Raw genomic sequence first — 144,179 nt, forward strand, 5'->3', positions numbered from 1 at the left:
ACATATTTCCGCGTTAAACGAGAATTCGCGGCCGTATTCCGTCGCGGCCGGCTCTTTAAATTCAGATTCGAAAAAAATTCGCAAAAATACGATATATTTCCGTGTAAATCGAGAATGCGCGGCCGATTTCCGTCGCGGCCGACCCTTTAAATTAAGATATTTGATGTAAATTCGTAAAAACTATGAAATATTTCCGCGTAAATCGAATTTTATCGGCAGTTTTTCGTCGCGGCCGGCCTTTTAAGTTCAGATATTTGAAGTAAATTCGTAAAAATATGTCATATTTCGGTGTGAATCGAAATTTTTCGGCCGATATCCGTCGCGCCGTATTTTTTAACTCGGATATTCGAAGTAAAGTTAGTAAAAATACGATATATTTCCGCGTAAATTGAAATTTCGCGTCCGATTTCCGTCGCGGCGGGCCCTTTAAAATTCAGATATTCGAAATAAATTCGTAAACATACGATATATTTACGCGTAAATCGAGATTTCGCGGCCGATTTCCGTCGCAGCGGGCCATTTAAATTCAAATATTCGAAATAAATTCGTAAATATACGATACATTTATGCGTAAATCGAAATTTTGCGGCCGACCCTTTAAATACAGATATTTGGTGTAAACTCGTAAAACTACGACATATATCCGCGTAAAACGTATTTTCTCGGCCCTTCAAACTCGGATATTCGAAATAAATTTGAAAAAACACAACATTCCACTGTAAATCGATTCAGATTTACAAAATAATAATACTTATTAGGACGATGTAGGTAAAACGCCGAAAAATGTATTTTTCCACGTAAAAATACATTTTTCGGCGTTTTACCGCCACGGCTGACTTTTAGATTCAGATTTACGAAATATTATGATTTATTTTCGCAAAAATCAAATTTTTTCGAATCTCACGAACAAATTTTCGTGCGCGGACAAAAATAAATTTCGAATTACGAATTAACGAATTTAGAATTAAAAAAAAATTTAAGCGGAAATTTTTTTTTGCGAAAATTTCGAATTACGCGTTTTTTCGAATTATCGGGGTTCTACTGTACTTACTTTTGTTTATTTGTCTATTTTTGTCTGGTCTTTTCATTTGTACACAAATTGTCTTCAGGCGAAATATCATAAATTTGTAATAAGTGTATTTTGTTTTGAATAGATCATTGTGGTGCAAGGAAATAATAAATGCTTTAGATGACGGAATTCCCTTTATTTATGTATCTGTTCTAATTTTCTGGCGTAGATGAAAATCGTGTTTCAAAAATAAAATTTTGAACGATATGTCCTTATACCAAATAAAACATATCAGGGAAAAATATAGAAACTGCCCTGGAAAACCTGGAATTATCAGGGAATTTTGAAATCCGTTTTTTGTGGCCACCCTGATAAAGTTGTACAATTTAATTTTTCTGTGGTTAATTTTTAGATTTGAATATAAAGCGTGGTGTTTTCTCTTTCTATCACCGTTTAGATCATATTTCCCGCAACAATAGTAAGGGAGACAGAACGATTTCTGTGAGACTATATGAGGTGTTCAGAAAACTCAACCTTAATTTAACGTAACCTAACCTAACCCCACCTGACATGACTTGGCCTAACCTAACCTGACAGCACCTAACCAACTTCATAAATGTACCTATTGATTAAGGAAATCTACCTTTTGTACAGAAAACAAAATTCTCTTGTTAAATCTAGTTTTTAATTATTGATATAATTGCCGAATTTAGACGTAATGTTCTTTAATTATAAAATATGTATAAAATAAATAAATTTTTAAAATATAATTTTTGATTTGCTTAGCATATTTTTTCACATCTCCACCTTTGTAGTGAATCTGTCAAAATCCTTGGCAATGGATTAAAAATTGCTATTATGAAACCTGTGATGGCTTTAGCAGTGTTTAGTGATCAGATTTAAATAGCCCGGTAATACTTAACCTTTCTCTTTCCTTCTTCTTTCCCTCCCCACTTCTTTCAGTCTCACAACGTAACCTAAACTGCCATTAAAAAAATGACCCGGGTCGATCTCAACCCACTAGCAAAATGACCCGGGTCGATCTCAACCCACTAGCAAAATGACCCGGGTCGATCTCAACCAACTAGCAAAATGACCCGGGTCGACCTCAACCCACTAGCAAAATGACCCGGGTCGATCCTAAACCACCATCAAAGTGATTGGGTCAAAAGTAACAAATTCTATAAAAGTACCTTTGATCGCGTACTTTTGAACATAGAAAAAATTCCTTTGCTGCAGTCGTGTTGACATAGACCATAGATATAAAAATTGTGCAGACCGGGCTATTGAACAGGACCCTCAATGACAGCCTATTTCAGATTTAAGTATCTACCATCTCTATTTTTCTGTAGCAAGAACAAAGTTCGAGACACCCAGTCTACAATTTTTTTTATATCTATGGTCGCTCATCAAGCGCTAATGCTTACTGAGAATACTTACAGATCAATCGGTAATTTGTGGTTCGTGAACGGTTTAACCAGGGTCGAATGATACAGTAATTATTTTGCATAATTTTTTTATTATATAAGAAAATAAACATATTGATTTAAAAACAGTGCGTAAAAATATTTATAACAAAGTTAAATTAGGTTGCGGTGTTTCACAAATATTCAAATGTAACATTATCATCAAAAAGCCGATCAGCGCCATTTTGTTTTTGGTTCCATTAAAGGTTTCCGTTAAACGCCGTTTCTAGTCCTGTTTCAGCTTTCGAACAAAATTTGATTTGCGCAAAAGCACAAATGTTCTGTTGTTATGCTTGTCAGCTGCTCAGAATTTGTTTAAAAGCTGAAACGCACCTAGAATCGGCGTTTTGCGTGGATCTTTCAAATGTTAAATTTAAATTTTTGCAAAACACCTGTTACTTAAAGTATAGATTTTTCCTTAAATTATTTAAGTATAATATTCCCTAACCAACTAAAAGCGTGTTCACTATAGGCCTAAATAATAATACTAAATTGCGCAATAGAAATAACTTGTATGTAGATACAAGTGTAATATTTTAAAAATTGGAACTGATGTGCGTACAGTCTGTAAACAAATTTTAGAAATTTAATAAATGCAACTAAAAAATTCCTGATTATGGCAACACCGATTTAGAATAAATCATAGTAGGTCCAAATGTGTGGTTATGTTTGTCTTCCGAATCTGACACAGTTATTGATAATTTCTGGAATTTAAATTCGTCTAATTGAATTTCACTTATGTTAACAGGAATTAATGAATGATACAAATCTTGGAAGCGGAAATTAACTCATTTCCCGACATCCGATCGAGCTGAAACTCAGCAGGTAGAATCGTTGTCGATGACAATGCATTCCATTAACTTTTGGTGGCAATCATGTACACGCAAGCGAAAATATACCTACGCATTTGTCTGAAATCGGATGAATTTACAGATGTCCTACTCGATTGGCATTTGGCAAGGTTAGCAACGTTCTCGACTCCAAATCCTGGGTAGGGAGGTTTTACTTTATTCTTTGTTATTATTCTTGTTCTAGAATATTTTGGCAATTGCAAGGAGGTAATACATAAAAACGATTTCAAATAATAAATTTCATTAAAATATTTCTTTCGGTTCCATGATATTTCATCAAAATGAAAATTCAACACACCTGTAAAAAGTGATATAGAGTCATTAAAAGTGATGAAACAAAAACTAGGTTTAATAGTTACCTATTTAAAATAACTACATTAAGGACTTTAAATCTTGGCTTAACCCATTGGCATCCGAATTGTTTGGCTAAAAAATTGTCCTTCACATCCGAATTAATTTTGTACCAAAAGTTTTAAGTGCAGTGGTGTACTAAATCTTACATAACTTTTAAACTAAACATGCAAACGAAACAATCTTTTTTAATTTACTTGTGCATTGAATCAAGGTATGTAAAAAATGTATGCATTGTTTAGAAAAAAATAATAATATGATTTAAAGAGGATATGAAAATTTTTTTTTTTCAAAAACCAATTTTTTTTCTTCATTTTTTATAATTGGATTAAGAAAAGTTGTACATTAATCATACTTATTACCATAATATATATTTTTTGCCATTTGGGCTCTTGTTAGCCGCCCACCATGCGTTTTACGAACAAGCTTGTCAATTCCCGAACCACACGCCATTTTGAAAAAAATCAATGAAGCTGAAATATAACAAAATTTCAATCGTAAATACCAGGAAAAAATTGTATCAACGGAGTCCTGCTAATTACTACGAAATAAATGCTTAATTATCAACAGAGCGATTGGCATTTAAAATTTTAAACACAGATGTCAATAATGTATCCCTTTTTCATTTCTAAGTCGACAGACATCAGTCAGAAATCATCGTCGTTTGATTTTAAGACACATCGCCGTACACACGCCGGGACGGCGTCGTTTGAGGCCAATGGGTTAAGGAACTTCCGGATAAAAAACTTACTAGCATACTTAAAAACATCATCGTAGAAGTTTATGGAAATCCTTACCCAAAACATGAAGTCGAATCATAGAAGTCGCAGAAAACTTACAAGACCTACTCCCCCTCAACACAGAATCTCCTAGAGAGGAGGACTACGAATATAATCAAAATCTATTATGCATATATGAGTTGTGTAATTTCTATACCCGCTATATCAACTTTCATTGATTTGGAGAAAACCGCAAAAAACTGTCACATCTCTAGCGTACATAAGTAATTGCATTAAATTTTTTTATATAATGAATTGGAGTAATAAAATTTCGAAAAGCATTTATTTTTCTATATATGTCTAGCAATAATAAAGTAATTTCGATAAATAAAATGGATAAAGCGGATTTTGATACTCACTTCGTGATATAGAGGCTTTTGAAAGTCAACTGAGCCGACATGGCGGGTTTAGAAACACACGCGTAGATCATTTTGACACACGAGCGTGGCGTCAGAGCGGCGGCCATATTGTATTTTGGCAAAATAACTGCTTGTGATTGGTTGAATCCGATATAGCGGGTTTTGATAGTAACTTTCTGTATGATATAGCGGATTTGGTTTCTCACTCGCAGTTTTAACATGGTTTTTGGTCGTGATAAGGAGGGTTTTGAAACTCAATTTTAGGCTCCTCTTGTTGCTCGCAAAAATGTGAACAAGATGTCATACTCAGATCATTTTGTCAAAAAATCGGATATAGGGGGTATAGAAATTATAGGATTCATATATAAATGTACATATTCTTGTAAAAATTATATAGCTATTAACCTTTCCCTTACTGTGGTAAAAAAATCCACGCGTTCCGGTGCTATGTAGTCAATACACATCTCAAAACAAGCGATTTAATATCGGAAAAATATGAATATTCATAGCTAATCGCTTATGTTTATTATATTTTATATCAAAAGTGATAATAATTGTTATTTAATTGCTGAAAACATTAAAAGCCATCGGAAGATGCTAAAAAAATGTGCGAGGAGTCCACATCTATTGACAGTCCGCAACACACACAGCTATGCGGTCGTAGGTATGGATGGTCTAAATAAAAATACAACTGCGGACGTGTGGATTTCTCATGTTCCCGCATAGTGAACTAAAGCGGGACATCAATAGCGTGTCATTTCCTCGCACACTCTTTGCGTAGCAGTGTCACACGGTTGATTGTATTGGTGTATTTGTTCGTGATTTTTAACAAAACACTCTGATTTTTAATTGAATTTGAAAACTATGTAAAATATTATTTTTTTAATTCAGTGCATAAATATATAACGGAGGAATACCTAAAATCTGAACCCAGAATTTATTATATTTATAGAGTTATTAAAGTTATTAGAAGCAATGTGTAGTAAATACACACCACAGATAAGGAAAGGTTAGATAAAAAATAAAATAAATCACTTTTCATGACTTTATATCACTCTTCTGTAGGTGTGTTGAATTGTCATTTTGATGATAAACCCGGTCACCATTTGTTTGAACCATCTTGGTATTGCTATTGTAAAACCATTTAAACGTTCACAATGCCCTCCATTTTCTTCTACTATTTGTTAACAGACTGACTTACATAATATTCCATTTATTCGAATAATGAAGGTCATAAAATGCATCAATGTAATTATTCATAATTAAATATGAAAACAATATTAATAAATGTAGATCGAACACAGGACCTCTGTCTTGATTGGGACAACACTCTAATCATTGAGCTATTGACACCTGGTTATTTTCTGTAATTTTTGTCAATCGCATATTTAGCTTGGTGGTAAGAGTGTTGTCCCTGTAAGATAGATTTCATCGGTTAATTCCCAGTTGCGACCGTTACCTATTTATCTTCTTTACCCTTTTTTGTTTTCATGGCTAGCTTAGATGTTCTTAAATTTGTTAATTCTTTATTTATAGTTCATAATATCTTTTTATTCTAAGGGCCAGTTCTATGCTATTATAAGTTCTGTTGTTACTATATTCACTGCAGGTGAATTGTTTCACATAACTGAAATAATAACAGATTTGAACATGAAAATTAACATTCAAATTTTATGAAACAACTGTCCTAAAGCAGGGATCACAAGAGGACAATATAATACTGTCTTGTTTCGGCTTTGGACCCATATTCCTAGTTTGTACAGTAGTTTGATGGACAAGACAATGAATCGAGACTTTGTCCCAGAGATAGACGATAGACGGGCAAGCTATCTCATAAGGTCTCACCCTCACCACCACGTTAGGTTGTGTTGTCTGCGTGTTAACGCGCTTTCTCTGTGCTCAAATCTCATATTTCGGGTAAATAGAACACTACAATACATCTTCGTATAAAAGACCTAATTATTACCGCGTCGTCATCGATCCATTTTCGCAGCGTTCTGCGTTTAAACTACAGTTGAATTGTTATATTGAGCAGGGATAGGACAATATTGCATTGACCGCGTGTGATCCCGGCATAACAGTTAGTTGACAGTAAAATACTATGAAATCGCAGCTATTCACCAGTCGAAGCTTGGTGAAGTGATATTTCTGAGTGCTTCTTCGAATGGAGTACTATTTTTGGTATAGAATTGCTTGAACCAATTTCTATAGGCTTTTAAACACCGGTCAGTTTTGACTAGCAGGGGATTGCTGACAAATTGCTTACTTGTCCAAACCATAACGTCTCGGTGGAACTGCAAGGAAAAAAATAATTTTTACAAATTAAATCATTGACAATAGAGAAATGCGGTCACTATAAAACTGTGGTTAGTACAAGAGAGCCTCCGTGGTTGAAGGGTAATGTTCTCGACCAGCAAATTACATATTGATAGGTGGATCAAATCCCAGCACCGCAAAGAATGGGAGAGGGCACCTGGAATGAGACAATCCAAAGTACTCAAAGAACCAGACCCTAGACGAACTAAGAAACTACTCAATATGGACAGAAACTTTCTGAGGGAACTGGTAGGACTACTAACGGGACACTGCCATCTCAGGAGACACATGCAGATATTGGGAGTGGAAAACACCAATGCAGGAAATGTGAAGAGGGTGAAGAGAGTCAAATTCACCTATGGTGCCAATGTCAGATACCTGGGGAAACATGCAGTAGAACCAGAAGACATTTCCACATACCCAATAACCAGAGATGTGCAAAATGGGTACTCAAAACCATTTGAAATGCAAAATGGAAATGGGTCAAAACTTTTCCATTTGAAAATGCAAAATGGGTTTTAGAAAAGCATTTCAAATGCAAAATGCAAAATACCTATTTTCAAAATGCATTGAAAATGCAAAATGGTTTCTCAGGTCAAAAAATTAAAATAATTATGGAATTTTTAAACAATTTTGTCATTTAATAATGGAGATCAATGTAGAACAAACATATTTTGACCGGTCAGTGGTTGAGTGGGCATAGCGCTTGGGTCTCACCCGAGCGTCGCGTGTTCGATTCCTCGGCTGGCTAAGTCCTCCATCACAACACAAGCAACATTTTCGGCTTTCTGTGGTGGTAGTAGGAGATTTTCAAACATTGTTGGGTTATTCGTAACCTGGGAATGTTTGTCTTTCTTTTTAAAAAAAAAAAAAAAAAAAATATTATTTGATGGTAAATCCAAAAACACCACGACTACAGATTATGAAACCACAAAAAAATTGCGCGGGACTAATATTGCCAACGTAATAACATAGAAACTGCTATCTAACATTTAATATAACAGCGTCATTGCCCATATTAAGTATTTGAATCAGTATTTTTTGTAAAGGTATCACTCAATTGCCAGGGCTCCTACCAGGGAGCAACTTGACAAATGTAAATTATCTCTCATAGCGAGGTTGAGGACCGACTGATATTTGGGGCTTATGAAAAAAAGTTGAGTGAAAATAGTAGGAAGAATGTTGCAAAAAAGAATTTAAAATGGAAAATGCATTGAGAAAAGCATTTAAAATGCAAAATGCAAAATGGTTTTTAGAAAAGCATTTAAAATGCAAAATGGAAAATACCTATTTAGCATTTCCATTTGAAATGGATTTATTTGAAATAAAGCACATCTCTGCCTATAACAACCCTGGTGAACTTTATTAAAGGGACTGGGTTGTTGTTAAAGGATTGAGGTAAAATGGGAAATAGCACAATGGGTCTATAGCCTAAGTGCTCACGGGAACTACATGAAAACCATCTCCGCTTAAACTATTACTTAAACTAAACTATATTTGCGGCACGTTCCGGAGTAGAAGATACTCTTAGTATAGCTCTGATGTAAGACCACCATTCAGAATTGAAATGTTGCTTGAAATGGCTTTGGCCGTGTTTCGTGACCAGATCTGAATGGCTAGGTATTGCCCCACTTTTCTTCGCCACCAATCGATAACTTGTCCTCGCTCCTGAGCACTTCTGAGATCGCTAACATTCAAACAACAGTTCACGTTGAATAAATTAAGAACATTTACTCATTGTGAACAGTTGTTCAATCTTTTGCGATCTGCAGTTATGATATTTATAACTTTGACAAATTATTCATTCATTCATTTATTTAACGCCCAGAGGTCTTTTACATGTAGGTGGTACAATTTTAATGACAGTTTTGAAACACGATAAAGAAATATTAAAAATAAACGATCATAAATTACAAAATACAGCGAATTGAATGGCTTACAAAAATATAACTTCCATTTAGGAATAGTGTTTAAATAAATCTTTTACGTAATCCACAAAATTCGCAAAGTTAATATTAAATAATATATATAGACATCACCTAAGTATTGGTTTCCCATAGTGTGAAACCGTTGTATTGGGGAGTTCGCCATGTAATTGCGCTTATGTGTGTTGCAGTGGAATAGTGTATTTTGTCGTGTTGTTATTGTAGGTATTCATAAGTTTATGAGTTGCAGAAGTTCGCAACAGTCGAATTTAGAGTTTAGAATCTTGAATAAAAAAGTTAAGTCGTTTATTTTACGCCTGTCTTCCAATGTGTGTATTTTTAGAGTATTTAATAAGAAATGATATTGTAAGTCTTCTAGTGGGATATTTAATTTAAAATTTATAAAATGTAGAATTTTTTTTTGTTTGGGAGACCAAACTACTGAGTTGTATTCAATTATGCTTCTAACTAGAGATATGTTTAACAGTTTAATGGCTTGTATGGAGTTAAAGTTTTTAGTTGTTCTTAATACAAAGCCTAGTGTTTTCATGCCTTTGTTTACAATTTGTTAAATTAGCGACGATATCGACCTTTATCGATCGTCAATGCTAGACCTTGGACAAACCTCACCCCATGAACCAGGGCACCTCCACACAGTTGGCTGAAAATCGCCTTTCATAGACATAGAGACTTGAATTTTCAAGGGTATTTTTTTTGGCTAGAAATGGATTCTGCTGATCATTACTATGCTATAAAATTTCGTACGAAGCAATTGCGTGTACAAATGAAGGGGTTATCATTTTTTTAAGAAAAATTTGTATGGCACTGACATTAAAAATGAGGCTATCTCTGGAATCATAAGGTTGGCCATTATATCCTTTCACACAGATATACTACTATTTATTTGTATTTTTTTTGACATACTTCGTATTGTGGCGCAACTTGTGATTTTTTTTTTTTAAATCCTCAAATTTGAAAAAAAAACTTTTTAATGTTGATGATTCATTTTAATGCTTAAATGCTTTACATGTGAGTATGCTTTGTCTAGTTTACAATATTTTATATACACTGCAAGCCTAAAAGCATTTAAGCATTAAAATGGATCATCAACATTAAAAAGGGTTTTTTTCAACTTTGAGGATTTAAAAAAAAAAATGGATCATCAACATTAAAAAGAGTTTTTTTCAACTTTGAGGATTTAAAAAAAAAAATCGCAAGTTGCGCCACAATACGAAGTATGTCAAAAAAATTACAAATAAATAGTAGTATATCTGTGTGTAAGGATAGAACGGCCAACCTTATGATTCCAGAGATAGCCTCATTTTTAATGTCAGTGCCATACAAATTTTTCTTAAAAAAATGATAACTCCTTCATTTGTACACGCAATTGATTCGTACGAAATTTTATAGCATAGTAATGATCAGCAGAATCCATTTCTAGCCAAAAAAATACCCTCGAAAATTCAAGTCTCTATGTCTATGAAAGGCGATTTTCAGCCCACTGTGCGCCACTAAGTCACTGGTGATGCTTGCCACCTGACGTGACCTATGGCAGAGGTACTGGTTATCTAATAAATGGTTCTTGGAGTGGCGGTACCAATTCCCGCCTCCCAAATTGAAATGCATTTATCTAATTTCTTTCTTCCTCTGCAAGTTCCTCGCCTAACTGCCATTAGGATTGATATCATCACTCCATTACGAGCTATTTTAATATTGATCACTCACCATGACAGTCTCTGCCCACATGATGATATTCCCTACTGGCTTCATGTACCACGGGGCGTACAGCCTGTGAGTCACCCTCTGCATTAGTGGGGCGAGCGGTGTGACTGTCTGTAAGATCATCACTTGCCCGAGGCGGTGACGGATGCTCATCTGAACGTAGCTGGGGCCAATCTGAAATTAAATAAACGGAACTTTGTAGACTTCTTCAAAAAGCACCAATACAAAAAAATTACATATAGATTGTGTCCAGAAACTTTTAGTACCAGCAAAAAACTGGTTAGTCTACTTATAGTAAATCGGGTCCGAAGTTAGAATTTTTTAGGTTAAATTTGTACAAAATTGTTCAGTATTGAGCTAACATCACTTGTTCAATGTATTTTAAAATGCGTCAAAGCTTTGACCCGTTTAAAAAGGTTTTTTTTTAACTCTTTGGTTATCGATTATTAAAAAAAAAAAAGTGTTTTTGTTTTTGAATTTTTATATGTATGTTCATCAGTTTTGGACTTTTACTACGATTTTCCAGACACCGTGTATCCAGGGTATATCAGCACGTACTCAATAGGCTTAATCAAACCTTTCTTAAGCTTATTATTGTTAAAAACTGTAGATTTCATTTTGCCGTACCGACTGGGTGACATTTTTTTTTCAATAATTATAAACAAATAACGTTTGATAGATTGATATTTATTTTAACAAACAGATTTCAATCTTTGAGCTCAGGAGTCAGTTGGAAATGCTGTTCTTGTTCTACCAGTATTTAAATGTAAGATGCTCTACTAGCGACATTGATCGCTTTGGTGCTAGTGCACAGTCAGGAAATGTGTCAAAAATGCCCAAATTTTGTACATAGTTTATTTACTTATTTATTCAAACGCTATATAATGGCTTTTACAATACAGTGATAATCGAATTACAAGCGTACAGTGATAAACAGGATAATAATAGCAATAAATTATAGAACAATTAATGTTTAAACAAAAACACTATTGCAAGTGATGCACATTATTAATATAAGTGGAGTAAGACAATGCATAATTCAAATGAAATATATACCAGTGTAACAATAGATGAACTACTTTATACTAGGGACCTGTCTTATGTCGAAGTATGAGGTGTCTATGATAATAGTCAGTAGTGAGTTTATTGTTAACCACTAAACTAATTGTACTTGGAATAGCTGAGTAGGCATCGCAACTTGGCATTAACAATTCAGGGCTGTCAACGATTCAATGATACTGATTATTGTGTTTGAGGTATGTTATTATAGCCTTCTTATAAATACCTATATTCGTTAAAATTGACATTATTGGTCAGCTGTGGAATTATTTTAAGTTGGCCTCTCAGAAGCTGGGCGTACTGTACAGGGCCCGCAGATACTTTAATAGTACACAACTGCTGACCCTGTACAAATCGCAAGTGCGCCCTACTGTCGAATTTGGCAGCCATCTCTGGTCCGGAGCCCCTAAATACCTGAAAAAAACCCTTGACTCTGTGCAAAAACGGGCGGTCCGTTTGATAGATTCCTCAATCTTAACAAACAAACTGTAATCTTTAGAGCCTGGGCGTCAGGTAGGTATGCTGTCCTTGTTCTATCGGTATTACAATGGAAGATGCTCTGAGGAACTAGCGTCATTGATCCCTTCGGCACCGGTGCGTAGTCGGGATACACGCCAAACGCGCGCCCAACATTTGTACACGGTTGACATTTGTCACATGAGAACGGGTCGCTTCTACGATTCGTTCTTAAGTTCAACAGCTCGGCTGTGGAACGAACTGCCGGCCTGTGTGTTTCCTCCCTCCTACAACATGGGACTCTTCAAGACCCATGTTCACTCCTTCCTCTCCACAAAAAGACCCTCCACACAGCATCCCCAAAGATGACATAGGCCCTGAGGGAAATAATTTTTTTCAGGGCCTCCTGTGTGGAGTTAATATAAAAAATATAAAAAAAACACTGCGCCACTCCGTTCGTACATATCTCGTATTTCATTATTATGAAAACTACAATAGATCTTGAGAATTGTTGTATTTTCCCATTGTCCTGCCATGCGCAATCGAGACTCTTCACGGAGCAGAGACAGGACACTGTTGTATTGTTTTCTGTATTGTCCTCGTTTGATCCTGGCATCTCTAAATAATATAAAACCAAGTTGCTATCCGCGTCTGTCTGCTTGTGTGCTTAGTTCTTCTAAACTACGAAACGAAGTTTTCCATATCATGTAGAAAATTTCTTCTGAAAGGTTTTTATATATAAAACTTCCGATTTTATGTCCGGGTTAAATCTTCCCCATAGGAAAAACTAAACCCTTCCACACACTTTTCCACAAATGATCATCTAGTCAATCCACATTATGAAAGTGCATTATATAAGCAAAATAAATACAAAACAATACAAGAACAACACGTCAACTCACCAGAGATCAAATGGGAAAATAATTCACCGACTCCAGATATTTTCATATCAGAGGGTTCGGCTCGGTAGAACTTCTAACAGGGTCTATAAATCCTACTGATCCCTCAACATAAATACTTAAGAAATCTTTCGTTATCCTACATGTATTCAAAATGACCGACTTTTGCATCTTTACGTATAAATTTTTTGACAGATCTAATACGTCTAAATTTTGAATGAGAGAGCTAGGTATAATGCCAGTAGCCGAAATAACGAATGGTAATCTTTTTATAGTCTGAGAATGCCAAATCCTTTTTATTTAATTTCCTAGATCTGTGTATTTTCTTATTTTTTCACTAACAGATTTTTGAGTGATCAATGATATAAGTTTTTTTTTTTTAATTTTGTCATGTAAAACTACATCGGGTCTATTATGACTAATCGTTCGGTCTGTTAGTATAGTTTTATCATAATATATTTTATAAAATTCGTTTTCTAAAAATGAATTTGGTTCGTATTCATAATATGGTATTATATTACGGCAGTCAATCAAGTTATGTTTAATTACCAAACTTTGGTGAATTATTTTTAAAACTTGATTGTGCCTAAATGTATACTCGGACGGTGCTAATATAGAACATCCCAATATAATATGTTCTATAGTTTCCGGAAAAGCCAAACATTTTCTTTATAAATCATCAATTTCATATTGCATTTTATATTTATAGAAATTAGAGGAAACACGAGCAACGTCAGGTAGTAAAGGATAAGTATGACAATTGGTGACATTATTTGCTTTACCTGAGTCGCTGTAACGTCAACATCCACCATGGACAGTTTGTCTAGAAACCTTATGTCATGTTTCAGTTCGACAGACGCGATGTGCGGCATCTCGGAGGCAGCCCATTGGCCAGCCCAGACGTGTCTACCTGAAAAGATACATTACATAAATCAGTCATAATACATCTGCCCTGAAGATGGACACTGTAACGCTGTCTGAAACGTTAGCTAAAGGAGGAGTAAGTGCAATACGGCTTACAAAATCAATCATTATAATCTTTTCGGATTCACTGCCCAAATTCAAACGTGGCATCATGTCAATAATTTAAACTTTTCAATGCACATACATACAGACACACACACACAAACACTCACACATACATTACACACGTCACACACACACCTATCACCTGGTAATTAAGGAATAAACATACCATTTAGCAGACATTACAAGGAAACATATCATAGGTACACAACATGAAGTATCTTATTCCTGTATATTTCATCTCTGTAAATCATGTACTGTTTGTTTCTATAATATAAAATAAATAAATAAATGAATCCTATAATTTCTATACCCGCTATATCCGATTTTTTGACAAAATGATCTGAGTATGACATCTTCAAAACATTTTTGCGAGCAACAAGAGGAGCCTAAAATTGAGTTTCAAAACCCTCCTTATCACGACCAAAAACCATGTTAAAACTGCAAATCCGCTATATCATACAGAAAGTTACTATCAAAACGCGCTATCAAAACGCGTATTACTATCAAAACGCGCTCGGATTCAACCAATCACAAGCGGTTATTTTGCCAAAATACAATATGGCCGCCGCTCTGACGCCACGCTCTTGTGTCAAAATGATCTACGCGTGTGTTTCTAAACCCGCCATGTCGGCTCAGTTGACTTTCAAAAGCCTCTATATCACGAAGTGAGTATCAAAATCCGCTTTATCCATTTTATTTATCGAAATTACTTAATTATTGCTAGACATACATATATAGAAAAATAAATGCTTTTCGAAATTTTATTACTCTAATTCATTATACATGGTGTCCGAAAACTCGTAGTACAAGCGGGAAACTGGTGAATCTACATCACATTTGGAGTCGATTTTGTAGTATAATTTTTTTTGATTTGAGCTTTCGTTTTCGAGTAAATCGAGTCAGAAGTTGATTTTTTTTTTGATCAAATTCTTATAAATTATTACTGAAGATCAAAGTACCCAACTAATTAAAACTATTTAAAAATTTAAAAGTAAAACAAATAGTGACGAAAAAATTTGAACCCTGAAATAGCCGAAAAAAATTTTTTTTTGTTTTTTTTTTTTTTTATAAAAATGCTCAAATCAAAAAACTTTATGTTTATTTGGGTTCCCCGTGTGGTATACATTCTCCAGTTTCCGGCTTGTACTACGAGTTTCCGGACACCATGTATAAAAAATTGTAATGCAATTACTTATGTACGCTAGAGATGTGACAGTTTTTTGCGGTTTTCTCCAAATCAATGAAAGTTAATATAGCGGGTATAGAAATTACACAACTCAAATACCAATGACTGTAGATTTTCCATGCTGTTAGAAATCAGCACCACGTCATCAACATACAACAGGCAACATGCTTTAAGATTACTCAATTTCACACCCAATCCTACCTCTTTCAATTCTTGCATACATGCGTAGATTGAATAACCACGATAACATTACGCAGCCTTGTTTAACTTACCAAAGACATTATACGAATCCGAAGTCGGAAGAGATTTTCCTGCAATCAGATGGTCTCCGTGAAGAGCATTCAGATGGGCAACATCTGCCCCGTTCTCCGGAATATCCTGGAATAAATTAATAATATCACATCACATATTCATTTGTAAGCAGGTCCCAAGAAAACTTAAGAAATTCAGAATCATTGGTTTTCAAAAAACGTAAATTGCAAATTGAATGTTCACTTAAAGTTGAATTCACATTAATCAAACAAAAAATATTGTGTCACTTATCAAAAGGATGGCAATTAAATAAATATGTGTCCAAATGAAACTAAAAAAATATACTTTTTTTATTTTTTGTGATAACTTTTTGAGTAAAACCTCAAATTATAATATTTAATTATTGAAGACAATATTAGCGATTCCTAAACAAAAATTCGAAACATAAAAATTAGAAAAAAGATACGGTCACATCTAGGACTCTAACCAAGGACCCTTGCCTTGTTGGGGAACCTCTCTACCAACTGAGCTAATAGGACTCTATCTCGTTTGGTCATATTTAACTGAATCATACTACGAATAAGAAATACCAACAGAATGTAAGAACTACAAACTGCATCATACTTCGAATAAAACTACCTGCAGAAAAACTGAATAGATGTAGCACATTAAAATAAAAATAAGATATATTTATCTAAGACACTATATGCTTGGTGTAACTATAAGTGACCAGCTCAGGTACGGGGGCTCCATCGAAGCCAGAGTAAAGTTGGCCTCTCAGAAGCTGGGCGTACTGTACAGGGCCCGCAGATACTTTAATAGTACACAACTGCTGACCCTGTACAAATCGCAAGTGCGCTCTACTGTCGAATTTGGCAGCCATCTCTGGTCTGGAGCCCCTAAATACCTGAAAAAAACCCTTGACTCTGTGCACAAACGGGCGGTCCGTTTGATAGATTCCCCAATCTTAACAAACGGACTGCAATCTTTAGAGCACAGGCGTCAGGTAGGTATGCTGTCCTTGTTCTATCGGTATTACAATGGAAGATGCTCTGAGGAACTAGCGTCATTGATCCCTTCGGCACCGGTGCGTAGTCGGGATACACGCCAAGCGCGCGCCCAACATATGTACACGGTTGAAATTTGTCACATGAGAACGGGTCGCTTCTACGATTCGTTCTTAGGTTCAACAGCTCGGCTGTGGAACGAACTGCCGGCCTCTGTGTTTCCTCCCTCCTACAACATGGGACTCTTCAAGACCCATGTTCACTCCTTCCTCTCCACAAAAAGACCCTCCACACAGCATCCCCAAAGATGAAATAGGCCCTGAGGGAAATTATATTCTTCAGGGCCTCCTGTGTGGAGTTAATATAAAAAAAATAAAAAAAATAAACTGTCTAGATTGCATTTAGTTCGGGTAAATTCTTGCTATCATACAAAAAGATAGCAGCCAATAAAAATGCTGGTGAAATGATTCGATAACCAGTCTGTGTATATGCATTAATATGGTAAGTTAATATTGTGAAAATTATTGAAATTATCATTCTCAGTTCCATTACTTTTCTTGAAAACTTCTGTCGTTCGTCACTGGGCATAATGAATGTTTTGTTTGTTCAGCTTACTTTTTAGAAAACCTCAAGATCTACACGACGAAGTATGAATAACTCACAAAACCCTTTGCGTTGTGGAGGCATAACTGATTCATTGGTCGCAGCGTGGATTTCGGAACTCTTATATGACCCCGTCCCCGCTCGATGACGTAAGCGCACTAACAAGCAACGTATGGTTTTTAGGATATAAATTATCCTTGGCGCCACAACCCTTGGGCCACCAAATTTATGAAAATATTTGGCGGGATATTTGCATGGGAGCCTTTTTAAAAACGTTTTCACATAATTCCCCCCTGCCGAATCAAGGTTTTTTTTGCACTGTACCTGCAGGTGACAAGGTATCAGAAAGTCATTCCTGGCCATGTAGCGCCACTCTCCGCTGGCTATCTCCGGGACTGAAGGCAGTTCCCACTCGGGCTCCAGCTGCTCGCAGTGGAACCACACGAACACCATGCCGTCCAGCTCCCGACTCTCCCAGGCACGCACGGCCGCGTTCTTGGGCACTAAGACAAGAAACAAACGATCAATCGCCGAACATTAGTGCAATTTTGCATGAATTGCATTGAAGCCAACTCTAGGTTGAGAGGAAATTGCCTGGCAGCCATCTTATATTATGATACCATTGTTGTTCACCTACTTTCTCAATAATCACACCTTATTATCTGTTGATGAAATAAGAGACCTTGGTATAACCTTTGACACTAAATTAACATTCATTCAACATATTAATAATATAACCAGTAAAGCAATGCAAATGTTAGGATTTGTCTTACGGATTTCAAAGGATTTTAAAAATTTAAAAACTGTCAAATTACTTTACACTTCACTTGTTAGAAGCCAACTAGAATTTAACACCACCATTTGGAGTTCTTACTACAGTGTATATGAGAATTCCCTTGAGCGAGTCCAACATAAATTTTTACGTTATATTAATTTTAAATTGGGAATACTCATCGAAAACATTAATTACCCCTCTCTGTTACATTTATTGGGACTCGATACATTAAAAGAAAGAAGAATTTGTTTTGACCTATTTTATTTATTTAAAATCGTTACCAACCTGTTGAACTCCCCTGAACTTCTTTCGCTAATATGTTTCCGTGTACCTAGTCGATCAGTTCGTTTCAAATTACCCTATCATTGCAACAATACAGGATCTAACGCTGAACTCAATTCCATAATGAATCGCCTACATGTACTTGGTAATAAATATGTTTTGGATGAATCTATAAACATTGCTAATTTATCCTCATACAAACACCACTTAATTAAAACTGTATGTCAGCGCTTCTCTGATTGAATATAACCAAATACAGTTTTAAAGTATTAGTTTATCCGGGATTTATTGTAAATTAATTGTTTATATATACACATTGTTGCTTTGTATTTATAATAACCATTTCTATTGTTCTCTTTTATGTATTTTGTATTTATATTTTTTTATCTATAGATATTCTGTATTTATAATAAGTAAAACAATTGTTATTCTTTTGTAAAAGCCGCTATAATCGGCGTTAATAAATAAATGATTTTGAACTGATTTGTATGCAAAGTTGTGCATAATGAACTATTTATTTATTTTTATTAGATAATACATTACAAAATGATAACAAATTTATAACGTATTATTCCCAGTGAGTTTACAAAACTCATTTCGGGAAAGACAAGATTAAAGATTAAAGATTAGATTACTTAGATTAAAGACAAGACAACTTAAATACATTAAAATAAATAAACGCAGAAGTTATTTTAGAGTTCCAAAGAATGGGTCAGTCATTAATAAAACTGCTGAGGAAATAGCTTTTACGAGCTTTTGCCAATGTTTTTTTGTCCGTTGTCGAAAGTTTTAGATTACTAGGTAATGCGTTATATTGCTTATGTTCAATGTATTATAATACTGTGATAAGTGTATTTGTTTTGTGCTGGTGTATGTTGAAATTAAAGACTGGTTTAGTGTTGGTGTGTGAGGAGTGTTGAATTATTTTCAGAATGGCAGTTGTGATCTTATTCTTTGGCAGAATCGTAAAAGGAAGTGATTATTATTATTTAATTTTCTATATTTACATAGTTAGAAACAGTTTATGATTTTTTGGGGTATTTGATGAGACAAAGAAATGCATATGTTATTACATTAAAAAAAATTAATTATGTTTTGGCATTTTTTACACAACTTTCCCCTCACCACTTCAAATTGCTCTTTCCAGGGCAGATGATCAATAATCAGCAAAGTCTCAAACCAATAACATTTGTACCAAAATACAAGTTTCTAAAAAATGTTCAAAGATGGCGCTAATCGAATTATTAAGGTTTTTTTTTAAATATTAGGATGAATTATTATATATTTGCGCCAGTACATACGGAATATGAATAAATAGTTTTATTTCGTTTAAAAACTCGATTATTTCATTGTTAGTCATTTTCTTTCCTCAAATAATTGAGTTTTTATGCAGACAAAACTATTAATGAATTATTTTTTAATGAAAAACTAATGTTTATAAGGCAAGGTTTTATGCATAGCGTACAAGATAACAAATAATTAAAAGCAATAATTAGTCGTCTGAAATATATGTTATCCTTTATGCTATGCATAAAACCTTGTCTTATAAACATGAGTTTATCATTAAAAAATAATAATATTTGACAAGTCAAAAATATTTCACCAATAAATGAAGATATTATATGTCTAGACGCCATCTAGTGAGATATTTAACACTAACAAAGTCTTTCCTACAAAAATAAAGTTGGTTATTTACAGGTGGAAAAAATATAATAAGCAGTCATTGGTGATTGAAGTACTAGTACATATTGAATTACTTGGCGGGTTGGAAATAAGCCGACATAGCTCAGTGGTTTCAGAGTCAGTAGTTTCAGAGTAAGAAATTCTAAAAATATAGTACTTTAGGATTCATATTTCTTATACTGATTTATAAATGTGGAAATTCTAACTATACAATTGTAAATGTTCGCCAAAATGCACTGGAAAGAATCTCAGACTTGTGATGTCCCGAAAGAAACCATTCATCTGTTCTGAATGCAATTACTAATGTTATCCAAATTGACCCTGGTAATAAATTACATCTTTGCGATTCTTTCAAGGATAATGAAACCATCCTGTCACTTCGAATGCAATCACCAATGTTCTCAAAATTTGTTTTGACAGCATCGCCATTCCATTGTAAGAATATTATGTACTAAATACACAATTTGGCTGTACTGTAACGGGTATCCTTCCCAGTTGGACAGACAAAGGTTAATTTTGTTTTGTATTATTTGTAATTTATAACTATACAGGGTGTATCGGCATGTACCCGACAAACTTTAACCAGCAATTCCTTAGCACATTTGGAGTAAAAAATGTTATGGGCACTTTGCTGTCCGGTAACATTTTTTTTAATAAAAAAATTACCATTCATATTTTCACCACATGTCACCACTGTTTTATCCTTTGTCACAGTTTGAAAACCCATCTGGCAATATTTTATTCAAGTTTCGTTGAATAATATAAGTACGTGCCTACATTGGCGCGCTTTTACAATCACAACGAAATGGCATGGCACCATTCGTCTCATTTTTAACTTTTATTATTTAGTGTGTATGAAAGAGCGAAGACGCTTTTTGACACACTTGCTAATAACAGCTGTTGAACACGAGAAACAATGCCAGTGGCGTAGCTAGGTAACCGAGGGCCTTGGGGCAAATTAAAAAATGGGGCCCCACTGCTATGTAAACTGATTAGGTTTTATCAAATAAAAATATGAAATATACAAACACTTTAAAAATGCTAAGCTACTTAAGCTCTTTTTTGTGCACTGCAGACTGCAGGGCAGGTAATAAAAATATTAAACAGTAACAACATAAATTACAATTAATTCTTGGTGTAGGTTTGGCTAATAAAACGAAATAGAGAAGATTCGAGGGTTTATTATATAAAGGTCGGGCCTACCAACTGACTAAATAACAATTATATTTACAATTTTTTCCTAGCTTTAGTTTTCGCAAAAGTATCAATGACTTCGTTTAAATCCAGGCTTGATGCGGTTTTGTTTTCAATTGCTATTAGCGATAAATGTCGGAGTCGAGTTTGGCCCATCTTATTTCTTAAATAATTTTTTACTATTTTTAATTTGCTAAATGACCTTTCAGCTGCTGCAGAATAGGGCAGGAATTGTAAAGAATAATAACATTGCTGTAAATACTTCCGTTAGGTTGCATTCTAGCACTCCATATTTGCTCATTATTTCCTTACATAATTGGTGAACAGTCCATGCTTGAGTTAGTTGAGGTAAAACTAGATGGTAAATATTAATAAATTGAAGTGAAAAACTAGGGCCTATTACATCTGAATATGAATTAGTCACACTTTTGTAATAAAGTTGCTTCATCAACATGTAATAAAAATGTTGGTGTTAGAAAATCGAATATATGACAGACTGCACTCATACCAATAAAACGTGTATCTAATTGAGATATTACTGTCTGTAGTACATTATTGAAAATCTCAATTTTAAATATTTTTTCTCGGCTTGGAAATCGGTGATCAGCAGCTAATTCATCAAAATGTTCTTTTAACTTTTCTTTGCCTTTTTTCTTGAAAATGGGTATCAATACCATATTTTTTGCAGTTTCACTGGCTTTGCACTTGAATAATTCGAAATCATTTCTATAAATTTGCAACTTTGCTTTGGTCTCTGCTAAAACTTTACTCGCCTCGCCCAAATTGATGTCGCATTTTTGTAAAGTTTTGGATGCATAATTGATGTCGTTCAATAAATACACTGTGCGTGAATTCGCAAAGCAACACGAACTCGAAATTTAGCATTTTTGTTTTAATACTCCCTGCTTCACTACGCTCATCTTTATTAGGACTCTTTAGAACCATTTCTGATAATGCTTTGATAATATCAAAATAACGAAGTTTTATTGCAGATATCGTATTGACCCTAGTGGACCATCTAGTCTAATTTAGTTTTTTTAGAGTGGTGTCCGATTCGCTGGTGAATTTTGACAGTAGATCCCAACGTTTGATGTTGTTTCCTGAATTTAGCTGAATTTAGGGGAATTCCCTAGGCATAACTTTTGAATTGTCATGATCTCAACTGATTTGTCATGATTAAAGTGGGGTTGCAAGTTGCAACCTGTCATATTTATTTTGAAAATGGGAGAAATTTCCAAAAGTTCAGTTCGATCGAGATTTCTGATAAGGATTCGAGGGCCCCCTGAGCTTGAGGGCCCCGGGGCACTGCCCCGCGTGGCCCCTAGGTAGCTACGCCGCTGAACAATGCCAATGACAGTGACGGAGTGTGGATTTTTTTATATTTTTTAGTTTTTAATTGAAAAAAAATGTGCTTAGGAAAAGCTGGTTAAAGTTTGTCGGATACGTGCCGATACACCCTGTTTATATTTAAAAAAATAAAGTATTTTATTATAATACGCTTTTTTCAAGTTATGCTTTAGATTATTTGTTTGCGCCCGTACATATAATAATATGAATATGATAAAATAGTTTGTCCGTTTAAAAAACTCAATTCTTTCGAGAAAGACATAAGAATACAATATTGTAACGATGATTCAATTCAATAGAAGGATTAAGATATGTCAATTAACATTCTGCCCTCATATCGGAACGCAGCCAGAGATACACCGGGACCGAAGACAGTGATGGTCTTAGGTTAAGCCAGCTCCATGGGTATATTGCTCGTATAGAAGACATAGACCTTAGTGTTTACCTGAGTCCACACCAGGGATGGCCACACACCTGCCCGAGGGCCCACTGAACCTCCAGCGATGGAAGGGGCACTCGAGGCAGTCTCCGCGCACGGACCCGCCTGCCGCCATGTTCGCTCCCAGGTGCGGGCAATGTGCGTCAAGCACATGCACCGACCCGCCCTCGCCTCGGAACACAGCCAGAGATTCACCTGAAAGCACCAAACAATAAATAGAATATTATGAAGCTACAACTATTTGTTTATTATAGGACATAAGAATAGTAAAATATACACAGATTTTTAAACTTCTTCAATACTTTATAATAATATTATTTCCACCTTTCAAAAATAATACAGGGCTTTTCAATAAGAGGTGTTATTTTGAATAGCCCGTTATTTCGGTAGATGTCATTTCTAAAGCTGTCATTTTTTGACATTTGACAAGTAAAAACTACGCCATTAATAAAAATGGAACAATACACGCTTCAACAACGCATTGAAATTATTAAAATTCACTTGAGTGAATCAAATGCAAATCATCTTGAGTGATGAGGCCCATTTCCACCTCGGTGGCTTCGTCAACAAGCAAAATTGTCGCATCTGGTGCTCGAAAAACCCAAGAATTATTGTTGAAAAGCCTTTTTATCCTCAACGTGTGACTGTTTGGTACGGTTTATGGTCCGGCGGAGTCATTGGTCCTTAATTTTTTGAAAATGAGGCTAGAGCAACAGTTACGATGAATGGATTGCGCTATCGAGAGATGATTAATGATTTTTTATGGCCGGAATTGGATGGTATTGATCTGGACAACGTTCACTTTCAACAAAGAGGCGCTACGTGTCACACAAGCCACGAAACTATTGATCTTTTACGATTAAATATCAAAATAACACCTCTTATTGGAAAATCCTGTATTTGATTAGTCTCACCAAAGGCGTGTATTTCCTTAACGTCTCCTTCATTCAGCTCTGAGGACTCGACCACCCCGTACCAGCCATTAGGGAAAGCGGGCGGCAGCTTTTGACCGATCTTCCTCAGAGTCCTGGTCAGATTCACCATGTCCTTTCTCTTGACAGCCACCCCGGGAAGGTCCAGATCCTGGAAAAAGTTTCACAAACAAGCTTTGAAGGTTCCGTTGTAAACGTTCGAAAATAAGAAGAATATTAATCTTTCCAGAGCACGGTTGCGCTTGTTAGGCGTGTCAATAGCCAAACCGATATTGACAACGAAATAAATAACAAATCGCATTAAGATGGCAATAGCGGCGGGTATTGTCTATTTATCGATATTCCTGAACGCCAAACGGCTATAATACGAATAAATTGACGAATTGTTGAATTGAAATACACTCATTATACATTTTGACACTAAATCAGGCCTTAAAGTTCAAACGGCTTTAAAATTCAAAATCTCCTACTTACGAACCCTATTTCCGTTGTGGTTTTATTGTATAGTGTAAAAAATTAAGTTCCTTAGACAATGATCGGAAGAAAATTGCAGATTTGAGCCTAAATATCCCAAAATAAAATTAAATATCATTTTTGGCGATGTTTTTTCTCGAACAAATAAAAACAAACGGTTGATGTTGAGCGGGAATTTACACCTTATCGCCACCTAAATGATACAGCGACTTAACATTCTCATACCGCAGATTTGCTCGACGCTCACATTTTTATTATTTCTGATGAACGTATTACTAAAATCTCAAATATTTCTAGAGGGATCTCAACGGATGTAAGTGGTTTATATTTAACATTAATAAAAACAGGACCTCACCATAAAAATATTTTATGTAAAATGATTTTTAAATTTTATAAAACGATTTTTAACTATAAATTAGCGGTAAACACCAGATTTTATTTTTCTAGACGGTGAATTAGTATCTTCCCGAGGGATCCTTCTAGAAAGATTTGAGATTTTAGTAATAGATTCATCAGAAATAATTAAAATAAACCCCATGGAAAGATAATTCTAATGGCCAGCCAGGGAAAATCGACCGTAACTGCGTGCATTACGCCGGGCCGCATTACATTACATTACACTTATGTCGTTAAGATTCCCACTTTATTCTAGATATTTGATAGGGCAAATTCAACCGCAGGTTTCTCCAATACACTATGGCCGCGCGTCGCATATTTTTGTGCACGGCTGCTTCACTTACGTCGTTAATATTCTGGCTATATTTTAGAGGTATATCTCATCTTAAGGCGAAGCTTAATGCTAAATTACTATTTTGATTAATTTTTATAACGAATTGGTGTACATTATGAATACCAAAATTATGCTTTAGATAAATTAGAGGTTTTCCTATCGTTTCGCTTGAGTAGAATACAAATAATAAAATAAATTACTCAATAAAAAATATAAATGTAAACTACAAAAAAAATATATTTTTCAATAGAAATGTATGAACGCGTAAAGGAAACAACTTTTTAAAAATACAGTATTATAGCTAAGATTATCTGTGACAGTTTCACTTGATTAACTTTTTTGCTTTCTTATAAAATTATTTACAAAATAAATAAAAACCAGTTTTGTGCTTGAAATCGAACGTTTCTAGACTCCATTTGTCAAGCGATTTTAATGCCTATTACCTACAATATAAGGTATACCAAGAATATATACATTTTTGGCTTGTAGCTTCCTCTTAATGCTAAATGACTATTTTCGATTAATCTTTTCTACGAATCGGTTTATAATACGAAAACCAACAAATACTATTTGGTTGAGTAAAAGAAAAATAGAATATATAGTAGAATTAAAGGACAAATGTTAATTAATAATAAAAAAACATTTGCTTCAAATACGAAAAATGCGTTTTATCATTAGAAATGTAAGAAAGCATTAGATAAAGAGTTTTAAAAAAAATACAATATTGTTGCTAAGATAATCTGTGACAGTTTCTATTGATTAACTTTTTTCTTTTTTATACAATTAATCAAGAAATAAATATCAACCTCTTTTACGTTTGAAATCAACCGTTTCTGGGCTCCGTTTGCCAAGCGATTTTTATACTTATTACCTATATTCGTGGTAAAAAATAATTATAAGCAATAACTAGTCGCCTGAAATATCAATACAAATTGAAAATATCTCCCGAGTAAAAATAATTGCCGCCAACGGGAATTGAACCCGCACCTTCTGATTTCCGATCAGGTCCTCTGAAACCACTGAGCTATGTCGGCTTATTTCCAACCCGCCAAATGATTCAATATGTACTAGTACTTCAATCAACAATTACTGCTTATTATATTTTTCCACGTGTAAACAACCAACTTTATTTTTGTAGGAAAGGCTTTGTTAGTGCTAAATTTCTCACTAGATGGCGTCGAGACATATTATATCTTCATTTGTTGGCGAAATATTTTTGACTTGTCAAATATTATTGTTTTTTTAATGATTAACTAATGTTTATAAGACAAGGTTTTATGCATAGCATAAAGGATAATAAATAATTATAAGAAATTTAGCATTAACAAAGCATTTCCTACAAAAATAAAGTTGGTGTTTTACAGGTGGAAAAAAATAATAAACAGTATACCGGTTGTGTATTGTGCATCGAATACATATTCACTATTTGGTCTCTCAATTATGACATTAGTAATTACAAGATCAAATCCATACAAAGAAATATTACCAGTGTAATTATCGTGAAGATTTATTTAATCAATATTGAACGTATAGTGATCGAAATTTGCACTATAAACTACATCCCCTGACAGCCAGACGTAAGCTTTCTGATTTTTTGCTTGTGCATAAAATTATACAAGCATCATTTGATGCACGAACCATTTTATCCTAAATTATCATAAAAAATCAACAACGAGGATGATAGACATTTTTAAGGCGATGCAATACGTAGTAATGCAAAATCATGTGTTTTTAGTTTGAAAATTTGGTCGCCTAGAAATGTTTCAGATGCTTTAATTAAATACTGCGAGTAGAATACATCTTGGCCTTTGAAATTATCGAGTATTTTTTAGATAAGTCTTTTTATAAGCCCAGAAAAAAATAATGTATAAGGCCTATGAAAACTGCTTTAAAGTTCAAAATCTCCTACTTACGAACCCATTTTCGGTTATGATTTTATTATATAATGTGGCAAATTAAGTAATTTATAAAATGATTGAAAAACATTTAAATTTTTGTGCCTGAACATCCACAAAATAAAATAAAAGGCACTTTTGGCCATGCTTTTTTCTCGCATGAATCAAAACAGATGGATGGTGCAATGCGGGAATTTAAGCCTTATCGCCATCTACGTAATGCGTGTTATAGATACCCGTTCGATTCAAAATATTTCACGACGTAGTGCATCGCCTTAATATGAAAGCCTAACAAACAAATCTCTAAAGAGTATAAAATAAAATTGCTATCCGCGTCTGTCTGTTTGTGCGCTAAGATCTTCTAAACTAAGCAACGGATTTTGATAAATTTTTCACTATCATTTATCATGTCGAAAAAATATATTTTCGGGCACTACATAGCTAACGCTGGCTAAGGCTGGCCGCATACATACGTTTTCCGTATTCGATTTCCGAATTCGTTTTCCGTATTCGGAATTCCGTGAAACGTCAGTACCAGTTTATTAACAAGGGCGATATATCGCCATTTAGGCTACTCAGAGCGAGAATCGGCGCCGAAAAAATCTAAAAGGCGACTGGTCGCCAATTAAGCTACTTCAAAAAAAACATCAATTTTAAACATGTCCCGAAATTCTCTAGCCACCCCCCCCCATGAAATTTATTTTTCTGGGGACAAATTTTATATTTTCTTGAAATTCTCTAGCCACCCTCCCCATGAATTTTTTTTATTTTCTGGGGACAAATTTTATTTTTTTGAAATTCTCTAGCCACCCCCCCCCTCGAAATTTTTATTTTCACGTAAAAACATCAATTTTGAACATGTCCCACCTAACAGCAAATTCGGCTACTTTACGCTACCTTATGTATGAGAAACGGCGATATTAGGTCAAGATCCGTTGGCAACACTGATTTACGAACGGAAATTTCCGTACGTTTGCGTCGGCATAAACAAACTGTATGCAATAGCATTTCTAAGATATACAATTCCGTTGTACATTATTTTGATGTATCTCATAAGGTTTAGGCTGGCCGCATACATACGTTTTTCGTATTCGATTTCCGAATTCGTTTTCCGTATTCGGACATCCGAATGCACGGAATCAGTAGAAAATACATTAGGCTGGCCGCATACATACGTTTTCCGTATTCGATTTACGAATTCGTTTTCCGTATTCGGAATTCCGTGAGACTAGCGCAAACGTTCGTTTTTCTTCATTCGGAATGTATAAACGTCAGAACCAGTGTTGCCAACAAGGGCGATATGTCGCCATTTAGGCTACTCAGAGCGAGAATCGGTGCCGAAAAAATCCAAAAGGCGACTGGTCGCCAATTAAGCTACCTCAAAAACATCAATTTTAAACATGTCCCGAAATTCTTTAGCCACCCCCCCCCCCCCATGAAATTTATTTTTCTGGGGACAAATTTTATATTTTCTTGAAATTCTCTAGTCACCCTCCCCATGAATTTTTTTTATTTTCTGGGGACAAATTTTATTTTTTTGAAATTCTCTAGCCACCCCCCCCCCACGAATTTTTTTTTATTTTCACGTAAAAACATCAATTTTAAACATGTCCCACCTAACAGCAAATTCGGCTACTTTACGCTACCTTATGTATGAGAAACGGCGATATAAGGTCAAGATCCGTTGGCAACACTGAATTACGAATGGAAATTTCCGTACGTTTGCGTCGGCACAAACAAACTGTATGCAATAGCTGCGTTCCACATGACGTCATTAGGTTTTTTCCATTCGTTTTCTCCGAACGCGCCGGCTGGCATTCGGAACGTGCGTAAGGAATTTGTTCCGTTCGGAACTAAAACGAACGTGTGCGGTAGTTAATGTATTTTCTACTGATTCCGTGCATTCGGATGTCCGAATACGGAAAACGAATTCGGAAATCGAATACGAAAAACGTATGTATGCGGCCAGCCTAAACCTTATGAGATACATCAAAATAATGTACTACGGAATTGTATATCTTAGAAATGCCTACAGATAAGTCTATGGTATAAGTCTATCTCCTAAGGATAACCCCCAGCAACACCGGGTATATGTCTTCTCTCATGTACCGCGAACATTAAGAAATTAGTTTTGGGGTAAAGATTTGAGATTGTGATGCCTTTTTGAGATATACGATTCCGTAGTACATTATTTTATGTACCTACATCATAAAGTTTAGTCAGCGTTGGCAATGTAGTGCCCGAAAATATAATTTTTATGATTACAAAACACCTGCTTTTCTCTACTTTCTATAATTATAACATCCATGGTTATATACAAACCTTTCGGAAGAAATACTCTAAATTTTAGTGGAAACCCTATCAAAATCTGTTGCGTAGTTTAGAATAACTAAGCGCACAAACAGACATACGTGAATATCGACTTTTTATAATGTCAAAGATACAATATATCTAATAATTAAGTAGTCATTTTTATGACCATTTTAAACACATAAATAAATGTTTTACCATTAATCATATCAATTTGGGAGGCGGGTGTGGGTACCGCCGCCCCGGGAACCATTTATTGGATAACCAACACCCCTGTTATGACATATGGGTCACACCAAGTCGTTTGCTACGTTTGTTGACTTAGTCTAGTGTCCGGATTTATGGGGTGAGGTTTGTCGAATCATTTCTATAATTTCATCAATTCTAATAATTGAGAGACTAATCGAGAGAGACCTTATAACCTCTCCAGCCAGATTCTCGACCTATCGCCTTGCACCACAGTGGAAGAGATGGATTCTTACGTCTGTCACTCCTGGACACATTGCCACCTTGATTCCTACTTAAACTCTCCTAAAAAGACCCTCTACACAACATCCCCAAAGATGAAATAGGCCCTGAGAGATTTTTTTCCCTCAGAACCTCCTGTGAGGAGCAATTGTAAATGATTTGTTTCATTTGTGTTTGACCGTTCATTTCTTAAGGTAATACCTTCCCACGGAATAAAAAATCAAGTGTGATTTGTTCCGATTTGAATGTAAACGGTTGTCGCCAATTATAATATATAGCCAATAAATTGTCTCAATATTAGGTATACGAACCAAATTCATTTTAAGAAAATGAATTTTATATATTATGATAAAACTATAATAATAGACGAACGATTAGTCATAATAGACCCGATATAGTTTTACATGACAAAATTAAAAAATAACTTATATCATTGATGTCGCTATTCCAAATTGAAAAAATAAGAAAATACACAGATTAAGGAAATGAGATAAAAAGAATTTGGCATTCTCAGACTATAAAAATATTACCATTTGTTATTTTGGCTACTGGCATTATACCTAGCTCTCTCATTCAAAATTTAGGCGTATTAGATCTGTCAGAGAATTTATATTTAAAAATGCAAAAATCAGTCATTTTAAATACATGTAGGATTACGAAAGATTTTTTAAATATTTATATTGAGGGATCAGTAGGATTTATAGGCCTTGTTAGGAGTTCTACCGAGCCGAACCCTCTGATATGAAAATATCTGGAGTCGGAGAATTATTTTCTCATTTGATCTCTGGTGATTTGACGTGTTGTTCTAGTATTATTTTGTATTTATTATGCTTATATAATGCACTTGCATAATGTGGATTGACTAGATCAGTGGTCGGAAAAGTGCGGCTCCGGAGCCGCATGCGGCTCTTTGGCTCCTTGAATGAGGCTCTGGCACAAATATCCACGGGCAGCAGGTATCAGCAGGTTTCAGGAGTTTAGGAGTTTAACAGCAGAGCGACCTTAGTTAGCATTCGTCAAAAATCCTCTTAGTGCTACGATAACTGAGTTGAAATTTTCTCCTTTTGGCATTGACATTAGTAACTTTTAAATACAATTGCAGGATTTAAAAAACAAGGACATATGGAGCTCTAAATATCACGTTTTTGCATTGATTTGGAAATATTGGAGAAGAACAAATGTGATCTTAGTTTACAACACAAGTGGTCTGTTTGAAAGACCTAGAGAAGGAAAAATTTGATCATTTTCAACGCCAAGAATAGTATTCCTGACTCTTACGATCAGCTGAAAAAACTCGCGTTTGCTGTTCTTTCCCTTTTTGGTTCTACATATTCATGCAAACAATCTTATTCAAGCATGAACTTTATTAAGAGTAAACTGAGAGGTCGTCTTATTGATGAGAATCTGGAATCATGCCTAAAATTAAAAACAACTACATACAAACCTGACTTGCTGAATCTTTCCAAGGAGATGCAATGACATTGTTCGCATTAAGTGTTTGTTAGTCATTGTCATGATTTAAATTTATGCATACCTTAGTTTCATATTATTGTTTATCAACGAATAAATCTGTATTAAGTGTGATTTGTGAAATCAAGTTTTATTCAGTGTACCCGTAATTTAATGAAGGTCTAAAATTATAATATAGGTTTACTAAAATTAAAACGGATTTGGCTCTGAGAATTTTTGTTTAATCGTTGTAATGTACATATTTGGCTCTTTGGCCAATAAGTTTGCCGACCACTGGACTAGATGATGATTTGTGGAAAAGTGTGTGGAAGGGTTTAGTTTTTCCTGTGGGGAAGATTTAACCCGGACATAAAGTCGAAAGAAAAATTTAAAAAAAATGAGGGAACTGTTTTCTTCGTGGTCTCCAGTAAATATTGTACCTACCAAATTAGCGTCTAATTTGTACATGTTTGTAATCTACTTTTTCACCCATTCTTGTTTGTTATTTAATTTTGCATAATTAGATTATTATTAATGTTACTTTCTTTAAAATATTCAAGTAAAACTTCATTGAAGACTTCAACTGGAAAATGATAAGTGAATTTATAAAATATGCATGGGCCATTATAATGATATTTGCCATCAGTCAATAATAAATGATGAACTTAGCTTTTCTGGTATTGGCCTTTAGACTTGACTTTCGCTTGAAATTCTCAGAAATAATAATCAATATCAGAAATAAACTCGATTGAATAGATTAATGCATTTTTTAACTGTCCCTCAGCCAAGTGGAGGAGTAGGTAGTACCCAAAATTACTATCTTCCTTATATTGGCATAAATACTTGATATTAATTTTTAGTATTTTACGTATTTCTGCGTAATTTTTTTTTTTTTTAATTGTATAAATAGTTAATACATATCAACAAACAAGTCCTGCTAAGCCAATTGAATTGGCTTGTCAACAGGTGCTTAAAGTTTAGTTACATATACATTTTTATAAGTTATTATTTACATCTTATATCTACAGAATCAACATTTTTTTAATACAATTTTTCATACACATTAAAGTAAATATTGTTTTTCCGATAGCCAATTTTTCACCATATATTTTACCTTATTCATAGACTTACATTGCTTTATAGTGTCAGGTAATAAATTAAATATCTTCGGTATGTTGTATTCAAACGTTCTCTGTCCGTATTTATTGTTAAATTTCTGAACTATTATCCCGTCACTGCGCGTGAATCTAGTACTGTATTTATGTTCTATATTTACTTTATGCTGCGAGGTAAATATATACTGAATTATGATTTTTTGCCATAGAATAGCCTTAACAGATAAAATTTGGGCACTCTGAAACAGCAACGGTGTATTATGTCTCTGTTTAAAAATATTAGGGACGAAGAGTAATTTAACAATTGCGTTTTGTACAACTTGGACTTGTTTCTGATTGGTTATAGTAGTATTTCCCCATATGGTTAATCCATATCTTATAATAGATTCTGCCATTGACATATAAATTATTTTAAGTGTTTCAATTGATAGGAAAAAAATTAATGTGTACATTCTGCCAGCAAATGATCTGAGTCTTTTACAGGTTTTTTTAATATGTTTGTCCCATTTGAACAAGCAATCTACCGTAACATAAGTTACCATAAATAATTGACTGAATAATTGAGATTTCTATAGTTTAAGAGTCCATAAGACAGAAAATTGCATGAGGTCGTCGGAAGACATACTTGGTTAAAGACGTTTTGTTTGGCATCTTGGCCTGTTAAGAGTCGAGGGTAATGTGGTTAAAAACGGGACTGCAGGCAACTTCCTGATAAACTTTGAGTAAATTCGTAATAATATCAGAATAGTTGTTCATGCACCTGCGTTTAATAATACAAATATTTATTACGAAACCTATCAATTCATTCGTTAATGGCTTACAATTCCGCTTCTAAGCGGATTAAGAATAATTTGAAGAGATTCTTGATAAAAGTGAACCCGACGTTGCTCTACTTTTCTCTACTTTCTATAAATATAATATGCATGTATTATATATGGAAACCTTCCGGAAGAAATTTCCTAAATGATAATGAAAACCCTATCAAAATCTGTCGCGCTGTTTAGAAGAACTAAGCGCACAAACAGGCAGATGCGGATAGCGACTTTGTTTCATACTATTTAGAGATTAGAAATCTTTCTCCGTGTAAGATACCATATATATGAATGTGAATGAAACAAGAAGGGTGTGATGAAACAGAGTTACATGGCGATCTACTCTCTGTGCTTACCCCTGCAGAGAATTGGCGTGATGGTTAGTTTGTTAGAATAAGCAAGTTAGGTTAGTTTAATTACGGTTCAGTTAGGTTAGGTTAGATTTGCATTAGGCTAGGTTAGGTTAAGGGGGTATTTCACTATGTCGGGCTAAATATCTGACTAGCTAGCCGTTGGCTGGCTTTAAAGATCAGAATAACTTCGTTATTCAACGGCGACCGTTTCACCATTGTTGCCGAGCTTCCGGATAGATAACACTCGAAATAGTCTGGCAACATCGCAAAATGTTTGCAGTTACCCAATCTACTACAACGGCTGTCATGTTTTGCCGCAATGTCTATGGAATGCTAACGTCAACGCCAATTGACAAGTTTCCCGCCACACCGCAAAGTGTGCATTTTTTGGTTATGTTATGTTGATTATCAGGTCATTTTATATAGATTCGTGTCGAATTAATACATTGTTTCTTATTTTGAACACAATCAAATAATTCAGGATGGATCATACAAGCATTAAAATTCATTCGAGCTTTTAAAACTCGCGGCCTTCGCATCGCCGCCCTTTCACCTGCTTCTGCCTCCTCGATCTCTTCTATTAAATCAAAAACCTCGGTATCCATAATAATTCGCAACAAAATTCGACTCACTTCTCCGCTGTCAAACTCGGAATGTTTTGACGCCATCTTTGATTCGAGGAATAGCGCCTTACGTGAGGTTCGAGCACTGATTAGTCAAATCGAACTTTAACCCGAGCGTTAGCGTTATTCAGATATAGTGAAAACGAAAAAATGACTAATCCGCGGATTAGTGCTGAGTCAGAACATAATACAGACTTTTCGAAGGCATTCGACAAAGTATCCCATAAACTACTAATCCAAAAACTATTTGCTCTAGGAATAAGGGATAACATGCTAAAATGTATTAGTAGCTATTTGTCAAATCGTAAACTGTTCGTTAAAATAAAATCTTGGATGTCGAAAGCTTTCCGGGCTACCAGTGGCCTACCGCAAGGTAGTCACCTTGGCCCGGTTTTGTTCCTCATTTTCATCAATGATATAACCAATTACTTCAACGATGTCGAGGTATTGCTCTTTGCAGATGACGTCAAACTATACAAGAAAATAACTGATATAAATCATTGCCATATACTACAGTCAAATATTAGTAAGTTTAGAGATTGGTGCGTTCAAAATAATTTATTTTTAAATGGAGTAAAGTGCAAAACCTTGACTTTCTTCAGAAACAAAAATCCTGTTTTATTCGAATATTCCATCAATAACATAGCTTTAGAAAGAGTCACGGAAATGAGAGATCTTGGAATTATTTTGGACGAAAAACTAAGTTTCACCAATCATATCCATCAAATTGTGAACAAAGGTATGAAAACACTAGGCTTCGTATTAAGAACAACTAAAAACTTTAATTCTTTGCAAGCCATTAAACTATTATACGTATCTCTAATAAGAAGTCTAATTGAATATAACTCAGTAGTTTGGTCTCCATCTTATACAATTCACATTAACAACATTGAGCGAATACATTTCTACGTTTTGTAAATTTTAAATTAAATATCCCTGTCGAAGACTTAAAATACAATTTCTTATTAAATACTCTAAAAATACATACATTAGAAGATATACGTAAAATAAACGATTTAACGTTCTTATTCAAAATACTTAACTCTAAATTCAACTGTTGTGAACTCCTGCAACTTATAAACATACATACACCCACAGTAACAACACGACAAAATACAATATTCTACAGCAGCACACATAAGCGTAACTACATTGCCCACTCTCCGATACAACGACTTCACACCATGAGAAATCATTACTTGGGTGATGTTGACATATTCAATACCAACTTGGCAAGTTTTGTGGATCATTTAAAACATTTATTTCAACAATACTCCTAAACACATCATGTAAACCAACAAATAGCTGTAATTTTCTGTTTTTGTTTCTTGTGTTTGTATAACTTGTTACATAGCTTTTATCAAATGTAATTTTATTCTTATTTTTTATGTTTGAAAGTATTTGTCAAATTAAAATTATACTTCCAACCATGTAAAAGCCCTCTGGGCGTTAAATAAATAAAAAAATAAAATAAAAAATAAAATAAAATAATCAGAGATAGTGAAATGCCCCCTTAGTTAAGTTAGTTTAGGTAAGGTTAGATTACTTTAGGTTAAGATCGTTACATACAACAGACAGCGGCAATGTTATACACGGTGTCCGGAAACTGGTGATACAAATAAACCCAAAAAATCGAGCTCATATTTCGGTTTTTACGCTAGGTCTAGGATAGATTCACCTTTTTCCAGATTCCACGTATAATCAGTCAATGCCCAGAGTTGCTAAACAAGATTCCATTCAATGTATCTGCGTGTTCAACACGCTCTTGTGTCCTGTTCAGGGTTGGTCAAAGCAAAACGAACTCTAATCAGAATTCTTGCCTGTACAGACTATGAAATAATTACAATAGCGTTTTATCCAAGGTTAATATTTTCAGTTGCGAACTTACCAAATACAAGAGGTCCATAAAAGAATATTTCTCTGTTGGTTTGTGAATATCGCTGCCTTAGTTCTTGTATGTTCAATAGACCATTTAGCAAATTTTACAGGAGACATTTTTTTTGTTTTTACAGGCAAATTCTAAAAGATTCTCGATTTTGGTCATTTCGTTTAATACATAGGTGTAACGGGAAATGTCTAAAGATCAATTTTCGAAGATAGAAGCTAAAATATACCCATATTATGACTTTAAATGTGGACATTGAACATGGCATGAAAATTTATTGTATAGGTTTATTGATACTGGAGTCGGTGAAGTCATTTTTTAGTTCAATAACAGTATATATTTGCAATTAAACGTATTTTTAGTGGAAAAATTTCGTTGTTAGAAAACAACTAAAAATCAACATGGCCGCACATTTTAACTAGCCGGCTCCTGATTGGTTGACAGTGGAGATTGAACATTCAAGACCTCAACCTTCTGCGGGATGTTAAACAAATATCTATGAACTTTAAAAAATATATTATATTCATAACTTTGAGTGTTTGAATGTTCAATATCCAGGAGATTTAACAAATAAGAACTGAAACATTATTCCGTGAGCGAATATTGGAACTCGAAAAATGCTTAAAATGTCACTTAAAAACCAAAAAATATGGTTTTTTTTTTAACTTCATTAATGCGCAATAGGCTAATGTACATATTGGCATACATAACTCAGTTTTAGTTATGTATGCCAATATAATATGCCAATAGAAGCGAAGTTAGCAGTCCACAATGGAGTGCTGGTACCTACCCTGATGTATGGAAGTGAGGCATGGAACTGGCAAAGAAAGGATGAAAGTAGATTGAATGCTGTTGAAATGAGATCCCTAAGGCGTATGTGTGGAAAAACCATGTATGATCGTGTGAGGAATGTGGAGATCCGCAAAGAGTGCAAGGCTGATGTAAGCGTAATGAGTAAGATCAAGAAAGGGACGCTTAGATGGTTTGGGCATGTAGAGCGAATGAGCGAAGAAAGGAGTGTAAGGAGAATATACGATGCAAATGTGAATGGTAGCAGAAGTCGGGGACGCCCGAGGAAGACATGGCACGACCAAGTGAATCAGATACTTGAGTCGGGCCACGTCAAGAGTCAGAATAATAGAAGAGTATGTATGAGACGATGTATGAATGTGAATGAGGCAGGGAGTGTGTGTTAAGACCGAGTTGTTTGGCGGTCCGTCCTCTCTGCCTACCCCTGCGGGGAAACGGCGTGATGGTTAGTTAGTTAGTTAACTCAGTTTTGCAAAAAAAGGTCTATTGAACAAACAAGAACTAGGACAGCGAATTATGTTTATGTCTCTGTTGTTTATATCTCTATTATGAATTGATTTATATCTACAACATCTCTCCATGGCTATAAATGTATTGTTTTCACAGACATAGGAATTAATAGACGAGAAGATAATGGCGAGGGGTAAAATCAACTGTTGAAGAACGAAGGGAGTAAGGCTGACTGTGATTCGTCAATAAATTAATCTGACAGTAAATAGGCATCTCGCATTATAATATCACCATTTACTTCTTAAAAGTAAAATCTGCCTTTGAATGAATAGACATTTTTACATGGGAGCGCAAATTACTCGCCACGAAGTCCAAATTCGGCAAAAAAATTCGGTTGTATTTTCTGAGTCGAATATTTCGTTTAAGTATTTAGTTAAGACACTTTTATAAATGTTCATAATTTACTTCCCAGCAACCAACCAGCTTTGTGTTTCGCGTCCAAACGTTTCTCGATGTGATAGTATATGTTTCTAAAACTGATCTATATTATACGATGTGAATATGCTTAAAATAAAGTAAAATAATGCTTATATATGGAATGTAATACGACAATTGGGTTTATTCTCTTTTTCAAATCTATTTTTACAAGTTTTCATAGTACAAGTCAACATATTGCCGTGTTATTTCGTAAAATGAACCGATGATGCCTCGACCATAGTTCGCACAAGAATGATGACGTCACGTTTTCAAATTTCACTTGAGGCCATACGCGAGCCCAGCCGGCTCCAATGGAACCGGTATGGGGAGTGGGGATAATACGCTTTTAATCACTTAGGGCAGGTCTACTAATATTCATATGTCTATGATTGTTTTGTAAATTTATTCCATATTATGCTGTCTCAGTAGAGGTAAAGTCACAAGGAGGAAATCCATAATTGGTTTTATTTTATTATGTAATACTTATGTACGAACAAATGCAAACTGTCGATTTTCCGAAAATTGAAAAATAAATAAATAATATTGCACATTTAAAAAAAGTGTTTTCTTAATTACCTGAACGTAGTCAAATGGCAAGTAGACTTTTCTGTATAAATACACAAGTGTTACAACAAGCAGGAACAAACTGAAGAGATTCAATCCAAGGAATTGAGCAATCGAGGACGTCACACTGCAGATTAGGACAACGCTGGTCACCATCAGGTCAACTAGCCTCTTTAAAGTCAAAAGTTGACCCGAGGACAGCGTTGACCAGATGGTGGAATCCCGATCATCACCTGCAGTCAACACGGAACAGGAAGGCAGTTCTAAGAAGTCCTTGATACATTTTTGTATGCAGGTAGCATTTGGATTACCCTCTTCTGCCATATTGATGTTTCTGTAAAGAAAAAAAATATTTCGTTAATTTATTTTTCCTAGGAGACTTTGTTTATTTATTTATTCATTACTATATGACGTGTACCCATCTTTGCTGGGGGTTATCCTTAAGAAATAGACATATACCATCTTAGACTTTTCTATAGGCCTTTTTAAGATATACAATTCCGTAGTAAATTATTTTGATGTATCTCATAAGGTTTAGCCAGCGTTAGTAATGTAGTGCCTGAAAAAATATTTTTAAGACTTGATTTTAAAACATTGACTTTTCTCTACTTTGTATAAATATAATATGCATGAATCATATATGTAAACCTTCCGGAAAAAATTCTCTAAATGATAGTAAAAACTTTATCAAAATCTGTTGCGTAGTTTAGAAGAACTAAGCGCACAAACAGATAGAGGCGGATAGCGACTTTATTTTTACTATTTACAGATTGTGTATTTGATACAGAAAATAATAAATTAGTCACATATTAGGCCAAATAATGTAATAGGATATTATGTATGTGCACAAAGACGGCCTCTGTACTAGAGGGATTAGGCTTTTGAGTATCAAGCTGGAATGAAAATGTAAATAAGAAAATATCTTAGATATCTTGCACACTCACGGGAGAGGGTACGTAATTAACAATTTGATTAAATTTTCTCCAATGTGCATTTAGTAAACTGACCTAAACAACAAATGGAAAATATCAGCGTCTGAAAAAATAAGAAAGCAAAAAAGTTAATCAAGAGAAACTGTCACAGATAATACGGTATTTTTTAAAAATAGTTTTTTCTTACGCGTTCATACATTTCTATTGAAAAAATATATTTATTAGTAGTTTACATTTATATTTTTATTGAGAAATTTATTATTTTATTTGTATTCTACTCAAGCGAAACGATTGGAAAACTTTCAATTTATCTAAAGCATATTTTTTGGTTTTCATAATGCACACCAATTCGTTATAAAGATTAATCAAAATAGTGATTTGGTATTAAGTCTTAAATGATGCGGGGAACGTGGCTGTTGACGCTAATAATAATAACAGTAGATAAACTTTAAATTTATACGACGAGAATGCCAACATTTTTATAAATCCCAACCAGGAATTATTAGATTCCTGGTCAAATTAAATTCTACACACTTCAATTATCTCAACCAAAAGTATGTTGGCAAATTTTCGTCAAGCAAATGGTTGAGTATTGGAGAGTTGACCGCAGAAATAGAAAGATTTGTGCTTGCCATTCAGGATAGAGTTATTAATACTAAAAATTATAGGAAGCATATAATCAAAAATACAAATCAAATTGATGATTTATGTAGAAAATGTTTGGCTTTTCCGGAAACTATAGAACATGTTATATCGGGATGTTCTATATTAGCACCGTCCGAGTATACATTTAGGCACAATCAAGTTTTAAAAATAATTCACCGAAGTTTGGTAATTAAACTTAGGACGGGTTGTTTCGGAGAATCTGAACAATTCATCAAATTTCAACGTTCATTTTCAAGCTCTGTGAAAGATTTTTTCAAGTTCTGTTTTTATATCATTGTAGGCTAGTTGCTTGACAAAACTGAAATAAAAACAGAACTTGAAAAAATCTTTCACAGAGCTTGAAAATGAACGTTGAAATTTGATGAATTGTTCAGATTCTCCGAAACAACCCGTCCTTAACTTGATTGACTGCCGTAATATAATACCATATTATGAATACGAAAAAAAATCATTTTTATAAAACGAATTTTATAAAATACATTATGATAAAACAGACAGACCGAACGATTAGTCATAATAGACCCAATATAGTTTTACATGACAAAATTAAAAAATAACTTATATCATTGATGTCGCTATTCCAAATTGAAAATAATAAAGTACACAGATATAGGAAATGAGATAAAAAGAATTTGGCATTCTCAGACTACAAAAAAATATTTCCATTTGTTATTTCGGCTACTGGCATTATACCTAGCTCTCTCATTCAAAATGTAGGCGTATTAGATCTGTCAAAGAATTTATATATAAAAGTGCAAAAATCAGTCATTTTAAATACATGTAGGATTACGAAAGATATTTTAAATATTTATATTGAGGGATCAGTAGGATTTATAGGTTTAATTAGATTTTCTACCGAGCCCTCTGATATGAAAATATCTGGAGTCGGTGAATTATTTTCCCATTTGATCTCTGGTGAGTTGACGTGTTGTTCTAGTATTGTTTTGTATTTATTATGCTTATATAACGCACTTGCATAATGTGGATTGACTAGATCAAGGCTGCCCAACCTTTTTAACAGTTGGGCCAATTTGACGATTTTGAATCACTGGCGGGCCACTGAATACCTGACGGTTCCTATTTCCATGGGGGGGAGGGGGGGTTGTTAGAGAATTTCTATAAAACATAATTCCCCATAAAATGAGTGCTCCCCACAAAATATTTGAAATCCATGGGGGGGGGGGTTGTTACGGAACTTCGCTGAGAAAAAATTCCGCGCACCCAAAAACATCATATGTGATCCCCCACAACAATTTTTCGAATTCCATGGGGGGGGGGTGGCTACAAGATTCATTTCGGACGCAGAAAATATTATATAAAAAACCGATGTATTTTTGTTTAAAAAGTAAGTTCAGGAGGTTAGATTTTTTCGTCGCTGATTCTTGTTCTGAGTAGCCTAAATAGCGATAAATCGCCTTCGTTGGCAACACTGGTGACCGCGCGCAAGCTGCATTGTTTGTTTTACCGCGGGCCTGCGACACTTTTTCAAATTGGCGGATTGGCGGGTTTTTTGAAAATGGTTCACGCGGGCCACTTATAATTCGTTCGCGGGCCACATTGTGGCCCGCGGGCCTGGGGTTGGGCAGCCTTGGACTAGATGATCATTTGTGGAAAAGTGTGTGGAAGGGTTTAGTTTTTCCTATGGGGAAGATTTAACCCGGACATAAAGTCGTAAACATTAAATGAGTCGTGTAATTTCTATACCCGCTATATCAACTTTCATTGATTTGGAGAAAACCGCAAAAAACTGTCACATCTTTAGCGTACATAAGTAATTGAATTACAATTTTTTATATAATGAATTGGAGTAATAAAATTTCGAAAAGCATTTATTTTTCTATATATGTCTAGCAATAATTAAGTAATTTCGATAAATAAAATGGATAAAGCTGATTTTGATACTCACTTCGTGATTTTGAAAGTCAACGGAGCCGACATGGCGGGTTTAGAAACACGCGTAGATCATTTTGACACACGAGCGTGACGTCAGAGCGGCGGCCATATTGTATTTTGGTAAAATAACTGCTTGTGATTGGTTGAATCCGATATAGCGGGTTTTGATTGTAACTTACTGTATGATATAGCGGATTTGGTTTCTCACTCGCAGTTTTAACATGGTTTTTCAAAATTTAGTAGTATGGATAACATAAAGTAATTATAAATATATTACAAGGTGTTTTTTTGTTCTGTTGAGTGGTTTCAGTTTCAGTCTGTATTTGGTGTCAGTGTATTATCTAATTCTGATCTCCCTATGTTGTGTATCCAGCTTTTCATTTGAGATATTAATGTTAAAATATTGTTGTGAGATTTGAATTAGAGTGGGATTTTATTGCAGAGTTTAATGCCATAATATAGGAAACATTTTTGCCTAAATGTTGTAGTTGCTTATTGCATATGTTTTTGACCCTGAGATCTCGTGTTGCTAATATATTTGTTAGTTGTTATTTCTTGTGTTTTGTATTTATGAATGTAAATGAGTGTTGTTTTAGAATAGAGTTGTTTAAGTGACACGATGTTTAGTTTATTGAAGTTAGTTCTCACAGGAATTATTCTCATTATCGCATTTTGGGTTTGAATGAGTGATTTTAGGATATTGTTTTTTGAACTTCCCCATCGGATAGTACTGTATTCTAAGAGCGATTGGCCAAGAGACGTGTAGATCTTTATTCAATCTTTTTACTTACGACATTACTGATGGTTTTGAAGAAATAACTTAGTTTTTTAATTTTATTATATGAATAGTCAATGTGATCTGTCCAATTTTTTTTTTTTTAATTTTTACAACTAGATAAGTTACATGGTCAATGTTTTCCAATGAGGGAGAGTTTTTATTTATTTTATTAATACAAGACTTAGAGGGTTCCTACATATGGTTTTTTTGATATTTCACCCTCCATGCTAGGGATGACTCTGTGTTATGGCGGGTGAATTTTACAGTTTGAACAGAATCTATACATTACTATGATATGAAAAAGAAAAGTGGTGTAAAGCTAGTTTGGGTTGCAAGAAGAGAATGGAGAAGTTAGAGAATTATAAGAAGATGAAAAATTTGAGAAATTATTAGTAAATAGATCACACTAATTAATTATGTACATACTATACCGCTAAGTTAGGGAATAAGGATATAATTATGTTTTGTCTGAAAGGTGATTAAATTGATAGAGTATGGAATGAATGGGTATTGTAGTTGTAATGTATTCCGTGTGTAAGGATCCATTTCGTAATTTGTTTTTTAAAGGAACTGGGTTGACTCACGATTTTTAGGTTTTCAGGGATAAGGTTAAAGATTTTAGGAGCTATAAGAAAAATTGTCTTTGAGCTGACATAGTATGTAGTGAAGGTACTTTGTAGTGACCGTTGGTTATTGTTCTGGTGGTGTAGTTTTGTTGTAAAAGAGTTTTGTTTTTATATTTGAACAGGAAATTGAAAAGGAGTTGTCGTATGTTTAAGACCTTTCACTCTCTGAGGAGTCGAGTGGAGGGGTATATTGTCGGTCGCTTGTTAATGACAAGTATTACCATTTTTTGGGCTTTTAGAAGAGGATCGATGGTAGATTGTGCTCTGAAATATGAATTTGGTTTTATCAGCATTAAGTGTAAGTGAGTGGTAGTATTGCCATTTTTTTACCCTGCGATAAAAGACAAATCCAAAGTTGCGAAGCTAACAGTCCACAATGAAGTGCTGGTACCAACACTGACATGAGGCATAGAATTGGCAAAGGAAGGATGGAAGTTCATAAATAAGTTAATCAAATCCTCCAAAGTTTACTTCAAACCATCCATAAACCCGAGTAACTCTGGGTACATTACAAAAATTAAAAAATATTGCGTTATTATTTTAATATGAATTAATATAATTTTTAAACAGATCTACATTTTCTAAGACATTGATGAAATTTTGCACACTCTACTCTTTCAATGCGATATAAAGGTCACTATCTACACGAGAATTTGAAAAAAAAACTTTGGTGGGCGGCATGTTTTGGTTTTTTTTTTAATAAAAACCTACAGTTTTTTTTCCAAGCTTGATGAAATTTTGCACACTTGACCTTAAAAATAAAAGATAAATGTCACAGACATAGCCTGGGCAACGCCATAAACTTATTATATTAAGTAAATAAGAGTGACTGTGGAAGGCGGGCGGGTGGCTATGTTTTTTTTAATATAAAAACTACAGTTTTATTCCGCGATTGATGAAATTTTGCCAACTATACCTTCAAAACAAGATAAAAGTCGGAATTTTCATCACATTTTACGTTAAAAATAAGATGAAAATGACTGCCTACTTCTGATTTCGAAAAACTTTGCACATAGTTCGGGTAACGCCGGGGATTGTAAAACCTATAAAATTAATTTTATATTTCAATTACGTAATTTATTTTTAAAATTCGTTAGTTTGCCGTTAATAAATTAATATTGCGAACTCTGAACTAGGATAATTAATTATAATGATTGTTTTTATAGCGCTATAAAAATCAGCTTAATTATAGCTTCCACGCAATTATCATTAAAAAATGTTATGATGAATAAATACGTTATGGGAATTACTCAAGTCGAATATTCAAGTTTTAAAACAAGGTATCCGGGGGTAAAGTGCACTAACTTAGGGGGTTTATTCTACGGAGGTTCTAGCATGGACCATCGATAAAATCTTATGTCAATACGATATTGACAAAATCCAGTTATCATTTCGACAGTCGGTAGATAAAAGCCGCGGTCTTTGGTGTCGGATAAGCTGTCAATATGCACAACTTTTTGGATTATGTCGTTCGTTATGCAGAATGGCTTATTAATTCATGGAGTGAACTAACTAAGCTCTTAGAATTGATATAAATCTACTGACTATGTAAACTATATAGACATCGTGAAGTACAAGGTTTTCCAATAAGAGGTGTTATTTTAAATAGCCCGCTATTTCGGTAGATGTTAATTTTGAAGCTGTCATTTTTTAACATTTGATAAGTAGAAACTACGGCATTCATAAAAATTAAACGATACACGCTTCAACAACGCATTGAAATTATTAAAATTTACTTGAGTGAATCAAATGCAAATCATCTTGAGTGATGAGGCCCATTTCCACCTCGGTGGCTTCGTCAACAAGCAAAATTGTCGCATCTAGGGCTCGGAAAACCCAAGAGTTATTGTTGAAAAGCCTCTCTATCTTCAACGTGTGACTGTTTGGTGCGGTTTATGGTCCGGCGGAGTCATTGGTCCCCTTACCTTTTCGAAAATGAGGCTTGAGTAACAGTTACGGTGAATGGATTGCGCTATCGAGAGATGATTAATGATTTTTTGTGGCCGGAATTGAATGGTATTGATTTGAACAACGTTTACTTTCAACGAGACGGCGCTACGTGCCAAACAAGCAACGAAACCATTGATCTTTTACGATTGAATATCAAATTAACACCTCTTATTGGAAAACCCTGTATTTCGAAATAAACGATAAAATTACACAAGAATAAATTGTTGAGATTTGTGTCATAGATTCCTTCCCAACCCTTTCCTTAAAAAATACCCTCCACAAAGCATCACAAAATATGACATGCCCCGAAGGAAATTATATTCCTGCAAACAGAGCCTCAAATACATTATTTCAAATAATTTTGTACCTTGGGGGTATAATTTTAAATTCTATCTTCCGTTATCTGTGTCAGAATAAATTGACTATGCTAAACGGGATGTCAACTTGTCTATGCGCATAGTAAGCATAGAGTCCTTTGTATATTTTATTTGTCTTTGGGATTTTGAATTTAGATTTCTGATTCGATCGTTTGAATTTGGAATAATGTTTATTTTATTTAGGCCGGATTCAAGAAGAGTTTTTTTTTTCAAATACGTACTGTATAATTTTATAAAATCGCTAGTGGAACAGACTAAGCAAATATAATGGATTGTATTTCTGACTTTGACACATCCCAACTCCTGTATTTGATTACTTGATCATGCCGTGCTGTCTTCCACAGGCATTCCAGACTCATTTTATATACCATTAACTTCCGCATAATTTATTGTTCTTCTTAATTTTATATTCGCTCCACACAGAAGGTCTTGAAGGAAAATAATTTCGCTGTCCATGTCATCTTCGTATGCTGTGTGTAGGGTCGTTTTTGAGGCGAGGAAGAAGTGTACGTGAGTCTTAAAGATACCCATGTTGTAGGAGAGAGGAAACACAGATGCCGGCAAATCGTTTCATAGCCTAGCTGTTGAACTCAAGAACGAATTGTCAAACTTGTACAAATATGTTCACAACTATGCACTGGTGATATGAAGGGATCAATGACGTACTAGATATACGCCAATAATTATACGTTAAAACACTACTAAACTACATTTTGACAAAAAAAAAAAAATTTCAACATACATAAAATAACACTAACAGACCAGTTATACAAGCGTACATAGAAAACATAAAAACTCTGACAGTAAATTCAAGCTTTGGACAAAGACACTTACAATACCATGCTATAAAAGCTTTCAACAGTGTAAAACTTGAAATTAAAATTGAGTAAAATAAAAATAAATTCACACACAAAATTACAAAATGGATTAAAGAACAAAAAAGATAATATTACCTAAATGTCATATCATAAAATAAAAATAACACCTACACGTAACACACAAAACCAATATAAACACACATCACTCACAAACACACAAGATCATATTTGAAATGTATTATTTTCTCTTTAAATGTATTTTGTAGGTTATATTTTCATATTATAAAATGAAGGCCTCAGCACGGGCAAGCCAATCAGTGAGGCCAATATTAATGGAAAACTTTGAAATGTAAAAAATATTGTACCAAATAAAATAAAATAAATAAAAATTAGGCTAATTCCTCGGGGTATCTTCCATTGAAATATCGGTAGAATAATGACAGCATTCCAATCTGACGCCTTTGCTCTAAATATTGTTAAACTTTTTTTAACTCCCCAGGCTAATTTGTTCGGTTTTGGGAACAAACAGTAAATTACCCGTAGAGTCTGTTCGCTTTTCGGAACACCTCATATGGTATCATAGAAATCCTTGTGTATCCCTTACTGTCATGGTATAGATATATGAAATAAACGGTGTTAAAAAGAGAAAACACCAAGCTTTATGTTCAAATATAGAAGTTAACCAAAGATTAATTAAATTGTTCCCCTCTATGAAACCAAAGGTTCCGACCGCAATTTGGGTAAAATTTATGAAACTTTGTGAATTTTTATTAATTATTTTTATATGAAACAACAAAAAAGTAAGATGTCATTAATATTTATAATACATTTGTCTAAAAAATCTGTGTTTTTTTGTCGATATCAGTAATTTCAGTCCAGTGTTTAGACGAAAAAATCTTAGGTGGTCATTTAAAAAAACTTTTTTATGTTTGATTTCAAAATTTCAATTAAAAAAAACTTATATATTAATTTTTAAATTAAGAGGACAAAACAAACAAGCCAAAAATGTGTATATTCTTGGTATACATTATATTGTAGGTAATAGGCATTAAAATCGCTTGACAAATGGAGTCTAGAAACGTTCGATTCCAAGAAAATTTTTTTTTATTAAGTTTTTTATTTATTTTGTTAATAATTTCATAGGAAAACAAAAAAGTTAACCAAGTGAAACTGTCACAGATAATTTTAGCTATAATACTGTATTTTTTTTAAATTTGTTTCCTTTACGCGTTCATACATTTCTGTTGAAAAAATATTTATTTTAGTAGTTTACATTTATATTTTTTATTGAGTAATTTATTTTTTTATTTGTATTCTACTCGAGCGAAACGATAGAAAAACCTTCAATTTATCTAAACCATATTTTTGGTATTGATAATATACACAAATTCGTCATAAAGATTAATCAAAATAGTGATTTAGCATTAAGCTTCGCCTTAAAGCGTATTTTTTTAAACTTTCAATAACAGTTATTAGTTTTTGGAAACATTCAGAAATATCCCATTTAATTGGATTTTCTTGAGAAGCGGAAATAAACACAATTTCTTTCTAACAAAGTTTCTGACAACATCTTTAAGAAACATTACGGTCAATATGCCAGAGGCCTGAATGGTTAAGATAGGGGAATCTATCAAACGGAGTCCATTCTATGTTCATCCGCTCTACATGCCCAAACCATGCTTAAATTGGCATTGCATTCTTGTCGAATTTCTACGATTATAACGTGATCATGCGTGGTTTTACCACACATAAGTCTCAGAGATCTCATTGAAACGGCATTCAGTCTACTTTCATCCTTCCTCTGCATCACTGCAATACATTAGGGTTGGGATCAGCACTCCATTGTGGTCTGCTAGCGAAACCGCTAGTATAAGGTAAACAATGTAAAAAATATATGATTTGATATTTTCACGGTCATAATATTGTCATAATTCATGTTTCTGAGAAATTGGAAATTGCCTAGCATTTTATTGAAACCGCTCAGTACTTGAAGTGAAGTCTTGGGAAGACCCAAAACGCATCGAGCACGCCTAATAATGCAGGCAATTGAAACCCACAAAAACCTCAATAATATTAATATATACGACGGGGCTTATCCTGTGCTTGACGGTTACACCAAAACTAAACGCCGTAAGCCACATACATTAAAATAAATACTATACCGGCTTCTACTTAGATAATCACACACTTTAAAACAATCTACGCATCTGCCCTGATAATGTACACTGTAACGCAGTCCAAATCGTTGACTAAAGAAGAATGAACTAAAGATCACGCGAGGCCGCCAACACAGGCCTTTGGTTCTTCCCAGTAGCAAAACTAACTTACCATTTGTGATGCCCCTGGAAAGACTTACTAGGCCTTGCAGGAAATTAGGATATTTTTAACATGGTTTTAAGCACGAAGTATTATTTCACCCTAAATTATATTTTTGTACTAAATACATTATTAAAAATTTTCTTTACCGCTTTTACAATTTATTGGTTTTTGTCATAGACATATGAATATTAGTAGACCTGCCCTAAGTGATTAAAAGCGTATTATTCCCCACTCCCCATACCGGTTCCATTGGAGCCGGCTGGGCTCGCGTATGGCTTCCCGTGAATCTTGAGAATGTGACGTCATCATTCTTGTTCAAACTAGCGTCGAGCTATGGTCGAGGCATTTTACGAAATAACACGGCAAAATGGTGGCTTAGCTATGAAAACTTGTAAAAATAGATGTGAAAAAGAGAATAAACCCAATTGTCGTATTACATTCCATATGTAAGCATTATTTTAAGCGTAATTACATCGTATAATATGGATCAGTTTGTAGAAACATATACTATCACATCGAGATATATCTGTACGCATCGTTGGTTACTGGGAACTAAATTAAGAACACTTATAAAAGTGTCTTAACTAAATACGTAAACAAAATATTCGACTCTGAAAATAGAAGAAATTTTTTTTTGCCGAATTTGGACTTCGCAAATTTGTTCATAACGTGGCGAGTAATTTGCGCTCCCATGTAAAAATGTCTATTCATTCAAAAGCAGATTTTACTTTTAAGAATTAAATGGTGATATTATAATGCGAGATGCCTATATACTGTCAGATTGATTTATTGACGAATCACAGTCAGCTTTACCCCCTTCGTTCTTCAACAGTTGATTTTACCCCTCACCTTTAATTTCTAGTCTATATATTCATATGTCTGTGGTTTATGTAATGTTTTTGAAAAAAAAATACCCAAAAAATAAAGTTTTTTTTTTATTCTAAAACACTACAAGCGTAATAATGAACAAGAATAAGAAAGGGATTCTTTGATGGTTTAGACATGTAGAGCGGATAGAAGGAAATTTGAGTGTCTGGAAATACTAGTCGAAAGTGGATCGTACATAGAAGTTCTGTAAAAATATTTTTTTACAGCTTGTGTCTAGGAGTTCCAGACTAGAGGTGGCTGTCTATTAGGAGCACAGCATAAAATTGCCAACTGCTTCCAGCCAGTGATACTACACTACAATTTATTAAGAATCTCTTCAAATTATTAGTAATCTTGTTAAAAACCGGATTGATAAACTTTTAGTTAAATCTTAATATAAAGGAACACGTGTTTATTCGCCTGCATTTGTATTGCATATACATTGATAACATCGTGGTAATACATTCGTAGTTATCAGGAACCTATCAATTCATTCGTTAAGGGCCTGCAATCCCATTTTTAACCGGACTACGAAAAATTTACAGAGGTGATTTACACAATAAACTAGAAATATTAAATTTTGTCCGTGTATGGCAGTGGTATGGTATGGTAAAGTACCTAACTATTCAGATCTGCTCATAAAACACGGCTAAAGCCATTTCAAGCAACAATGTTTCAATTCTGATTGGTCGTTTTACACCAGCGCGATACTGAGAGTATTTTTCGCTTTGGAACGTGCCGCAAATATATTTATAATCAATTAGCATTTTGAAAACGATGACAATCACAAATTATTTATAAATTCAACGTTTTATTTTTTAATTTTACTGTAAACATTAAACCCGTGGCAGTTATGTAAAAATTTAATAAGTCAGCAAAAAAGTTCTTCAATTAAGAAGAATTTGCGAGTTGATTATTTCTTCAAATAAAAATCGTCTGACTCAAGTATATAGTTCACTTGATCGTGTAATGTCTTTCTCAGGCGTACCCGACTTCTTCTGTAAATCACATCTGTGTCACATATTCTCAACAAGAGTCAACAAGTCTTCATCTGAGTTCGAATTCCCCTTCAAGAAGAATTTTGATTCATCCCCATAAAAATTTTGCAAACACATTTTACAAAACCATCCTTAAAAAAAATTAATTAAAATAGAAGAAAACAGTTCTATTTTATTAAAAGTCAAATTCTTTTCGACATTTATAAAAGTTAAAATAAAATAAGAAGAAAGTTACTGTACACTCTGCGTTAAGATGTCATACGTAGTAATGCAAAATCATGTGTTTTTGGTTTGAAAATTTTATCGCCTAAAAATGTTTCAGATGCTTTAATTAAATACTGCGAGTAGAATACATCTTGGCCTTTGAAATAATCGAGTATTTTTTAGATTAGTCTTTTTATAAGCCCAGAAAAAAATAATGTATAAGGCCTATGAAAACTGCTTTAAAGTTCAAAATCTCCTACTTACGAACCCATTTTCGGTCATGATTTTATTGTATAATGTGGAAAATTAAGTTATTTATAAAATGATCGAAAAAAATTAAATATTTATGCCTCAACATCCACAAAATAAAATAAAAGGCATTTTTTGGCCATGTTTTTTTCTTGCATAAATCAAAACAGGTGGATGGTGTTAAGCGGGAATTTAAACCTTATCGCCATCTATGTAAATATTGTTATTGATAGCGGCACAATTTAAAATATTATCCGACGTAGTGCATCGCCTTAAGCCCGTGAAACGCCGGGGACTTTAGGTAGTATAGAACAAAAATAATCATCTTGTAAAAAAAAATGCCAATTCGCGAGGTGAAGATCACAATGAAGTCGTGATACCAACCCTGATGTATAGTAGTGAGAGAAAGAAAAGAGTCTGAATGCTGTAGAAATGATATCCCTGAGGCGTATATGTGGTAAAAGCATGTTAAAAATGTGGAGATACGGAAACAATGCAAGAAATAATGTAATAATTAGATTAAGAAAGAGATTTATTTATTTATTTATTCATTTATTTAACACCCAGAGGGCTTTTGCATGTAGGTGGTACAATTTTAATGACAGTTTTGAAACATGAGAAAGAAATATTAATAATAAAAAACATAAATTAAAAAATAAAGCGATTTGACTGGTTTACAAAAATGTAACTTCCATTTAGGAATAGTGTTTAAATAAATCTTTGTAATCCACAAAATTCGCAAAGTTAATATTAAATAATATATATAGACATCACCTAAGTATTGGTTTCCCATAGTGTGAAACCGTTGTATTGGGGAGTTCGCAATGTAATTGCGCTTATGTGTGTTGCAGTGGAATAGTGTATTTTGTCGTGTTGTTATTGAAGGTATTCGGAAGTTTATGAGTTGCAGAAATTCGCAACAGTCGAATTTAGAGTTTATAATCTTGAATAAAAAAGTTAAGTCGTTTATTTTACGCCTGTCTTCCAATGTGTGTATTTTTAGAGTATTTAATAAGAAATGATATTGTAAGTCTTCTAGTGGGATATTTAATTTAAAATTTATAAAACGTATTTTTTTTTTTTGTATCGCTCAATGTTATTAATGTAAAACCAAACTACTGACTTGTACCTATTCAATTATGCTTTTAACTAGAGATATTTGATTTTAGATTTGTTTGACAGTTCCTCCTCTCTGCCTACCTCTGCGAAAAAACGGCGTAGTGGCTAGATGGTTAGTTAATGTTTTAGTTTAACCATTTAACCATCAATAAAATAGTTCATTAAGAAAAACAATAAAATTTTATTATTAATGGCCATTTGATGATAAATGATTAATCTCTAGGCATTAGTTACCGTTTACTAGCTGAGGTAATGAATTTCGTGGCATGAACATGATTTGCATACAAATCTACAGTTTTATAACGGCCTCCATGGTCGAGGGGTAAGGTTCTAGACTATCATGCTGAATATCGCGGGTTCAATTCTCTGCGTGCGCAAGTAAATTTTATTTGATTCGATCTGTGTTATTTGCTGCACGTTCCAAAATTGAATTGAAACGTTGCTTGAAATGGCTTTAGACATGTTTGGTGAACAGATCTGAATAGTTAGGTACTCCCATTCCTTCCTCTTACCCATCTACTTCCCCTCCTCACCTTCAGACAGTGAGACAATGTCAATGTCAATGTCAATTGTGCGATTATGATTGATGAAATTTTGCAAACTTGACTTCCAAAACAAGAGGAATGTCATTGCTTATATCTTATTTCGAAATACTATATTCGAAATACGAGTTGAAGACTTGACCCATCACTAGTTTTGTAGCTTATCTCAGATCAAATGGAATGGAATATACGATGTCAGATTGTGTAGGAGAGACAGAGCGCGTGCCAAATTAAGTATTTTCGTTTCTCGGATCTTAAATCAAATGATTATTGGGTTTCATTATATTGTTCGTATTTATTCTGTGACAATGTCAGCCGGATTCTCGACGCAGCGCAGTTGGAGGGATAGATGCATAAGCCACTCATGGACACACAGTCTCACATAATTCTACACACTTCTCATAATTTTTTCGTTCCCAGAATTTCCTATCCTTCATTTTTTTTAAATAACCTCCAAACAGCATTCTCAAAGACAGTTATATGTATTTAACAGGAAGATCCATAAGCGTGTTAAAATAATGCAAGTCTACAAATTATAATCTCAACGCGCCTCGTGTTGACTTTTGTGCTATAGTTGTCATTTTTTTTCTTGGAAAGTCAATAATGGCCGCCTTTTTTTATATATTACCTCCACACAGGAGGCCCTGAAGAAAATTATTTCCCTCAGGGCCTATGTCATCTTTGGGGATGCTGTGTGGAGGGTCTTTTTGTGGAGAGGAAGGAGTGAACATGGGTCTTGAAGAGTCCAGTCCCATGTTGTAGGAGGGAGGAAACACAGAGGCCAGCAGTTCGTTCCACAGCCGAGCTGTTGAACTTAAGAACGAATCGTAGAAGCGACCCGTTCTCATGTGACAAATGTCAACCGTGTACAAATATTGGGCGCGCGTTTGGCGTGTATCCCGACTACGCACCGGTGCCGAATTGATCAATGACGCTAGTTCCTCAGAGCATCTTCCATTGTAATACCGATAGAACAAGGACAGCATACCTACCTGACGCCTGTGCTCTAAAGATTGCAGTCCGTTTGTTAAGATTGGGGAATCTATCAAACGGACCGCCCGTTTCTGCACAGAGTCAAGGGTTTTTTTCAGGTATTTAGGGGCTCCGGACCAGAGATGGCTGCCAAATTCGACAGTAGGGCGCACTTGCGATTTGTACAGGGTCAGCAGTTGTGTACTATTAAAGTATCTGCGGGCCCTGTACAGTACGCCCAGCTTCTGAGAGGCCAACTTTACTCTGGCTTCGATGGAGCCCCCTAACCTGAGCTGGTCACTTATAGTTACACCAAGCATATCAATGGAAGGCCTGTTCGGAAGATTGCTTCCGTTGAAGGAGACTAGATAATCATTTAGATCCCTTTTAGACGTAATCAGACAGGATTGTGTCTTTGAAACATTAAATTCGACGAGATTATTTTTACCCCAGGAGGAAACACTCTCGAGATAACCGTCCGTTCTCTGCTTCAAAGCCCTCCGAGCCGTTGGAGTTTGTGTGCCTAGTAAGCTTTTAAAAAGAAAAAGAAGATGTTTTGAAAAGACAATATGTAATTACAAAGACTAAAGGGAGTACCCTGTGTAATAGGAGTAATCTTAATGTATAAAATTCTTCTTGCGTATGTTTGCGCTCGGAAAAATCGAAAAGTAGTTGACGGATTTGGCTGAAAATTTCAAATTTTGTTCTTATTAGTATCAGAAGTCTTTAGAGAGTGGTTTTAATGGTAGAAAAAATCAGAGACGCTCAAGAAAGACTTAATTCATTACCTCTGCATTGGAATGAGACATGAAGTCGAATTAAATTCGCCGTAATATAGTTTTTAACAGTAACAATGTGGATTTCTAGATACTACATGAAGTGCACTGTAAAAAAAGTCGGGAGTACCCGAGGAAGATTGAATCAAATAATTATTTGTGATAAAATTAGACGTAAGGCGAAGGTCAAAGCCAAATCACTATTTTGATTAATCTTTATGACAAATTGGTGTATATTTTGAATACCAAAAAAATATGCTTTAGATAAATTGAAAGTTTTTATATCGCTTCGCTTGAGTAGAATACAAATAAAATAACTACTGAAATAAATATTTTTTCAATAGAAAAGTATGAACGCATAAAGGAAACAACTTTTAAAAAATACAGTATTATAGCTAAAATTATCTGAGACAGTTTTCCTTGATTAACTTTTTTGCTTTCTTATAAAATTATTTACACTTGAAAATTAATTTTGCTTAAAATCGAACGTTTCTAGTCTCTGTTTGTCAAGCGATTCTAATGCCTATTACCTACAATACAAGGTATACCAAGAATATACACATTTTTGGCTTGTAGCTTCCTTTTAAGTGATCAATGAAGAAAAACGTGTAACGAGAATGAATGACTTAGAAACGAATGGTTAAAAAGTTCGAGGACGCCCGAGAAAGACATGGCATGATCAAGTGAAAAAATACAATAAAATAATATTATTTTTATTTTAAAAATGCGTACAGGTACTCAAGATCTCAAAACCTTAAAATTTGACCTCAAACCTTCAAAAGTCCCGAAGCAACCGCGGGTACACGTGAGCTAGTAGGATGTACATATACTTTTTTTATAAAAATATATAAGTAAACACATTATCTGAAAAGATCTTACAATTTAAAAAACTTAATTTTACAAAAAAACAAGTGAACTATTACGAAAATAGTGTCAGCCGGCTGTTTGGTAATTTAACGCTGGCATTCCAAGACAAGTCATTTTATAGTAAACATCATTTTTATTTTATTTATTTTTATTTAGGAAGCAACAGTCATGCGTAAGAACCTCCAAAATCCAATTCATTCAAATTAAAAATGCATAATTAATATTACAAATCAGTTTTCTGTTTCGATTCCAATTTGAATAACTTAAATAAAATCATAAATATCTGACAATTTTTGTCCAAGTCAGGAATCAAGATTTTTATAGTAAATATTTTGTTACAAGCAATATGAACTATGTTATTCGAGACAACAATTCTCTAGTAAAAAAGGTTTTTTCGAGGCTTACATTTTAATTAATTCAAATGAATTTGTAAAAATAACTTTTTTTTCAAAATTGTTTGAAAAATTTATAAAACGTTTTTTAACCATAAAATCAGCGGTAAACAAAAGATTTTATTTTTTTAAACGATGAATTAGTAACTTCCCGAGGTATTCCACTAGAAAAATTTGAGATTTTAGTAACACGTTTATCAGAATTAATTAAAGTAAACCCATAACAAAACAATTTTCTAGGCCAATTGGGCAAAATCGACCGTAGGTTCTATCCAATACGTTGAACCGCGCGCTGAATATTTTTTACACGACTTCTTGACTTACGTCGTTAATTTTCCCACTTTATTTTTGAGTATTTTTAAGGCAAATTCGACCGTACGTCGTCCAATACGCCAGGGCCGCGACCGAAAATATTTTTACACGATATTATCACTAAGAACGGGTAGTTTCTACGATTTGTTTCATAGTTTGACAGATCGGCTGTGGAACGATTTTGCCGGCAGCATCCACTCAGCATCCCCAAAGATGACATAAAGAGACATTAGCAAAAAAAAATTCTCAGGGCCACCCGTGTGAAAAAGTAAGGAAGTTCTCATAGATCCATTTATCTGTGGTTAGGTTATCTTAGGTTAGGTTAGGTTAGGTTAGGTTAAATTTAGTTTAATGTTAGTGAGGCTAAAGTTAGGTTATATGGTTAAATAATTTAAGTACATCATCATCATCATCGACGTTCCGTCTTTGGAAAAAAGCTGTGTTTTTTCTCTTGTCTCACTCTAATTACGTATGTCAAATGTTACTTCGCTATGTAAAAAAAACTACATTTACTTCAATCTCAAAACAGGTACATACTTTAGGTATTCCATAGTACCACTGGCCCCAGGCATATAAAAAAATATTTAAAAAAATCAAATTAACTTACCAATTTCTTCCTCGTTCCAAAACTATTTTTTTCACTGAAATTAAAATATAATTCAATAAGTTAACGCTATTTAAAAACTAAATTAACATTTTCAAACCATGCAAATAAATTTATTTGAAATTATATTTATATTGGTTTGAAATCAAACTGGTCATAAACGTCACAAAAAAAGGGATGGACCGTAAAATAAATCTTATAAAGTAATGAACACTTGAAAATAAATATCAAAATTGTATGCTCAACACAATAAGTATTAAAAAAAAACTTTCAAAATATTTAAAAAAAATACTAAAAATGTGAACTAACAAAAAATGATAAGTTTGTTAGGTGCTTTCGGTGCGCGCGAACTTTTGAATATAGAACACGCGTTCGCATGTTTATATTTGAAATAGGAATACCGACTACGCTAGCACACCTATCGGCCATTAGTTAGAAACTGCACTATAGAATAACCTAGCGGCAGGTTTTAGAGTTACAATTTAACCCTTTGCATGCTACTGTTTTTATATTTTTTATAAAAATTTTGTTTTTTGTTTTGAATAACTGACTAACTAATAACGAACCATCACGCCGTTTCTTGGCAGGGGTAGGCAGAGAGGACTGCTAAACAACTATGTCTTGGCACAAACTCCTCACTTAATTCAAATTCTTATACATATTCTTCTGTTATTTGACTCACTTGATCGTGCTATTTTGTCTTCCTCGGACGTCTCAATACTTGGGTTACGAATAATCAGACAATATTGTCAGAATTAATTCAATTCAATTATGTTGAGAACATGTTGCTGATGTAATGATTTAAGACTTGGGACATACGCTAGTGGATTTTGAAAAATATTTGGTACACGTGTTTTAGGCAACTGATATTATTTTTTACTTTTTCGATAGTCCACAGAACAAGCTATTTTTGCAAGTAAATAATTCAAAAAATACTAATGCTTAGTGTTATTATAAATATATCTTAGTTCAACTGAATTTTAAATTGAATGATTTTTTTTATCTTAAATACTTAAGAAAAATTACGAAATGTAGGTTATTATTTTTTTTATATGTTAATAAGACAAGATTTTTTATGCATAGCACAAAGGACAACAAATTATTATAAGCAACAATTAGTCTCCTGAAATACTCATATAAATTGAAAATATGTTACTTTTATAAATAAATATTATTGTTGTTAAATAAAGATGGTTGGTAATTGTTGATTGAAGTACTATTACATATTGGATTATAGATAGAGATATTTTCAATTTGTATAGATATTTTAGGCAACTAATTATTGCTTATAATAATTTTTTAAACATTGTTAAATAAATATATTAAATGTTTATAAATTATTGTTAAACATGTTGGTATTTAGCAAACCTTTATAATGCCAGATTGGATAACATCCATAGCTTTATAAGTTAGGCTATCTTCTGTATAATTACAGAACATATTACAAGAACGGTTTGCTGTAAAGCAAATTAGTAATCAACAAACATTTAAAATCAAAAATAGAAAAAAAATATATAAAGCGATGCACTACGTCGTGTAATATTATGAATCGAGCCGCTATCAATAACACACATTACGTAGATGGCGATAAGGTTTAAATTTCCGCTTAACACCATTCACCTGTTTTGATTTATGCAAGAAAAAAACATGGCCAAAAAGTGCCTTTTATTTTATTTTGTGGATGTTCAGGCATAAATATTGAATTTTTTTTCTATCATTTTATAAATAACTTAATTTTCCACATTATACAATAAAACCATAACCGAAAATGGGTTCGTAAGTAGGAGATTTTGAATTTTAAAGCAGTTTTCATTGGCCTATACATTATTTTTTTCTGGGCTTATAAAAAGACTTATCTAAAAAATACTCGATTATTTCAAAGGCCAGGATGTTTTCTACTCGCAGTATTTAATTACAGCATCTAAAACATTTCTAGGCGACCAAATTTTCAAAACCAAAAACACATGATTTTAAATTACTACGTAAGAATTTTTTTTATATCAGTTAAAAATATTATAATATCTTAATTTTTAGTTTGGTCACTGAGGGGTGGTCGACATTGATTGAACTATTTTTATTACCTAGTCTGTGTTACATCTGAATTGGCGAATTTTATAAATAATTATTTGCATACTTTGGGACATTACAGAGAGCAGTCTTTCTTGTCTTACGCATGGGTACACCCCAAGTAATAAGGTTCGTTAAATCCATGGCATCTAATCTGCTATTCGCTATTTTGAAAAGACAAATAATCAAAATAAACCCCATGGAAAGATCAATTTTCTAGGTCAAGTCCGTTATTACGAATGAAATTGTGTTTACACGACTTCATTACTTACGTCGTTAAGATTCTGGCTATATTTTAGGGTATTGTCTGGTCTTAAAAGCATATATTTTTAATATTTCTAAATGTTTGCAATTCCTTCAGTCTCAAAACATCACCCAGTTGGAGATGTCATAATCCCACTCGCTCCCGACAATATAGAGGAGGTTTTCACATAAAAAAAAACGTTTAGGGAAGGTTAGATTCGGTAAGGTTAGGTTAGTTAAAGTTATTTTTAATTAGATTTGATTTACTTAGGTTAAGTTAGGTTAGATTTGGTCAGGTTAGGTTAGGTTAGGTTAGATTAGGTTAGCACTTTGAGCAGTTGGGACTTTTTCGCTGTTATCACTTTAAATAAATATTTAAAAAATTCTTACCTATTATTTTTATGTTATATCAGTTCACTTTTCTCTCCATACTAAATATGAAAAACTTTATTTATTTATTTTTTAACTGTTAAATGTGACGAAAAAATGATTGATAATTCTGAATGAAATACAAAATATCGTGCTTCCGATCCGAGTGTCGATCCGATAATGTCGCGGGTGCAGCTTGAGTGCGAAACCGGTGCGTACTGTTCCAAACAGTGAAACGTACTTAAACCTTGACAAATGTTGATAACGAAAATCATTTTTCCTAATTACATTTTATTATCTATGATAAAGTGTCGGCACATTGATGCCCTAATGCAGATGTGTTCAATATTGTCCCATTTACGGCCCGCGAAGCCATATTATGTTATGTGGTTTATTTTAATGGTTCCATGACAAAATATTTAAGAAAAGTTCCCGATGAAATGTGAAGAAAAAAAAACCTAACCACACCTAACAACAATTTAAAAAAGGAAAATGTTACGATGACAAATTTGATGACGCCAGATGCGACGATGTTAAGTGTGAAGTTAATGTGACGAAGTCAAATTTTTGAGGAAATAGTGTGCCAATGTCAAATTAATATGAAGATGTCAAAACCGACGATGTCAAATGCGACGGTGCCAAATGCGAGATGTCAAATGCGGCAATGTCTAATGCGACACGATAGAGTTCCAATTAAGTGATGATCTCAAATGCGGCATAGTCAAATTAATGAGAAATAGTATACCGATATCAAATGTGATGATGTCAAACGCAATCGTGTCTAATACGACAATTTCAAATGCGACGATGTCAAACGCGACGGCTTCAACTATGACGATGTCAAAGATGACGGTGTCAAATATGACGACATGAAACGCAACGATATCAAATGCGATTATGTCAAATGCGACCATGTCAAATGCGATGATATGAAATGTGATGATTTCAAATGCGACGATAATGTAAAGATTTCAAAATAATTTTAAGTTGTCAAAATAATGTAACGGTGTCAAATCTGACGATTTCAAATGTGACGCTGTTAAATCTGACGATGTCAAATATGACGATGTCAAATATGACGATGTCAAATGTGACTATGTCAAATGTGACGATGTCAAATGTGACGATGTCAAATGTGACGATGTCAAATCTGACCTTTGCAAATCTGACGATGTCAAAAGTGAGGGAATCAAATGTGACGATGTCAAATGTGACGATGTCAAATGTGACGATGTCAAATGTGACGATGTCAAATGTGACGATGTCAAATGTGACGATGTCAAATGTGACGATGTCAAATGTGACGATGTCAAATGTGACTATGTCAAATGTGACGATGTCAAATGTGACGATGTCAAATGTGACGATGTCAAATGTGACGATGTCATAAGTGACGATGTCAAATGTGACGATGTCAAATATTACGATAAAAAATTAAAAATTTCAAATAAATCATGTAGTTCTTTACCAAAAGTAAAATTATATGCCAGTCATTGTTGTGACCCACGATTTGAAAACATTTTTTTCCCTTCCTTTTTGCATAACCGCATGTAGTTGTTATCGGATGAGATAAAGAAAAAAATCGATTTTACGTAATAATTTAATATTTGTTTCGGGAATTTTTTTAATCGGCGGAAATCGTCATCAAAAATTTTACGTATCAGTTAGTTGTTTACTTCCCAAAAAGATTACCTGCATTAAAAATTATTTTAATCATCGCAATCAGAATTTAATAAAACTTTAACTTAATTCACGTTCAAACCTACATTATTTACAAAATTTTTCAGAAAATACCAGTTAACCCGTCAGGCCTCTGGCATATTGACCGTTACATATATATTAAATTGTGTATTTCCGCTTCTCAATAAAAACTCTAATAGCGACGATATTTGAGACTAATCCGAAAAAAAACAGATAAAAAAATGAGTTTCGAAATCAAGAATAAAGAAGTTTTATAAATGTCTGAATTTACGGTTTTTCGTATAGACGTTGAACTAAAATTACTGATACCAAAAAAAATACATATAATGTTAGACAAATATATTGTCAACATTTCTGTAACCTCTCTTTTTTTTCGTTTCATGTAAAAAAAATTCACAAAATTTCATAATTATTTTTCACATTGCGGTCGGAACCTTTGGTTTCCAATTGGGTGTGTTGTAAGGCAAGAAGTAGTGTGTAGAGGAAGTAGAAGGGGAATAGAAAGGTGGAGGATCACCTGGCTCTCAGATCTGGTCACCAAACACGGTTAAAGCCCTTTCAAGCAACGTTTCAAATCTGAACGGTGGTCTTACTTATGGGTCAATACTGAGAGTATCTTCAGTAAATATATTATCTAATTGTAAAATATTGCATTTATTAAATAAAATTTACTTGCACACGCGAGGATATGAACCCGCAACCTTCCCTTTTTAACTCCTCGTGCGCCAAGGCACTCACCGTGAATTTTCTAGTAACTCACTGTATTTACCTAGTTTTTATGCTATTTTGAACCATAAAAAATGCTCCTAGCATACTAAAATATGTTTTATTTGCTTGGCAAATTATAGCTTGTCATTTTGTCATTTGCAAATATGTTTATTTTATCTGTAAACAATCATAAAAAAATTATAATAATTAATCGATTTCAAAAAAATTATTTCATTTGTGTTTTGGTTTTGCTGAGAATTGAACTTTCCTCCCCACGAACTGAATAAAATGAGTGAACACCGCTATCAGTTAATTAGCCAAATCAATATCAATAGAATTTATTTCATGAAATAACTGCTATAAGTTTTTATAATGTCATCCAATTTCAGAGAAATGCGCGTGTGCGCGTGAGTACCACTAAAAGTTGTTAAAGTGCATTGTCATCGACAACGAATATATCTACCGAGTTTTAGCTCAGTCGGATATCGGAAAATTGGTTAATTTATACTTCCAAGATTTGATTTTATTCGTTTTTTTCTTTCAAGAGAACTAAATTTTAATTCAATAGATATATTTAAAAAAAATCCAAGTGTTCTTAAATATGTTTTATCTGTTCTAAATATATAAAATGTATGTATCTATTATTCTAGCTTGTCATTTCGCAACTAGCAAACTACTGTGCGTCGTAAGCGCGTGGGGCAAAAATAATTCATGTGAATTGGTTGCCATTTTGTTACAAATTTAAAAAAAATGATATCTGTTTTAACGGAAAGTTTTTTTGAAGGTTTGCTCAGCCAAATGCTTAATTGTTCGCCAACATGGTGCGGGACGACGAGAAAAACAACGACGAACAACAGACCGGAAATTGGTCAAATAAGCAGTAACAACAATTTCGCGCTCCCCAGTTGTGTATTGCGTCATTGCTTTTTGTCAACTCATTATTTATCTGTCTACAACAAACAGGGGGTGACAGATTACGCTGCAAGTTCAAGGGGTTTTATATAACTCCATATTGCTCGCCATACAATCCCATACAGACCTGTAACACCTAAAAATATGATGAGTTATAAGTGTGGGCGTGGCGACGATATGCGCTGTAATCTGCTAGCCAGGCTATATTTGAAAATTATGCTACCCCTTCTCCTACCCACGGAAGGAGAAGTTAAAGTTAGTTAGGTCAGAACAATTTAGAGAGCGCTGTAATCTGTGAAGGTGACAGATCACATACAAAGAAATGATATTCCGTGGCAGTCCCCAAATTGATCTGACCCCCGATTGACTCGTTTAAAACCTAGCAAAAATCTCTCAAAAAATGCTTGATTATATTTAAAAATACACTGTTAATTTTTTCATACCTGTAACATATTAAATAACAGAACAAAACGTGTTTTTAATAATTTTCGGAGCTTATTTTGCGATTTTTTTTCTGTCGAGAGAATTTCGTATAAATAACATTTCGGCATAAAAAATGTATCTATATTATATTAAAAAATAACAAATATATTTTTTTGGAACTTTAAAACTTAAAGAGTTAACGAGAAACTTGTTATCAATCTGTAAAAAATTGGTATGTGTATGGTTTAGTATTTTTAAATGTCAAAGCACAAAGACTTTTGACGCCATTTGCAGAAATTATTGTAAATTCACATTATGACATTACTTTTGCTCCAGCTTGTATTACAATTTAAGGCGATGCCATACGTAGTAATGCAAAATCATGTGTTTTTGGTTTGAAAATTTGGTCGCCTTGAAATGTTTCTGATGCTTTAATTAAATACTGCGAGTAGAATACATTTTGGCCTTTGAAATAATGGGCTATTTTTGAATTGGAAGTCTTTTTATAAGCCCAGAAAAAAATAATGTATAAGACCTTTGAAAACTGATTTAAAGTTCAAAATCTCCTACTTACGAACCCATTTTCGGTTATGATTTTATTGTATAATGTGGAAAATTAAGTTATTTATAAAATGATCGAAAAAAAAATTGATATTTATGCCTGAACATCCACAAAATAAAATAAAAGGCACTTTTTGGCCATGAATTTCTCTTGCATAAATCAAAACAGGCGGATTGTGTTAAGCGGGAATTTAAACCTTATTGCCATCTACGTAAGGAGTGTTATTAATAGCGGCTCAATTTAGAATATTACACGACGTAGTGCATCGCCTTATACTCTTTAAGTAATTTTGAAAAATAAATATAAATATTGCGCATTGAAAGCGTTAAATGGATGCGAGGTCATTAAAATCCAATAGTCAAAGAATTATTTACTATACCAACTATTTATTCATGAATTTAAAGTTTGTTGAGTGCACGTGCACCCAAAGTAGTTAACAATTCTCCTGACAGATGGCGCTGGCCACAGAACGATTGTTCCGTATGCCTAATTCATTTTTTATACAAGCTTTTCGTTCAGGAACATGTTTTTTTACACGGGAAATCTAAATTTAGTTATTTTTTTATAACATCTATTTTTTTTATTAAATAACTAACTCACATGTGCCCGGTGTTGCTCGGATTTGTAAATGTTTAGAGGTTGTAAATTCCAGTGTATCTGCCAAAAATGTGTATATTCTTGGTATACCTTATATCGTAGGTAATAGGCATTCAAATCGCTTGACAAACGGAGTCTAGAAACGTTCGATTTCAAGCAAAAATCTGGTTTTTATTTATTTTGTAAATAATTTTACAAGAAAGCAAAAAAGTTAATCAAGCGAAACTGTCACAGATAATCTTAGCTATAAAACTGTATTTTTTTAAAGTTGTTTCCTTTACGCGTTCATACATTTCTATTGAAAAAAATTTTTTTTAGTAGATTGCAATTATATTTTTTACTGAGTAATTTATATTTTTATTTGTATTCTACTCAAGCGAAACGATAGGAAAACCTTCAATTTATCTAAAGTATATTTTTTGGTATTCATAATGTACACCAATTCGTTATAAAGATTAATCAAAATAGTGATTTGGCATTAACAATTATCTTGGTGGAATTAATGTTATTATAAAGAATTTAAAAAAATTTAATTTCACTTGATCGTGCCATGTTTTCCTCATTCACTACAGCGGTATACCACATTGTTGCACAATAATGAATAATGAATCTTCCTCCCGTTTAAAAAAAAGTCGTAAAATCGCAATTGGTTAGGACCGAAATATATTTCGTATATTAAATGCTGTAATATCGTACAATTTCAGAGAAATGCTTAAATCTCCGCGTGTGTAAAAGTGATTTCTACTAAAAGTTGATAGAATGTACTGTCATCGACAACGAGTATATCTGCTGAGTTTCATCTCGATAAGATGTCGAAAAGTGGGTAAATTTCCACATTTAAAATATGCATTCATTTACGAAAATAAAATCGAAATTTAAATACATGTATTAAAAAAAACTTTTTTTTTGTTTTTTTATGTTTTTTTGTAAATTGCAGAAGAGTCCCAACTGCTCTTAACGGTGTGAGGATGGGGATGAAAATAGTCGGAGTAATACCTGTCTATTTAAATATGGTTAAAGTCATCTTAAACAATGATTCCATTCTACCAAATTTATAACTTTCATTTTAATCAGTTACCTAATTATAAAAATTACACAAATTTGGTAATCAATTAACAATTTTTGGAGATTATTTTTTTCTATTGAGGGATAAATAAATAATTAAAAAAACTTTTTTTTGTGAATATTGCAGAAGAATCCCAACTGCTCTCAACGGTCTGAGGATTGGGATGTAAATAGTCGGAGTAACAATTAACAATTTTTATTTAAGTACTTGCGCAGATTCTTAAATAATCACGGGATAGTCTGAATTCATGGCAAATCAGTTCCAATTTTGATAATGATAATTATATTAAAATGTAGGGACTTTTTAGCATGGCTTAATTCTTCACATAATGTTTAGCTTTTAGCACAGCCATCTGTAGAAGATATTAGTTTTTGGGTTATGGGTAGGTTACTGAGTTTATTAATATATATGAGGAATAGAATAGGGCCTAGGACACTTCCTTGTGGGACTCCGAATTGAATTGGTAGAGGGTTACTTACATCTAAATTGTTAATTGTTTGCGATCTGCCAGTTAGATATGAGGAGTTCTATCCCAGATTCCTATATGAGAGCCTTTCAAGAAGTATGATATTCTCTGTCAGATCTAAGATTGCAGATTCTGTATTTGTTTTTTTTTGGAAGCCAAAATTATAAGGCGAAAGAATCTTCTGGGTTTTCAGATGTGAGACAAGTCTACTTTTGACATGTATTAACTTATTTCTTGTAGCGCCACTTTTATCAATTGGGATAACCGGTGCAAATTTTATTTTGTATGGGAAGGATCATGTGAAGAATTAAGAAGGATAAAGTTATGAAAATGATACTTAAATTAAAATCAAATTTGAGTTAATTGAATAAGAATTTTTTGATTGATGTAAATAAAGAAAAAATCATTTTCAATGAGAATATTGACGAAATCTGGCATCTGTGGCCAGATATTTGCGAGCACAGTGAGAATTTGATTACGACAGTCGTTAGACAAAAGCCGCGGCTTTTGCTGTCGGATAAGCTGTCAACATGCACAAATTTTTAGATAATGTCGTTTGTTATGCAATATAACTGGCTTATTAATGAATGGGGTCGAACTAACTAAGCTCTTAGACTGACGTGACCAATTGACTCCGTTCCAGCTTCGAGAAACAGATGACAGAGGACATAGGCCATGAGGAAAATAATTTCCCTTAGGTCCTGTTTTATCTTCGGTATGCTGTGTGGAGGGTCTTTTTAAGGAAATAAAGTCGGAGTTCTGGGAATGAAAAAGGTCTTAGTGGTAGGTAGAAATCTGGGGGTCAGTTTGTCCAGGAGAGATAACTGTGTTGCAAGGCAATGAGTTGAGTTAGTCTTGCTGAAGAGGTCAAAAGAATTCCTCTATCGGTCTCTCTCCATGGTAAGTGTCTTTCACATTGTGACAGATCCATACGATCCATTGAAAACACTATCGATATACATTTTTTTCTCATGTTTTATTCATCTCATATTCAATTGTAATATATAAAATGAAAATTCTTTATTGAAAATGAATAAAAAATTAAATGTTATGATTGAGGTAAATAAAGATTGATTCTTAAGTCTTAGCAATATTATTGTTTTAAATTATAGTAATGACTTTTTTTTTTCGTCAAAATGAATACGTAAAACTTACAAAACAAAAAAAATTGTCACGACCCTTTTTTCCTATAAAATTCCCTAAAAACGCAATAAAAATATTGAGAGGGGTGTAGAGGAGTTAAAAATTATATTCGTAGGTATTTTAAGATGAAAAAGCTGAAATAAAAATGTGTACAAAAATTATTTTGATGCACAAATTCGCCACCTATCGAGTCCAAAACTATCAAATGTTTCAAGCTGGAATCAACTATACACATTAACGATATTACAATGAAATCGGTTGGGCAGTTTCGGAGATAAGCGTATAGGGTTTTCCAATAAAAGGTGTTATTTTGATATTCAATCGTAAAAGATCAATGGTTTTGTGGCTTGTGTGGCACGTAGCGCCGACTTATTGAAATTAAACGTTGTCCAGATCAATACCATCCAATTCCGGCCATAAAAATCATTAATCATCTCTCGATAGCGCAATCCATTCACCGTAACTGTTGCTCCAGCCTCACTTTCAAAAAAGTAAGGTCCAATGGCTCCGCCGGACCATAAACCGCACCAAACAGTCACACGTTGAGGGTATAGAGACTTTTCAACAATAACTCTTGGGTTTTCCGAGCCCCAGATGCGACAATTTTGCTTGTTGACGAAGTCACCGAGCTGGAAATGGGCCTCATCACTCAAGATGATTTGCATTTGATTCACTCAAGTGATTTTTAATAACTTAAATGCGTTGTTGAAGCGTGCATCGTTCCATTTTTATTAATGGCGTAGTTTCTACTTGTCAAATGTCAAAAAATGACAGCTTTAAAAGTAACATTTACTGAAATACCGGGCTATTCAAAATAACATCTCTTATTGGAAAACCCATTACTAGCTGTACCCCACAACACGTTACTGTGGCTCAGTGGGTTTGCAGAGATGGAAGAAACAATAACACGTTTTGCTTTTACATCATGTTTTTACCTGTCACAGGTGACATCTATATACTGTAGGGATATAAAAACACAAGCCAATTCGAATGCAACGTTCTGTCAAAATTTCAAAGCAATCGTTGAAGAACTTTCGGAGCTTTAACATTTTGAAGAAACGAACATTTACATTTATATAGATAAATAGAGCAGATTGAAGATAAGGAGTTAATAATTTAAGAAATGTATTTAAAATCAAAGTGAGGTATGACTAGAAATTTCAATATACATATTATAGTAAAAAAACCTTATTTTTTTATGACTTGAATTTTTCATACATATTTTATGCATTACAACTATATCACGTAATAAAAATAAATTAATAACTACATATTAATTGAATAAAAACGTGTAAATTTTTGCAAGAGTTGATGACATTCTGTAACGTTAGCATTTTTCCGTTGAATATTTCAGAAAATTATATATTCGTAATGGAGGTATTTGCCTCAAACGCTGAGTGCATTTTGAGTGCGTTTTGAGTGCGTATTGAGTGCGTTTGAGTGCTTTTGAGTTTGGAGTGTGTTTTAGGAGAACTTTGAGTGTATCATGACGGTGTTTTCAGTGAGTTTCGGGTGAGATTTGAGTAAATATATATAATGCGATTTCGGGCACTTTGTAAATTCAGTTAAAAAAATGTGATCAACATCTTGTAAACTGAAAATAAATGTGATAACATGTGGTCAATGAATGCCCGCTCCATTCATTCCCCGGCGGGATTATTCTATTATATCTTATTAAATACTCTAAAAATACATACATTAGAAGATAGACGTAAAATAAACGATTTTACGTTCTTATTCAAAATACTTAACTCTACATTTGACTGTTGTGAACTCCTGCAACTTATAAACATACATACACCCACAGTAACAACTCGACAAAATACAATATTCTACAGCAGCACACATAAGCGTAACTACATTGCCCACTCACCGATACAACGACTTCACACCATGGGAAATCATTACTTGGGTGATGTTGACATATTCAATACCAACTTGGCAAGTTTTGTGGATCATTTAAAACATTTATTTCAACAATACTCCTAAACACATCATGTGAACCAACAAATAGCTGTAATTTTTTGTTTTTGTTTATGGTGTTTGTATGACTTGTTGCATAGCTTTTATCAAATGTAATTTTATTCTTATTTTTTATGTTTCAAAGTATCTGTCAAATTAAAATTATACTATCAAACCATGCAAAAGCCCTCTGGGCGTTAAATAAATTAATAAATAAAATAAATAAATATAATTTACTGACGCAAAGCGAAATTTAAGAATTCTTTTAAACACTAGTTCCAACATCCCAACAACATAACCGTCTGGAACCAGTGAGGCTAAGGTATCCTCAATTGAGGTATGTTGCGAGGCTGAAACTAGTGGGGAAGGAAAGTAGTTGGGGAGGTGGGGATGTACCTTTCTATTCATATCTGGTCACCAATTACGGCCAAAGCCATTTCAAGCGATAATTAGAGTATTTTCCAATGAGTAATTTTTGTTATAACACAAATTGAACCCGCGACTTCCAGCTTGCTAGTCGGGAGCCTCACCCTTCGACCACGAGAAATCGGGGACTCCAAATGTAAACTTGTCACGATCAAGACGATCAAATTTGTATATACATAACCTGAACACAATTCAAATGGGAATTATAAATACAATACTGAAAGTACCCATAAGAACGTCTTCGACAGAATTTTTCAATAGTTTTGATGCACCAAATATATGCTAAAAATATATTATCGAAATTATTCAAAAATACTGAATCCTCTACATCACACAAGGTCAAATCATAATGACATAAAAAATATTCCAGGTCATAAAACCACATTCGGGAAAATCAAGAAATTATACTTATTTTGCGACAAAACTCCACAATATCCTTTCCCCTGATATAAAGCGAATAGAATATTTGAATGATTAGGTACAAATCAAGAATTAAAATCTGGCTTTAAGAGAATAATGACAAAACTATGAACAAAACATTAAGGCGAAGCTTAATGCTAAATTACTATTTTGATCAATCTTTATAACGAATTGGTGTACCTTATGAATACCCAGAAATATTACTTAGATAAATTGAAGATTTTCCTATCATTTCGCTTGAGTAAGATACAAATAAAAAAATAAAATACTCAATAAAAAATATAAATGTAAACTACTAGAAAAAACATTTTTTCAATAGAAATGTATGAACGCGTAAAGGAAACAACTTTAAAAAAATCAGTATTATAGCCAAGATTATTTGTGACCGTTTCACTTGATTAACATTTTTGTTTTCTTACAAAATTATTTCCAAAAAAATAAAAAGCAATTTCTTGCTTGAAATCGAACGATTCTTGACTCCGTTTGTCAAGCGATATTAATGCCTATTACCTACAATATACGGTATACCAAGAATATACACATTTTCGGCTTGTAGCTTCCTCTTAAAAACGACGTAGAAAACTAATAAAACAGAAATTAATAACTTTAGTCCGTCTCAGTACAGGTCACCCTAGTGAGAAGGACTAAGAAATAAATCTTACTATACATATATTTAACATCATATTTTGTATGTACAATGTCGATTCAATTCGTCGTATCAGATCAAGAGCAATAACAACAGTAGATTAGGTATATCGTATGAGAATATGGTTGTTATTTATATCAACTTTTGAGGTAATAAATAACTTGTCATTCATTGAACACATCAACTATACAGGGTGTATCGGCACTAACCCGACAAACTTTAACCAGCTATTCCTTAGCACATTTGGAGTAAAAAATGTTATGTACACTTTGCTGTCCGGTAACATTTTTTTTCTTTTAAAAACAAAAAATAAATAAAATTTCCACACTCCGCTACTGCCCACAGTATAGGGGTAAAATAATTGGCAACGCCGCGCTACTGTCATCTCTTTCACACATATTCTGTCTCAAGTCCCGTGTGGTTCCCGCCACCCCGTCTCGTATCAGTGGTCAGTGCTGTTTTGGGAGTTCGCATGTCATCAAGTTTCTAGTTTCGTTTTTGTTTTGTTATCTAAGTTTTTACTGTTGAAATATGCCCCTCAATTATCCACCTGCCGAGCAAGCAGATATTGTTTTTGTTTATGGATTTTGCAATGGAAATTCACGAGCAGCCGTAAGGGAGTATCGCATGAGGTTTCCTGGAAGACGCGTCCCACACCATGCTACCTTTGTCCAGGTTTGTACCCTATCAATTGTTTATTGAAACTATTTACATTCATTGATAATGCCAAAAAGCGCTTTTGAAATTTAAACTGGGAACATTAAAAACATAACAAGGGGCCACCAACTTTAAAAATGTAAATTGTACTTTAGGTGATTTGTGTTCAGTGGTCACTAAACGGCGTTTTAAAAAGTTAATTAATTTTAATCTCTAATAAATGCATCATTCACTGCAATTGAATTCACTCCCTTTCTCACCATGGGATTATTTAAATTACTTGAATTCAATTTCACCCCTGTGAATCCAAGATATCAACCGTACCTAGTTAAGAAAATTATAATTTAAAACACTTTGTTATACATTTTACTATAAAAAAATGAAATAAATGAAGAGAAAACGTAAGTTTTCTGATATGTGCCTAAAATAAGTGTTCTTTAAAAATAAAATGAGTGAAAAAGCCCGCGATTGTTTATTTGACATTATTACTGAGCTGAATAATAAAAGCAGTTGTTATTTGTTGTTTTGTTTCAGATGTATCAACAATTGCGTGACTGTGGCATCGGACGGATTGAAGGCGCCGGCGGAGGACACAACATCGTTCCTGTGGCAGTTGAGGAGAGAATCCTGAACTTAATTACCGAAGACCCCACGCTGTCCGTGCGTCGGGTCGCTCTGATGATAGGACACAGGGAACACATGGCGGTATGGAGAGTTCTGAAGAAGCACGGGCTCAAACCTTTTCACTATAGGCGCTGCCAAGGCCTCATGGAGAATGACCACTTTTCCAGAGTCGTGTACTGCAGAAGAATGCTGCATAATGTCATAAGAGATGCAGACTTCATGAAAAACATATTGTTTACCGACGAAGCACAGTTCACTAAAACAGGAGTGCTAAATGTGCACAACTTGCACCATTGGGCTGAACAAAACCCCAAGCTTGTTCGGGAGTCGTCGAGCCAGGACAGATTTTCCATCAACATGTGGGCAGGAATCCTGGGAAATCAAATACTCGGTCCAATCGAGTTGCCTCCCAGACTAAATGGACCGATGTATTTGGAGTTCTTACAAGTGCAACTGGGCGAGATTCTGGAAGATGTGAACCTCGAATTACTACGGAGAATGTGGTTCCAGCACGATGGAGCCCCACCACACTATTCGATTGCCGTGCGGAACTACTTGGATGTCGAGTTTCCTGGTCGTTGGATAGGCCGTGGAAGTCCGGCCATTGCTTGGCCACCAAGATCACCCGACCTGACCCCCCTGGATTACTACCTGTGGGGGGCTCTCAAGGAAAAAGTGTATGCTAAGCCAATAGCCTCAAGAGAGCAACTGCTCGAACGAGTGATGGAAGCCGCTGCAGAAATTAAAGCAAATCCTGCAAACTTAAATAATCAAAATATAACAAGACTACACGCTTGCATCGAAAATAATGGTAGTCACTTCGAACAAATGCTCCAATAAAAAAATTAACATAAACTACATGTCCGCATTTTCATTTATTATTTATTGGTAAAATTCTCACAATGTCATTCATTTACACATCAATATTACCTACATATCAATATTTAATAAAATCTGTAGAAGAGTATGCCCGTCGGCATTCAACAAGTTTTTCGACAAGTGTGTCGAAAAGCGTCTTCTCTCTTTCCTACACACTAAATATTAATGGTTAAAAATGAGACGACTGATGCTTGTAAGCGCGCCAATACGTAAAAACAACGAAACTCGAATAAGAATTGCCAGGTGGGTTTTTTAATCGCTTTAATCTGACTTTAAACAATAATTAAACACGTAAAAATTATTTAATATAATATTACAGTACAGTACTTTGAACCTTCGCAATAAATTTATTTGATTTTAAGTTTAGTTTGTAGAACTCCATTTCAATTTAGAGATTTTTTTTATTTTAACAGTCTTATTAAAAAATTTATAAAAACAGTGTGTTTATAAACAAGTTCTGCTAGTTGTAATTATTATTACGCGTGACAGCTGTTTCACCTTCTGACGGCATTATCAAACTTTGGTAAAGCCACTTACAGACGACGTAAGTGATAACTTTCTTTTTTTATTATTCTGGCTTTATTGATTTCCGAGTAAATTGTCGTAAATTATTATTTGCTAATCCCAATATTATTTGCTAATGCTAATAATTAAGTGAAATTTTAAACAATGCAATAATAGGATTATTGCATTGTTAATTTCACTTAATGTCGTTGGTATTTCCAACTGATGACTCAGGGGTTTATTTCCCTGAATAATTAAGTATTTTGGGGTCTAATTATTATGCATTTCATTACATCCGATAATTTAAACAATTTTTATGTTGAATTGGGGTAAGTTTTATGGCTAAGGGAAGGAGTGGAAGGTGAGGAAGTACCTGGATATTCAGATCTGGTCACCAAATACGGCTAGTCATTTCAAGCAACGTTTAAATTCTAAACCTGGATATTCAGATCTGGTCACCAAATACGGCTAGTCATTTCAAGCAACGTTTAAATTCTGAACCTGGATATTCAGATCTGGTCACCAAATACGGCTAGTCATTTCAAGTAACGTTTAAATTCTAAACCTGGATATTCAGATCTGGTCACCAAATACGGCTAGTCATTTCAAGCAACGTTTAAATTCTGAACCTGGATATTCAGATCTGGTCACCAAATACGGCTAGTCATTTCAAGCAACGTTTAAATTCTAAACCTGGATATTCAGATCTGGTCACCAAATACGGCTAGTCATTTCAAGCAACGTTTAAATTCTGAACCTGGATATTCAGATCTGGTCACCAAATACGGCTAGTCATTTCAAGCAACGTTTAAATTCTAAACCTGGATATTCAGATCTGGTCACCAAATACGGCTAGTCATTTCAAGCAACGTTTAAATTCTGAACCTGGATATTCAGATCTGGTCACCAAATACGGCTAGTCATTTCAAGCAACGTTTAAATTCTGAATTAATTAATCAATTACGAAAAAGCGTGGGGTTAAGAATATTTTTTTTAAATTATAGTTGTAATTTATTGTCGATTTTTTAAAAAAATTGCGATATTTTAAATAAAATTTAATAATTATTGTTTAAATAAATTAGCAATCTGGCAGCATTCATTTGCAGGTGGTCAATCCAATGCAGTCATGACGTTTGTGTGAGTGCTTTCCTTTGTCTCAGTGTGTTGCGCAGCAGTTTTATATGAACCGTTTTTTGATTCATCGGGATTGTTTTTAAAACTATACATTCTTTGTACCTTCAAATTAGTGGAAATAAACTTAAGTGTGTCAAGCTGCTCGTTATATTCCGGTAATTCTGGAAGGCTTTTAACATAAGCAATAATATTCATAAATCACATTCCGCGAAGTTGTAAATAACTAAATTTATTAAAAAATATACGTTGTAGGATAGCCTAGCAAGTAACATTTTGACAGAGCACTTACGGTGATTTAAAAAACAACGGCGCTGTTCAAATAATCCAATTATTATTATTGATAAGTACCTAAGTGAGGAAAATTGTTTTTAAAAGTGCTCAGAATTATTGGACTTCGATTATAAATTCAGGAAATCTACTAATTAGTTTCTTAGTTTCAAAATTAGACTATTTAATACGTGAAACGCGTAAGAGGTGAAACCAAAGCATTCCAGAGGTGAAACAATTTAGATACAAAAATAAAACTGATGTGTACAATACAAGAAGACAATCAGTGATTCGCATACGAAAAATGTGAATAATCATTATTGTTAAATAAAATATTTCTTTTCTGGTACTGGATTATGTAATACGGGCTTCGTTCGCAGCAACACGCGAGAGTTGCGATGTTGCTTTCAAATTTTGACAAAGGATAAAACAGTGGTGACATGTGGTGAAAATATGTTTAATTAATTTTTTATTAAAAAAAAACGTTACCGGACAGCAAAGTGCACATAACATTTTTTACTCCAAATGTGCTAAGGAATAGCTGGTTAAAGTTTGTCGGGTTAGTGCCGATACACCCTGTATATCTTATAAGGCTTTAAAGTTGCTTGGCTTCCTTTGCAGAACTTTAACTGATTTTAAGTCCGTAGATTGTATGAGAACCCTCTATATTTCATTAGTCAATTGGAGTATAATTCACCTGTTTGGTCCCCTTTATATAAAGTTCACTCCAATAATATAGAAAGAATTCAGCACAAATTTCTTAAGTACGTAAATTTTAAGCTCGGAATTCCTATTGATTACATTAATTATGTCAGTTTGATGAATCAATTGCATCTAATAACACTGTCTGACAGGAGAATTATTTCAGACCTGGTTGTGTTACACAGAGTCATTAACAACTAAATTGATAGTCCTGCCATCCTTGCCACTATTAAACTACATGTGCCGACTAGGAATACAAGACAAAATATAACATTAATCTGTAATACATACTCGACCAACTATCAGACACACTCACTGACCAATAGGATGCATGATCTGGGCAACAAGTATGGGGGTGCTATTGATTTATTTATTGACTCCATTTATAGAATTAAGCATAATCTATACCAACACTTTGTCGAATCCTACAATTTACAGTAGCGTTGGTAAATTAGTTTGAATGATTTGTCTTATATGTAGTGTTGTTGTAATTTATTTTTTACTTTATATTACTGTTATGTTTTACTAATATTGCTTCATATTTTTTAATATTTTCTCATTATACTTGTAATCACAATTTTTTAAGTGTGTATTTTGTACCTTGTTTAAAATGGATTACATCTATTTACTGTCAGTATCTCCCGTATAATACAGATATTCTCCTATGTACACTGCATCATGTATAACTTCTATGTAAAAGCCTTTTAGGCGTATATATATAAATAAATAAATAAATATTACAGTCTTATCGATTTCCGGTTTGATTTACATTCATATGTATGAAGTTCCACTACGATTTGTCAAGATGGGGTCTAATTTATATTCTCAATAGTGACCCTGACCATTTCAATAAATCCTCCAACTTTTGGCGGTCGTCTGGTCATTTAAAATAAATAAATAATAATTAATAAATTATTTGTTGTATTACGTGGCCGAGCGATAGATATTCACGGCTAAGAATTCAGAGGTCGCGTGTTCAAATCTTGGCATGCGCCAATAATTTTTAATGTGACTTCTCATTTGTTAAGAGAAAGCTACAAGCCAAAAACGTTCGATTTCAAGCACAAAACTGGTTTTTATTTATTTTGTAAATAACTTTATAAGAAAGCAAAAAAGTTAATCAAGTGAAACTCTCACAGATAATCTTAGCTATAATACTGTATTTAAAAAAAAAACTGTTTCTTTTACGCGTTCATACATTTCTATTGAAAAAATATTTCTTTTAGTAATTTTCATTTATATTTTTTATTGAGTAATTTATTTTTTTATTTGTATTCTACTCAAGCGAAACGATAGGAAAACCTTCAATTTGTCTAAAGCATATTTTTTTGTATTCATAATGTACACCAATTCGTCATAAAGATTAATCAAAATAGTGATTTGGCACTAAAATAAGTCAGTCCGGAAATAAGCGAGAATGTTTTGAATTTATAATCTATGTCATATTTGTAGTCGATTTTGAAGTACATTTTTTTTTGATTTGAGCTTTAGTTTTCGAGTAAATAAAGTCCAAAGTTGGCCAAAAAAAATGATTTTCTAAGATTGTAGATTTACCAATTTTCCGCTTATACAACGAGTTTCCGGATACCGTGTTTAATATTATTATGAATCCCGCAATATTTTGCTATTGCTTATGTTTTTCTCAGACGTCTCCGGCTTTTTTTACCATTTACCACTGTATACCACAATGTTACTGTTTAAAAACTACATTGCATAGACTTCTACTCCGTGTCTCAGTATTCCTTGGGCGTCCCCGACTTTTTTCTACCATTCAAACTATTTCTAAACACTCCTAGCACTAATAAGAACAAACAATGAAATTTTCAGCGATATCGGTCGACTACTTTTCGAGTTTTGCGAGCACAAACATGCACAGGCTCTCAGTATAGCCCTGATGTAAGATTACCATTCGGAATACTGAAAAGATGTTTAAAATGGATTTATCTATATTTAGTGATCAGATATAGATGGACAAAAACGTTTTCCTTCTTTCTTATATTCTTGACTCCAATTCCTGCTCTTCAACATACCCTAATTGAGAATGCCTTAGATCATCTGGTTCTGAACAGTTGTGAGTTTATTTTCGTGGTAATACATTAAAAAAAAAAGTCGTAGAAACGATATTGTTAATTTCAACAGTGTACAAATGGTTCAGTGTCAAAGGAATCAATAACGCAAGCTCCTCAGAGCACCTTCTCTTGAAATACCAGTAACAGCACACGAAATGTGCCCTCCAAAGACTGTTATCCGTTTGTATAAAAAATATCTAAGATTTTCTTAATATTAAATATTAAATATTATATTAGGGTAACGCGTGCGTGTCACCTTGGGGTTGTATGTATGTTTTAAAGCTTGGTAAAGTGAGGTTAAACTTAATAAGCACGAAAAGCAGACTGACAGACCTAGCAAAATGTATCTAAGTTTTAAATAATGATTCAGTGCAAATTGATAAGATTTCAAAATAACTGCCTAATTATCGTAAACAACGATTTTATCGATAATTTTTTTATCTACTTGCGATTTTATCAGTGTGTATTTATGATTGGTGATTAAGATTTGAACTGCTCCAAAAGTCAAGGTTTTTACTAAATAATAAATTAATAAACCAATCCCCAAGTGAATCCCCTTTAAGATAACCATCTTTTATTACTAATGGAAATAGCTTTGTAAGTGTGGCATCATGTTTGTTTTTCTTTTTACTTTAAAATATATGAAAAACGTCTCCCGAAAATATTTAAATATATCTCGTGGCCCAAGAGATGTGGCGCCAAGTGGCGTGTATATTCTTAAAATAGAACACTGTCCGTTGCTTGATAGTACGCTTATGTCATCGAAGTTATATGAAATTTATTATTTTTTAATGATAAACTAATATTTATAAGACAAGGTTTTATGCAAATATCAATACAAATTGAAAATATCTTCCGAGTAAAAATATAACCTAACCTAACCTAACATATATAAACCTTTTTACCTAACCTAACCAATACAAACTTTTAACTTAACCTTACATATACTAACCTAACCTATACAAACCTTTTAACGTAACCTAAAGTATTCTAACCTAACCTATTCTAACCTTTTAACCTAACACTATAAAGCAATGTAAATCTATGAATAAAGTTAAATATATGGTGAAAATTGGCTATCGGATGAAAATATTTACTTTAATATGTATGAAAAATTGTATGAAAAAATGTTGATTCTGTAGATATAAGATGTAAATTATAACTTATAAAAGTGTATATAACAACTAAACTTTAAGCACCTGTTGACAAGCCAATTCAATTGGCTTAGCAGGACTTGTTCGTTGATATGTTTAAGAAAAAAATGTTTGTTTTAAAAAAAATAAGAAAACCTAACAAATGCTAACCTAACCTATTCTAACCTTTTAACTAAACCTAAGATATACTAAATTAACCTTTACAAACCTTTTAACCTAACCTAACGTATTCTAACCTTACATATAAAAATCTTCTAACCTAACCTATACACACTTTTAACCTAACCTTACATATACTAAGCTAACCTATACAAATCTCTAAAACCTAACTTTACATCTACTAACCTAAGCTATACAAACCTTTTAACCTAACCTAACGTATTCTAACCTAACCTATAAAAATCTTCAACATATTATATAACCTAACCTATAAAAACCTTTTAACCTAACCTAATGTATTCAAACCTAACCTATGCAAACCTTCTAACTTAACCTAACATCTAATAACCTAACCTATTCTAACCTTTTAACCTAACCTAACATATAGACTAACCTAACCTATACAAACCTTTTAACCTAACCTAAAATCTACTTACCTAACATGTACAATACTTTTAACGTAACGTAACATATACTTAGTTAACCTATACTAATCTAACCTTTTAAAAAATATTTTGCTATTTAAAAACAAACCTATATTTAATTTTATTTTATTTCCGAATTCCGCCAAAATATTACCTAACTAATTTTTAATAGAGTAAATTGTAATAAGATCTCTTCTAGCCACTCGTATAGTACTCGTATCAGGAATACGAACATAAGATGTTTTCATCAACAAAAATCATCTTGGCTGCTATTCCATACAATCCCATTTAACGAAAACGAATGTTCATTTTACGCAATTAAAAATTAGAATGCTAAAATCAAAAATTTCTCAAATTTAGTTAATTTCCTTTTTTAGTAATCAAGGCCAATCAAAATGATTTATGTATAAAAAAAGTATTAAAAGTTTATTATAAATTAATCAATTTATTATATAATTTCTGCCTTATTTTATAATTCTTTTTATCAAATTTTCATAATTTAATAATCGAAATTTACATAATTTTGTTTATCCGATTACTCAATGCGTCATATAATTATATTTCTTATCAAAATTGTAGTTTTTTTCAGTAATCTTCAAATTTGTTAGATATCTGATAATATTATCATTATACACACAACATGTGACGCATTCATAAACGAAACAATTCGCATTTTTCTTTTGTGGCTATGTAAGTAACTGAGTAAGCTATTTTTGGGAGACGTCATTTTTAACCCTCCGATGGGCAATGTGGCCTGGCCAGGCCATTTTGATTTTCAAAAATAATTTTCTTTTTTTTTTCACGATTACTTTTCGGCAAGCGGTATCAATATACTAAACAACTCAACGAGCTGCGTCGAATAATGATTGCGTTTTTGGTAGAGTTAAAAAAGTAAGACAAAAACTTCAAGGACTGTAATAATAATAATAATTGGATGACTTGTATAGCGCCGTTTTGTTGCAAAATCACCTCAAGGGCGCTGTACAAACTAAAAATACATTTCTACAGTGATCTATGTTATTACATAACTATTTATGGAGATAATATACAGTACAATACTTACCTGGTAGGTCACTTGAGATTAACACTTAATTAAAATTATCTAGTTGTTTATTGGCGAAATTGAGATACAAGATTTAAGACATAATTGGAAAATTGAATATAACTGGAATTTCTCTTAGGAATGGTATATTTCATTTAAGGGTACGACAGCTTAAAAAGGTAAGTTTTTAGTTTAGACCTGAATTCTGTTGGACTTGTTATGGATCTTAGTTCCGGAGGGAGTTTATTACAAGCCTTCGGCCCAGATACTCCGAAAGCGCGATCACCAAACTTAGTATTTGGCTTGCGCTTAGGTTCCATCAGTCTGCCTACAGCTGATGATGTTGCTGATCTAAGAGTTGACTGCCTCAGACCAGTGTTTTCCGGGACGCATAGCTCAGAGAGGTATGGTGGGGCCATTTCATTGATGGATTTAAACACCATCCAGCACAGTTTGTACTGGATTCTTTCAGTGCACTTGAGTCAGTGAAGGTTACGATGGTGTTCTGATATGTGCAAATATTTAGAAACCCCGGTTATGAGCCGTGCTGCTGCATTCAACACTGATTGAAGTTTGTCAATTTGATATTTTGGAAGGCTGGCATAAATGCCATTGCAGTAATCGAGACCCCATGTACCACATGGCCTGAACAAGCTATCGTATATGGTATGAAGATCAAGGTGGGTCTGCGTTTCGGATACCAACTGCCCGCTCAGAGGTCAAATTTACACCGGAAACTTCCAGATGCTGATCGTGAAGAGAATCAAGGTTCACGAGTGGTGTTAGATTTATTTGACAAGTATTGCTATACCGGCCGAACAGTATACTGCGATTTATTTTTAATGACACTTGTCTGTTTTAATGCCAGATTTCTGGTGGAAAAATGACTCACTGTACGTACTGTATGCAAAAACAGGGTGTTTGTCACGTTATATACAACATATACATATATTTAAATTATTTTGAATGAAAAAATAAGTTTCGCTAATCATATCCACCAAATTGTAAACAAAGGCATGAAAACAATAAGCTTCGTATTAAGAACAACTAAAAACTTTAACTCCATACAAGCCATTAAACTGTTATAAATATCTCTAGTTAGAAGCATAATTGAATACAACTCAGTAGTTTGGTCTCCCTCTTACAAAAAATCACATTAATAACATTGAGCGAATACAAAAAAAAAATTCTACGTTTTATAAATTTTGAATTAAATATCCCACTAGAAGACTTACAATATCATTTCTTATTAAATACTCTAAAAATTCACACATTGAAAGACAGGCGTAAAATAAACGACTTAAATTTTTTATTCGAGATTCTAAAATCTAAATTCGACTGTTGCAAACTTCTGAAACTCATAAACTTACGAATACATTCAATAACAACACGACAAAATACATTATTCCACTGCAACACACATAAGCGCAATTACATTGCGAACTTCCCAATATAACGGTTTCACACTATGGGAAACCAATACTTAGGTGATGTCGATATATTTTATATTAACTTTGCGAATTTTGTGGATTACGTAAAAGACTTATTTCGACACTATTCCTAAATGGAAGTTATATTTTTGTAAACCAGTGAAATCGCTGTATTTTTTAATTTATGTTCTTGTTATTTTTAATTTTGTTTTTTGCATATATTATTTCTTAATGTTATTTTATTTTTATTATTTCTTTCTCATGTTTCGAAATTGTCATTAAAATTATACCACCTACGTGTAAAAGCCCTGGGAGTAAAATAAATAAATACTGACACGTTCATACACACTTTTTGGCTATTTGTCTTTATACCTGTATTTATAACTAGTTTGAGAGCCCACAAACCTTATATGGTCTGTCCAGGCCACATTGCCAATCCAAAGTGGTAAAAATACTTTGCCGGTCGGAGGGTTAAGATTATTATTATATGATATCTTTGAAAGCCAATTGGACTACTATGGAATCTGTAAAAAAAATTCTAATAACTTATTCCAGACTCCAAGAGGCATTCAACGAACTAGACAAGTTCTAACGAATATCAAGCAAGCCTTCAAATCACTCGTAGATTCTTAATTCGAATAATTCAAAAGAGCCCATCAACACCATAGTACAGGGTTTTCCAACAAGAGGTGTTTTTTTGATTTCAATCGTAAAACATCAATGGTTTCGTTGCTTGTGTGGCACGTTGCGCCGTCTTGTTAAAAATTAACGTTGTCCAGATCAAAACCATTAAATTCCGGCCATAAAAAATCATTAATCATCTCTCAATAGCGCAATCCATTCACCGTAACTGTTGCTCCAGCCTCATTTTCGAAAAAGTAAGGTCCAATGACTCCGCTGGACTATAAACCGCACCAAACAGTCACGTTGAGGATAGAGAGGCTTTTCAACAATAACTCTTGAGTTTTCCGAGCCAAATTGCGACAATTGCGACAATTTTGCTTGTTGACGAAGCCACCGAGGTGGAAATGGGCCTCATCACTCAAGATGATTTTTCGATGGAATTCTAGATAATAATTAATAATAGTGAATTTTAATAATTTCCATGCGTCGTTGAAGCGTGTATCGTTCCATTTTTACTAATGGCGTAGTTTTTGCTTGTCAAATGTCAAAAAATGACAACTTCAAAAGTAACACCTACCGAAATAGCGGGCTATTCAAAATAACACCTCTTATTGGAAAACCCTATATTTCCAATTGAGGTATGTTGTGTGGCTGAAGATAATGGGGAGGGGGAGGAAATATGAAGAGGAAGGTGGGGAAGTATCTATTAGATCTGGTCACCAAACACGGCGAGGTGAAATCACTATTTTGATTCATATTTTTTATCGAATTTGTGTACATTATGAATGCCAAAAAATATGCTTTAGATAAATTGAAAGTTTTCCTATGGTTTCGCTCGAGTAGAATACAAATAATAAAATAAATTACTCTGTAAAAAATATAAATGTAAAATACAAAAACATATTTCTTTTCAATAGAAATGTATGAACGCGTAAAGGAAACAACTTTTAAAAATACAGTATTATAGCTAAGATTATCTGTGATAGTTTCATTTGATTTACTTTTTTGCTTTCTTTTGAATTTATTTAAAAAATAAATAAAAACCAGTTTTGTGCTTGAAATCGAACGTTTCTAGACTCCGTTTGTCAAGCGATTTTAATGCCTATTACCTGCAATATAAGGAATACCAAGAATATACACATTTTTGGCTTGTAGTTTCCTCTAAAAGCAACGTTTAAAATCTGAATGTTGATTCTGAAAGCACCGATGAAAGACCACAATTATTGACCACCGAAACTTTGCTTGTAATGGCTTCAATTTTGAACAATACTAAAATATTTACATTTTTTAAGGATTTTTCGTTCAAATATTGTTGGTTAATTACTCTCCAAAAAATAAACATCGAAAGCATTTATTCGTATGCTCGTCTACCTAGAAAAGTTTTTGCCTGCGGGGCATTTTACGTGTATTTGTGAATGCAATAATTGTGAATCAAATCTTAAAAATCTTATTTTTTTGAAATCAAATTAAATAGGAGACTACTTTTAAACAATTTAGACAACAAACAACTGAAAACATTCCTTAATATTTTACACGAAATACAAAACATATTTATAATTTTTGTTCTAATAGAAGCGGAAAAGAATATAAGACCAATTTATCATGTGATGCTTATATAAAATAAAATATATATCTATTTGTACTGACAAATCGTAAAAAACACAAAAAAAGTGGGTGTGTCAAGCCTACGCAAGACAGAAGTGAAACTTCTAGTATTCCTCTCTCTCTATTTTCATTTCATCATCTCTATTTTCTCTCTTAGGTTAGTTTGAAAATTAGAGGTTAAATAATTCAACGACGAAGCATGGATTTGCTTTTTCTAATATTTTCTTATAGATGAATGACGTTCGATTAATGTATAGTTCCAAAAATTTTCAATTTATTCACAAGTATACAATATTACATAAATAACAATATTACAATTAAAAATTACAAAGAAATTACAATGACAATGATGTGTTCATCACCTCTATCTCGTCACTACTCATTTTTAACACTGAAATTCTGTACCAAACCGTATGAACCACAATCAATTACGTATTTCACTCGTATTACACTCACGACGCAGTATACTAACCAAGCAGCTGATGCTTGGCGTGGCGCAGTTCGCTGGTGTCTTAGAGAGAGGAAAGAAGAGAAGAGAGAGAACGTTCGTGAGCGGCTCCCCCACCTCAACAAGCGCATATGGTGAGAGAGGGACAGTGAACGGTGAGCGGTGGTGGGGGTACCCGCATTTTCGTGTCGATCCTGACTCGGTTTTACTCCGTCCCCGAAAATCCATTACGCGCCTAAAGAAGTTTCACTTCAAAAATATGCTTAAACGTCACTAAACTTTGACACTTAAAAAAATGAATAGTATGAAGTTTATCACTCTCAAATCTTTAGTAAAAGAAAGTTCAACTCAGTGATTATATGGAGAATAAGTTTTATTTTTATTGCTATAAAACATAAAATGCTAAAAAATAAATAGAAGAGTAACTCCGGGTGGTTTTTGCAATATTGGAAGTCCAAAAAAGTGGACAGTACTGACTTTAGCCCCCGCACACTCAAATTCTCCCAATTTATAACAAGTTCCTCGTTAAATCTTTAAGTTTTTTAGTTTAAAAACATATATATGTAATTTCCCAAAATAATATCTGTACATTTGTTTTGCCGAAACGTTAATTATATGAAATAAAAAAATATGCTCCGAAAATTATTAAAAACACGTTTTTTTCTGTCATTTAATATGTTATAGGCATGAAAAAATTATCAGTGTATTTTTAAATACAACTAAAGCATTTTTGAGAGATTTTTGCTCGGTTTTAAAAGAGTCAATCGGGGGTCAGATCAATTGAGGACTGCCGCGGAATATCATTTCTTTGTATGGGATCTGTCACCTTGATAGATTACAGCGCTTTGTAAATTGTTCCGACCAGTTTTCCTGCCACGGGTAGGAGAAGGGGTATCTTTAAATGCAACGAAAGTATTTTTCGAGAGATTTTTGATCTATTTCAAACGAGTCGTGTTTTATTAAATACTCCTTTACCATTTTCGCTTAATTATTATCGTTTTTTTATAGCTTTCTGGGCATACTCAAAATCGTTGCGTACTACCAATTGCATTCCTAAATTAATGCACCTGGATTCTATATCTGCAGATAATGGACAACACATTGCCAATCTTTTCTCTAATTATTTCGCATCCGTTTATACTCAATCTAATCCCTTGTTATATACTGCCATGCCAAAAGTTTCACAAAACAACCAATTTAATCATGGAAAAATCAATGTTAGCAAGGAAACCATTAAATCTTGTTTAGAAAAAATCGATACATCTAAAGGCCCAGGACCTGATAAAATACCTCCCTTGTTTGTAAGATGTTGTTCCAGCGCGTTGATTAACCCACTTCTTTTAATATATAATGAATCATTATCTTCAGAAACTTTCCCAGACTTGTGGAAAAATGCACATATTGTTCCAATACATAAATCTGGTGATAAATCTTTTGTGAAAAATTACCGACCAATCAGCATTTTATCTTGTTTTGCGAAAGTCTTTGAATCTATAATATATATTTCTGTATTTTCACACTTTAAACCACAATTATGCATCAATCAACATGGGTTTGTTCCCAACAGATCTGCAATTCAAATCTTCTTGACTTTTGTGATTATGTTTGTAATGCTTTCAATGAAAGAACTCAAGTAGATGCCATTTACAAAGATTTTCAAAAGGCATTTGATAAAGTTAACCATTCTATTCTACTACAGAAGCTTGATCGAATAGGTATTCACGGTGATCTTTTTAGATGGCTTAAGTCTTACTTAGAAAATAGAACACAATTAGTACTTATTAATGGGTACGAATCACCCCCCATAATTGTAACATCAGGCGTACCCCCGGGGTCCAATCTTGGCCCACTGCTTTTCTTAATCTTTATTAACGACCTTGGCCCCATATTACGCTGTGATTTTGTTTTATTTGCCGATGATCTCAAGATTAACCGCAAAATTTCCACTGATTCTGATCATGTTAAGCTTCAAGAAGACCTTTGCACACTAAATAGCTGGTGCATTCAAAACGATATGTTTTTAAGTATTGAAAAATGTTACATTACTACTTTTACTCGTAACAGAAAACGAAAGGATTTTGCATATTCCATTAATAATGTACGATTAAATGCAGTCACCACTATGAGAGATCTAGGAATCACTCTTGATTCAAAGTTTATGTTTGATGTACACATAAATGATATTATAAGTAAATCAATGAAAATGATTGGATTCATTCATAGAATATCGAAACCATTTAAATACCCCCAATCCATTATAACATTATACAACTCGTTGGTCAGAAGCAAATTGGAATATGGGAGTGTTATCTGGAACCCACATTATATAAAATATTCTAAAAGTATTGAATCTGTGCAAAAAAAATTCCTAAGACTGTTATCATATAAACTTGGATTAAATGCCTCACTCAAATCTTATGAAGAACGTCTACTAAACTTCAAATTTACGACATTGGAAAAAAGAAGACAATTTGCAGACTTAATATGTTTATATAAAATTATTCATGATAAACTTCTTACCACTAATTGTCTGAGAAATATTCATATTAAAGTCCCTAATAGACATAATTTAAGGAGCCAAAATATATTCCATATTGATATATTTAATAATAATATTGCATATTTCAATCCACTATCTAGAATGTGTCGTCTGTACAATACAGTTGAATGCGACCTTATAGATATATTCGCAAACAGTCTCGCATATTTTAAAAAACAAATCAACCATCTTCTACCATGATATGTTATGGAGAACAGTTAAGAGATATAATTGCTTTATTATTTTCTTTACTTTTCTTCCTTATCCTTTCTCTGTACATTTACTATATTTTATATTTCATACTTAATATTCATGTTTTATATTTCTTTTTAATTATTATTATATTTGTATTTTTTTTTCTTTCACTACTAGCATCTCCGCCTAATATCAACTAAACCTTGTTTACGCATGCTGTGAACATTTTTAATTGGGGTGTTAATATCTGTGCACATTCCCACCGAAATAATATAAATGTAATAATTTTTAACACTCTGTAAATGTTTCAAACAATAAATAAATAAATAAATAAATTAGCGCGCTCCCTCTAACATTCGTATTTACAAATCTTCCTTCAAACCATCTTTGAACGCTTACTACGGGGCCTTAATAATCCACTTATGTGCATATCATAGAAATTATTAACGAGCACATATTTTAAATCACAAAATACATATCACAAACCGCGAGTCTGCCATAGAGTTATGTTGGCAGCCAGTTATAGACATTTTTTATTGGTACTAATCCAAATTATAAATTTTTCAATCTTTGTACAATGTTTAGCAAAAATAAAAAAGTGAGTTTTTATTAGTAAGGCTGATAATATGTGCAATATTAAAATTTTGAATGCAAACATGAAAAAAAATTAAAAAATGGCTCACTTTACAGTTTTTTGTAACTAAAACATTTCTTATAAGATATCTCACAAAAATAATTAGTAAAAATTTCACTTAAGTTTCATAGAAGTGTACATTTTAATTTTTCTGTCGTTAACTACTAGATATGAATGAAAAGCATAGTGTTTTCTCTTTCTAACGCCATTTAGATCATATTTTTCAACATGGTATTTAAGGAAGACAGAACGATTTTAATGACACCATGTGGACTGTTCCCAGAAGCGAACAAATTAGCCTAACGCGTTAATTGAGAAGACACGTAAGATCTCATCTCGAATTATTTCGATCGAATATGTTATTTACACACAACATTTCAAATCAAGCCCTAAAATCTACTTAGACGTATCTGCAAAACTTACAACAACCTAAGAGATACTGATATTTTCATCTCTACCCAAAAACTTATACACAAATTAATCTTTAAATGTACCTTAATCACTTAATTCTTTTTTTTATTGTTCGTCTATTATTTTAATTCATTTCTTACCAACCTCTTTAAATACAGGGTTTTCCAATAAGAGGTATTATTTTGAAATTCAATCGTAAAAGATCAATGGTTTCGTTGCTTGAGTGGCACGTAGCGCCGTCTTGTTGAAAGTTAACGTTGTCCAAATCAATACCATCCAATTCCGGCCATAAAAAATCATTAATCATCTCTCGATAGCGCAATCCATTCACCGTAACTGTTGCTCCAGCCTCATTTTCGAAAAAGTAAGGTATAATGACTCCGCCGGGCCATAAACCGCACCAAACAGTCATACTTTGAGGAAAGAGAGGGATTTCAACAATAACTTTGGGTTTTCAGAGCCCCAGATGCGACAATTTTGCTTGTTGACGAAGTCACCGAGGTGGAAATGGGTCACATCACTCAAGATGATTTGCATTTGATTCACTCAAGTGAATTTTAATAATTTCAATGACGTAGTTTCTACTTGTCAAATGTTAAAAAATAACAGCTTCAAAAGTAACATCTAACCAAATAGCGGGCTATTTTAAATAACACCTCTTATTGGAAAATCCTGTATATAATTTTTTGGGGGATTGTGATTATCGCCAATTTAAATGGGTTGTTGACTGAATGATTCTGTGGTTGTCCAATCTGCAGAATCCAAGGTTGCGTGATTACTCTCGGTGTGTAATAATGAGAATTCGTATATTTCTAATTTAAACAAAACTCACGTTACAATAATTTTATGAATAAAACAGATCGAGTGCGCTAGAGGAGATTTAGGGCTAAACCGACGGCTAGACCGCTGGAAACAGAATTAATTATTTGCCGCGCGAGGTATCGCGCGCATGCTTACAGCCATACCGTCTCAAATGAATTTAGGTAAAATTAATGTTGTCATTATTTTCGGGAGATAAAACTCCCTATAATTTACCCTCCAATATTTAATAATTTACTAAGAAAGAAAAAAAAAAGTGGGTGTGTCAAGCCTACGCAAGACAGAAGTGAAACTTCTAGTATTCCTCTCTCTCTATTTTCATTTCATCATCTCTATTTTCTCTCTTAGGTTAGTTTGAAAATTAGAGGTTAAATAATTCAACGACGAAGCATGGATTTGCTTTTTCTAATATTTTCTTATAGATGAATGACGTTCGATTAATGTATAGTTCCAAAAATTTTCAATTTATTCACAAGTATACAATATTACATAAATAACAATATTACAATTAAAAAGTTTTTGACGGTCTCTGTATGCTTTACAACGTTCTGCTGCCGTTTTAGCTTGAGGTTTGGGAGGCTTTAATTCTTTTTTCCGCTGTCTGTACCGCCTGTTGGCCATTGCTTTGATTGTAACGACATTCCTACATCATATTTCACTGTTAATATAATCTCGCCAATATATTAAACAATCCTATTCCAACAATACTACTATATTGTGAAATATTTATCAACTCTTATAGGTTATATTTACCTTATGTTAATGTCATCACTGTGTGAATCAGACTCTCCTCTTCTTTGGTGATTCTCAGGGGATATTTCCTCTTGTGCCACTGATGTGTTCATCACCTCTATCTCGTCACTACTCATTTTTAACACTGAAATTCTGTACCAAACCGTATGAACCACAATCAATTACGTATTTCACTCGTATTACACTCACGACGCAGTATACTAACCAAGCAGCTGATGCTTGGCGTGGCGCAGTTCGCTGGTGTCTGAGAGAGAGGAAAGAAGAGAAGAGAGAGAACGTTCGTGAGCGGCTCCCCCACCTCAACAAGCGCATATGGTGAGAGAGGGACAGTGAACGGTGAGCGGTGGTGGGGGTACCCGCATTTTCGTGTCGATCCTGACTCGGTTTTACTCCGTCCCCGAAAATCCATTACGCGCCTAAAGAAGTTTCACTTCAAAAAAATTCTAAATCAAAGAAAAATTGAATCATCATTTTTTGTACGCGCAGTCCTATTGATGGTTAACAGATCTACTTTTGTTATGCTAATTATAAAATCAACTCAAAGAACGTACAAATATTAATATTTTGTTATTAATGTGATTTTCCTGTTATTTTACGTTGGTTTGAAGAGCTGCCAAACAACTAATAAACTTGAATAATAAAAAAGCTATCAACGAATAGGCAGTCATTAAAGCACAATACAGGGTGTCCGGGAGTAAAGTGCGATAAATTCAGAGGGGGGGATCCTACACGATTTTAAAAGTTAAAAATATGTGTAACTTTTGTAGAAATTCCAACGTTTTAAGATAGTTTTTAGGTTAAAAAGTTGAGTTGTTGTCTTCTACATAAAAATATTTTACTATCGTAAAAAGCAATCACTTTGTGGTTTGACATATTTAATAAAATTAAATACTTTTTGTTTTAAAACCACAATTTTTAATAATTTTTTAAACCGACCGGTTTCGCTTTAATCAAGCATCTTCAGGGTACAAATTATTATTATGTAATACTAATAATACAGTTATAAAAATATTATAATATATTATTGTTTATATTATTATTTATTATATTATTGTTTTACAGTTATTTAAACCGACCGGTTTCGCTTTAATCAAGCATCTTCAGGGTACAAATTATTATTATGTAATACTAATAATACAGTTATAATTTGTACCCTGAAGATGCTTGTGTAAAGCGAAACCGGTCGGTTCTAAAAATTATTAAAAGTATTTTATTTTATTAAAAATATTTAATTATGAGAAAAAAATTCTTTTTACTTCTGCCATCATTTAGAATGACCTACCGAAGTTAGCGCACTTTACCCTTGGACGCCCTGTATAAAAAATTTCATGCTGTTATTTGAATTGTGATAATATTTTTTCATCCTTGTCCTTTCTTAAATAGTAAAATTTAATAATAAGTCCCATTTTACCCTAGTTGTCTTTATTATCTACTATGGTTTAAATATTGTTACAATATACTGTCAAATTCTCCATTTGGTAACTCATTTAATACATATTTTTGCTTTCTTTTATATGTAATATTTCGTATGTGGAATTACTTTATGTTTTGTGATAACTCTATGTTTGCTTCATTCAAATGTAAATTGTTAACCTCGATACAGGCTTAGTCCTAGTGAGGTTGATTTTTAAGAAAAAAAAAACATGATTTATGTGTAGTGAAATGCAATAAATGAATTGTCATCTTTTGTTCAGCTTTGTCTTACAACGATACACCAGGGCCGCGCGTCGCAAATTACATCGTCAAGATTCTGACTCTATTTTAAGGTATTGTCTCGTCTTAAGGACCTTAACATATTGACAAGAAACGTCCGTAGCTGCGTAGGTAGGCATAGTGTATGTACCTATAAAGTTTCGTTTACACCATAGACATATGAATATTAGTAGACCTGCCCTAAGTGATTAAAAGCGTATTATTCCCCACTCCCCATACCGGTTCCATTGGAGCAGGCTGGGCTCGCGTATGGCTTCCCGTGAATCTTGAGAATGTGACGTCATCATTCTTGTTCGAACTAGCGTCGAGCTATGGTCGAGGCATTTTACGAAATAACACGGCAAAATGGTTGCTTGTGATATGAAAACTTGTAAAAATAGATGTGAAAAAGAGAATAAACCCAATTGTCGTATTACATTCCATAAGTAAGCATTATTTTACTTTATTTTAAGCTTATTCACACCGTATTATATGGATCAGTTTTAGAAACATATACTATCACATCACACTGTAGCGATTCTCAAGTGTGCTCATCGTTGTTTACTGGGGTAAGTAAATTATGAAACATTTGTAAAAGTGTCTTAACTAAATACTCTGAAACTAACTACGACTCTGAAAATAGAAGAAATTTACTTTGCCGAATTTGGACTTCGCAAATTAGTTCATAACGTGGCGAGTAATTTGCGCTCCCATGTAAAAATGTCTATTCATTCAAAAGCAGATTTTACTTTTAAGAACTAAATGGTGATATTATAATGCGAGATGCCTATATCCTGTCAGATTGATTTATTGACGAATCACAGTCAGCTTTACCCCCTTCGTTCTTCAACAGTTGATTTTACCCCTCACCTTTAATTTCTAGTCTATATATTCTTATGTCTGTGGTTTACACCAAAGTCTTCCGGTAAGTTTTCCATAAGTTGCGGCAATTTGCTGTTTTTTCTACAAAATACAGCAACTTTTTCTGTCTTCCACTTGTGGAGAGACAAATCTTACACTAAATTTTGTATTCCCGCGGAGTGTCGGTAAAGATCAAAGAAAGTTGACAACTAAAAGTGGAAGATTTGTTGCTGCTCGCTTTGCGCTAGCAACTTGTAGGAAACTAGTGGAGAACTGTTCCCTCTCCACGCAAACTAACAAACTTCAATAACAAACAGTGAAATGGTTGATTTTGAGATTTTAAACAAATAACCGAGACTTGTGTACGAATCACCATTAGTCAAAAAACGTAATTTAACTGCTAGCTATTCTTGGACAGGTACTGCTTTCCTGTAGTTTGTGTCATGTTTCTTGATCGTATGTCCGATCATTGAAATCAAATACTCAAAGTCAGTACTGGTCATTCTCAGTGCAGTTTTTGACACTCCCGTCGCACCTCAGCTCACCACTCAACGGATCGACGTCATGTTCTCGGAGATCAGCTGCACTTGGCTGCACCACTACCTAATTCTTGACACTACTGCCTTTCACGCCAATTCTTTGGAAATAAGTTTTCCATTTGTTGTTCTAAATTTGAGAAGAGCAACTTTTATTGGTTAACTTTGGTGTTAATACTGCTTTACTTCGCTATAGGAGAGAAATAATTTTAATTGCATTTACTTTGGTGATTTCGCAGGGGTGCCAGGATTTAGGTGTTTTTATTTTTTATTTTTTTATTTTGTACAATAATTTTAACATTTCAAAGTTTTCCAGTAATGTTGGCCTCACTGGGTGGCTTGCTCGTGCTGAGGCTTTCATTTTATAATATGAAAATATAATCTACATTATACATTCAAAGAGAAAAAAATACATTTAAAATATAATCTTGTGTGTTTATATTGGTTTTGTGTGTTACGTGTAGGTTTTACTTTTATTTAATGCTATGACATTTTGGTAATATTGTCTTTTTTGTTGTTTAATCCATTTTGTAATATTGTGTGTGAATTTATTTTTATTTTCATCAATTTTAGTTTCTAGTTTTACACTATTGAAAGCTTTTATAGCATGGTATTGGTAGTGTCTTTGTCCAAAGCTTGAATTTACTGTCGGAGTTTTCATGTTTTCTTTGTACGCTTGTCTAACTGGTCTGTTAGTGTTATTTTGTGTATGTTGAAATTTATTTTTTTTGTCAAAAATGTAGTTTAGTAGTGTTTTAACGTATAATTGGCGTATATCTAGTACGTCACCGCTGATGAATATTTGGTCTGTATCAGTCAGTCTATGTTTTTTTAGTATTACCTTTAACACCTCGACTCCGGTGATGGGTCTGATTTGACCCAGTGTTTTTTAAATAAAAGATTTTGCCGCAAATATCTCGTTCAGGCTAATTCCCTTTTGTCTATTCTTTCATCAAATATTTACCCACATTTCTACTCAGAAATGATTAAAATCGGACACGTTTTAAAAAATTTATTAGAATAATTTTGTATAAGTGTTTTTACACGCAAAAATTCCATTTCTTCTCAGTTGAATTAGAGCAGCCGACGAAACAGCATATCTCTTGCTCTGTCTTTCCGTCTTTGTCTCTCACAGTCCCGCGCAGATGTTGTCAACCATTCGGGTACATTTCTAGTATTGTGATTTTTGTTTGTTATTTTGTTTAAAAAGCCTTTTAATTTCATCATTTCAGCCGGGTCAATCTGGACCCACCATCGCCGCATGTGTTTTATTTTGAACCTCCGGGTATTATGTGTTAAGATCGTTTTCTGTGCGGTTTCTATGTAATTGATAGCCGAGTTTGTTGCTCCTCCCCAAGCAATAATTCCATATTCTATTATTGATTGGCAAAGTGCAAAATATATATATATGTTCAGCATGTGCCTGCCCACCAGCTGCAGATCGGGAGACAGACTTTTAGACCTCTCCAACTGGACTCTCGACCCATCGCCTTGCGCCACTGTGAGAGGGATATATTCGTACGTCCGTCACTCGCGGATACACGTATCCTACATTCCTACCAAACTTTATATTTTTTATCTTCCCAGAGCTTCCTCTCATTCCTTTACTTAAAAAAATACCCTCCACACATCATCGTGCAAATAAGTTTGGGAACCCGTGGTCTATGTTATAATTTGAATAACTGTAGTGTAATTACTTTATATTAATAATTGTAACATAATATAATTATATTCAAAATAATAAAACACGTTAAAAGATTTATTTTTTGTTCATTTATTTAACGCCCGGAGGGCTTTTATATGTAGATGGTACAGTTTTAATGACAGTTTTGAAACATGAGAAAGAAATGATAAAAATAAAATTACATTAAAAAATAATACATGAAAGAAACAAAATTAAAAATAACAAGAACATAAATTAAAAAATACAGCGATTTGACTGGTTTACAAAAATATAACTTCCATTTAAGAATAGTGTTGAAATAAGTCTTTTACGTAATCCACAAAATTCGCAAAGTTAATATTAAATATATCGAAATCACCATCAAGTATTAGTTTCCCATAGTTTATGAAGATGTTAAAACATGTACCTGCCCGTAAGATTTAATTTATTTATTTGTAAGAAACAAACAGCTTTTACATAATATACAATGATAGATATAAATATACAAGTTAACTAAAGTCAAGCAACATAAGTTTATTATGCTAAAGTTCATTGGAAATGAAGTTTTAATATCTTAAAATTAATTTGATGCTAAAGGAAGGGGAGAGGAAGAGGAAAATAGGAAGAGGATAGGAGATGCTCCCGATACATTCCATACTCTCATATTAATAATCGATCGTACGCATTACTTCGGTCCATTGTACTTTCGAATGTTTGTTCTACAAGAGGGTAAATAAAATAAATCAGATTGTCGGGTTGATCTAGACGGAATATGAAGATTTATTAAATTGGTAAGTTCTGGTGAGTCCAGACCATTATTTAGGATTCCTTTTAATTAAGATACGAAGCACACAAAATACGAGGAGCACACAAATATGAATCGGCATTTCCAGTTAGTTATTATTGTTCACAAGTATTGCTCAGTAGGTAGTTGTTGTTAATAATCACATCGAAGAAACCATATTTTATTTGGGTTCAAATTCCGGCGTGCGCAAGTAAATTTTATTTGATTGTTTTGTGTCATTTCAGTATTTATGTTTTTGGCACGTTCCAGAGTGGAAGTATTGTTCTGGTGTAAGACCATCATTCAGAATTGAAAGGTTGCTTGAAATGGCTTTAGCCGTGTTACTACAGGTACTTCGCCACTATCTTCTTCCCCATCTCCTTCCCCTCCCCGCTACCTTCAGCCTCAAAACATACCCCAATTGGGGGATGCCATAGTCTCACTGGCTCCAGATGGTAGGGAGTATAGTTATGTTTTTTTGGACATAGGATTAATTATTTGCATACTTTGTACACATAGAATTAATTCTATACGGACTTATGTCCATGAATTGGGAGAGGTAAGTATGTTTGTAATAATGAGAGAAAAAATTATAATTGTAACTTTAGCTCAAGAGGAAGCTACAAGTCAAAAATGTGTATATTCTTGGTATACCTTATATTGTGGGTAATAGGTATTAAAATCGCTTGACAAACGGAGTTTAGAAACTTTCGATTTGAAGCAAAAAAGTGGTTTTTATTTATTTTGTAAATAATTTTAGAAGAAAGCAAAAAAATCAATCAAGTGAAACTGTCACAGACAATCTTAGCTATAATACTTTATTTTTTTTTAATTGTTTCTTTTACGCGTTCATAAATTTCTATTGAAAATAAAAAAAAAATTTGTAGTTTGCATTTATATTTTTTATTGAGTAATTTATATATTTCTTTGTATACTACTCAAACGAAGCGACAGAAAAACCTTCAATTTATCTAAAGCATATATTTTGGTATTTATAATGTACACCAATTTGTTATAAAGATTTATCAAAATAGTGATTTAGCATTAAGCTTCGCCTTAAGTTATTTCGAAAGTAGGTATATGTATTGTCTGCAGGAGTTGGCAGAGTTTTTATCAATGAAGTTAAAGCAACGGGTTGTCAGGTGAACCTTTCTTAATAAAATAGCTACATCATCTTTACATTCCTGTAATAATCGTATACTAATCACAACTAGTATGTGACGTCGTTCTAGTATCTTCTGTCTTTTTCATTTCATACAAGACGTGTAAGAAAGAAGAGGACGATTGTTGATTTGTTACAGTAAAATAAATTTACTGAAATATTAAAGATCATTATTGTATTTATTAAATTAATAGTTAAACAAGGAAATAAAAAAAAAACAAGTAAGCAATTATCACAAATCATCGTTGCAAATCAAATAAGGTTAATTTTATGACATTTAACAGAAATAAAGCAAGTAATAGGCATAGATGATCATTTCATTGAAATGATCATTCAATTGCCCCGACTGAAAGTATAAATTTATGCCAGCCTTCCAAAATATCAAATTGACAAACTTCAATCAGTGTTTAATGCAGCAGCACGGCTCATAACCGGGGTTTCTAAATATTCGCACATTTCAGAACACCTTCGTTACCTTCACTGGCTCAAGTGCCCTGAAAGAATCCAGTACAAACTGTGCTGGATGGTGTTTAAATCCATCAATGAAATGGTCCCACCCTACATCTCTGAACTACCCGTCCCGGACAACACTGGTCTGAGGCAGTCAACTCTTAGATCAGCAACATCATCAGCTGTAGGCAGACTGATGGAACCTAAGCGCAAGCCAAATACAAAGTTTGGTGATCGCGCTTTCGGAGTATCTGGGCCGAAGGCTTGGAATAAACTCCCTCCGGAACTAAGATCCAAAACAAGTCCAACAGAATTCAGGTCTTAACTAAAAACGTACCCTTTTAAGCTGTCATACCCTTAAATTACTTTAATTACCATTCCCAAGAGAAAGTCCAGTTATATTCAATTCTCCAATTATGTCCTAAATCCTGGATCTAAATTTCGCTAATAAACAATTAGATAATGTTAATTAAGTGTTAATCTCAAGTGACCTACCAGGTAAGTATTGTACTGTATATTATCTCCATATATAGTTAGTAATAACATAGACCACTGTAGAAATGTATTATAAGTTTGTACAGCGCCCTTGAGGTGATTTTGCACAAAAAAAGGCGTTATACAAGTCATCCAATTATTATTATTACTATTACCAATGACCGCTGCTTCTGCAAGTGCTCATATGTATTTAGATTTCGTGAGAGCAAAGGGTCTACTGTAAAGTCTCAAATGAACGGCAACTTGATCAGTCCTGCGCCTTTGGGGAAGATCTGGCCATTTCCCTGAATAATTTGATGATTAAATACAAGAGAAATGAATAAAACGAGTAAAATAAATCAACTTTATCTTTTTATTATTTGACTAATATTAGTTAGGTTGTCTAAATAAGACAATTTAGTTGTGTAAAATAAATTTATGTCAAATAAATTTATTTCGGGAAATCGGCAGTATACATTTAATCAGTTTGTACATAAGTATTATATGGTAAAATAAAACCAATTATGGATTTCCTCCTTGTGACTTTACCTCTTCTGAGACAACATAATATGGAATAAGTTATTTAAATTTGTGAGAGAGGAATATGAATTAAAAAATTTATACAAAACAAAAGATTATATAAATCGAAAACAAATTACAAAACAATACATTTATAGCCATGGAGAGAGGTTGAAGATATAAATCAAATCATTATGGAGATATAAATAATAGTCATAAACATTATTCACAAACCATCAAAGAAATATTATTTTATGGACCTCTTGTATTTGGTAAGTTCACAACTGAAAATATCAACCTTAGATAATACGCTATTGTAATTTTTGCATAGTCTGTTCAGGCAAGAATTCTACTTAGAGTTCGTTTTGCTTTGATCAACCCTGCACAGGATACAAGAGCGTGTTGAACGCGCAGGTACATTGAATGGAATCTTGTTTAGCAACTCTGGGCATTGAATATTATTGTAACTACTTTATACAGGAATAGTGCATCCTTATGATGCCTCCGTACACTAATTTTATGTAAAATATTTTATTTAAAATAATTTGTGTAAAATAAATTTACTGTGTGTAGTACTAAAATGTTGAAGATAATCAAAGGAAAGTAAGGAATTAAATGAATTGAGATAGGTGAATATTTTAAAAGAATTAAATAATATAACTAAGTACGTCATTTGAAATAATCATGCTATTTAAATTAGATAAATGCTTAAGAATAATTAAAGAATTGTGAACAACAAAATAGCTCGAAATATATAAGTAATTTAAGGTGGTTAAATAATTATAAACAACGATATATTATTATCATTTTTGTAACGATAAACTAATTTTTATAAGACAGGGTTTTTTATGCACAGCACAAAGGGATAACAAATTGTTATAAGCAATAATTATTATTATCCTTTTTGCTATGCCTAAATAACCTTGTCTTATAAATATTAGTTTATCATTATTAAAATAATAATATTTGACATGTCAAAATATTTTACAAACAAATGTAGATATAATATGTCTCGACGCCATTTAGTGAGAAATTCAGCACTAACAAAGCCTTTCCTGCAAAAATAAATTTGGTTGTTTACAGGTGAAAAAATATAATAAGCAGTAATTGTTGATTGAAGTACTAGGACATATTGAATTATTTGGACGGTAGGAAATAAGCCGACGTAGCTCAGCGGTCCAGAGCACCAGACCGGACTTCAGAAGGTGCGGGTTCAATTCCCGTCGGCTGCATTTATTTTTACTCGGGAGATATTTTCAATTTGTATGGATATTTCCGGCGACTAATTATTTCTTATAATAATTTGTTAATTTATTTGTTCGTAGAACGTCATTTAATTTTTTTATTTATTTTATTAAAATCAAATTTAATAATATAATTATTAATTTCTGCAAGAATTTTTTGGTTTTTGTTATTGTTACAGCCAAGGCCATTTTCAAACTGTCAACTGTTCAAAAAATTCTTGTAGAACTTAATAATTATACTATAGCCATAGACATATGAATATTAGTAGACCTGTCCTAAGTGATTAAAAGCGTATTATTCCCCACTCCCCATACCGGTTCCATTGGAGCCGGCTGGGCTCGCGTATGGCTTCCCGTGAATCTTGAGAATGTGACGTCATCATTCTTGTTCGAACTAGCGTCGAGCTATGGTCGAGGCATTTTACGAAATAACACGGCAAAATGGTGGTTTAGCTATGAAAACTTGTAAAAATAGATGTGAAAAAGAGAATAAACCCAATTGTCGTATTACATTCCATATGTAAGCATTATTTTAAGCGTAATTACATCGTATAATATGGATCAGTTTGTAGAAACATATACTATCACATCGAGATATATCTGTACGCATCGTTGGTTACTGGGAACTAAATTATGAACACTTATAAAAGTGTCTTAACTAAATACGTAAACAAAATATTCGACTCTGAAAATAGAAGAAATTTTTTTATGCCGAATTTGGACTTCGCAAATTTGTTCATAACGTGGCGAGTAATTTGCGCTCCCGTGTAAAAATGTCTATTCATTCAAAAGCAGATTTTACTTTTAAGAGCTAAATGGTGATATTATAATGCGAGATGCCTATTTACTGTCAGATTGATTTACTGACGAATCACAGTCAGCTTTACCCCCTTCGTTCTTCAACAGTTGATTTTACCCCTCACCTTTAATTTCTAGTCTATATATTCATATGTCTGTGATTATAGCACACAGCACTCTCTTTAGGGTGAATTGCCTAGTACAAAAAAAATGTATTATTAAATTTGATTTTAATTAAATTATAGAAACAACAACAACAACAACAAAACAATTTTAAAAATTAATAATGATAATGATATAAATAAACAAATCATTACAATACATCAGTCGAAAAAGATAACGTAAGGTAGGTCAGACTTTTCCGGTCTAGATAAAATAATCGATGGTGGATGATAAGTCATTGAAATATATTTAATAATTTAAGATTAAATAGATATGTATGAACCGTACACAACAATCGACAATTCTTAATCTGTATAATTTAGGACAACTCAAATTGCGTAACCCATACTGCTGTTGAAATATGTGATGTTTTGGATACTCACATAAAATAAACGAGACAAACATACTCCAAAAATTTTTTTGTTTAGAATATGAGAAGATTTATTGACAGGCGGGCCTTGAAGAAACACATTCCTACGGGAAAGGAGAGATCGGAGGGACAGTCGGTCTTTGAACTTGAGTACGTTGACAGCTCCGAGAAATCAATACAAGTCAGAAGTGATATGTGAAATTACAGTTAATTATTGAATTCAAATGGTATTAGAGAATATTGTGGAATATTGAATTAAAGAGAAAGATTATTGATCCGGTGTTTGTGTGAAGTGAAAGTGTGTTAGATTAAACGTGATTTCGTAAATATGTAGTTCAAACTAAGTGACTTGTCTTAAAAACATGGAAATGATAAAAATAATGATTGCGTTTTTAAAACAGAGTGAACGTATAAAGGCAGGAAGTGTTTAATCGGGCTAGGTTATTGATTTGGCGAGATGGCATTCTATCCACGGAGACCGAAAACCAGAGAATCAAATAAATTATTAACTGTGGGTTCGAATCCTGACAGATTAGGGAGGTACAATTTTATTTAAAGGAATATTTAATTAACCTTTTATAGGCGTAGGGAGGAGGTCGAAAATTAAAGTGATTTAGCTATATAGTGTAACCAGGTAAGCTTCACGCTGAGAATGAGAGATGACTAACTGGGTGAGTTTTTATATTATTTATTAAATTCCAGAGGACCCCTAAAAGACGGATACAACTAAGGTTACGACACCTGCCGCCCAAATAATGTTATCATTAAAAGGAATACCCTAGACGGATTGTCAATCAGCTGTGAGTGAGAGACAGACCTTTTCATATATAGGCCGAGAGGCGCGGTGTACAGTCAATCAAAGGGGAAGTTTTGCTAGCGTATGACCTCCCGAATTGAAAGCGATCGGATGCAACCAGACGGAACAAAATGAAAACTTTTCTTCTGTTATTTGACTTTCTAATTTAATACTTTTCATCTATTGTTTGACTTTCTAAGTTACGAATTGGGATGCACAAAAACATATCTAGAGGCAAAAGAGGGAGATGGTAATCTCCGAAATAAAACTACCAACCGAACAACTTTTCTCAACAGGTACCTTTCGAGAGGTAGGCAGCCTCTTTAAATTAAATGCAAAAATCAAACCAATTATCCGTTTATACCTACCTGAGAGGATAGGTATTCAGTAGAAGTTACCCATACCTAATACACGAGGATGCTAGTAACCTCATAAAATAATTACTATAACCAAATATTAAAATACAGACAGTCCTCATCCTAAATTTGGCATCTCGAGTAGACCTTACATATATCTCACATGATAATTGGCTGAATGGGTAGGCACACAACCTATCGCTAAAAAGCAGGCTAAATGTCGACAAGATTGTCGTGTGTTATCTATGTTATTGACCTAGAAAGGGATGTAAATCCCCGACGACGAGGGAGTTACAACGTTTTCTAGAGGTGGCACGTAACTTAGGACCTTACGTGTCACATTTTCGCGACTAGATTCGTGACAAGGGATGTCATGGCTTTCCCCTTCTACACTCAGTAAAGTAGATTTCCTGGAGGTGTTTGAGGTTGGGGCAATTCTGAAATTGGTGATGAGACCTGGTTTTCTTTATTCTGGCGTGACGGTTGCCGATTTGGAACAAGGGGAGACCCGGCCGGTTGTGATATCCAGACACGCAGATATCGATCGCCTTGCTCAAATTATCATCCATCGGTTTTGTTTGGTAAAGAGGAGGAGCCAATCTTAACTTGAAAAAAATTCATTTCCTTTCCTCTCCTTCCCCTCCTAAAATATATACATGGATGGCGCCGACAACTAACACCATAAATTTATCGTATGTATATCACATATATAAAATCTAACACTTTATTATATTCACATTACCCTACGATAGATAGAATCGCGTAGCTAGTTGGGGGGAGCAGGCGACTTAGAAGATAAGGTTTATAAAATGGCTTTAAAACACAGCGGTAATGGATTCAACTCACTCTATCTCAAAAGAACCAAGGGATACCACACATACATAGATAACTAGGTTTCTAAACCGAGAAACAAAAAACCAACACAACGTTCGGTGAAGCCTTTTTATACTGAACCGTCACGTGAAATGAGTACGTTCAAGGTCGTACGTCACGTAGACAAACTAGGATGTACACACTTGAAGGGGTGTGTAATAAAGAAAGACGGCAGGGAGGACCTTCCTACCCCGGATATATATAACCGAAGCCTTTATGGAAAAGTTACCTACGGGACTTAAGGAAAACGCTCATCACTCCTGGACAGCCTGAACCCCAGATTCCTACCCACCCCTCATACCTTTCCTTTCCAGACCTTCCTTTCACCTCATACAAAAAAAAAAAAAAACAAACTTAAAATCATGAACATACAAAATAAATATAGCATCAATACAGCGGCGAGTAGCAGGCGTCCCCGGTGCGGGCCAAAACTGTTGATAAATTTTGCCAACATTCGCGGCCTGCACACAAATTTAAACTCTGTTCATCGCCATCTTTTGTCCCAACGTCCCAACCTTCTTTTCCTATCCGAAACTCAGATAGCCGAGCCGCCATACTCCACCTATCTGGACTGCCCGGGCTTTACCCTTGCAAGCAAGTTCCGACTCAAAGGAGGAGTCTGCCTCTATAGTCGAGCTGACGTCAACTGTGTACGACTATTGAGTCTGTAAAACTCCAGATTTGACGTAATGTGGGTGCGCGTCAATCTTGCAAGTACGGCAAGATTCTACGCATGTTTATACCGCTCACCGAATCATAGCGAATCAGACACTTCCGAACTCTTCAAACATTTGAGCGATACTATTGATGATCTCTTGCCCCGCTACCCTTCAGCAGAGTTTATTGTTCTGGGTGACTTCAATGTTCATAACGAACCATGGTTGAAGTTCTCAGGCCCAACGGACTCGGCTGGCCGACAGGCGGAATCCTTTGCCATTTGCTACGGATTAGAGCAACTGGTTCAGGAGCCTACAAGGGTTCCTGATGTCCAGACTCACCGCTCCAATCTGTTAGACCTATTCTTAACTACTGTGCCACACGGTTACAAGATTGACGTCACAGCGCCTCTGGGATCATCCGACCACTGCCTAGTGACGACATCAATCCCCGTTAGCCTCAGACCAACCAATGAGAGGCTAAGGAGAAAAGTGTGGCACTATAGGTCAGCAGATTGGTTCAGTATCATTAACAGGTCAAAATTCGAACACGACCTGCAGATCAGCAAAAAGCTGGCTGCCTGCCCGCATGGTAGCAGAACATTCTGGTCGCTTGCGGGCTCAATAGGTCGGAATTTTTGCAAACCCAGTTTGCCACCTCTTACCAGACCTGACGGCTCACTAGCAAACACCGCCACCGAAAAGGCAAACCCATTAGGGAAAATGTTTGCGGAAAACTCGACCCTCGACGACGGAGGTGCTGTTCCGCCGTCGGTTCCTCACTGCGGCTTCTATATGAAAAAACTGAGGATCCGGCATCGGGATGTACTCCACGTTATACGGGGGCTCGATGTTAACAAAGCTATCGGACCTGATGGAATACCTGCCCTGGTATTGCAGAGGTTTGCTGCGGAAATAGTTCCAGTTTTGACAAAGCTCTTCAAAATGTCCCTGAAGTGTGGCACTGTGCCCTCTGGTTGGAAAAAAGCGGTCATTCACCCTATTCCCAAGAAAGGTGACCGCTCCAACCCGGCCAACTACCGCCCCATAGCGATCACATCAGTTCTGTCCAAAGTGATGGAACGTGTGATCAACAACAAACTGCTCACATACCTCGAGAAGAACAAAATTATCAACGAGCGTCAATACGGATTCCGGCGGAACCGCTCGTGCGGTGATCTTCTCGCGTATGTGACGCATGTTTGGGGGCGGTGCCTGGAACGTCACGGTGAGACCCAAACGGTCGCACTAGACATATCCAAGGCCTTTGACCGGGTCTGGCACCGAGAACTTGTCAACAAATTGCCTTCTTACGGACTTCCCGCATCCCTGTGTACGTGGATTGCTAATTTTTTAAGGGATAGGTCGATTCAGGCGGTTGCTGACGGTTTCACCTCTTCCTCGCACTCCATAAATGCTGGCGTCCCACAGGGATCGGTTGTGTCTCCGACTTTGTTTTTGTTGCACATCAATGACCTTTTGACATGTGCACCGATTCATTGCTACGCGGATGACAGTACAGTTCATGATAGCTTTTTGTTTGACAAACCCCCAAAGGGCACACAAACTCCAACGGCTCGGAGCGCTTTGAAGCAGAGAATGGACGGTTATCTCGAGAGTATTTCCTCCGGGGGTAAAAATAATCTCGTCGAATTTAATGTTTCAAAGACCCAATCCTGTCTGATTACGTCTAAAAGGGGTCCAAATGATAATCTAGTCTCCTTCAACGGAAGCAATCTTCCAAACAGGCCTTCCATTGATATGCTTGGTGTAACTATAAGTGACCAGCTCAGGTACGGGGGCTCCATCGAAGCCAGAGTGAAGTTGGCCTCTCAGAAGCTGGGCGTACTGTACAGGGCCCGCAGATACTTTAATAGTACACAACTGCTCACCCTGTACAAATCGCAAGTGCGCCCTACTGTCGAATTTGGCAGCCATCTCTGGTCCGGAGCCCCTAAATAACTGACAAAAAAACCCTTGACTCTGTGCAAAAACGGGCGGTCCGTTTGATAGATTCCCCAATCTTAACAAGCGGACTGCAATCTTTAGAGCACAGGCGTCAGGTTGGTATGCTGTCCTTGTTCTATCGGTATTACAATGGAAGATGCTCTGAGGAACTAGCGTCATTGATCCCTTCGGCACCGGTGCGTAGTCGGGATACACGTCAAACTCGCGCCCGACATTTGTACACGGTTGACATTTGTCACATGAGAACGGGTCGCTTCTACGATTCGTTCTTAAGTTCAACAGCTCGGCTGTGGAATGAACTGCCGGCCTCTGTGTTTCCTCCCTCCTATAACATGGGACTCTTCAAGACCCATGTTCACTCCTTCCTCTCCACAAAAAGACCCTCCATACAGCATCCCCAAAGATGACATAGGCCCTGAGGGAAATAATTTTCTTCAGGGCCTCCTGTGTGGAGTTAATATAAAAAAAAGTTATTATGAAAAGGATTACTGTTGATAAAATTAATAATACATTTGATTGCAAAACGGATACGGAAATTACTCATCGAGATATGGATGATTAGGAAACAGAACATTGACGCAAGAAACTTTATACACAGGAAGCCGAAAATCACAATCGCCCCAATCCCGTCATAATTTATCTTAAGCAAGATAAATGAACAAGTGATTGATTTATTTTTATATTCTTGAATTCCAGACCCGCCACAATCATTTGAAAGAGATTTCATTATCTATACATACTACATTATAACACGATATATAAATAAAAAATAAAATATTCATTCTGTCATTATTCGTTGTCCCACTGATCGAAGCAGGTGTGATTAAGTTATGAACTAGTACGCTCTTGCATTTGATCACCTACATCTGTGCTAATGCTAAACTGTAATAACTACTGAACGCGAATAAATAATAAGTTTACTAAAATTAATTCTTCTCAGTTTGGAATTATAATAAATACTTAATGTGATTCTATTTTAATTTTTTTTTTAAATAGTTTTTTAGTGGCTTCTAAAGCAATTATTATTTACGTGCAACCATGAGTAAAGTGAAATTAGTTTTTCGTCTGTTACTTGGTAAGTAAATATGAAAGTAATTCATTTAGTTTTAAGCTCCCAGTAGGGATTTTGTCGCAAATCATTTATTTGAATATAATATAGACAAGTTTTATAAATATTAATTTCGGTATGATAATATGATGATAATTCGCTCTTGTGTCCTGTTCAGGGTGGATCAAAGCAAAACGAACTCTTAGCAGAATTCTTGCCTGAGCTGACTATGCAATAATTACAATAGCGTATTATCCAAGGTTAATATTTTCAGTTGCAAACTTACAAAATACAAGAGGTCCTTAACATAATATTTCTCTGATGGTTTGTTAATAATGTTTATGTTTCTATTGTTTAAATCTCTATTATGATTTGTTTTATATCTACAACCTCTCTCCATGGCTATAAATGTATTGTTTTGTAATTTTTTTAAATTCATATTCCTTTCTCACAAATTTAATTTACTTATTCCATATTATGCTGTCTCAGTAGAGGTACAGTCACAAGGAGGAAATTCATAATTGGTTTTATCTTACTATATAATACTTGTGTACAAACTGAATAAATGTAAACTGCCGATTTTCCAAAAGTAAATAAATAAATAATAATTATCAGCATCAGAATGAATTGCATATTTTCATGGTGTTTGGTATGTCGTTTTATCTACATACAATGAAAAAATATATTCATTACAGCATGTTAGGGATCTGAAATAATCATTTATTAAATCACAAATTAAATTTATTTTTAAAATAAAGAAATGGAAGGAATTGCTTTATATTTAATTGAACTTAAAATAGAAATTTAGACAAATCATTATTTTAAATACAATTATTTGATAAAAATAAAACATTGAATAAAACGTTTATTTTTTTATGTCGGTAAGACAAGAGGTAATTTTCAGAATTCGCTAATCACCTCATTGGTAAGGATCATACTTTCTGTCATAGATATAATAGCACTACTCAGTACTACCGATTTATTGTCGTAATACTTACGACCAGGGCGCAGTTCAATATACCTACCACTACACATACATTATTCAAAACTTGGGAAATATGTATTCGCACATGGATGTATGGAATATGTCACTGATACAATATAAATATGAAATAATCAAATCATTTATCCATGATACAAGTTCTCACTAAAGAAGTTCATAGTTAAATTTATCAAACTACATCGGAAAATTTAATAAACATATCTCTACCTATATCTTAGTAATTAAATGTATGATTCATAGATGTATTATTTACTATCATAATCTGAAGTATTATTTAGTTATAAAAAAAAATATTTCATAATCACAAATTAACTTATTTTTATTTATTTATTTATTTTCGGGATGTCGATTTCCCGAAAATGAATACACGCTCAAGTTCACATTTAATAAGTTTGTACATAAGTATTATATAGTAAAATAAAACCAATTATGGATTTCCTCCTTGTGACTTTACCTCTACTGAGACAGCATAATATGCAATAAGTTATTTAAATTTGTGAGAAAGGAATGTGAATTTAAAAAAAATTACAAAACAATACATTTATAGCCATGGAGAGAGGTTGAAGATATAAATCAAATCATAATAAAAATATAAACAATAGAGACATTAACATTATTCACAAACCATCAGAGAAATATTCTTTTATGGACATCTTGTATTTGGTAAGTTCGCAACTGAAAATATCAACCTTGGATAATACGCTATTGTTATATAAAATATTAAAATTCAAATGGGACAGTTCAGAACTCCTGCAACTAGCTAATTCCCTGATACAGCGGTTTCGTACTATGCGAAACCAATAACGAACCAATACCGTAACAATAATGTGGTGATTCTCTGATCACGGTACTTTAAATTTTTGTTGCTGTAATTTTATATCTTGTGCGTTTTTTTTTCTTATCGAAACTTTATTGTTATTATCTTTCACTGTTCTTTAAATTTTTGATTTTATTTATTTTTAATTCATGTATGTATGGATATTTCTTTCTCGCCCTCTGAATAAAAAAACTAAAATAAATAGCAATTGATCAATTCTTATTCGCTAGACCACCTAATAAAATCAATGATAAATATATTGATTACCAATGGCGGAGGATTTTATACAAATAATAATTTAGGTAAATTTCTTATTAATTCAAAAGACAAAGATACCATACTGAGTTATTCGGGTATTTGAAAATTAAATTGAAATAATTGTTAATCTTTTTATATCGGTAAGACAACACGTAATGTTAAAATTAAAATAAAACGTCACCTTCGCTGCCTAGATAATAATGGCTTTTCAGAATTCGCTAATCACCTAATTGATAAGGATTATACTTTCTGTCTTAGCACCTGCGCTAATATCCTACATAACAGTTAACAGTATATTTATGAATCATATAAGCTACGCGGACGACATGATCCTCCTAGCTCCGTCGATCAAGAGATTAAGATTACTCCTTAACATTTGTGAAGAATATGGAAAACAGCATAATATGATGTACAACCCGAAGAAGACGGAATTGATTGCGTTCCACCACGGAAAAAGTCAAGATACAAGTAAGATGCTCCCCGTATACCTTAACGAGGCAAAAATAAATACATGTTCGAACGTGAAATACTTGGGGCACATTATTAATGAAGACCTATCGGACGATGGCCATATCGAACGACAAAGGAGAAGCCTAAGCATAGTGTCTAATATGATTGCCCGCAGATTTTGCAAATGCAGCAATACCGGTAAAAAAATACTATTCAACGCATTCTGTACTGGCCTGTATGTGTATACTAAGGTGGATTGAAATTTTTTTTTTGAGAATTTCGAAATCGACATAGTTTAGAAAGATGCTCCATATATTAACAATTACAACAAAAATAATTAAAAAAATATATTCATAATACCTGGACATCGCCAAAGCTTTATATTTTATCATTTTCACGATTTTACCTAAGTATTTATAGCTCATGTACGCGAAATAAAACACACATAAAATTTTTATTTTACCATTTATTTTACAGATAATACATTCGTAGATTGTTATAATGGAACAAATAGTGAAAATAAAAAATGTACATATATTATTTACCGCATTGAAAAACTTGAAAATTACAAAAGTTACTATGAACGGTACTGCATTTTGGTGTTAAAAATAGGCATAAGGTGTCGTGACTCTAACCTTTTTTTTATTAATCCATCTCGCCTCAAGGGTCCACAAACAACGGCTGAGGCTTCCGTTACAATTTTCACACATCTCTCTGTAGCTTGAGTGTGGCAAGGAAAATTCTTTATCATTGGTAGTATGACATCCTCAATTATCGTGTGATCGGTAATGGATGTAAAATTGTCTCGTCACTTACAAATTTGGTCAGTGGTGGCTCGGTTATATTTTCCCACTTTAGAACATCAATATAATCATCTGCTGAAAAATCAAAAACAGGCACTTTGAAAGTACGAATAAAGTCTGATTGCATTTTCATTTGCCGAGCTTTCAATATTCTTCTCAACGCCAACTCTCTTACGTATTTTCGGTTGTCGTTTAACATGGCGAACAATATATTTTCGTGATGCCTAAAAAAGCCACTACGCTGGATTACTGGATCAATAATATCTTTTAAATCACTGGGCAAATACCGTGAAAGCACTATTGTTTCGTGTAAATGCCTTGCACCGGAAAGACATAATGATCTGGTCTAAATGTTGAACCACATAGGTGCGTAAACTGTTAATACAAATGTCGTTAAAGTGACCATATTTTTTTATGGTTTTATGGTAGAAATGTAAAGCGGAAGAATCCGATTCGCTGTAGTGATCCACCTGGATTGTACAATTTTACCGGGATTTGTTTTTGATAAATTTTCATTGCAGAATCCGGAGTCAATAGTTTTACACATTTTCAGTAGATACAGCTGATCTGTACTTAAATCCTGTGTATTTGTCATACTTGGTAATGAACATTGAATGCTTTTAAATTTCACGACAGGAAGTTGTTCACACTTATTTAAAGATTTACCAATAATTCCAGTGAAACTTTGCGGTCCAGTCGTGGTTCCGTCTATGTTCTCAAAGAGATGTCGCAAAATGAGTTCGTTTGCTTGTAATTGACAGACAATCCACTGTGAAGGCCGTTTGAGATGTGATTCAAGGCGCCGAATAACACCTCCTTTGTACCCCGTATTAACTGCAGTTCCGTCGCATCCAATTGCAACAATGTTTTCCAAAGCAATATCTTTCTAAGACAGTAATGAAATAATTCCATTACTTATTGCTTCAGATTTTCCGGTTTTTAATGAAATGTGTCCCATGTACTCGCTACCTGGTTATTTTACTAAACTAACGTGTTCTTCAGTTATTATTTTTGGCCGGTTGTCCTCCATGCTTAAAGTTTTGTCCTTCCGTCCGTCGAAGTATAAACCAAATTGATTGGAATCGATTACTAACGGCTTACTAGTAAGGGCAGTTCTTTTCTTCATTCGAGCTCGACGAATTTTACTCTTATCCACAACGCGAGATGTATCGTTCTGTGAAATTAAGCCAACATCTTGTAATACAGCGAAAACCATTGCAGCTCCTGCTCGATCTGAAATACAATATCTGTCTAGTGTTCTGGCCACAACAGGGAAGTCTTTCACCTCATGGTGAGAATTATTTGGTTGTGCTTCACTTTGCATTATTTCTTGAGGAATTGAAGACGAAGCAAATTTTTTGAGAGTCTAAAGTTTAAACTACAAGAAGGAATAGCGTCAGTACCCCGATCTACTAGATAATGTCTAACGGATCTGAAACTTAGCCAAGATGATACGCGATACACTTCACTCTGTTTGATACGCTTTTGGGGTAGAAGGATTCGTTGCTGTGTGGGAATAGTTTAACTGTTCCTACAGTCCTACTTTATAATTACATTATGAAATAATAATGTAATTTTATCATAGGTAATAAATAAACACTCAATTTTTTTAACATAATTATAAGCATTTCTAAGAATCGGGAGAACATTATTGGTGTTTTCAGTGTTTTTATCAAAAATTCAAAGTGGTGGCGATGTCTAAATGTAAATAAATATTTTTTATTTAAGATAAGTACATAACGGAGCACCAATCCCGCGTATGCCGAATTCTATATTACGAAAAAAAAAATTCTCCATACTAGACCGCTCCACCTTACTGTATACGTGTGAGACATGGTGTCACTACGGAACTTGCTCGATGGAATGACTCCGAATTCAATATAATGACGCCTGTATAATCATATTTGGATACCAAAGCTACAGCAGCGCATCTACAATGTTCACGGAACTGGGACTGAATGGATTTGCCGGTCTGGTGAGACACCGGGTCACTGAAGCCAGGATGCGGCTAATGGCCTCCGCCAACACGTTGGTGACCGCAACCTACCAGCACCAAGCGCCACTCCTGAGTAAGCGCTGGGCCCAAGCGCACTCTAGACCACATCCTTCATAGTTGTCCTTATTTGTTAATTTATTATATCTATTAATCAAATAAAAAAATGTTGATCTATATGGGAAGTATAGGATTGCACTAACCTTCCCACATTCTGGAATAAAATTATTATTATTATTATAAGAATGAGCATCTCTTGAAATTGAATAATCCTTAAAAACCAAAAGTCATGAACTTAATTATCGGGAGCCGGAAACGATCCTGGGTTAGGATGCAATATAATAGATTTTGACAATTGTAAAGACTGGTTCGAGCCACTCGTTGTGTTGGTACCTAGCATCGTATTACCTACACTTTTCCTTTTGATCTCCTTTATGAACATTATTGTTGCCCACCGACCCAATTCCTACCTTTCCAATGCCAACTTAGTGTAACCAGTTCAGTTGAAAAAATCGTCCTGTCAACATCTAAGCTGTGTCTGATTACGAAGCCCCCTTTTTCGACCGTTTCGAAACTTGAAAAGCCATCGCAAGATGAAAATCAGTGTATTGTTTATGAACCAGCGCAATAAAGAGAAAACGCGGAAGAATAGAAAGAAGCTAAGTCGGCATATCCAAAGTTTCCATTCCGACGGTGCTTTTCCGTCCCCAACACGTTGTTTGAGTGGAATGACTTTGGAAGTTTGGCGTCTAAATATATACCTTCGACAAAACTCAGGAATACTAAAGTCAACCAATGTATGTATATTCGACGGCGATTACGAGTGTCTAATATTAAGTACGAGCGACTTCTCAAGATTACTGTAATTTTATTTAGATAAAACTTTCCCCACAAGCGTATTATAAACAAAAGATTTCTTCAAAAATTAACTAGGAAACCCTTTTTTTCCAGCGATCGTCTTCTGTTGGTATTTTTCTTTACTGGAATGGAGTCCAACAGTCAATCTTCAACAGGTGAGTGAATTTTCAATTTCTTGTTAGGGGCCGTTCAAGTATTATGTAACCGCTATAGGGGGGCAGGGGGGTCTTTGCTTTGCTTATTTTTGATGATATGGGAGGGTGGGGGGTCGAGATAGTGATTACGTCAGCACTGCTCAGCAGTAGTTATTTTTTTTTACACATTGCCAACCCACACATTGTCTATGTTTGAAAACCGAATACATATTCGGGGATTCCCACTGTGTCAATAAAGTTTGTTTAAATGAATATTATGTGCATTAAAGTCCTCTATCCTAAGTCTATTTTATAAGTGCTGCTTATGAATCAATAAAAAAACAGAATACATTAACAGAAAAATGCATATAAAGGTACCAATTTTTACGTAAGCATGGGAGGGGGGGGTAAGAGCTTTGCTTACTTTTGGTGACAAGGGGGAAGAGGGGGTAAATAATTGTAATAAATTTGCTTACGTAATACTTGAACGGCCCCTTAATATAATATATATTTTAAAGAATTCAAACATTTCCGCAATATTAGCAGCTAAATGAACTAACGTCAGACGGCTAAGAATATGTAAAAAATACCAAAAAATTGATAATGTCGAATTTAGTTCACCAGGTCTTTAGTTATGAGTAACAACTTGTATTCCTCCAAGTCTGAACGGAATCAATCGATCGCGTTTCGATCATCCATGGATCGTGTATACAATTTATTTCAACTTAAGAACTTAGTTAATTCAATCCCATTCATTAATTAGCCAGTAATTTTTTATAACGAACGAAATTATGCATACAGCTTATCCTACACCTTGGAGTCCTCGCTAAAAGCAGCGGCTTTTGTCTACCGACTGTCGGAATCATATTTTGACCGTGTTTGCGAACATTGCAAACTGAGCATAAATGACGGATTTTGTCAATATCGTATTGACATGGAACTTTATGGATCGACATAAAATTATCGGTAGCTACACCACACCAATCGATCCGACATAGATTAAAGTTATCGATTTCATTGTGCTAGACTCCCAGGACTCTCACACACTCTCGATATGCTTTTTAAACTAAAAACACAAAGAAAATCATTAAAAAAAGTTGACCTTACTAAAGCTATTTTCTCCCACGCTTTGGTTGGTATGTAAAATACATTTTTCACAGTGTATCCTATTAATGCATTTGAAATTTGCAATTTTTGATTTATTATTTTTATGATTCTACAATATTGGCTTTTCCTTGGTCAAAGGCATCCTCGCAATTATTGTGAGCCATACAGTCGTACATTTTCTTTGGAGCTAAATGCAAAAAAAATATTTGGAGATTTTTAGAAAAAATAATAATCAAGTCAATTCTGTACCAATGTTGGTCAGTGCAATACAAACCGATACTTAAACATACTTTTTACAGTGAGAAATAATTTGTAATCCTAGAATTCGTGACATCATTGAAGGTCACTTGTTTGCACAAGTTATATGTTGATACCGTTTAAAATTTCTTTACAATAGTTATTGTCGCATTCAATCTGGAATGAACATACATTAATTACAATGGTTATTGTCGCATTCATTCTGGAACAAACATACATTATTAACAATAGTTATTGTCGCATTCATTCTGGAATGAACATACATGATTTACAATAGTAATTTTTCATTCATTCTGGAATGAACATACAATATTTACAATAGTTATTGTCGAATTCATTCTGGAATGAACATTCATTATTTACAATACTAAATGTCGCATTTATTCTGGAATGAACATACATTATATACAATAGTTATTGTCGAATTTATTCTGGAATGAACAAACATTATTTACAATATTTAATATCGCATTTATTCTGGAATGAACATACATTATTTACAATAGTTATTGTCGCATTCATTCTGGAATGAACATACATCATTTACAATATTTAATGTCGCATTTAATCTGGAATGAACATACATTCTTTACAATAGTTACTGTCGCATTTATTCTGGAATGAAAATACATTATGTGCAGTAGTTATTGTCGAATTTATCCTGGAATGAACATACATTATTTACAATGGTTACTGTCGCATTCATTCTAAAATTAATATACATTATTTACAATAGTTACTGTCGCATTCATTCTAGAATGAACATTCTGGAATAAACATACATGATTTACAAAAATTATTTAATTGCTTATATGATTGTGAACTTGAGTTTTCTCATCAAATAGGAGAACCTTATATCTTAATTGTGAGGAAAACCAATTATGAATTTACATGATCTGTAAACATGTATTATTTGTATATTTGTTGCATAAAATACATATATTAAATAAAAATAAAATAAAAATATCAATTTCTGAGAAGCTATAATAATTAAAACCAAATATAAATATATGTGGTCGTCGATATGTCAAATAATGTCGTAAATCGGTATCGAAAAAGAGCACCTTCTATTTTTCTTATCGAAACCGTATGGAACTGTACCACATAGAAATCTGTACGAAAATGACGATTAATACTCCCATTAGATCTACTGAGAAAAGTTCCTATTCTATAAGATTCATAGTTTTTGCAAAATTTTGCAATTGAGTTCCCTACATTCGTGTTATAAAAGTTAACAATTTTGGTTATAGTTATTTTTTATTTTATTTTATAAATTTTGAAAGATTGCAATTTTTGTCATTTTCTCAAATACTAGGCTCATGCCCGTATTGTCGTACATGATTTGTGTAAGAATAAAACTTTGTAGAACAATAATAAAACATAAGGAAAAGGGAAATTGTTATGGAAAAACACAAATTAAAAAAAATATTTATATATTATTGTTGAAATCATATAAGAAATAAAAATAAACATAAACACCCATCGGCTTATTAATGCAATTTGGACATCATGAAAAACTTTTATGTATATTTATTATTGGAAAAAAAACCGTATAAGTACATTTAAATCAAATAAAGTAATAAATTACTTGTAAAAGTAGAGCAACAATTAAACTGTATATAATATTTGTTTCAGTTTTGTGTTGTAATTAGAATTGCCTTGTTTTAAAAGAATAATGAAATGATGGATTGATTTTTCACAAGAATCATTTCATTAAGAATTCATAGGAAAATGCATGATATCCCTTAATGACTTTATTATGTTTTTGTATTTTTAATTAGACTTATTTTAACTTGTTTTAAATTCTCGTGTAGTAATGTGATCATTATTAATGTATTGAAAAAAATGTTTTTTCTAGGAAACGCCAAAGAAATTACTAAACGCGGTGGCCTTTGTAGAAAAAAATGACAACATTATATCTGAAATCGTCCTTACACAAATGGAGGTGGAGTACACGTAAGGCATTTCAACTATTAAGAAATAATTTAATGTTTTAATTATTGAAGATAAAATAACTCTAAAACAAAAAAATGTGAAACGCAAATATCAGAAAACAATTCTGTCGAATCGAATCCTGGAATTGATCCCAGGACCTTAACCTTGTCGGAGCAATTTTTTCATTGAACCTAGGACTTTAGCCTTGTCGAAGCCATTTCTCATTTAACCCAGTACCTAAGTTTTATCGGAGCCATTTCTCATTGAACCCAGGACCTTAGCCTTATCGGAGCTATTTCTCGTTGAACCCAGGACCTTAGCCTTGTCGGAGCAATTTTTTCATTGAACCTAGGACTTAAGCCTTGTCGAAGCCATTTCTCATTGAACCCAGTACCTTAGTGTTGTCGGAGCCATTTCTCATTGAACCTAGGACCTTAGCCTTGTTGGAGCCATTTCTCATTGAACCCAGGACATTAGCGTTGTCGGGGCCATTTCTCATTGAACCCAGAACCTTAGCCTTGTCGGAACTATTTCTAGTTGAACCCAGGTCCTTAGTCTTGTTGGAGCCATTTTTCATTGAACCCAGGACCTTAGCTTTGTCGGAGCCATTTCTCATTGAACTCAGGACCTTAGCCTTGTCGGAGCCATTTCCCATTGATCCCAGGACCTTAGCCTTGTCGGAGCCATTTCTCATTTTTTGTTTGAGACTTGTTGTTAATATAATTATCTTCAGTGATTAAATGTAACAATTTAAAGTTTTACCAAATAAGTTAATCCACTATAAAATTAAACAAATGTTTAATGACTATTTCATGTGATTGTAATTTTGTTCTTCGGTGAAATTTTCAAAGTATTTACTGTAATACATGAGCACTACCAGAGGCGGCATCAGGGATCCAGAAGTGGAAGGTCAATTGGATCGTCTTAAACCATATAGAACTAAGTCAAAAAACTTACATTTGAGAAAACGATGGTTTTGCGTTTGGTAATGCTGTGTAAATACCACCATCACTATGGAACTAAATTGTGACCTAAATTTAAGATAAAGGCTTAGATTGAGTTTTGAACATATATTTATTATTCCAGCATATTTAACATATCAATTAAAAATCATTTAAAAAAGTTAGTTCACTCTGGTTGAATACTTCGGTAAGTTAGTTCAAAGTTAGTGCACTCTGGCTGGTTATATTATGTGACTAATCTCTTCCATTGCATACATTAAGTGAACTAAGTTCATTCTTCGAAAAACTCGTCGTCTGAAGCAAGTTCTAGGCCATCAACATCTTCATCACTTGCATTTCCTGATTCTTCTTTTGTACGCAATGCTTCAAAAAATGGGTGATGAATCGGTGGAACATACTTTAATAGTGACATTATGTCATTCTTCTTTGCTTGTGCGATTCGATTTCCTGCAGGGTACAGTTGGGTTAAAACTACCTTGCTAACATTGAATGGTTTTCCCCGGAGTCGCTTATTGAGGTTCACTTCATAGAATTCAACTGCATCGTTGAGAGTGTACTTGAACTTCAAAATGCCTGGTCTTGATTTCACAACACATATTAAACGCATTTTTAACCATTCTACTTTCATTTTTTTGTTAGCGACAGTGGTTTTTTTCCTGTTTGTGAGAAATGATAAAATCGGTTTGGTAGAGACAAAATTTTCAGGGATCATCGTCGAGACTTCAAAGGATTGCTTTCGTGGTCGACATTCACGAATAATAGCGTTGTAATCTTCCACGGAATACACATTTTTGTGATACTTTAGATGTTTTTCAATGTCCCCAAAATCGCTGTCGTTAGGAAGGAAGCTATGTCCTGGCACTGGAAATTTGTGTTCTATAATGTCGATTGGGTTGTCATCTCTCTGAACAATGTACATTATTGCTGCTGCCATCTTGATGTTCCGGTTTTGTCCACCGCAAGAGTCGGACCAGAGCACAAGGTGGTTGGAATTAATTTCGTTAGATGCTAAGTATTTTAGAAGACATGATGCAATTTCGTTTGGCCCACGAGAAGCAAGTCCTTCGTGCCAAACATGCATAGTAGCCTTATCATTCTTGCATTCATGCATTCCTAGGTTATAAACTGAGAGCTGACGCTTATAATATGCTTCACCTGTAGATATCTTGGGTATTGGCAAAGTTTTCTGTAGGTCGAAAGTCAGCATTTCAATTTCTCCTTTTTTTGCAAGCACTATATCATTTTTTTTGGAAGTCTGCGTAGCTTCAACACGGGCGTGGTGAAGAGCAAGGTCTGCTTTCAACTTGTTCATTTTGTCTTTGTCTTGTTCTGACAAAGGTTTTCCTTCTTCTGCCCTTATTTGCACATTAAGGCTATCACAAGTCTTGCATGTATCCTTCTGTGGTGTCTTGAACTTGAGATTAAAAGATCTACGAAAAACTCTCTCGTATGATGATTGACTTACTGGCTTATTGTTTTTGAATTTGCAATCATCGCAATACAACCTGTACATCATGCATAGGTTTAACCCTGGCTGCAGATACTTGCAATTGGGGTTTTTGATACGCGTGTAGTGACTGATGTAGCGAGGAAAGCTTTTAATGTGGTCGTGAACGAGTTTTTCAGTGGCAGCATCAAGTTTATTTCCTGGCACATGGCGCCCCCTGTTATCGGTTAACTTTCCGGATCTACTTTTTACAAGAGCTCGATGCACACGAGCACTGTCAATCTGTAAGGTATTCAAAAACATCAGTTTGCACACCTGAATGTCCTTTTGGTCCCCCTTTAAATAATACGCCCTTGACTCTTGTCTTCTAGATGCCAATCCTTTCACACCAACTCGTTGTTTCACACTGGTAGTCTTCACAGAACCAGCAAGAAATGCAGTTTGGGAATCCCAAGACCCGTGCACATAAAATCTGTCATAACATGCCTTTTTGTTGGCAGTACTTAGAAAATTGTAGCACTTACGTCTACAAGTGCATTTATAATCGATAAAAGGTTTGCCCGTCATAACCTTTCCTTTGGATGAAGTGTATTCTTCTGCCGAATTTCGGTGCTTTTTCCTTAAATTTTTTCGCCACTGCGCAGCATCAGCATACTTGCTTTTCACTTTTTTTGCCCCTTCGTGTAAAACGGCATTAGTTGGCAGTGGCAATGCGTTTCCCTCCGGGGAAGAAGTCTCACTGTTTTCAGCATTTTCGGTGAGTTCACGTTCCGCATGAGGAGAATTTTCAGCGCAAATGCGATCTGAAAAACAAAATAATTATTATGAATGGCGAATTTCACTTATTTTAGTCTTTAATTCAACCCTACACTATCTCTAACCATCAAATACAGCAGCCTTCTGTATCATGTTGCTTCAAGTTTCCCCTACATTGATTCAACCATACTGAACTAACTTTTAAAGTGTGAATTTTATTGCACTTAACCTGAGCTTTCCAAAATTATTATTCAACTTATAAATGCTTAATAATAAACACAATCTGCAGTACTCAACAAAAACATGATTTTTTATTTATTTATCAAAATATTGAAAGTTATCATGATTTTGCTACTTAGTTTACTTTGGTTGAAGACTGGAGTGGCTAAGAACGATCCCAGTTCAAAATAACATTTATTTCCAAATACTAGTAATTATTCAAATAGACTTACCTTCTGAATCACTAGGAACATAAGTTTTATCATTGTCATCTGACAATTCACTGAAATCTGACATGGAACACTCTGAAAAGTCATCATTTCTGCTGACCGACGCGCGACCTGTCATGTAGGAAGCCATGTTGGATACTGAGTTAGTTTAGTGTGGCTTGAGAACTAATGGAAGAATGCTCGTTTCTGATTGGTTCACCGTGCTAAAAAACTATCTATGATTGGTCAATCAACATGGTTCTCTCTGGCAAAGGTAGATTATGATTTGGAGCCCTCATTTCAAGCACTAACTCAAAAACTGCAAAAAGTGAGTTAGTTCACTATGGTTTCAGACGATCCAATTGAACAAAATGAATATAAAATGTTAATAATATTTTTTTTCAATAGATGAATGAACGCATAAAAGAAACAACTTAAAAAAACAGTATTATAGCTAAGATTATCTGTGACAGTTTCACTTGATTACCTTTTTTGCTTTCTTATAAAATTATTTACAAAATAAATAAAAACCAGTTTCGTGCTTGAAATCGAACGTTTCTAGACTCCGTTTATCAAGCGATTTTAATGCCTATTACCTACAATATAAGGTATACCAAACATGAACACATTTTAATAATTCTATCTCACCGCGGTCAGGTCCGAAAATCCACTTAAAATAAATTTTGTATGACACTAAGGATACGTCAGACATGATGGTGTTTACCTCCTTCGTCTGTATAGCAAAGAGAAAGAAAGTAGTTAACTTGGGGACAAAACTTAATATGACCCACGCTAGGTATATACAGTAGCTTTTCAGTTTTCTGGAACTCGCTATTACCGTACGAATACGCACGAATATTAAAAAAATAATAATCGGTTAGTTTGTTCAATCCTTTTTTTATATTAATACTATTGCAGCATATTTTTGGAGGACATTGACCAAAATACCTCTGCGGACAAGCCGCCACTGAGTACTACCCAATGGAATGACTTCAGCCGTGATCCCAATATCCTTCAGCAGCTAAGGCATAGATCGGGGTTGTCTGTGTCGGAAATCCAGACCACCTATGCCGTACCTGGGTACGGTGGTGATACCAAGTGATCCTTCAACATAGTAGGCCTTCCATTTACATCGCCTCGTGAGCAGATTGAATTCGAAATGGGTTAGGTTAGGTTCCAAGTCTGTAGCATTTGGCACCTACAGTAAGGATTTCAAAGGATTTTAAAAATTTAAAAACTGTCAAATTACTTTACATTTCACTTGTTAGAAGCCAACACCACCATTTGGAGTCCTTACTACTGTGTACATGAGAATTCCCCTGAGCGCGTCCAACATAAATTTTTACGTTATATTAATTTTAAATTGGGAATACTCATCGAAAACATTAATTACCCCTCTCTATTACATTTATTGGGACTCGATACATTAAAAGAAAGAAGAATTTGTTTTGACCTATTTTATTTATTTAAAATCGTTACCAACCTGTTGAACTCCCCTGAACTTCTTTCGCTAATATGTTTCCGTGTACCTAGTCGATCAGTTCGTTTCAAATTACCCTATCACTGCAACAATACAGGATCTAACGCTGAACTCAATTCCATAATGAATCGCCTACATGTACTTGGTAATAAATATGTTTTGGATGAATCTATAAACATTGCTAGTTTATCCTCATACAAACACCACTTAATTAAAACTGTATGTCAGCGCTTCTCTGATTGAATATAACCAAATACAGTTTTAAAGTATTAGTTTATCCGGGATTTATTGTAAATTAATTGTTTATATATTTATATATACACATTGTTGCATTGTATTTATAATAACCATTTCTATTGTTCTCTTTTATGTATTTTGTATTTATATTTTTTTTATCTATGTATATTCTGTATTTATAATAAGTAAAAAAAAATGTTATTCTTTTGTAAAAGCCGCTATAATCCGACTGGACAATTGAATTGAACTGATTTTATTTTGCTTGAATTTAATTTAAACACATATAGTAGGTAGATTTGTAGACAATACGTAAAATTTCATGACCGAAGTAAAACAGAACACATAATATTTTTTGTCATAACATTGTTTAATTGCAGAACAAAAATAACTTTCAATGGAAGAGTCCAGCTTGAGAACGGCCCAGAGATGTTCAACGTCAGTCTGAAGAGAATAATAACATTTCCAGATTCACTGGACATACCTATCCTTGTTGCACCTGGCGAGGTAAGTTTAATAACATATTTTTCCGATTTTATGTCCGGGTTAAATCTTCCCCAAAGGAAAAATTAAACCCTTCCACACACTTTTCCACAAATGATCATCTAGTCAATCAACATTATGAAAGTGCATTATATAAGCAAAATAAATACAAGAACAATACGTCAACTCACCAGATATCAAATGGGAAAATAATTCACCGACTCCAGATATTTTCATATCAGAGGGTTCGGCTCGGTAGAACTCCTAACAGGGCCTATAAATCCTACTGATCCCTCAACATATATATTTGAAAAATCTCTCGTTATCCTACATGTATTTAAAATTGCTGATTTTTGCATTTTTATATACATACATTTTTTGATAGATCTAATACGCCTAAATTTTGAATGAGAGAGTTAGGTATAATGCCAGTAGCCGAAAAAACAAATGGTAATATTTTTATAGTCTGAGAATGCCAAATTCTTTATTATTTTATTTTTTATGTTTTATTATTATTCTCAAAATTCAATTCGTAATTTAGTTTTGATGATAAATTTTGGTACATATGGTTACAATATTTTACGCTAGGGTTACTAATAAATGATAAACCAAGATTTCTTACGGTTTGCAAATTGAATAAATATATAACAATCTAACATTTAAGAAAAAGTATTTTGATCTAAAATTTTTGTTCAGGTATGTTTTAAACATCGAATTTTCAATGTTAAAAATGTCGATAATATTTGTATATTTGTTCGTTAAACTACGTAGGCGAGGAATCGGCGAGTTTGCTACATAATTAAAATTGACACTGTTTGTGAACAGTGTCAATTTTATGGGTCCTTATGCCTTGAGTGTCGAGTCAACTCTTTTATTAAACTTTTTTTTACTTTAACTCCACACTCTCTCCTACAACATCGGTCTTTTCAAGACTCATTTTCACTCCTTCCTCTCGTCAAAAAGATCCGCCACACAGCATCCCCAAAGATGACAGTCCCTGAGGCCTTCCTCTCCTCATGCCCGCCTATGTTTCCCGACTATGCACTCGTGCCGAAGAGATCAATTCCTCTAGTTTACTAAGTAATTACCTGACACTGTGCTAGGGATTTCAATATCTCTCTGCGGATGTAAGTTATTTATATTTAAGATTAATAAAATCCGGACATTACCATTAAAATATTGTATGTAAAAAGGGTTCGAAATCATATAAAATGTTTTTCAAATATAAAACTAGAGGTAAGCACCAGATTTTTAATTTCTAAAGATGAATTATTAACATCCCGAGGGATCCCTCTAGAAACATTTGAATAGCCCGCTATTTCAGTAGATGTTATTTTTGAAGCTGTCATTTTTTGACATTTGACAAGTTGAAACTACGTTTTTAATAAAAATGGGACGATTCACGCTTCAACAACGCATTGAAATTATTAAAATTCACTTGAGTGAATCAAATGCAAATCATATTGAGTGATGAGGCCCATTTCCACCTCGGTGACTTCGTCAACAAGAAAAATTGTCGCATCTGACGCTCGGAAAACCCAAGAGTTATTGTTGAAAAGCCTCTTTATCTTCAACGTGTGACTTTTTGGTGCGGTTTATGGTCCGGCGGAGTCATTGGACCTTACTTTTTCGAAAATGAGGCTGGAGCAACAGTTACGGTGAATGGATTGCGCTACCTAGAGATGATTAATGATGTTTTATGGCCGCAATTGGATGGTATTGATCTGGACAACGTTTACTTTCAACAAAACGGCGCTACGTGCCACACAAGCAACGAAACCATTGATCTTTTACGGGAAATGGTTAAAATAACACCTCTTATTGGAAAACCCTGAAAACATTCATCAGAAATAATTAAAATAATCCACAAGGAAAGATCGTTTTTTCTAGGCCTGCTAGGGAAATTTCGACCCTAGGTCCGTCCTTTATACTAGGCTGCACGCCCAAAAATGTTTGTATACGACTTCATCACTTATGGCGTTAAGATATCTCAGTTAACTTTAGAGATTTGCTATGGAAAATTCAACAAATATCTGTCCAATACAACAGGACCGCGCGTTGAATATTTTTGTCGTTAATATTCTGGCAATATTTTAGGGTATTGTCTCCTCTAAATAATATCTTCTTTGCAGATAATAGGATATGAAGAGAAACAGAACCTCGACGAACAAATTTGGTTATCAAGGCGCGGAATACATTCAAATAAAAATACTCCGTTAATGAAAACGACGATGGGGGAACAGTTAGAAAAGGAAGGCGATATTACAAAAATGGTGGATAAGGCGACGTTACACGATATGGTGAGGATAATTATACATACTTTTATAATTATCAATATATTTAACTAACTACTTTGCTTCACAGTTTTCCGCGCTCAACATTGCGAAACTTCAAGGGGTGATTTTTTTTAATTTTTTTTTTATTTACTATCGCCCTTTTTCGGGGCTTTAACATGTGAATATTTAGAAATATACATTTTTTTATTGTACATAACTGAATTGCTTCATTAACCTTTCCTTATCTGTGGTGTGTATTTACTACACATTGCTTCTAATAGCTTTAATAACTCTATAAACATAATAAATTCTGGGTTCAGATTTTTGGTATTCCTACGTTATACATTTATGCATTGAATTAAAAAAATATAATTTTATATGGTTTTCAAATTCAATTAAGAAACATAGATTTTTGTTAAAAATCGGAAATAAATACAACAATACAATCAACGATTGATGTCCCGCTTTAGCTCACTATGCGGGAACATGAGAAATCCACACGTCCGCAGTTGTATTTTGATTAAGACCATCGATACCTACGACCGCATAGCTGTGTGTGTGCTAGCCGCCAGCCAGTCGGTCACGGACCGTGGTTAGATGTGGACTCCTCGCACGTTTTTTTAGCATCTGCCGATGGTTTTTCATGTTTTCAGCAATTAAATAACAATTATTATCATTTTGGATATAAAATATAATAAACATCAGCAATTAGCTATGAATATTCATATTTTTCCGACATTAACTCGTTTATTTTGATGTGTATTGACTACACAGCACCGGAACGCGTTGATTTTTTTAGCACAGTAAGGGAAAGGTTAATAACATTTTATATTTGTTTAAAGATAAATAATAATAATAATAATATTAATAATAGAATATGGAATAATTGCTTGGGGAGGAGCAACAAACGCAGCTACCGCTCAAATAGAAATCGCACAGAAAACGATATTAAACGTAATACTCAAAAAAAAAACTAACCGACACAGACCAAATATTTAAAAGCTGTGACATACTTGATATACGCCAATTATACCTTTGGACAAAGACACCATAAATACCACGCTATTAAAGCATTCAACAGTCTTCCACTTGAAACAAAAATTGAGGAAAGTAAAAATAAATTCAAACACAAAATAAAAAAATGGATTAAAGAACAAAAAAGACAATATTTCCAAAATTCTATAACATAAAGAATAAAACATACACGCAACACAAAAAAATATATAAAACACGCAACACGCACAAACACATAAATCATTATAAATGCCGATTTCCATCCTCTTTTAATATTTTTATTTTAATGTGAAAATTAAATTTTAATTTCTAATCTTTATTTTTAGTTTAAATTTATCTTTATTTTAATGTTGTTTTTTGTTTAAATGTATAAATTCGTATATTTTAAAATGGGGGCCTCAGCACGGGTAAATAACCCAGTGAGGCCAACATTACTGAATTAAGATATGAAATACTGTAAAATAATGTATCAATAAAAAAAAAAAGATAAATTAAAAATGTCCACTGACTTGGTATAATTGTTTCCCTCCATATATTCAGGGCAAAGAAGAATACATATGGTAGTTAGTCCCAGAATTTCTGCACTGAAATAAATCCTGACTTCTATTATTACATTGTGGAATCTGAAGGCTTATGAATTCTAGCAATACCGGACCATCAACTAAATCATTTAGAATTTTAAGAAATACCAAGTCAGTGAAAATTTGAGCACATTCATATAATTTAACAGAGTGATGTAGTTCACCATAATTGCTGGAATACCCATTTTAAAATTTATAAAACGTAAGAATTTGTTTTGTATTCTTTCAACAGCGTGTACATGTATATTATAATGTGGGTTCCAGACAGGAGAATCGTACTCAAGTTGACTTCTTACATAGGCAAAATGTAACAATTTAATACACTTTGTATTGTTAAAATTTCTGGTTAGCCTTGTTATAAATCCCAACATTTCTAAGCCCTTATTAGAGATTTCTTTTGTGTGGTTAACAAATGAAAAAAAAAACTTTTAAAAAACATTAAAAAAAAATATGGACATTTGTTTTAATTATATTTTTTTTATGCTTACAATTTTAAAAAAAATTGTTTAAAATTTTTTCTTAGATTATCACGAATAACAACCATAAAAGTCTCGCGGTATGAGCGTGGAACAAAACGTATAGTGTAATTTATTTATTATTGAATTTCAGGGCCTCAATATTTCACTGGAAGTTGAAAAGCACATGTTTTGGAAGACAATTATTGCTTTGGCAGTAGTAGTGATTTGTTTGATCAACCCAAGTATTAGAGGATTTCTAAGAATGAGGTAATTTATTAATGATATTTTAAAGCATTAGAAATAATTTTTTTTAATGAAAATATTAATTTAATATCTACTTTTCATGTTGAATTTCAGACCAAAACCACCAACACATGCTGTGAAGCCGGAGCTAATTCCCATGAATAAACTGGTAATATTTTGTAAATATCTCAATAATATTAAAAATCGTTTTAAACATTTGACAGGCATCTTCATTGTCAACGTTTAACTTAGAAATTTTTCATGGACAGTATTGAAATGCGTTAAAAACTACTAAAACCTAGCTCTATACACTGTACATTGCAGAACACCTTAAGGTAGCTTTAAATTCACTGTATTTAAAAAAAAATCATAAACTAATATTTATAAGAAAAGGTTTTATGTAGGAAATTAAAAGCAATAATTAGTCGCCTAAAATATCAATACAAATTGAAAATAAATCCCGCAACGAGAATCGAACCCGTACCTTCTGATGTCCGGTCAGGTTCTCTGAACCACTAAGCTATTCGGATTATTTCCAACCCGAAAAATAATTCAATATGTACTAGTACCTCAATCAACAATTACTGCTTGTTGTGTTCGTACAAACCGGTCTCCAACTCGTCTTGGAAGGAGTTTATAATTAAATAGTTCTTTTAGATTAATCAGGGATTTATTAATACTCCACGTATTATAATGGTGACTCGATAGTCGACCTAACTAGAAGCTGGCTAATTGGAATCTGAAACAGTAAGTTTCTCTGAGAGCCTTCCCACTGGCCCTGGCGACTATTGGCCACTGGCTCCATCTTGCGGACTTCCAGGCAAGCTCTATGCACTGCCATCTGTGCGTGCATCTATGAAGCTCTTACTTCCCAACACTGCTTATTATATTGTTTTTCACCTGTAAAGTTTGTTGGTTGTTTGAAAATAAGTCGACATAGCTCAGTGGTTCAGAGCACCTGACCGGACATCAGAAGGCACGGGTTCAATCCCCGTTAGGGGCATTTATTTTTATGAGGGAGATATTTTCAATTTGTATTGATATTTCAGGTGACTAATTATTGCTTATTATTATTTGATTTCTCTGAACTGCTATTGTAGTTTGTCGTATTCAAAGGTTTAATCTAAGCTTCCATTTTCAGAATCCATATACCGTGGAGGACGTAGAGTAAAAACAGTAGCTAAATTTAAGAAGATTATATTAACAAAGAAGTACAGACAATACGTGGTTTGTCTACTGAAATATAAAGGATATAATAATTCTCCTTTGCAATAATATAAATAATATCTTTGACATCTCAGAAAATACTCACAATACTAGAACAAGACGTGCACGTCAACTTCAGCATCAAAAACAAACACACACCGGAACGAAAATACTACAAATACTGTTATATACAGACTTGGTGGTACTGTGAGGATCTCAATAATTATACGCGTGTGCGGATAGAATGTTTATTAAAACTTTAGAATGGATTGTCTACTACTATCTTCTTAGCTGTCGGTTGGGAAAAGAGAGCGAGCAGATGCATCCATCATCTTTTATACGTCGATCTGTCATCTCGCTCTTACACATTCGAAAAGCAGGCGTACCACCTAAAACCTTTCTTACAAATACCATTATGTTACGCTTTGCAATAATTCACTTTACACAATTCGAAACATCTACACTTGCACAACACTATATAACTGTCAAACCTCTTAATTATATATGGTTATATACAGAGGCGGATTTGCCCTTAGGCCTATGTAGGCCCAGGCCTAGGGCGGCCAGATATTGGGGGCGGCCAATCGTGACAAAAAAGTCACAGATGATAACAAGAAATTACTTCCTAAGTACCCAAATATTCTACGTACGAAATAGCGAAAATTAAAACGGTTTTGACCCTAGGAACATACTGAAAAGTTTGGATACTCCTGGTCAATATGATGGGTACTGAGAAAGGGGCGGCTACATGGTCTGGGGCCTAGGGCGGCCAAGACTGCAAATCCGCCTCTGGTTTTATACAGTATTTTTACCAGAATTATTATTATTATTGTAAAATAACTACGTAAAAACAAAAAATATTGAAAATAACAATTAAATCGAATCAAAATCCTCTGTTTTACCGGGACAACTCTACCTATTGAGCTACTGAGACTTGTTCAGTTAGTGTTATAATTATTTTCTGTTTCATGATAAGATTTGTTAATATTATTTTTCTCAATGGCTATGTCCGGACTTGCAAATATTTAATTAAAATACTATTTAAGATATATAGTCAAAAATGTAACGTAAATTGTATGAAATAATTTTTTTAAAGATCACCCCTTGAACGACATAACTCCTTTGATTTTGCAATGTAATTCTCTAAAGCTGCGTTTACACTAAAGTCTTCCACTAAGTTTTTCACAAGTTGCGGCAATTTGTTGCTTTTTCTACAAAATCGGAGCGGAGTGTCGATAAAGATCAAAGAAAGTTGACAACTAAAAGTGAAGATTTGTTGGTGCGCGCTTTGCGTTAGCAACTTGTAGGAAACTAGTGGAGAACTGTTCTCCCTCCACGCAAACTTACAAACTTCAATAACAAATAGTGAAATGGTTGATTTTGAGATTTTAAACAAATGACCGAGACTTGTGTACGAATCACCAGTAGCCAAAAACGTATGCAACTGCTAGCTTTTCTTGGACAGGTACTGCTTTCCTGTAGTTTGTGTCACATTTCTTGAAATCAAATACTCAAAGTCAATACTGGTCATTCTCAGAAAGTTTTTGACACTGCCGTCGCACCTCAGCTCTACTGACACTACTGCCTTTTGAGCCAATTCTTTGGCAACAAGTTTTCCATTTGTTGTTCTAAATTTGAGAAGAGTAACTTTTAGTTGAAATGTTTTGTCAACTTTGGTGTAAACGCGACTTAAGGAGAACTGTCAGAACACAGATTTCATTTAATTCCTGATAAATTCGCTCTTTTTAAACTTGTTTCAAAATAAAATAAACTTTTTGAAAATAGAAATAAGACTCTTTCATATTTTAATTATTACTAATTGAAAAGTGCAATTAAAAACATTCTAATTTTGAACGCAAACAAAGCAACAGTTTTTTAAGTCGCATATCGATGGTTTTTATCATGTAAATTGTAATTGCTACTTTGCACGAAAATAAAAAAAAATTCAAAATTTGTGTAGGTACAGTTTGTTTCTATAATGTAAAATAAAATCAAAATTACATTCAATTCCTGATAAAATTGCTGTTTTAAAACTCATTTAAAAATAAAATACACTTTTTCAGAGTGAAAAAAAGACTCTTTGATATTTTAATTATGTTTTAATTATTACTAATCGAAATTTGCAAATAAAAACATTTTAATTTTGAACGCAACAAAACAAAAGTTTATTGAGTAGCTTATCTATGGTTTTTATCATGTAAATTGTAATTGTTACTTTGCACGAAACTAAAAAAAAGTCTACATTTTTATTTATGTTCAGAAAATAGCATAATTATCTGTATTTATTTTCAATCACTAAACATTTGTAAGTTAAGGGTGTCTATTATAAAATGGAGTTAGTTAGTTTACTTTATTATGCAAAACCCCACCATGGATATCTTACAAATTTGTGTTTAAAATTAAATCTGATTAAATCATATTCATATTTAACATATTGGGATTAAGGCGATGCACTACGTCGTGTAATATTTTAAATCGAGCCGCTATCAATAACACCCGTAGATGGCGATAAGGTTTAAATTCCCGCTTAACACCATCCGCCTGTTTAGATTAATGCAAAAAGTGCCTTTTATTTTATTTTGTGGATGTTCAGGCATAAAGATTTTTTTTTTTTAAATCATTTTATAAATAACTTAATTTTCCACATTATACAATAAAATCGTAACCGAAAATGGGTTCGTAAGTAGGAGATTTTGAACTTTAAAGCAGTTTTCATAGGCCTTATACATTATTTTTTTCTGAGCTTATAAAAAGACTTATCTAAGAAATACTCGATTATTTCAAAGGCCAAGATGTATTCTACTCGCAGTATTTAATTAAAGCATCTGAAACATTTCTAGGCGACCAAATTTTCAAACCAAAAACACACGATTTTGCATCACTACGTAGTGCATCGCCTTAAACCTACCTACGAACATTGTTTTGGTTATATATTCTAGTACTAGTACCCACTAGTCTATGCACTATTCTAGATAGGTACCCACCAATCCAGTAAATGTTCTAGATTGATGGGTACCTATCTAGAACATGTGCTGTTCCAAATAGGTTCCCACCAATCTAGTACATGTTCTTGATTGGTGGGAACATGTCCTATTTTAGATAGGTGCCCACCAATCACCGTGTGTTCTAGTTTTTTATATAAAATAATTTATATAATTTTGCTTGTATTTTAATCTTACTTTTTATTATTTTGATTTATATTTATATTTTCTTTAAAATATATTACCTTAATGGTTTATTTAATAATATTTATGTTTTTCATAATAAATGCTAAAATGTCCTTTTTAAAATTTCATAATGCTAAAATGTCCTTTTCCTTACGTTTTGTTATTTGTATCTACAAAATATTGTTTTCCTAGTTCTTAAATTATACTAAAAGGGGCTTTTGCACCAAACTCTTATAAAGTTGATCATAACTATGTGTCACATAACATTATGCATAGGATAAACATACTCATAAACCTGGGCGCCTTTCACCACAAAAAACAAGGTCCCATATAGCTATTACACGAATTTGTCTGGCAACAGAGCTTTTATCATATCAACTGCAATGCCTGTCTTTAAAATGCGATTGTTTCTGTGGAATTGCAAACGTCAAAAGGCTTAAAAGACGTGGTTTATTTATGCAGATGACAATCCTACCTTATTAAGTCAAGATACAAGCAAGATGCTCCCCGTATACCTTAACGAGGCAAAAATAAATAATACATGTTCGAACGTGAAATATTTGGGGCACATTATTAATGAAGACCTATCGGACGATAGCGATATCGAACGACAAAAGAGAAGCCTAAGCATAGTTTCTAACATGATTGCCCGCAGATTTTGCAAATGCAGCAATACCGTAAAAAAATACTGTTCAACGCATTCTGTACTGGCCTGTATACGTGTGAGACATGGTGTCACTACGGAACTTGCTCGATGGAACGACTCCGAATTCAATATAATAACGCCTGTAGAATAATATTTGGATACCGAAGATACAACAGCGCATCGACAATGTTCACGGAACTAGGACTGAATGGATTTGCCGGCCTGATGAGAGACCGGGTCACTGGAGCCAGGATGCGGCTAATGGCCTCTGCCAACACGTTGGTGACCGCAGCCTACCAGCACCAAGCGCCACTACTGAGTGAGCGCTGGGCCCAAGCGCACTCAAGACCACACCCTGCATGGTTGTCCTTATTTGATAATTTATTATAATATATACTGTACAAAAAAAAAATTGTATATCTATATGGGACGTGTGGGATTGCACTAACCTCCCCACATCCTGGAATAAAAATTATTATTATTATTATTATTATTTCTTGGTGAGTACATTAGTTTTTTGTTTTGTTAATCAATATGCGATTTTACTAGAGATTTGAGTCGATTTAATAGATTTGTCTTTTTTTCAGGATGAATAGACGAGATCGAAGCATTAATTTTACTAAAGACGAATAACAGTGTAAACAAACGCTTGAAAATAAAAAGCGACGCGATGATTTCCTAATTATAGAGATTAAATAATTCTTCAGCATCAGGTATTATAATATTACAAATGAGAATGTTCAAAGTCACACTGGTTCTTGTGAATTATTGTTATTTTTGTTAATCCCTAAAGACTTGCAATGTGCATCGCAAAGTGTCACAATAAAGAATCCACATAAATTCGCTGTTTTGTAATGTATTTCAAAATAAAATACTGTTATTGAAAGTGGATGAAAGACTCTATCAGATTTTAGCAGTACAAATCGACTTATGCACTTACAAATAGAAAATTTTTGAAAGCAAACAAAGATAATGTTTTTAAAATCGCATACAAATGTTTTTTTTTTTTTTTATCGTGCCAACTGTAATTATTACTTTACACGAAACAAATTATTTTTTAAATTAGACAAAGGTATTATAAAATTTATCGTACCCTAACTTTTTTCATTTAGTATAAATATTTGCAAACCTTGACAAATATTTTTCAAACGCTAAATTTTGTTTCATAGAATTAATTGAATTTTTTCGGGAGCGTTTAAAGTAAATTATCAAATGCAAACTGAAAGTACAGTATTATATCTTTTACTTCCAGATAATTCGATTGCCATTGCAGCAGAGGTGCTCGTGGAGGTGTTGTTCGTAGAAGGAGATGAAGATTATTTATTTATTTCATTTAAACGCCCATAGGGCTTTTATATACAATGCAATTATGTTTTTTAAATACAATAACAGTAAAGAGTTTACATAATATATAAGAATATACAGATTACATAAAATATAAGATTTAACAATGCATAGGTTAACAAAATATAGGTAACATGAAACAAGAGTTTACGAAACTTAGGTAACATGAAATTTAAGTAAATGAAATAAAAATATATGATCTGCCAATATCCTCCAAATCAATTGAATAAAAAAGGATGAAATTGTTGTTCGCATTAGCCTATAAACTATGTAACTCTAATTAACAATCTCTATTACGCAAGATTAGGATAAGAATCGACAAAAAGTCTAATAGAAACACATTTAGTTAAGTATTACAATATTAAACCAAGTATCACAATATTAAGTCAAGTATCACAATATTAAACCTAGCATTATAATATTAAACTAAGTATTACAATATTAAGTTAAGTATTATAATATTAAACAAAGTACTATAATATTAAGTTAAGTACTATAGTATTAAACTAAGTATTATAATATTTATTTACTTAAACGTATTTTGTAGAGTAGTAGAAATAGTTCGCACATACTCCGTTTAATGTTTGCCAAGTTCATATTTGACATACAGATTTAATAATAATATGTTTATAGGCTGATAGACATTCAGTACCTACCGTTAGTGTTCACGCAATATTTATTTCCTGCACTGTGTAGTCGGTTCATTACTGAATTTATTTCTGCTTTGGTACCTGCAATGTTACAATGGTAAGGTACCTTCTGACGAACCGTTCTACTAGGCACATGAAAGTCGATCAACCAAAAGCGGCCGCTACACTACTCGCTTCGGCGCTTCGACGAAGTCCTCGACGAAGTTTAGCCGAAGTCCGAAGTGCGTGCCCACACACTCGTGCAACTTCGCGAGTAACTCAGTCTCTCGGAGTCCGTGCACTGGGTAACATGGACGTTCAAGTGGCAGCTGCCGTCGCAATGTGCACTCTCGCTTATTATAACTACGTGCAAATTCATCACAAGAAAATAAAAAAAACAACGGAAAAAAAGAAGATGGATGATTGCAATGCACAGGAACAGAACTAGGTTAGTGGAATAAACAAAGTAAGTACTTACAATGATTTTTTAAATTACTTATTTATTTTAATCATTCAATTATATTTTTGCAGACATACAATGGCGCAACAATTCCTTGAACTCACTCAAGAACGATCTGGGGAATTCGAAAATTTTCACCGAATGTCATTGCGTGATTTTAATCTTCTACTTTCCAAAGTTGAACCTATTATCTCCAAAAAAGATACGCATTTAAGAGAAGCCATACCTGCTAAAATTCGTTTAGCAATTACTTTAAGATTTTTAGCAACTGGTGACAGTTATAGAAGCCTACACTTTTTATTTAAAATTTCAAGCCAGTTAATTTCAAAAATTGTGGTCGATGTCTGCAAAGCTCTTAACGAGGTTCTCAAGGAGGAAATAAAGGTAACAGTTTAAATTTTAGTATACACATTTATTGAAAATTAAAATAATATTGTAATCCACATGTATTGAGGCTGTGTCAGCCAGCCATCAGCATCATATCGCACATAAATATTCTGAACAACAGAGTAAGAAAACTAACATATATATTGAGATGTTTAACCCTTTAAAGAAGAGATATTTTAAACGAAAAATTACTTACAACTTAGAACCACATACTTTGCTTTCTGTTTATACAATACATTTATATATTTATATTTATAGGATGGGGCGGTGCATTTACAAATCAAACACAAACAATTTACATATCACAAAAACTAATTATATAAACTATTTTTAAAAAAACCTACTCATATTCGACAGAAATCTTATTGAAACGATTTAAGGTCAGAAAATTAAGTGCATTATACTTTTACCATGCAACATTACAAATTTATAAAGATAGATTCAAAATAAAACTGCACCCTTTAAAAATAACAGAAATCGACTATCTCTCTATTAAATCAGGGCTGGGTCAGTAAGACATCTAATAACAATTTAGGGAAAAATAATAATTTTTATATAAAATTATTAGATAACACTCTTCTGTCTGATACCTGAAGTAAGTGCATAGTTTAGATTCTGTGGCAAATTATGAATAGAATGGTATTATACCTAACATTGATAATTGCGACAGAGGTATGTTATTATAGCCTTCTTATAACTATATTCCGTGCAGTTGAACACATCTACTATATGTATCTTATATGAATAAAAAATAAAAAAAAAACTATACTTTTATAACAGAAATATAATATATTTTTCAAATTTATATATGTATATATATACACATATAAAGTTGTCTGATAATGAAAGAGAGGATTTAATGCTTGACATGACATTCATGCCTTATTTCGAAAATGGCATTTTGAAATCCTCTACACCAGATACAGCGAAACATCCAACATATACCTTGAATCAGTCTAATGAAGGGCAATATATTTTTATCCAACAATCGAACGAAAACATATATATATTATATATATTGGGTATACGGGTTATTGAGCCTCATAATATGCTTGACTTATTATATCACTCCCAGCTGTGTTCTGGTCTGAGACAAATTGAGTTTGGGTTAAATTAGAGGTTACATTTTGCGAAGATTGATGAAATACATTAGGGGTATTATGGGCTGAAGAAATATTACGGGCTGATCTAAATACTTCATCACTTAAAATACGAATCCTTGAAGAGTTTTGATTAATATTAGCTTTTTCGTTCGATTGTTGAATAAAAATATATTGCCCTTCATTAGATTGATTCAGATATGATGCGGGCGGTTCTGAAAGTGATGAGTGTGGCCTGGGAGATGCCATTGTACCACTAGAATACATTGCAGCATTTTCAGATCTAGGTCGCTTCAAGGTATATGTTGGATGTTGCACTGTATCTGGTGTAGAGGAACGTAATGTTTCAATGGATGTGCGTCTTTCAAAATGCGCTTTTCGAAATAAGGCATGAATGTTAAACATTAAATCCTCTCTTTCATTATCGGAAAACTTTCTTAGCTTTTTGGCCACCAGTTTTCCGAATATATAACACTCATCATCTTCAGCGTCATCTTTTGCTGGCCTATTTATCACCTTATTTAAATTATTAAATGCCTCAGCCATTTGCTTGCTGGCAATTTGTAGCTCGGGTGGGTTACGACGCCTGGCGGTTTTATTCTGAAGTGGCATTGGATCAGATGTCTCCGTCGAATTTTGAATTTCCATTGGGGGCGGCGAAGTTATTGGTACTGATGAATATGAAGGATCATCTTCTCGTTCATCTGGGCCAGTTTCATTATTTCGATCCTGCAATAAAAATCAAATATAATTGTGAATATTTTTTGATTGCAGATGCCGAGCAATGAACAGCAGTGGTTAGAAGTTGAAAACGGATTCAAGAATAATTTTCCACATGCTCTTGGTGCAATGGACGGAAAGCACATTGTTATACAATGTCCAGATAACTCTGGCTCCGAGTTTTTTAATTATAAGAAGACATTCAGTGTAGTACTATTAGCTTTAGTCGACAGTAACTATAATTTTATGTATGCCGACATCGGTAGTCAAGGGAGGATAAGCGATGGAGGTGTATTCAAAAATTCTTCATTATGGAAAAAAATTACATCTGACAAGCTTAACTTTCCTAAACCATGCCGATTATCCAGTACTGAAAATGTCGAAGTACCCTACTTTTTTTTGGCTGACGGAGCATTTGCTTTACACAATAATATAATGAAACCATATCCTGGTTCTCATAATATCGGTTCACCAAAACGAATTTTTAATACACGCTTGTCAAGATCTCGAGTAGTCGTGGAAAATGTTTTTGGTGTTTTAGCATCCAGGTTCAGAATATTTAGAAAGCCCATTGATATAAATCTACAGAACATTCCCGTTATTACAATGACATGTCTCTTATTGCATAACTTTCTCAAAAAAAGTAATAATTCATCTCACATATATATGCCTCCTGGCACTTTAGATACATATAATAGCCACGGAGTTTTACTTCAACAGGGAACTTGGCGGCAAAACATGGACAATAACTCTGCTTTGAGAAATTTACCACAAATTCCGCGTAGATCAATTTCGTCTGCCGTTCAGTTAAGAGATTATTTAGCAGATTATTTTTAACAGAAATTAAGTTTTGTTGTTAATGTGATGTAGGTATTTACTGTTAAAGTATAGTACAGAAGGCACCACATCAAGCTACCCCTCCCTCTACTCTATCTAATCTCTGGTAATAAAAACAAAATGCAACTAAAAGCGTTTAGCTTAATGTGTCGCCTACTGTACAAATAATAAGTGTGTAGGTATTTTAGTCTTATCAATATGTAGGATTTACAGTAGGCGCCACAGTAAGCTACCCCTCTCTCAACTTTAATCTTTGGTAATAAGAAATATACAACGTACGTGGCGTACATGAAAGTAATTAATGTTTATAACTGTGCTTATTAATAAATAAATTACTTACCGTACTCATTGTCTTTTTAAATTTGTACACCCGTCCCAAAAAGCTATCCATATATTCAAACGCAAACCATACTGGACGATAAACATCGTCCACGCCGGCACCAGATTTGATTGAGGCTTCTCTCTTTCTATGGTAGCCCCGGTAAGTCGCGATGAGCGATTCCTTTTTTTTTTCAATTCTCCCACCGAAATTTGCAAAATATCTTGAATGCGCATCCAAGCATCATTAATTTTCTTTTTATCTTTATGGTCCCTTTCAATTGGGTCCCAAATAACCGCCTCGGATTGGAGTGTTTCTAGGAACAAAAGAATTAGGTCCTGTGACCACAGTGTAGAAGCCATTATTACGTATAGTCACTATAACTCTGCGCACGCACAACCACCAAACACGACGTCTCGAAGCGAACTGAAGTGAACCGAGTAGTGTGGCCAGACACTTCGTGTTCGAACTTCGAGTCCTTTGACTCGGGCGCATTTACCGACAACAATCGGAAGTCGGGCCAAGCGAAGCGAAGATGCCCGAAGCGAAGCGAAGTTCGTGCCCACACTATCGTATTAGGTCAACTTCGATCAACTTCGCGAGTAGTGTAGCTGGGCTTTAAAGCGGCCGCTACACTACTCGCTTCGGCGCTTCGACGAAGTCCTCGACGAAGTTAGCCGAAGTCCGAAGTGCGTGCCCACACACTCGTGCAACTTCGCGAGTAGCTCAGTCTCTCGGAGTCCGTGCACTAGGCAACATGGACGTTCAAGTGGCAAATAAAGGATGAAAGTAGATTAAATGCTGTTGAAATGAGATCCCTGAGGCGTATAATAATAATAATAATAATAATCGGATAATTTGTAAAGCGCCGTTTTTGTGAAAAATCACCTCAAGGGCGTATGTGTGTTAAAACCATGTTTGATCGTGTGAGGAATGTGGAGATCCGCAAAGAGTGCAAGGCTGATGTAAGCGTAATGAGTAAGATTAAGTAAGGGACGCTTAGATGGTTTGGGCATGTAGAGCGAATGAGCGAAGATAGGAGTGTGACGGCCGGCATAGTCCAGTGGTAACGCATTGGACTGCCATTCCGAAGGTCGCGGGTTCGAACCCGGCGTGCGCAAATAAATTTTATTTGATTAATTTGTGTTATTTCACAATTAATTAATTAAAATAATATATAGTATATTTGTGGCACGTTCCAGAGTGGAAGATACTACCAGTATCGCCCTGGTGTAAGACCACCATTCAGAATTGAAACGTTGCTCCAAATGGCTTTAGCCGTGTTTAGTGACTAGATCTGAATAGCCAGGTACTTCCCCACCTTCCTCTTTCCCTTCCCCACTTACCTTCAGCCTCACAACATCCCCCAATTGGGGATGCCATAGTCTCACTGGCTCCAGACGGGAGCAGTTGGGACTCTTGTGAGGTATTCACTATAAAAAAAATATAAAAAAAGGAGGATATATGATGCAAATGTGAATGGTAGCAGAAGTCGGGGACGCCCGAGGAAGACATGGCACGATCAAGTGAATCAGATACTCGAGTCGGGCCATGTCAAGAGTCAGAATAATAGAAGAGTATGTATGAGACGATGTATGAATGTGAATGAGGCAAGGAGTGCGTGCCAAGACCAAGTTGTTTGGCGGTCCGTCCTCTCTGCCTACCCCTGCGGGGAAACGGCGTGATGGTTAGTTAGTTATCTTTATAGTCCCTTTCAATTGGGTCCCAAATAACCGCCTCGGATTGGAGTGTTTCTAGAAACAAAAAAATTAGGTCCTGTGACCACAGTGTAGAAGCCATATTTTATTACGTATAGTCACTATGACTCTGCGCACGCACAACCACCAAACACGACGTCTCGAAGCGAACTGAAGTGAACCGAGTAGTGTGGCCAGACACTTCGTGTTCGAACTTCGAGTCCTTTGACTCGGGCGCATTTACCGACAACAATCGGAAGTCGGGCCAAGCGAAGCGAAGATGCCCGAAGCGAAGCGAAGTTCGTGCCCACACTATCGTATTAGGTCAACTTCGATCAACTTCGCGAGTAGTGTAGCTGGGCTTTAAGGAGTTCAGGGGAGTCAAACATGTTATTAACAATTTTATAAAGAAAAAAGAGATCAGAACATATTCTTCTTTCTTTTAATGTGGCAAGGCCCATGACTTTCAACAGTGAGGTGTAGTTAATGTTTTTAATAGGAATACCTAATCTATAATTTATGTTACGTAAAAATTTATGTTCGATTCGCTCGATTGATTTTTCATGAATATTGTAAAATGGATTCCAAATGGTTGAGTTGAATTCTAAGTGGCTTCTGACAATGGATGAATACAATATTTTTAAAGTTTTAAAATTTTTGAAATCTTTTGAAGTTCTTAATATGGAACCCAACATTTGCATCGCTTTGGTGGTTATATTGTTAATGTGGGAGATAAATGTTAATTTGGTGTCAAATATTATCCCCAGGTCTTTTATTTCGGGTACAGATACTAAGACTTGATTATTCATACAGTATGTGAAATTCAATGAAGATGAATCATTCCTCGATAGCCGTCCACTTCCAGGGCTATTGCTGAGTGCACAGTCTCCGCTCCAGAGGCCCCCGCCTCAGACCTTCTGCCGTGGGATAGTTGGAGCATCCCGCTGCTTATCACGCCTCAACGATCAGTTTACGTTCACTTTCCTCTGGACCTGGCTCCCAAAAGAGGTTTATTTATAATTTGGCTCAGTTCCTAAAGGCTATCCTGCAAACATGTTGCAAATCTCAATTTCACCAAGCAAGTACCTCTGCTACTTCTATAACATACTATAAAGATAAATAGTCATTCCAATCAATGAAGACTATTAAAATGATGTTTTGTCACCTGATGGTATTGCCATTGCACTTAAATAATAATGTTGATTACTGAAATAAAATAAAAAAACTGCTACTCAACAAAAAAAATCAATCACATTGAAATTAAGAACAAAAGAAGCTAAAAACAGAATACTTTCCCAAAAAACGAAAGTTGGGTATTTTACTGCAAAGGATATGAAATACTCTTCTTCTGAAACAAAGATTTACATAAACGAGATGCTTACGCCCGCCAACAACCAACTTCTTTGGCTAGCAAGATCTACAAAATCTATGGGTTACAAATTTGCTTGGACAAAAAACGAAAATGTCTCACTACGAAAAAACCAGGATTCACCAATAATCTACGTGAAGGATGCGAATGATATTCCACTACAATAATTCGGACCCCATTTAAAAAAAAGAAAAAAAATTAATAAAAACTTCACACAAAATGGCTTACGCAGACAATATTGTTCCTAAAACCCAAAAATGCGATAACTGCATTGAAATAAATGCAATTTTCGATGATACTAACTTCAATATGCTGAACATGAATATAAGAAGTATCCGGAAACACTATGACGAATTCTGTATCCTTTTAAATTCTCTATCTTTCCAGCTAGATATAATAATACTCACTGAAACCCAAATGCGAGAAAGGGTCCCTTTCAACTTACCTAACTTTAATACCTTGTCAATACCCTCTAGACATTTTTTTTATTTTTTTATTGTTGATACATTTTTTTTACAATATTTCATATTTCAATTTAGTAATGTTGGCCTCACTGGGTTGTTTACCCGTGCTGAGGCCCCCATTTTATAATTTAAGAATTTATACATTTAAAAAAAATAAAAGAAAAACAACATTAAAATAAAGATAAATTTAAAATAAAAAATAAAGATTAAAAATTAAAATATAATTATAACACTAAAAGAAAAATATCAAAAGAGAATGTAAATCGGCATTTATAATGATATATGTGTTTGTGCGTGTTGCGTGTTTTTTTTTTTTTTTTTTTGTGTTGCGTGTATATGTTTTATTCTTTTATGTTATAGTATTTTGGTAATATTGTCTTTTTGTTCTTTAATCCATTTTTTTATTTTGTGTTTGAATTTATTTTTATTTTCCTCAATTTTTGTTTCAAGTGGAAGACTGTTGAATGCTTTAATAGCGTGGTATTTATGGTGTCTTTGTCCAAAGGTAGTGTTTACCGTCGGAGTTTTTATGTTTTCTTTGTACGCTTGTCTGACCGGTCTATTAGTGATATTTTGTGTTTGTTGGGGTTTGTTTTTTTTGGTCGAAAATGTAGTTTAGTAGTGTTTTAACATATAATTGGCGTATATCAAGTACGTCACAGCTTTTAAATATTTGGTCTGTGTCGGTTAGTTTATGTTTTTTGAGTATTACTTTTAATATCGTTTTCTGTGCGATTTCTATTTGAGCGATAGCTGCGTTTGTTGCTCCTCCCCAAGCAATTATTCCATATTCTATTATTGATTGGCATAGTGCATAATATATTGTTTTCAATTGTTTTATTTTATATATGTTTCTTATGTTTAGGAAAATGTGTATTGTTCTGAGGAGTCTATTTGTGATTTGTTTGATGTGATGTGTCCATCTAAGATTATGGTCAATTAGGATTCCTAGATACTTTATTTGTTCTGTTTTTTCTAGAGGGGGGCAATCGCAGATGTTGGTGTTTATGCATTCGTGTATTTTTATGGTGTTTGTATTGTTTTTTGGCTGTCCTGTGTTAGTTATGCTGTACGTTGTGAATTTTGTTTTCGATATGTTTAGTGTGAGTGTATTTGAGTCCAACCATTTTTTCACTTGCGTGATTCCTAGATTCGCTATGTTATAAACCTTATTCCAATCCTTAGATTTAAATAATAAAACTGTGTCGTCTGCGTAACTAATTATTTCTCCATCTATTTCCATGCTGCAAAGTTCATTTATGTAAATTATGAAAAGAACAGGCCCTAGTATGCTTCCTTGTGGAACTCCGTGTGTAATCGGCAGTGGTTTGCTAGTATAGTTATTAATTTTGACTTGTTGTGTTCTGTCGCTCATGTAGCTTTTTAATAGTTGTAGTTCTTTGTCTTTGATACCCATATTTTCTAATTTTTTAAAAAGTGTTTTGTGGCATATTGAATCAAAGGCTTTAGCCAAATCTAAATATATCGCTATGCATTTAAACCCTTGATCTAAGTTGCTATGTATATAATCTATTGTACTTGCTAAAGCTTCTTTTGTGCTTCTTTTTTCTCTAAATCCATATTGTTTGTCCGAGATTAATTTGTTTTCTTCCAGGTATTTTATTATTTGGTTTTTTAATAGTCTTTCGAAAATCTTTGATAGAGAGTTTAACAAAGTAATTGGTCTATAGTTAGTTATTTCCATTTTATCTCCGGATTTATACACAGGGATTACCAGTCCTTTTTTAAGAGTATTAGGAAAGCAGGCATGTGTTATGCTAAGGTTGATTAGGTGTGTTATAGGTTTTAATATTTCATTTTTTATTATTTTAATGCAATCCGTTGTTATCTCATCTAATCCAGGAGCAATCTGGTTTTTTAATGTATTTATTATTTTGTTAATTTCCATTTCCGAACTTGTTTTTAATATAAATCTGTGTTGTGTTGGTTGGGTATCGATGTTTGATCTGTTTGTTTGTGTTAGTGTGTTTGTGCTGTGTTTTTTACGATTCGCTAAAACTTTCCCTATAGTTGCAAAAAAGTTATTTGCGTGGTTTGCCATCATTTCTATATTTGTTTTGGCATCTATTTTTTTCGAGTTAATATTTAGATGTTCGATAGTATTTTTTTGTTTGTATTTTTGTGTGTATGTAACTTCCTTTAATATTTTCCATATTTCCTTTGGGTAATTGTTTGCTTTTTTAAGTTTTTCTTTGTAGTACATCTCCTTAGCTACTCTAATAATTTTCGTGCATATGTTTCTATATCTTTTATAGTAATTAAGTTGTTCCATGTCATACGGTGTTTGTTTAATTTGTTTGTGAATTTTGTCTCGTTTACGAATACAGTTTAATATTCCTTGTGTTATCCATAGTTTAATTTTTTTTTGCTTTGTGTGTAAGTTTTATATGTTTTATTGTAGTGTAATTATTTATTTCTTGCGTTAGCGTATTTGTAAATGTATTCCAGGCTTCCTCGACATTATCTATTTGGTATAATGTATTCCAGTTTATTTTTTGGAGTTTTTCTTTTAAGTTTGAGTAGTCAATTATTTTTTTTGTAAATATTTTATGTTGTTTCGAAGTAGTGTTTTCGGTGTATGACATACCTCGGTTTTGACATACCTCGCATGATAGCCTTACTTTATTTTATAATACTCTATCTTTATCCAACATAAATGTAAATATACTAAAATTCCATTACTCTAATGCTGTCCATGTTACTTTTGCTTTAAGGGGAAAAAAATATTTAGTTTTGGCTATATATCGATCTCCCTCTTTATCAACAAATCTATTCATTCTCGAAATTGAATCTTTCATAGATGAAGTTAATGTGAACCAATTCGATTTTTCCTTCATTATAGGAAACATACAAAACGCAATATTAAATCCAACTGCAAATGAATACTTGAACTTACTGTATACCAAAGGTTATCTATCTTACGTGAACAGTACCACTAGGCCTAACTATCCAAATGATTCATGTTTAGATCACATATTCCTCAAATCAAATAAAAGTTACCTACATCCACATAGATCTGCTACCTTCAAAATTGACATAACAGACCACTATCCGACCTTCTATGGTCATTGACTGAAAAATCACCTAGCTACACAGATCACATTAACCGTCAGCAAATCAAAACAAAAATTAATTACCTATCTCTAGACATCTCACTAACAGCCGAAACATGGGTCTCAGTGCTTTCTAATTATGACACAAATATATCCCTAAATAACTTTTATGATATAATCCAAAACCATATTGAAAAATGTTATGAACCATTAGCAGCACCAAAAAGTAAACACAGACACATACAATCATGGATTACACGTGGACTAATAATCTCAATTCAGCATAGACATCACTGTTCAAATCTTATAAAACTCACGAAAAGCATTGCCTATCCACCAATGAAGCACAAATTTACAACAAACGTAACCATTATATTAAATATAGAAATTATCTAAATACTCTTATAAAAAGATGCAAACACCGGTATTACTCTGAACAACTACAAAAAGCACACAATGAAAAACATGGAACATCATAAATGAGATCTCAAACAGGAATCAAAAAGAACACAAAATTCTTCAGAAAATTATAACTGAAAATAATATAATCTTTGATAATCCTAAAGATATTGCAACCAATTTCAACCACTTTTTTACAAACATCACCTCTACCCTAATTGACAATAATCCTTCTCTTAGCTTGCACTCTCAGAATGTACCCCCAGACTTTCTGAAGACTAAAAATTCTAACTTCGAACTATCCGAATTTCCCGAAATAACTGAACTTGAAATCGCAAACCACATTGACAATCTAAACGTTAGGTCTGCAAATGGCCCAACTTAAGTATCACTACAATTAAATCTATAAAAAATCATATAATCAAACCATTACACCATATATTTAACGCATGCATCAGAGATAGTATTTTTCCGAATAAATTCAAACTAGCTAACATCATCCCAATACACAAATCAGGACCTAGATGTAAAACAGACAACTACAGACCAATCACATTAACTTCTCAATTGTTTAAGATATTAGAAAAAT

General features: G+C 33.8%; 3 protein-coding genes across 3 annotated transcripts; 1 reads left to right on the forward strand and 2 right to left on the reverse strand.

Annotated features, from left to right (window-relative positions):
* Nucleotides 1–10,763: 10,763 nt before the first annotated feature.
* LOC149416173 (cholesterol 7-desaturase nvd 1-like) lies at nucleotides 10,764–57,011 on the reverse strand. Its single transcript, XM_089641897.1, has 9 exons — nucleotides 56,907–57,011; nucleotides 56,601–56,634; nucleotides 38,349–38,670; nucleotides 23,904–24,072; nucleotides 22,996–23,184; nucleotides 17,594–17,772; nucleotides 15,680–15,785; nucleotides 13,975–14,102; nucleotides 10,764–10,952 (listed from the first exon to the last, which is right to left on the reverse strand). Exons 3-9 carry the CDS (start codon nucleotides 38,658–38,660, stop codon nucleotides 10,764–10,766), a joined length of 1,272 nt encoding a protein of 423 aa, XP_089498023.1. The 5' UTR covers nucleotides 38,661–38,670; nucleotides 56,601–56,634; nucleotides 56,907–57,011.
* A 58,326-nt stretch (nucleotides 57,012–115,337) lies between these two features.
* LOC149416174 (uncharacterized) lies at nucleotides 115,338–125,937 on the forward strand. Its single transcript, XM_089641898.1, has 4 exons — nucleotides 115,338–115,431; nucleotides 121,098–121,224; nucleotides 123,333–123,500; nucleotides 125,887–125,937. Exons 1-4 carry the CDS (start codon nucleotides 115,415–115,417, stop codon nucleotides 125,935–125,937), a joined length of 363 nt encoding a protein of 120 aa, XP_089498024.1. The 5' UTR covers nucleotides 115,338–115,414.
* On the reverse strand, nucleotides 116,330–119,361 carry LOC149416175 (uncharacterized). Its single transcript, XM_089642070.1, has one exon. The coding sequence runs from the start codon at nucleotides 118,384–118,386 to the stop codon at nucleotides 116,644–116,646; it is 1,743 nt and encodes a 580-aa protein (XP_089498196.1). The 5' UTR covers nucleotides 118,387–119,361; the 3' UTR covers nucleotides 116,330–116,643.
* Nucleotides 125,938–144,179: the final 18,242 nt, after the last annotated feature.

The sequence above is a fragment of the Hesperophylax consimilis genome, chromosome 17 (genome assembly GCF_061612785.1).
Source record: "Hesperophylax consimilis isolate HC1 chromosome 17, BYU_Hcon_1.0, whole genome shotgun sequence".
Taxonomy (NCBI): domain Eukaryota; kingdom Metazoa; phylum Arthropoda; class Insecta; order Trichoptera; family Limnephilidae; genus Hesperophylax; species Hesperophylax consimilis.

What these genes read in the sequence shown, in the direction of transcription:
- LOC149416175 (XM_089642070.1), bottom strand. Translation starts at nt 118,386, where the DNA reads ATGACGGGCAAACCTTTTATCGATTATAAATGCACTTGTAGACGTAAG.
- LOC149416173 (XM_089641897.1), bottom strand. Translation starts at nt 38,660, where the DNA reads ATGGCAGAAGAGGGTAATCCAAATGCTACCTGCATACAAAAATGTATC. An exon ending in TGATACCTTGTCACCTGCAG is followed by an intron (nt 15,786 to 17,593) that starts GTACAGTGCAAA and finishes AATTTATTCCAG; the next exon opens with GATATTCCGGAGAACGGGGC. An exon ending in TTGACGTTACAGCGACTCAG is followed by an intron (nt 10,953 to 13,974) that starts GTAAAGCAAATA and finishes ATTTAATTTCAG; the next exon opens with ATTGGCCCCAGCTACGTTCA.
- LOC149416174 (XM_089641898.1), top strand. An exon ending in TCCTTGTTGCACCTGGCGAG is followed by an intron (nt 121,225 to 123,332) that starts GTAAGTTTAATA and finishes TCTTCTTTGCAG; the next exon opens with ATAATAGGATATGAAGAGAA. An exon ending in AGGCGACGTTACACGATATG is followed by an intron (nt 123,501 to 125,886) that starts GTGAGGATAATT and finishes GTTGAATTTCAG; the next exon opens with ACCAAAACCACCAACACATG.